At 49.3% G+C, this 143,463-nt stretch overlaps 1 protein-coding gene across 1 annotated transcript; it reads left to right on the top strand.

Moving 5' to 3' along the window:
• Positions 1 to 22,551: 22,551 nt before the first annotated feature.
• Scube1 (signal peptide, CUB domain and EGF like domain containing 1) lies at positions 22,552 to 142,805 on the top strand. Its single transcript, XM_051189516.1, has 23 exons — positions 22,552 to 22,750; positions 25,731 to 25,862; positions 43,919 to 44,047; positions 69,493 to 69,627; positions 89,108 to 89,233; positions 93,860 to 93,976; positions 96,445 to 96,534; positions 108,021 to 108,137; positions 111,931 to 112,053; positions 116,486 to 116,602; positions 117,934 to 118,056; positions 123,193 to 123,312; positions 123,572 to 123,676; positions 124,578 to 124,694; positions 125,958 to 126,095; positions 128,337 to 128,540; positions 130,428 to 130,589; positions 131,849 to 132,016; positions 132,865 to 133,026; positions 139,148 to 139,345; positions 140,653 to 140,805; positions 141,227 to 141,306; positions 142,073 to 142,805. The coding sequence occupies exons 1-23, from the start codon at positions 22,663 to 22,665 to the stop codon at positions 142,223 to 142,225; spliced, it is 3,057 nt and encodes a 1,018-aa protein (XP_051045473.1). The 5' UTR covers positions 22,552 to 22,662; the 3' UTR covers positions 142,226 to 142,805.
• The last annotated feature ends 658 nt before the right edge of the window (positions 142,806 to 143,463 follow it).

Here is a 143,463-nt window from a genome sequence, read left to right as displayed (position 1 = left end):
GTATTCATTGTGGTGCAGCCAATGCTATCAATCTCCAGAAATCATAGTATCTGACACATACTGCTAAATTACAGTTTCTAACTGCTGATGGTGTATAAAAATGAAATTGGAGGCTGGAGATGGAGCAGCAGTTAAGAGCATTTGCCACCCTTGCAGAGGATCTGAATTTGGTTCCCAACACCCACACCAGAGACTCACAAGCACCTCTAACCTCAGCTCCAGGGGATCTGGCGCCCTCTTCTGGCCTCCAAGGGCACCTGCATTTGTGTGCATACGCACACTTAGACACACACATACAAATACTAAAAATATAATCAAAATAAACCTTTAAGAAAGAAGTTGTTTTTGCTTTTATATTTTAAAAACTTACTAGACTCTTCTAATGATTTATAGTTTGATTCTTTTGTATTTTTCTGTTTACATAGCTTGATTCTTTTGTATTTTTCTGTTTACATAGCTTGATTCTTTTGTATTTTTCTGTTTACATAGCTTGATTCTTTTGCATTTTCTGTTTACATAGTCATAGCATCTGCTAATAGCATTGATGAGAACTTGAGGCCATTGATTTATTTTTCCTGTATGACTGTGCTGAGCAGTGTCAGACCACAGGGTTGAAAAGAACTTCCTAATTTAATCAATCTGCTTCTTGTCTTAAATGAACACTTCCAATATTGTGTCAGAGGGTTTAGTGTCATCTACATCTACACATTCCTGTTTACACACATTTCTAGGAAGTTATGGACATGCCTTTCAATGGGTAAATCATTGTTATAATGAATGAATGTCAAAATTTTGTTTTGTTTCATCTTGCTGGATTTTTCAGAGAGAGAAAGGGGGGCGGGCAGTAGAGCCAGAAGAAACCAGATGCCCTGAAGCTCAACTTAGAGGCAGTTGTGAACTGCTGGGAAGAGGACTCAAGAAGGCACTCTTGACTCTGAGCTGTGCTTCCAGCCTTCTTGCTGTTTTTTGAAATAACTTTTCAGTATGTAGCCCAGGCTTGCCTCTAGCTGTCCATCCTAGTGCCTCAGCCTCTCAAAAGCTTGGATTACAAGTGTACACCACCACCACACCTGGATGACTAGAAAATTCCATTGAATAAGTTCCCATATATTGAAATTATGTTATTTCAAACCATCAATGTGATTAATTATACTAATAAACTTTATGATTTTAAGTCAACTAAGGTATCAGGTGAACATATTTAACCATAATACACCATTTCTCTTCTTGCTGAATTCATTTTAGATAAGTGGGCTATGTAGCCCAGGCTGGCCACAAACTCACAGTCCTCCTGCCTCAGCCTCCTGAGAGGCCAAGATTAGATGCTTGTGCCACCAAACCTAGGTCTTTGTACTCTGGATGTTTTAAAACTTCAGTCCAATAACTGTCTTTAAACAAGTGTGTGGTACTTTCAGCTCTATAGTCAGAGTTTACTTACTCTCCAGTCTCACATTTCTTCTTTATTCTGTTAGTGTGCCATAGTGGGTACAAGAGAGTCACAAGACAATGTTTGGAGTCTGTTCTTTCTACTGTAGTCCCCTGGGGTTTGACACTAGGTAGTCAGGCTTGGCAGCAACTGCCTCTGCTGCCTGAGTCATCATACAGCAGCCTATGGCTAATTTTCAGGGCTTGCTGTGAGAACGCTAGTGCAGCACCTAACAGCCTCTGAGCTTGCCCAGTGTGTTTGCCCTCCTCCTCAATAACAGAAAACATTTGAAAGCTTCAATTGTCAGCATCCTCTCCCAAATTATATGGCACAATTCAGTGCTTTAATGCTGGCCTGTCTCTCTCCACCATCAATTAGGAGTCATTATTTCTGAGTTGTCCAGCCCACACTTATGTATTTCCTCCCCAATTATTTGCCAATGGCTGTGCCCGTTGCTCCCTTTTTTTTATATAGCTGGCCTTTTCTAGAATACATTGCATAGAGGGCTTCCTTGGGTGAGTTTATTTTGGTGGCAGGCATCTCACAGGTTGGTGTGTGTGTGTGTGTGTGTGTGTGTGTGTGTGTGTGTGTACTATGGGGTGGGTGCCTACATGTGTATGCATGTGGAACCCTGAGAACAACTTCAGGTGGTTATTCCTCAGATCCCATCCATTTTGCTTTCTGAGATAGATTCTTGGGAGACTGGCACCTGAAGCTCACCAAATAGGTGAGGCTGGTTGGCTGGCTAATGAACTTAGGATCTGCCTGTCTCAGCTCCCTCAGCACTGGATTACAAGTACATGCCACCATGCCTGGCATTTTTACCTGTGCTCTGGAGAATGAACTCAGGGCCTCATGCATGCATAGCAAGTGTTCATCCACCGAGCCCACCCCCAGCCCCTGACAGAATTCCTTTGTCTGAATACAGCCACATCTCATCCTCCTTCTGGGAGACTACAGTGAGGTTTCAGGCTATCAAATCACTGCTTCTCAGCACCCTGAAGATACAAGCAGCTGGCCTGTGGTACCAGCCCTGGGAACACTAAAGCAGGAGGCTCACAACTTCAAAGCTGAGGCTACAGAGGGAGGCCCTCTCCTATCCCCTCCCTACAATAAATAAAAAGCCAGGCTATTCTGCCTCCTGTTGATGATAGCATACCCCATTGGAAGCAGTCCTTGTTTTCTTTGGTGCATTTAACCCATCTCTTTTCCTCCTGTGGCTGCAGTCTGTCTCTGTGTCCAGCTGTGAATCTCCCTTTACTGACCTCGCTGAGGCATCACTGACCTCTTGGGTCTCGGCCTTGAAATCACCCATCAGCTCTTCAATGCTGAGTGGAACTCTGTCCACCATTGCTTTCCAGATAGCCTAGCAGAGCTTCATTAGAGCCCTCCCATCCACTGATAATTCCATCAGTCTGTAGCCAATCTTCTCCTTAGTTTCATCTACTGTGCTGGTAATCTGTCCTTTGAGTTTCCAATTCTGAGATCAGTGGCTTCCCAGCTGGTTCTATTTCTTTTTTTTTTTTTTTTTTCTTTGTAGTCCTCGCTGTCTTGGAACTCTATGCAGATCAGGCTGACCTCAAACTCACAGAGATCTACCTGTTTCTGCCTCCCGAGCGCTGGAATTTAAGGCATGCACCTGGCCAGCTGGTTCTTTTTCAAAGATGACCTATCTGCCCTATCTGCGCAGTCTCTTTAGTCCCTGCTCGGTTCTTAGAGATTTCTCTTTCCTTCTTGAAAAAATACACAAATCATTGTTTCATTCATTAGTAGTCTCCGTGTGGTCATGACAGACCTGAGGCTCTGAGGGTTTACTCACACTGCAGCCTGTTTCCGCCAGCTCTTCCTTTCTGTTCTGTGTCAGTGTCAGTGTCATTCTCCAACCCCCAGCTGCTAAGTCTGCTTTAATTTTCTTGATAGGATTCTCTCCAGTTCTATCCACTTTCTTGCAAATGGCATAACTTCTCTTCTTCATGGCTGAATGAAATCCACCTGTATTCAAACCACATTCTCTGCATCTGCCCCGTGTTACCTCCATATTATCTGAGGACCAACTAGTGATGGCGATGATGCAGGGGTGGGGTTGACATTGGGTGACATTTCAACCCAATGTCAAAAGCAGGACAGGCAGGTTCCATTCTCTGGCCTTCCGCAAGGTGCAGTTTACTTTTCATTCTTGCCAGCACTGTGGACATTGACCTCTAGGGGCATTGGCATGGCAGACTCTTTCTTTAATGACCAGCAGCCTACAAGTAGCACTGACTCAGTGGACTGATGCTATGAAGGAGTCTCCTGTTACCTCCCCCTGTGGAAGCCAGGGTTGCCCTCCTACTTCTCTACTCTTGGGCAGCTCTGGAAATAGCAGCCATTGGTCTCTGGCCTCTCCTGCCAGTGTTCTTTTAATCTTACACCAACTCAACAATATAGGGGTGGGGTTACTCCTTACCTGACATTTTAATCACATCAGGGGAACGATCAAAGGACTCTAACCTGGCAGCACGACAGAGACAGCTGGTATCCCTAAGAAATTTCCAGAACTTTTGGTGACTTTTAGCCCACCTTTATTCTTAACACACCAAGTGACAAAGATGTCTGTGGTTGTGGTTGATTCTGCTGGAGTTGTATTCCCTTTGCATGAGCTCTCCAGCACTGGGAGGAAGGAAGGGACCTCAGTGTTCGCACCCTAAGAAGAAAGAGGGGGATTTATTTTTTAAATTTCAGGCCTAATGGCATAAGCTGTAACCCCAGCCACTCTGGAGACTGAAGCAGGAAGACTAAATATAAGCTTAGACAAGCCCTGTTTCAGAATCAAAAGTGTGTGTGTGTGTGCACGCGCGCGCGTGTGTGTCTGTCTGTGTGTCTGTGTCTGTGTGTGTGTCTGTGTGTGCGTGTGTGCATGTGTGTGTGTCTGTCTGTGTGTGTGCGTGTGTGTGACAGAACCACATGGGGGTGGGGGTGGGTTCCAGCTATAGCACTGAAAAAAAAAAGTGACAGGAAATGAAGTTGAATTTTAAAAGCTTCAATACCATAACACTAAAATGGAACAATGTCTCACACCAACCAAACTTGGACTGGTGGGTATTAGATGCCGGACGGAATCAGAAGTCCTGGGAGAGAGGAAACTGGATTGTCTGGTGGGTGCCAACACCTCAGCCCTCATTTTCCCTAAAATGGAGCCCTCGTTCCAGCTCCCACCTACCGTCACACTTCTGAGTCAGAGGGAAAAATAACCCAGCAGCAATTTGTCTTCCTCAAGCGCTGCCCGAGCACTTCGAAGTTTTTTTTCACAGCTGAGTTATTTCTGATCTCGGTTCTGGCAGAAAGAAATCTAGAGCAACAGTGGCGGGGGGGACGTTTGGAAGCTGTGCCAAGCCAAACAGTGTCTAAAAGTCTACAGCTGAGCAGCCAGCCTAGGGGAAAGCGTGTTTCCACTCACAAAAACACCTAAGATTGCCTGGGATGTGAAATCAGAGAGGAGAATCGGGAAAAATCCACGAGCTTGGATATAAGGTGGCCTCCCTCCAGTCTTGAGCACAGGGCTCCACACACTGTGCTAAGAGCCTGTGAAGGACCCTGGAGGCTCGGCAAGCTCTGAGGCCTCTGGAGGTAAAAGCATGACAAAGTAGTGTGTTGATGGACAAGTCACCTTACTGGCCTCCACTCCTGTAACCAGCAGGTTGATGGTCAAGCGCCAGGCGTCAGCCGAGCTGTGGAGTAAGTGTTATCTATGCCACCCTATGTCACCTTACAGAGCCACAGTGCCAAGCAAGTTCCTAATGCTTCCTGACCCCTTGGTACAACAGAGGGTAAAGCATGTTGTACTGATATTCAAAAGATGACTGGTGGTGATGACTGGTGATGGTGATAGTGTTGATGGGGGTAGTGATGGTGATAATAGTGATGATGAGGATAAGGGTGATGATAATAGTGATGGTGATGGCAGAGATGATGATAATGGTGATGAGAGTTATGGTGGTGATAGGGATGGTGTCATGTTGATGGTGATGATAATGGTAATGGCAATGATGACAGTGGTGACAGCAATGATGGTGATGATAATAGCAATAAGGGTGTAGAAGACATTGAATCTGAGAGACAGGATTGAGGTTATTTTTTAAATGGACTATGAAGGCTGGGGACATGGCTCAGTCAGCAAAGTGTTTGTCACATGAGCATGAGAACCTGAATCTGAACACCTAGCATTTGTGGTTTTTATGTGTCTAAAAAAGCCAGGCATGTGTCAGGCATGGTAGTACATACCTTTGGTTTCAGCATTCTGGAAGCAGAAGCAGGTGGATCTCTGAGTTCAAGACCAGCCTGGTTTACAGAGCAAATCCCCAAGAAAGCCAAGGCTATACAGAAAAACTCTGTCTCAAAAACAAACAAAACAGGCACAACAGTACCAGCCTATAGCCCAGCACTGGGTAGGCAGGCAGAGGCATGAAGATGCCTAAGATGCTTTGGTCAGCCAGACTGGCCCAATCTGTGAGTTCCAAGTTCACTAAGGTGGGGAGCAACCCAACATCAACCACAGGTTTCACATGTAAATGAATGCACACACTTTTTTGCACACACACACACACACACACACACACACACACACACACACACTGAGTTTATTGATCCCTGATCCAGAAATAGTTAGAAACATAGCATCAGCTCCCAATTTCAACCCCAACCTCTGGGAGCAGCAGCCTGGGTCTGTACCCAGAAGGTGATGAGGCAGAGGGATCTCTGGACAAGTGAGTGGATGGGTGGATGCTGAGAACCCCAGAACACCATCCCACCACATCCTGGAGTGTCGACTCTGGCTTTACCATCTACGGAAATATAGGAAAGCTTGTGCAGGGAGGCTCAGCACCTGGGAAAAGAGCTTTCTGAATATTGTCCAGGCGACTCCTGAATCTGCCCATCTTCTGAGCTATTTGAAAAGCTCACCTTAGACACTTCATATTCAGAGATAGACCAACCAGTGACTGTTTCTGTGAACAGACAACAGGGAATCCACAGCTAGGTGAGGTGAGCTGTACACCAAAACAAAGTATCACTAGAAAATAACTCACTAAATAGTGTCTGCAGCCATAACCCAGCCAAGCCTGGCTAGTCCCTTCCACCAGTGAGGGCTTGGGAGACGCAGGCAGGGTCCTCACTCTTCATGTGGAGGCTGGAATACCTGCTGACATCAATCTCCACATCGACTCTCCTGCAAGTCTCTTAGGTCTTTCCCAGACATAGGCACAGTGGGAAAGTCAGAGCCACAGGCTGGGAGGGACCACAGTCACCACTGAGTGTTCCTACCACAAGGGACTGTCTTCTTGTGTCAGCTTTGGTATAACCTTTCCACAGTCCACTTGGGGTCACATTTTTCACAGATTTGGTGAGGCTGTTGGTTTCTGACTTTCTGAAATTACATACAGCAGCCATGCTAGGGAGCTGTCTTGTGTTGCTAAGAAAAAGGAGGCTGGGAAGCTGCCTAGGGGGTCCACTCTTGTATTGGATGAGCTTCATTAAAGCACTAGGGATGAAGCTGTTGGCCCTGGGCACAGCACTCTGGGCCAGAGTATAGAGTCTATAGCCATGAGTTCAGCACCCTTAAACATGGGTCACAGAGCCTATGGCTGTGGATAAAGCACTGCTGGTGTGGATTATAAAGTCCCTAGTGTGGGCTACACATAGTAGCTGGGAACAGCTGACAAGAGCAGTAGGGACTCCACTTTACTGTCTGATGATTAGACTTCACTTAAGGATGCAGCCCAAGGCTGGGCATGATGACTCAGGCCTATAATCCCAGGATATGGGAAACCCTCTGAGGCAAGAGAAATGCCATAAGTTCAAAGCCAGCCTGGGTTCCACAATAAGAGCTAAATCCTGTGTTAAAATAAACCTACACACAAAAGCTACAGCTAGCAAATCTGTGTTGATGGCTGTCACAGAAATGTTGACAGTGACAAAGGTAGCCTAAAGCCAGGCAGACAGGTCCAGACTCTATATCTGTAATTCAGGAAAATGGGAGGCTGCATGGAGAGATCTAAGGAGACACACCAGCAAAATCCACCCCAATATGGGAAAGAAAAGCTGACCAATATGCCAGATGGGATTGGTGGTCAGTGATTAAGAGTAGTGACTGCTCTTTCAAAGAACCTAGGTTTGATTCCTGGCATCTACTTGGTGGCTTGCAACCACCTGTAACTACAATCCCAGATGAACTGGGCCCTCTTCTGGCCTCCTTGGGCACCAGAAACACACAGGGTGCACAAACATACTGGCAAACAAAACACACACACATATAAAGTAAAATTAACTTTTTAAAATTCAAACCAAAACAACAACTATAGTCATGAAACATTATTCAATAGTCCAGATGCAAATGGGAGAAGATGGACAGGTAACCACAGTGTTTTTAATTTGTCTTTTGAGACAAGGTCTCATAGTGTGGCTCTGGCTATCCTGGAACTCACAATGTAGACCAGGCTGGTTTTTAATTCAGAGATCCATCCATCTTCACTGCCTCCAACGTGCTGGGATTAAAGGCATGTGCCACCACACCCTGCAACTACAGTGCTTCTTAACAAAATTTTCAGAGCCACTTGCCCACATTCAGTTGACTAAAATAAAAGCCAAAAACAAAGGAAAGAACAAAGTAATTTTCCTACTCTGAGGTTATGCCTCAAATCAGCCCGGGGCTTTTAAAATGGGGGATCCACCTTCTTGTCTCCAACTTGACACTTGGCCTTTCTTTAACCTGAAAAGCACTTTGAGGCCCTGTTGTATCACAGGGAAGTGACATTTCCAGTTTCCCCCATCTGCACCTAACTGCCTAGTCTTATTTGTCATCCCTGTCAAAGACAGCCAGTTTTAGATCAGGACTCCTCAATGTTGCCCTGTGTCCCTTCCTCCCAGGCCCCAGCTGACTAAGAGTAGGTGCTAATGACTAGCCACCGACATGTGGCCCTCAAGAAACACCACCACAGATAATATAGGGCCCTCTTCCCATCTTCAATCACAGATGTCACCTCTCTCCAAGCCAAAGGGGGTTTCCCTGGTACTCAGCCTCGATTTTCCCTACCCTTACTCACAGAAGAGGATGGCAGCTGTCCCTAAGGAGTCAGCCCCCAGAACAGGTGTCTGAGATGGAAGTTTAAGAGAGAGAGTATACACTTCTGCCCCTTCTGCCTCTCCATGTCAGTCTCTGCCACCAAGTCACCATGAAAGGGATTTAGTTCTCCTATGGGGATTTGACTCCTAATGGCCTTCCTGTTCTGTCACAGCTGGGATAGTGGGGGCATGCCATCCTGGTTGTCCCCGCCCAAGCAGGCATTGCCCACAATCTCCATGGGTTTCTTACTGTGAGTAATGCCTGTTAAAGGAAATAAAAGAGTGATGAATCCAAAGAGTATTTTGGGAAACAGGAGCAATAGGAACTCTTGGGTGTTGAAAGAGGTGTGACAATGTCTCCCTCGAAACAGCAGGAAAGGCATTAGCTGGACAGAAAAGAACTTGAGATAAGACACAGTTGTCAGCATGGGACAGATTGAGAATGGAACGACTTATTTTTAAAAAAAATTAATCCAAAGGCTGAAAAGATGGCTCAGTGGGTAAAGGTGCTTGCTGTCAAGACTGACTCAGCCTGAGTTCAAATCCTGTGGCCCACATGGTAGAATGAGAGACCTGATTCCCACAGCCTGTCCTCTGACCTCCACTTGTGAGCTGTGGCATGCACTCCCCCAGGATAAATAAATAAATGTTGAGAGAGAGAGAGAGAGAGAGAGAGAGAGAGAGAGAGAGAGAGAGAGAGAGGAAATCAGTTTGAATGCATTCTTCCCATCTACCATGCATGCTGAACAAAGACAATTCATAAAACAAATAAACCCTAGGAAGATCAGCAAACCTTTATGTGGAAAGTGAGCAGAGCTTTAAAGTCAACAAGAATACTCTTTTTTTTTAGGAAAGTAGAATGGATCTGGATATATGAAAACATGGCTTCTCTGTGCCACAGACAAAACTAATGGGTGGAGGATGGGAAGAGAGATTGACAACCAGACTAAGGGCAGTGGGTTAACCTCCACAGCCCTCCTGGTAAGGGAAGCCTTAAACCAACAAGACTTTTATTTTCTTTTATTTTTTGGAACTTGACAAAATGATACCAAATTTCATCTGGAAAAATAAACACATGGGACCAGCCAGGGAACACATAAGGAGACACAGAAGTAATGAAGGCACGCTGGCTTTACCAGATGTTCAGCTGCTGAGAACGGGAAGGTGCAGTCTTTTTTAAAGTGTTGGAGTGCTGGAAAAGGAGCGGCTGGAGTCAAGCCTAGGCTGGTGGGAGCGCTGCAGAATCAGCAACGAAATGGGAGGGGGTGGGTGCTTCCTATCGGAGAGGAAAATGCATTGTTCAAAGCAAGGCGCCGAGATAACTGGAAGTCAGCCAGCTGGAAAAAATAAAACAGAATCCCTACCTCACCCCTTATACCCAAATAGATTCCAGATGGAGCCAACATTTAAACAAACAAAAAAAATGAACCATAAAAGTTCTCAAAGAAAACATAGGTGAACTTATTTATAGTCTTGGAAATGTCTTTCTGAACAAGAGAGAGAACTTAGAGGCCACACTGGGGCAAAAAGCATCATCCGGGAAAAGAGATGAGGGTTAAGTGCTCATGGACTCGCTGGTATTAAAGGGTTTGGTTGACAGTGGGAAGGAAAACAGGCTTTCCACACAAAATGACTTGAGATAGGACAGTGTCTAGATGACCAGCCATGGATCTGGGAAATGCTAGGAAAAAAAATGTGAACTTCAATCCATCTCTGCTCAGCCTGAAAATCAACCATTTAGACTCAAAATAAAGTCTAGACTAGAAGCCATTCCCACACTATGGTAACACCAGGCAGCTCTCTGGGTGGATGAAGAGGTGTGTGACTATAAATGGACTGAGGATTCTAGAGGCTTAAGACATATTCCTGGCAGGTAGCATGGTGTACACCTGTGGTCCCAGCTCTAGGGATGCAGGCTGAGGCAAGAAGACTGTGTATTCAAGGCTAGCCTGGTCTACATAAGCAACACTGTGTCTCAAAAACCAAGAGCCAGGGCTAGGACTGAGGATGCCTCTCAGTGGTACACCATTTGCCTAGCATACCCAAGGATTTCTAGCCAGCATCTCCAAGAAACAACAAACAAACAAAAAAGTGAGGACCCGGATTCTGTAAACACAGGCCAATTTAAATGTGTGGGGCTGACAGGACTGGATGGTTGAGTGGGTAGGAGTGCTTGCTGCTCCCCCATGCAAGCCTGACAACTTGAGTTTTGTACCTCATTAGCAGAGAACCAACTGACTTGCACACCTAACTTGCACACACCTAAGAATGCATTGCTTACACACTCACACCTCATACCCACGATGATGATGATGATGAAGTTGCCACTGGATGGCCCGTGCCTGTCATCTTGGCACTTGTGAGGTAGAGGCAGGAAGATCAAGATTTCAAGACTAGCCTTGGCTACATGAAACTGTGCCTCAGAAACAAAACAAAAGAAAGATAACAAGAATTGACAAGGATTTTTGTTCAGTTCCCAGCACTATAAAACAAAGTCTGGATGGATGGCTGGATAGATAGACAGACAGACAAACAAACATAATTATCCAAGATCTGTTAATCCTAACAAAAAGAACCACAAATGTCTGTAGAAATGTTTCAAACACCATAAACATATAATTTGGTTTACACCATGTATTTTGATAGCTATTTAGTAGTCTGTATATGAAAATAACCAAAAAAAAAAAAAGTTACCCAGTCCCCATTTATGCTTTTTTTTCCTGGGTTTCTCATGAGATGCATTGCTGTGATGAATGGCTGGTGTGCAGTTTTACAGACACATGTGAATAGATTTATGTAAAAAGTTCTCAATGATGTGTCGCTGGGTGAACCAGCCTTGCTGTTAGAGATGCTCTACCACTGAGCAACAGCCCAGCCCTAAACTGTGTGTGTGTGTGTGTGTGTGTGTGTGTGTGTATGTGTGTGTAAGAGAGAGAGAGAAAGACAGACAGACAGAGAGAGAGAGAGAGAGAGAGAGAGAGAGAGCCTATCTGTGAGTGTAGAGGCCAGAGATTGATGTTAGCTGTTTTTCTCTTTTGCCTTCCATCTCATTTTTGAGATAGGGTCTCTCACTGAACCTGGCACTTGCCTGTCTCTGTCTGTCCCCAGCGCTGAGGTTACAGGCTCCTGCTACCATACCTAGCTTCATACTTAGTATGCTGGTGGATCAGACTCAGGCCTTCCTACTTACGTGAAAAGCACTCTACCACATTGAGCCATCTCTGCACCCTGAGAGTTCTGACAGACACCAGGAAACATCCAGCTCATGCTGAACTGTTGTGTGTGAGGACTTCTATGTTCATATATCACAGTCAAACCAAGAATTACATCATTCGCCAAATATGTTTTCCAAGGTGGAGACAAGACAAGCCAGCCATGGGAGGCAGAGGCAGGAGGCACAGGAGTTCAAGTTCATTCTCAGCTACATAGAAGTTTGAGGCCAACCTGGGCTACATTTACACTTCGCCTAAAACAGCAACAAAGACCCGGTGGGGTTATAGCTGTGTGGTTAAGCACTTGCTTAGTTTGTCATGCCTGGTTCCACCCCAGTGACTCAGGAACACACACACACACACACCAAAGGATGGAGTTGGGAGAGTAAGAACTAATGAAGGCCATAAAGAGCCCCTTCACAGGCATAGGGTCCTGAAATTGATTAACAATTAAGAAGTCTGCTTTTGTTCTGCCACTGGCCTGCAATGAAGTCCCCAGTGTGTTCCTTCATCTCCTTGGGTCCTGTTTTTTTTCATCTGTAAAGCCACAGGAATGATGTCAGGTGGTGGTGTCTTATGCCTTTCATCCCAGAACTTGAGAGGCAAAGGCAGGTGGATCTCCATGAGTTTGAGGCCAGCCTGGTCTACAGAGAGGATTCCAGGACTAAGCTACACAGAGAAACCCTACTTCAGAAAGAGAAAAGGAGGGGGCAGTGGACTGAAATAAACCCGTTTCTCACATACCTACTTAGCACATGGCAAGGAAGAGTGAAGCTCTGAGGTGGAGAGATCAGGTGGCAGTAACCTGAAAGACAGCCACATCTGGGATGTCCAACCTGTCACCACCTGGGCAGAACTGGCTCTGGTCCCATTCCCCCATTGGAGACCACTGAAGGCTGAGAAGTCAAGTCCTCCATTGACAGTGTGTGGCTATCCTGTCCTGGGGTATGTTGGAGCTCAGGTCTACCTTCCTGGTTTCTGAGGCACGAGGGACTCTACCTTGGGTACTGATCTAGACCCTAACATGACCTGTTACTCACAGCCTTGGAAAGCTACACTCAACCCCTTGACTGAGTGCCTGAGGCTCAGGGTTCTGGCTCCAGCCTCCCTCTGTGGTCTGGCCAGACTCACAGTCTCCATTTCCCACAAACAGATTTTAAACATGCCCGTTATGTCTCAGAGAGGGCTTTCTTTCCTCCTGGCCTTTGTTCACCTGCAGGGATTCTGCATCCATCTTCAGGAACTGCCTCTGCCCTGAACACTCCCCGTACTGTATGCCCAAGGTTGGAATCAAAGGCCAGAGTTGTACATAGACTATCTGCAAGACATCATCGAAGCCTTCTGACTTGGTGAGCTCAGTATGGTCATAACCTGGGGTCTCTCTCTGTCTCTGTCTCTCCCTTTGTGTGTGTCTGTGTGTGTGTGTGTGTGAGAGAGAGAGAGAGAGAGAGGAAGAGAGAGAGAGAGAGAGAGAGAGAGAGAGAGAGAGAGATAGAGAGAGAGAGAAGCTGGAGTGGACAACTTTGTGGCGCTGGTTCCATCCCTCTACTTTTGTGGGGCTCAAACTTGAGCAGTCAAGGCTGCACCTTTTCCTGAGCCACCTGGCCAGCCCTCCTCATTCAGTTAGGTCTTTGCATTATCTGTTGTCTGTGGAGTATTTCCATGACTCTTGTGAGCAGAAAAATAAGGATTGCATCTTAGTGTGCTGTGGTTAAATTGTGATAGGTAAATGTGAGCTAGAATGGGGGTGGGGGAGAGGTCCAAACAAAGACAGCTAAGATCAGAACCTTATACCTTCTGGCTGGCACTTTCATGTGTCTGACCCCTCCTCTCTTTAAGCACCCACTCCTTCAGCCTCCATGCAAAACCACCCAGCAGCCTCTAAGAACTTACATTCAGAAAAATGAACCTAGAGTCCCTTGTCCCAGGAGTCGCTGCCTGACTTGCTAACTCCCTAAGTGTCCATGGCTAGCTACCTGCCTGAGAGCCTGTGGAAGTCAGGTGCCTCTGTGTGAACTTGGCCCTCATCCCACACCTCAATTTCCTCATTTGTAAAATGGCCATCATTAGCACCTCCTTTGTAACCCTAGGTAAGAATAACATTGAAATTTGTTGTTGTTTGTTTGTTTCAGTGCCAAACTCCAGGCCTGGCTCACAGGCACTCCCTAAAGAGATGTGGTTACTGTCATCTTTACTTGTCAAGATGTCGGGGCGTGCACAAAGCAGCCAGGCCGCCCCTCATGTAAGTATTTAGGAAGTCCCCTGGATGCAGGCCCAGAGACCCAGAATGTGAAAAGGATAAATCGTCTCGCCGCCGAGCTGGACAAAGTCTGTGCGGGCCCGCAGAGGGGGAAGGGGTGAGGGCCGCCCAGGGTTTAAGCTGGGGACAATGGGCGCCGTCTGAGCTGGCCAGAGCCTCTTCTTTGAGTCCAGAGAAGACCTATTTTCTCGTTTAAAGCCTTAAAGAGCCATTAAGTTGGGCAAATCCCTGGTAAAACAGCTGGAACCCTAAGTAGCAATTTAAACAGCCCATTGCCCTTCCATCCCAAGGAACGGGCCCGCTGGACAGCCTATCTCCGGTCCTAGTCTGACATTGTAAGGCTAAGAGGATTGAGTGGGACCCTTCCCTGAATGCAGCCGGCTCTATTTAGCAAACCCGCATTTCCACCCCGCCCCCTCCCCCCCCCCTTTTTTAAGTGTGCAGGCCTAACTCTAATTTTCCCTCCTTTCTCTCCCCTCCTCCTTGAACCATTCTATTCTTTCCCTATGTGGGACTAATGAAGGCCGCACAGAGTCCCCTCGCAGGAACAGAGCCCCGAAATAAAACATGTTTGATTGATCAACTTCAAAAAGTCCTTGGCAGGGGCTGGAAGTGGGAGAGGGAGGAGGCTGGGGGGGCGGGGGAGGCGATCTCCTAGCTGATGTACAAGGGGAAGGGGTCTGCGCCTAGCTCAGGAGTGGCAACCCCAGGGAGGAGGGGGCCTTGCATAATGTCCCTGTCTGTCCCCAAGATTCGTTTGTTTGTTTTGTAGGCTTGTGACTGTGCAGGCACCAGGGCCCCCGCCTGAAGCCCCGGGGTCCCCCAACAGTGGACAGAAGAAGGCCAACTTGCTCTTAATGTTTTTATTTTACTTTGTCTTCATCTCCCCACAAATAAAAATTGTGGTAGTCAAATTCTGGCCCTTCCAGCGATCCCCCTGAACAATGTGGTGACCAGTGTGAGACTTCCATTCCAGGCACACACCCCCCAGTCTTAAATCCAAGTTGAGGGTGGGTGGTGCTGCTGCCCAGGGCACCAGGTTCCTGCTCTCAGTGAATGCTCAGTGAGCACCCACTTTGTGCTAGGCGCCTCTGTGAATTAATTTTATTATCAAGGGTTTTCAAAATTGTTTTAATTGCAAAAATCAGTTTCAAAATAATCCACAACCCACTTGGGTATGCAGGAAAAAGTCATGTCCTTTGCTGGGATCTGTGTAACTCGGGTAGCATGCTTGTTTAACCCATGCAAGGCCCTGAATTCTATCTCCAGGGACACTTGACTTAAAGTCAAGATCCTAGGAGGAAACTGTTATTAACACACACACAATTAAAAATAAAAATCTTGGAGGATTTTATTAATTTTAGATATGATATTTATTTGCAATAGTGTGGAACTCCCATAGGAGGCAAAGCTGGGCCTTGTGCATGCTAGGCAAGCACTAAGTAAGTCCATTCCCATTCACTTCCCACCAACAGTGCGCAGACGCACCCCTGCCCCACTCAGTCTGCACTGTGTGTTGCTGCTGGTCTTTGTTGTCTGTCATTCCACAGGAGAAGCGACTGTTCATTGCTGACATAGCTGACCCTGGGGAAGGGCTGAAGCTAAACTGTCCTTCTCTGTCCTGCTCTGCCTCTGATGACTCTCACTCTGGATACTGGCAGGTGGTATCCTTGGCCAGTTTTCTCAGGCCCCTTGAGTTTTTCCTCTGGCCACTGGGAAGTTCAAGAGCTCAGGGCCTCAAAGTTGCTCCTTCCCAACCCCTTCCAAGCTCTTTACCTTGTCCATGGAAGAGCAAGTCAATATCCCCCTTCATTTAATTTTGAGTGGCAATCTATCTGGTGTTTAAGATTGTTATTGTTTGTTACTATTGTTTGTTTATTTTGAGGCAGGGTTTCATGTAGCCCAGGTTGGCCTCAAGTTCTCTTTGTAGCCCAGGATGACCTTGAACTTTTGATCTTTCTACATCTACCCCCTGAATTGCTAGAATTACAGGATTAAGAGTACCTCCACACCCAGTTTTATGTGATGCTGGGAAACCAAACCCAGGGCTTTGTGCATGCTAGGCAAGCACTCTATCAACTGAACCACATCCCCAACTCTGTAAAACAATCTTGGTAACTGTTATGCGTTTAAAATAAAGAGGTACCAATGAGGGTACAAGGAGACCAAGCAATCCCAGATGCTTCTGCTGCAAGATGTCTCCAAGCTCTCACTATCCGATGGTTCTCCAAGAGGCTGTGGTACTTGATGGGTAGATCCCAAGTGTATTTGACCTGAATGCCCAGAAAAACAGCTTGGGTTGACCCTGAACTCTTCCAAAGGAGAATGGCAATGGTGCCAAACCAAGGTGCTTCTAGAATATTCTTCTATCATGTGATTCCCTTGCCCAATACTTTCCCTGGCTCCCACTGACATGTTAGGACAGCCCTGTCCAGGGACTGAGCTCTGTCCCTGGATCTTTAGGTTCTGAGATCCTTTGCCACCCAGGCTTCACATCTGCTTCTCCACTTCAGATGCTTGGCCCTTAAGCTGGTGGTTGAGCTGCTAATCATCCCACAAAGTACCACTGCTCTTCTCCCTCATGCATGCACCCGCCCTGCCCTGCAGGCCCTGCCCCTTCTCCCTGCACAGTCCCAGCCCCACTCTTCAAGATGATGCTCTCTGCTTAACCCCCATACCCCACTAGACCGTGAGCTCTGCAAGGCAGAAGGTAAGCCCAGAACAGTCTGGTGTGCACTGGGTTCTTGGTTGGATGTTGAATGACTGAGTAGATGTCACTCTAATAAAGCATCAGTGATTTGATGATGGTTACTACTTACCTGATGGTTCTGTGAAAGTCCATTATCTGGGACCAGGATCCCAGAGAGGAAACAAAAGCCCACTGATTGGATGGATGGGCAGGAAGACATAGCCCATAATGTCACTGTCCTTGAGATTCAAGTGAAGTGGTCCCTGCTGGCAAGTCCTTCCTGGCCAGGTTGTGGTCGATGTCATATCTGAGTCTGATCCCTGGGACCACAGGGTAGAAGGAGAGAGCCAACTCCTACAAGCTGTCTTCTATCTACACACATGTGAGCGCGCGCACACACACACCACCCACCTTCAAGTTTCAGCAAAGCTTTACTATCACAGTTAACTTCTCTAAGGTACTTGGCAAAATCATGAAATTTGGGGTCCAGATAAATAAAATATGACAAGAAAGTAAGAACATTAAAAAAAAAAGACTTTAGCTTTCCATGACAGTTATTCCTGTACAGCAACAAAGATAACATGGCACCTTCAGGAGCTGTAGGACGGATCCCCGAACCTCTGAGGGCCCCAGCTACATCTACATATGGAGAGGACATTGCCTACCTAGTGGGATGTTTGTGGGTTTACATGGAGAGTGTTTGCTGGACAACAGTGGCATTCTGTGGACAGGTCTCCTACTCTGAGCAGGGTGGTCGTGGCTGCAAGTGGCAGAAACAAATGTAGCTTCTTTAAGAGCAAAATAAATGATGTGACCAAGACCTTAATATCTCTTCTCTCTCTCTCTCTCTCTCTCTCTTTCTATCTATCTATCTATATATCTATCTCTATCATTCTTTCCTTCCTCCTTCTCTCCATGACCCCCCTCCCTCCCTTATTGTCCTCTGTTTCTCACTGCCCGGTGATCCCTCCTGAGATTCTGTCCATTCAGGAAAGAAGCCATACCCATAGGTCCACTTACAAGAGGCTGACAGGTATGAGTTAGTCACATGCCTTTGACTAGACTAATTGCTTGCTCGATGGCCCAGACAGTCACTTGTTGACCTGGGAGGCTTGGGGCAAAGGCCTAAAGTGACCTTAGGTGACAATGTGTCTGACAACCGAAAGGGAAGCTGGGATTACTAATGTCAGGCTGTGGCTCTCCAAGTACATAGCACCTGCCAGAGTGCATACAGGGAGCCGTGGGAACCCAGTGTGGCCTGGGCTCAGAAGACAGGGCGGGAGCAGGGAAAGGCACAGTGAGAGAAGGGAAGAGAGAGAGCTGCAGCGTGGCTCAGAGAGCAGGAACTGAGGACAGGGAGGCCCAGGGCAATCTCAGGAGGCCGAGGCCAGGAACGCTTATGCCTGGTCTTGAAAATTGGTATCACACCAGGCAGTAGAGCTCACCTTTAATCCCAGCACTTGGGAAGCAGAGGCAGGCAGAACTCTGTGAGTTCGAGTCCAGCCTGGTCTACAAAGCAAGTCCCAGGACAGCCAGAGCTACACTGAGAAACCCTGTCTCAAAAAAACAAAACCAGAAAAAAAAAAAAAAGAAAGAAAAGAAAAAAGAAAAGAAAAGAAAAATGGTGTCACCTCCAGAAAGCTGATGACCAGAGGAGGGAGAGGAGAGGCCATGGGTGCAGCCTTGCCTGGTGTAAGTGTGTGAGTGGGTGTGGAGGCAAGGCTTTGAGGAAGTACTGGTGACCCCTGAATGGAGTCTGATATTCTGAGATTGGGTTACCGTGCCCAAGGGACAATGGATTGAGTGAAGCTGGACCTTAGTTTCCCCAGGTGTCAGATGAGCCCGAGTGGGGCTGTCTCCAGATAGTGTCTGCAGCTTTCCAGTCTTCATGTCCATCTACCTGTGAGCCCGAAGCCACAAGTCGGGGTCATGACGCCCCACACAGGCACTGTGCCCCCATCCCTCACACCATAGGGTGACACAATGAGCTCCTGCTGCACTTAGGCATCTCTGAGAAGCCCTTCTGGTATCATCTTGTTTCCTTTGCCTGAAAGTGGTGGGTATGGTTCCAAATATTCCAACAGTTTGGGGGAAGAAGTGTGAGATAGTAAAACTGGGTAAGACCAAAGTCAGTAAGGTAGGTTGTATACCACTATGGTTTAGGTGCCATATGCAAAGCGCTCTTTTCATTATTGGAACAAAACCAGAAAACTCCAAAGCCTTATAGTGAATAGTGTTCACCGCTGCCATCATGCCACTCTAGCCCTCCACCCTCCTCTTTTCTAGATTTATTTCTTATGTATTCGGTGTTCTGCCTGCACACCAGAAGAGGGCACCAGATCTCATTATAGATGGTTGTGAGCCACTATGTGGTTGCCAGGAATTGAACTCGGGACCTCTGGAAGAAGAGCCAGTGCTCTTAACCTCTATCCAGCCCCACCCCTCTACCCTTTGATCCCTCTGTTATATAAACTTGCTGTACAGACCCAGGTTCAAATCCCACCTCTGGCATTTGCTAGCTCTGTGATCCTGGGCAGGCAAGCTCAGACTCATTTTCTGGGATTGGCAGCAATTTCTGTGTCATGGGAGTAGATGGTGCAATTCACTATGGAAGAAGGCACTGGGCCACAACTCTAGGCCATTTGAGGGTCTAAAACACAGGTTCCTGAATACCAAAACCCTATCTGACGATGCAGTCCAGCCCAAGAAAGGACCTGTTTAGCCCAGAATTGCACAGGGAAACCTCAGAAAGACCAGGTTGGAATGACAAAGGGGCACAGACAGCCAAGGGAGAAAGTGGTAATTTTCTTTTCATTTCATTCTTTTTTTTTTTTTTTTTTTTTTTTTTTTTTTAGGAAAAAAGGAAGGCAAAAGCCCCAAAACTCATGCACACAGAGATATGACATCTGTATGATGACATTTTACAGTTTCAGAGAGCTTTGTGTTCCAAGGCACTTTCACAACTAACCCAGGTGGCTATTGCTTTTATTCGAATCAGCAGGGGTAATTATAATGTCCCTAACAGAAACACAAAGCCCCCTATATGCCATGGTTCTGAGGACTTCACGTTCAGTGTCTCATTTATTCCTCTCCAGAAAATGCTGAGACTGAGTTCAGAGAGGTCCCATGTCATGCTTGCCTGGTTTTATCCTCCCACCAACTCCAAGAGGCCATTCCAGCTGAGGAACCCAGGCTGAAAGGGTGTCAGTGATGGAACACCACTATGAGACTGGTGAGCTTGGCTCACCCAGGACATACCCAGAAGGCAGAGGGGAACTGGATAATTCCTCTTGCTCCTTACTGGCAACCACCTTAGTGAAGTGTCACCAGGGGGAGCCAAAGGGCCCCAAGTCTCAGGCCTTCTGCTCTGGGCACTCAAGATTTGGGGTTCCGCTGACCAGACTAGCCTCCCCACAGGGCACAGGAAGTGGGGTTGTTCAGGGGAGAGAGAACAACTGGCTTCATTCTTAAGGACCTGGCACAGCCAAAGTCACCTCAACAGAGCAATAGAAGTTTACAGCTGTTCCGTCTTGTTTCTGTAACCACGTGCTTACTCATTTGCTCACTCTCTCATTCATTCATGCACAGATTTGATAATAATTGCTTCAGTTCCCTTTGGGAACTATGTTCACAGGCCAGACCTTCAGGATCCCATCTTGGGTAGAGACAGAGGAACTGGGGGGTGAGAGTGGGGAACGTTCATTCTCTGAGCTTGAAGGTCTTGCATGGAGCTTATGGGCCAGGGACTGGGGTGTGGGCAGGAGGGGATGAAGGCTGTCTTGGAGGAGTGACATTGGGCTCAGGGTGCAAAAGGCAAGCTGTCTTCCATCCAGCCTTACTTGTGATTAGTCTAGATAGGGCCTCCGTGGAGGGCACAGGTGCGCTGATTGGCATGCAGAGCACATAGGTAGCTTGGGCATGAAGCCCAATCTGTTTTCCAAACCAGTGGCCTCCACGTTCTCAGCTCAACATGGAGGGGTGCCAAGGCATCCTTTGATAGAGTCCCATTGTTAGGATGCCAACCCCATCTATACAACCCACCCTAGCATAGCCACACCAGCCTCCACCATGTCTTACTTCTGCTCTGGGAAGCAAGCATCTTTCTGCCACATAAACCATCTCCTTGGTCAAGGAATTAAGCACATCTTCCCCCTCTCCCTTCCTTCGCTGTCTTTCCTTTCACTTGGCCACGTGTGCCATGAGCTCCTAGAGAGAGCCACTTTTCTTTGAACACTTGAGGGGCATTATGTTATCAACAAATTTGACCTTTGAGGTTATTGGGGGGCACACTGTAGATAAATTTTTCATATTAATGAAGAGTCCCTAGGGACTTTAGGGAGTCTCAATCCTCCCCAGCCCCCAGCCCACCGCAATATTGAAAAATAGAACCGGAAAGTCTCAAGGCTGCTCTTGTGTTTAAGGATATCTGAGTGGGGATGGAAGTCCCTGAGGAAGATGCATGGGAAAATATGGTGCCAAGAAGTCAGAGGCCCATTAAAAACACTGCTCACAAATAGATTGGTTGCCCCGATGTCTCATGCACAGGAAGAAAAAAAAATTTTTTTTGAAAGCGGTACAGCTGAGAGAATAGGCATGGTAATGAGGTCCCCCAAACTAAACTATGGCCAAGAACAACCGGGGGCGGGGGACGCATGCAATGGCAGGGTAGGAGACGGGGACACAATAGAGGCCAGGGCCCCACTTCCTCCCTGGTCCTTTCTGCACAATATGGGCACCGATCCCTTGCCTCAGCCTCCAGCCCAATGCCACAAGCCCACGAGAAATCTGGCTGGCAGCAGGAGATGAGAGACATGGATTTAGCCTTCCAGGGCCTTGTGGATGGCTACAGACCGTGTATTGGGGGCAGGGAGCAGGCGCGAAGGGGAACTGCTGGATGCAACACTGCACAGGCAGAGTGGACAAAAAGGGGAAAGTCTAGTCTTTGAGTCTGGAGAGCAGGAGAAAACGGGAGCTCTTATTGGTGGTTGTCAAGGAGATAGGCCTCGGGGTTTGCTGAACTTCTTCAGTGTCCTGCCTCCCAAGCTGAGAGCGGCCATTGAGTGCTCTCCAGGCCTCAAGGCCGAGGGGTCAGGTGTAGAGCCTGGGCTGGGGGACGCTCTGGGCCAGGGTGACCGCGACACTACGACCGCCCCCACCCCGCCCCCGCGCCCCGCCAGGCCTGTCACCAGAGAACCTGGGCTTGGCGGAGCAGCAACCATCTCGGAGAGCACAGGAAAGGCTGCTCAACCCGGCCGGGTCACGCGCCCACTCCACGGAAGCACGGTTCCAGGAGCGATGCCTGGCTATCCAAAACAAGCACTTCTATAACCGTTGTCCCCGAGGCAGTACTGAAAAGTTCCTTTGATTTTGTACCCAAATCCTGAAACTATCTTCGAGAGTTTTCCATGCTTGCTAGTGTGCGGTTGCCCAGGCAGCACTTGGCACCCATTAGGGGCATATTAAGTGCCCGTAGATCAGCGGCGTGCACCGAGCATCGCCTTCACCAGCCCTGGGTGCCTCTGGGCCTTTCTCTACCTCTACTTTCCCGATTGTGTGTGTGCGGGGCTGAGGGGTGCTGTGCGGGAGAAAGAGTCACCCTGTTTCTTGGGGACCCAGGACACAGAACGGAGCCGGCGAAGGGCAGCCTGGGGACCAGTGCCTGCCCGGGTGACATCCTGCACCGCGACCCCAGATCGCCCGGCTCCCACCCCCCACCTGCTGCCCGCCCCGGGAGATGGGGCGGGCCCAGACTCCCTCAAGCCACGCCACCCGACGCCCACTGGACGCCCTCCCGCGGAGCTCCGCCCCTTGCGGCTGCAGGCCAATGAGCGCGCGGCTGTCAGCTCGTCCTGCGCGCTGGCTGGGTGGCTCCGGAGCCCGAGCGGTAGCCGAGCTTGCTGCAGACGGGAGCGCTCGCTGAGCGGCCGCTCCGTGCGTCCCGTGCCCCGCACGCCCGCACCCGGCGCGGCCCGCAGCGAGCATGGGCGCGGCGGCTGTGCGTTGGCACTTGTGCGTGCTGCTCGCCCTGGGAGCGCACGGGCAGATGGTGGGGGGCAGCGGGCTCCCAGGTAAGCGCTAGGACTCAGGGGTCTGCGGCGCGCGGGGACCTAGGGGCTGCCACCTCGCGCCGTCGGAGGCGGCCCCGTGCCGCGTTCTGCCTCCTTGCAAAGTAACTTCTGGGAGATCCCGGGGCCGGCGGGGGCGGGGTGGGCTGAGGCCCCAGGAGGGGAAGCGGGAGGCTGGAGAAAGAAAGGAAGCACGACGGCTGCCTGCGGGGCCCGGCATGCGTACAGAGACGGGTGGGGACCCCCGAGTTGAAAGTGGCACTCCCCCAGGGCCGAGGACTTAGCAGCTGCCGCATAGGAGGTACCCGGAGGTGTCCAGAAAGGACGCTCTGAGACTGGAGGGGAGATGGGCGGATGAAGGGACAGACGGACAGGAGATGAGGCGTAGAGGGAACAGACAAAAGGGCCCAGGAAGAAGCCCTGAGAAAGACAGCGGCGGGAGGGAAGAGGGGAGAGGAGGTAAGGGAGGGGAGCGAGGAGGCAGTGGACAGCGGGAAGGAAAAAGGCAGATCAAAGGACGGAGAGGAGGAGACAGATGGACACCAGAACCGGGAGGACTCGGAGGGGCGGCGCCGAGGGAGGGGGCCGAGGGAGAGAAGAAGGATGGAGATGTCTGGGAAGAGATAGACAGATGGACTGTCAGACCGGAGGGGGAAAAGAGATGGACAGACGTAGGAAGGAGGTGGATAGAGAACACGAATCGCAGAACAAACCAGGACTTCGTGTCGAGGATATCAGAGAGGGGACACAGGAGGAAGCCAGCAGGTCAGGCAGAAGGAGCTGCTAGGTGGGGGTGTCCCTCCCTGAGCTGAGTTTCCTGGAAGGGACTTCGGGCAAAGCTGTATACACAGGCTCTCTTCTCACACCTCCAGTGCACTCCTCCTTGTTCTCCTTGGAGAGGGTGTGGAGGGTCCTGCCTTGCCCCCACTCCAGCTGAGTCTCCCCAAGTCTGTTTTTGGAGGGGGTGGGTCTGTTTGTGCAAGTCCCACAGCAGATACAGTGCCAGGGAGTTTATGCTACTTGACTGTTGGCACTGAGTTTTCTTCCATGCCCCATTCCAGAATCTGGACCTTTGGGAGCTACTAGATATGTCTGTGGGCATTTTTACCCTGTGGTTTGGGCCCCTTCACCTTTGTAGGACTGTCCTGTGTGCCTTTCCCTTCCTCTCTGCCCCTTCGGGTGTCTATCTGCCTCTGCCTCCCTCTCCCCTCTGTGGAAGCCTGATAACTGTAGAATTCCAGGAGCTGACCTCAGAGTAAGAAAACCAGGGCTGAAGTGAGCAGCCTGTGTTTGAGAGCTGTGCAGGAATCTACATCCTGCCTCAGCCAAGCTCTCCTGCTCCCAGGCCAAGTTTATAATTTGAAAGACAGATGGCCCCACCCACCCCTTCCAAACTTCTGTGTTTCCATCTCACCTACTTAGGTGGGAGATAGACGGGATTTCAACCCCCCAGGGAAGTTCCTGTCCCTCACTCTCATGCCCTGGCCCATGAGAAATAGAAGATGTCTCTTAGGGGTGCCCCATGTGGTCTGGTCCTCTCTAGTGTCCTGCTCTTGAAGCACTGGTCCCTCTGTGGCCAGCTCTCCAGAAAGCCCCTCCCCCACAAACTCTCTACTGGCCCTGGAAAGCATTCTCTGGTTTACTAAGTTGCCTGCCTCTGGGCTCTTGCCTACTGCCTTTGGGTATCTGTAGAGGTAGACTGTACACTTGAGCTAGAAATGGCTGGCCTTGGGAGGGATGCTACCTATGTGTACATGTGCATGCCTGTGTTTTGCATGTGTAAATGTATTCAGGGAGGAGTCTGCTGTGTTTCTAGTCAATGTCTCTTCCCTCTGGTGAGCTGGAACCTTGGAGTCTGGAGTGAGGAAGAGGAGTCTGGGTGAGGGTGGGGCACAGAGCTAGAGCCCAATGTCCAGCCAGGGGTGAATTCAAAGTGGACATTCTTGGGCACCATGAAGTCTAGTGTGAGGCCACATGGATAAAGAGATGGGGACATTTGGAGCCTGGGGGGGGATGTCCTCAGGGCAGCTGCTGAAAGTCCTTTGTCTGCTCACCTGAGTCCTTCTGCCTGTCCATCTGTGTGGTAGTCACAGCCAGCTGGAAGGAGAGTGATGCTCACACAAGCTTGTTCTGTAGTGGGGTCTAGTCCAGTAGCAGGTATAACTGGCCTCAGATCCCCGGTCTAAACCTAAAGTTTTGTTCCCTGAGTAAACTCAGAGTGAGCAACCGAGTGAGGGGACAGGGAGAGAGATCAGGTGTGTGTAAGAAGCCTTTTTCATCATACACAACCATGACTATAGCTTCCTGTATTTATATGCTGGGGACAGGAGAAGGGGTGTACTGGAGCCCTTTGAGCATGGATAGTGCTGGGGTCTCGAAGCTAGGCTATGAGAATTGCCTTTCAGAGGCAGGAGCCTGGGTTAGCCGGGAGAAAGAACTCTACCCTGGTTTGGGCCCTAGGAGATGGTCCTTCCCACAGTTCCACTGCCTTGGGGGCATGATAGGATCTCACATCCAGACTACCTGCACCCTCCAAGGATGGCCTCTGCTCAATATTTGCACATCATTCTGCCTTAGTTTCCTCTTTTGCAACCCAGAGAGACTGCATTTAAGTTCTTCTGAGGACTGTTTAGAATGAGGAATATGGAGGGTTGGAATGATGCCTGTGAGGAAACCAAGTTCCACAGAGAGGTTTTTCTCTCTGGTGTCCCTAGCCTTCATGTTCTCCACACCTTGAATGAGGATAATGGCCATACCTAATGACACTGTTAAGGAAATAAAGACCAGATGTGTTGTGATATGTACCTGGCACAGGGAAACTGCATTAAGGGTGCTACCAATTGCCCCTTGTCACACCAAATCGCTATGTGACTCTTAATGTCAGTTAGTCCAGTGGTCAAGGATAGAATGGAGGCATGAACTTCAGGCAGGGCCTCAAATATCTTCCTAGCACACTTCACCTGCAGTTTCCCCTCCCCCACAGGAGCCGTGGACGTGGATGAGTGCTCAGAGGGCACAGATGACTGTCACATAGATGCCATCTGCCAGAACACACCCAAGTCTTACAAATGTCTCTGCAAGCCAGGCTACAAGGGGGAAGGGAGGCAGTGTGAAGGTGAGTCCCCCTCAGCCCTCCCCACCAAGCCAGGGGCAGAGGGAGGTGGCTGAGGCTTGCCCTATGGTATGCTAGCATGTTGTTCCTACATCCCAGCACTGTGGACATAGACAGCTTGGGCTCTGTCAGTCTTGTGCTGTTCAGAGGCCTTCAGGCTTCTAGGGGACACAGCTATTTTCCTGGAGGACAAAAATAATGGGAATGTGAAGTGCCTGGCTTTCACCTAAGTGTTAGCCCTTTCATTTCTGGAAGAAATCAAAGCCAATTGACTATTTGTGTGTCTAGTTCTGAATACATTGGGAGCCAGTAAAAGCCCTGGATGACTATTCTCCTGAATCCCTAACTTCAGACTCCAGGTCACCCCATGTAGCCTGTAGTTTCTACAGAGGGACCTGCCCATGAGTGGGCTGGGCTGTGAGACAGACCCAGATGACTCTCTTCTTTCTAGCCCCAGATCTTAGACAGAGCCTGTGGTTCAAGCCATTCATCCATCTTTCCAGCCTCTCCTCACTTCACCTGAGGTTATGGGTTGATGGTTCAGAAGTAGAAACCCACTCCCCAGGGCAGACATGGTGGTGCATGCCTGAAATCCCAGAACTCAAGAGTCCAAGGCAAGCCAGGTGCAGTGGCTCACACCTTTAATCCCAGAAATCTGAGAGGCAAGCCAGGTCCTCAAAACCAAGTTCCAGGTCAGCCAGGGCTATACAGAGAAACCCTGTCTCAAGGGGGAAAAAAGTAAAATAGACTAGAAAGAGTTCAAGGCAAGTGAATCTATAGGCTGAGGCCATCTTGGGCCACACAGTGGGTTTGAGATTAGACTAGACTAGATCATTAGATCTCAAAAAGATGAAAGAAAAGAAACTGCTTCCCCCACAGAGAAAAGTGAAGCCTCTGTGTTACTGGGAGCCAGGGGTCTGAGCCAGGTAGGATATTGTCCCATAAAGATTTCATGGTCATTTTGACCCCATTCGAGTTGAGCAGATCTTGGCTATTGGTGTATAAAGCTGTTCTCCCAGATCCATGTGCACCTGACCTAGGCCTTCCCATCTACCCTCAGTGTACAGAGGAAGATCAACCAAGGCAGGGATTGATAGCTGAGTTTCCAAAGTTTTTCAGACAGGATTAAAACCCAGAGTTCGGGTCCTTTGTTTTGACCCTAACAGCAGCTCAGTTTTCAGTGTGGGACTGCAATGGGAAAGTATTGTGTGACAATCTGCCCTATATGACCAGGCTCCACACGGCTGGGGCCTTACAGCTGCCTAGCACCCTCCAGGAATGCTGACATTACTGACCCATTGCTTTTACTCAGCTTCTACAGCCCGAGGACTGAACAGATGGCATCTCCATGGGTCCTGCTTAGTGTGGGCTTGTTTGGGTTCCCAGGAGCTGCAGTGGGGGAAGCTTCTGGGAAGTGACCAGCAGCAGATAGAGAGAGCAGGTCATATGCAAAAGGTTTGGTGGGATGGTTTGGCCTGACTGCTGGCACAATCTGAAGGGTATGTAACTCAGTGGTCCAGGTGGCACAGTGAGGGCATGTGTATAATTTCTGACCCTCTCTTTGACCTTGAGACCCAGTGTTTCCAGCAAGGGAGGGTATGATTGGCACAACCCTTCTGCTAGCTGAAGCCACCAAGCAAGCTGACCTGTTCTTGAAGCCCAGCTCCTGCTTGTCCTCTGCTCTTAGGCTCTCATCATCTTCTGTTCCCTCTGAGGCCTTTCAGAGCTCAGCTTAAACTCCCCCATACTGATGGAGTCCCAGGGTGAGACCCTGAACTCCTCCTGATCCTCCTGCCTCTCTCTGTGATGACAGATGATTACACATGTGTATTGCCACAGATGGCTGATAGAGTGTTAGGGAGCAAACTAAGGGCTCCTTGTAGCTAGGTAATCACTCCACAACTGAGCTATGTCCCAACCCAAGAGCCAGACTCATGTTCCCAACCAGCTTGGCCACATGGCTCTGTGGACCTTTTGCCCATGTCTGCCCCAGAAAGAAGTTCCAGTGCCATGCAGGAATACACATGCACCCATCGGCACTAAGCATCCAGTGTACTCCCAGAGGCCCTTGGCTGCCTTCCATTGTTGCTTTTCTGATTCTGGGTTCTAATTTCATGTCTTGCTCCCCAACCTTGTTTAATATGTGACTGGGTATCAAGGGCCATCCCTCTCAAGTCATATGCTTCTGGTTGTGCCCCCAGAAACTCAGGAGCACCTCACTTAACAAAGTCTGCCCAACCAGCTCCCAACTCCTGGGACTAGTCCAGACCTGTGAGATATGTTTAGTTTGAGTCCACTCCCAACCATGACTGGAGTTCATATGAGCAATTTGTGAGACCCCGATGAGTGGGAAATGGGAAGCATGGGAGTTTCTAGGAGGAGCCTTTCTGTGAGAAGAAAGCAGAGAATAACCTGGTCTCTGCAAAGAGCCTTGGCTGCATATCAGCTCACCTTTGACATGAATACAGACAGGGTAATGGTTTGCCCTCAGCAAGCATCAGTGTCTCCTTTGGTTCTTCAAATCCAGACTGTCCCCCACACTCACCCTGAAGACTAGGCTGGACACAGTGCAGTGTGTGAAGCCCTCCTGCCGTGGTCTGTAGCTCCCAGTATTCCATGTGCAGATTGAGTGTGCTTTCAGAGTAGCTGCAAGCTCCAGGGGGTTGTGAATGGTAAAGAGCTTTCAAAGTCCCCCTCAACAGCACACACCTTGGAGGTGAAGCTCATGGCTCCATGTGTCCCTGCCCTTCAGTTGGCGGTGCCCCATGGGCTGAAGTTGTTTAACAGTGACAATCTTAAATCACACTGCATGCTGGTTGGCCTGGGTTCTGAGGGTCTGGGAGGACCCATCCTACTTGCCCTAGGTATCTTATTCCTGGAGAGTCACAGGCATCAGCCCAGCCTGCTGGAATGTTAACACAGGGACCATCAGATATCCTAAGATGGCTACCCCCAGAAGACTGCACACACATCTGGAGGGACTGACAGGCCATATTCAGGGTAGCCTGAGGGAGTTCAGAGACCACCCAGATGCTAATCTCCTGGTCTAGATGGTCCAGGGACCATCTGAGAGAGAAGGAACTTGCAGGGATTGGGATGAGAGCCCAGATGTGGTGCGCCCATTGCTGTGTGTCTTCTGTGGTCAGTGCTGTCTGTCATGTTCTGAATGGTCCTAATTCAGCTGAGCAGAGTCCTTACAGAAAAGACGTTGAGCCAGATTGCTGGGATTCACATCTTGCCTGTGTATCTGGGCAACCACTCAACCTCTCTGTGTGTAGCAAGCATCATTCTAGCAGCTACTCTGTAGAAGGCGAGGGCTAAGTGTGTTAATGTATTTACAGCATGAAAGCGTAGCCTGGCACATAGAATGTAATACACAAGCATTAGCTGCTGTTGTTGTGGTAATGGTGGCAGAGCTAGCAGATGATGATGAGGTGATCTTTTTCATTTTTGTCCTTTTCTTTTGCAATGCTGAGAACCAAACCCAGGGTCCTATGCAAGCCACATGACAAATGCTGTACTACTGAACCACACCCTCTGCCAAGGATGCCACTGTTGCTCAAAGTAATACTGATGATGGTGATATTGATAATGATGGATTATGGGGATAGTGATTTAGATGAAGATGATGGTGATGACATTGGTGAGAGTGGTGGTGATGGTAAAGGTGAGGGTTATGTTGATATTGATGTTAGTGATTGTGATATTGATAATGGTGGTAATGGTGATGGGATGGGATAATGTTGATGATATTGATAGTAATCAGTGATTGTGATGCTGATGATGGTGATAGTGATTATGATAGTGATGGTGACAATGCTGATGGGATGAAGATGTTAAGGCAGTGTCCAATTTTGTTTAGTTATTATCTCATCCTGCTGATGTTTTAATGGTGGCAAAGGGTTTGCTGTAGGCTGACAAGGTGACTCTGAGGTAAGGGGCTTGTTGAGGACAAATAGGGCTGCCTTGGGCCACTGAAAAGGTTCTGATGAGGCAGAGGAGTTTTCTCTGTGACTTTTGTCCTGGTAGAAGTCAACTTGTGGGTGTAGAAAGTTAGAAAATGCATCATAGGGTTGCCCTTTCCAGACCCACTCATGACCCCATTTTAAGCTCTGCTATACCACATTGTATGTTCCTGTGTTCCTCCTGGACCTGCTTCAAGGGTTGTGGCTGTCACCTGTTAGACTCCCATCCTGGGAACCTAGCTATGGAATGAAGGGTGTCCCCAGGGCCACCTCCTTCCAGAAGCTTTCCCTGGTTCCCAAACAGGTGAGTTCTGGCCGTTGTCATCCTTCCTCAGAGCCTGTCTTCCTAGGTTGTGATGTCACACACCAGTCCTCTGAGGCTGGCTCAAAGCTGTTAGGAGCAGTTAGCAGCCCAGGGAAGGCCTCCCTGAGCCTCACATGCTCTGACAACTTGCAGGTGAGGAAACTGAGACCTCTGACTGGTGTGGGCCAGTGATAGAGTTCATCTGGGGAAACTTGTCCAGAGAGGTCAGTCTTCAGATAGGTTAATCAGCTGAAAGGCAGCAGCAGGGGGGTCCAGCCATCAGTTTGTCTGAAGACTGTGGGGAGAGGGTTCCCTAGCCGTGCATTGTTGGAGGAGGTCATAGGGTACCCTTTTCTCCACAGCTGATCCCTGGAGACAGGTTTATGACTGTGACCCACTATCATCCATGTGATAGATAGGAGGCCCAACCCCTTGGGCTCATCCCAGGTCTCTGCCCAAACACTTTGAGCTATTGCCTTTTTCTTTTTAAACTCCTTCATTCCTTATCTCACCCAGCTGCCTCTTTTTCTTCTTCTTCTTCTTCTTCTTCTTCTTCTTCTTCTTCTTCTTCTTCTTCTTCTTCTTCTTCTTCTTCCTCTTCTTCTTCCTCTTCCTCTTCCTCCTTCTAACTCCAGCTCATTTCTACCCTGGTACTTTTGCACCTTCTGTCTCTCAGTCCCTCCTCCCTTATCTAAGCTGGTGCATCTGCATCTCATGAGGCCCTTTGGCTGGACACAGGCCTTTTGAAGGCCATGGGGCCAGCCCTGCACCAGCAAGCCCCCTGTTCTGAATTAACCAGGCCTGTTTGAGTTCATTCTGCCAGAATGGCAGACTGGGGCCAGGAGGGGGTAACTCATCCCCTTTAAATGCTTCAACTCATTTAACCTTAACTGCCTTGTTTTCATAGACATTTGCAAAGGAAAAGGACCAAATTATAGCTTGAATTGGGTCTTACTAATCTTAATTAAAAGCTCTCGTTTATAATCAGGACCAGGCCTCAAACAAGGAGCAAACCACCCTCAAATGGCTTGTTTAAATAACTGAGAACCCCCACCCCCGCTAATGGCTGTTTAGTCTGAACCTGTGGTGCACATCGTCCTTCTATGTGTGCTTAACTTTTAGACCATCCATTCAAGTGGTTTATTCCTCTCACAAGTTTCAACGCAGGCCCTTTTCAAAATTCTGTAATTAAAGCTCTTAGGGGAAATGAGATTTTGTTTTGGCCACAGTATATTAAATATATTACTATTTTCCTTTTGGTGTGTGTGTGTGAAAAGAAAAAAAAATGACAACCATCAGAGATGGCAAAATTAGCATGTATGTAATGAATGTAAATAATCACTTCCTGGATTTTATATCCCTGGGGTATACTTGTCAATCACTACAGCTAGGTAGATTACAGAGCATGTCATTAAAGGGTTTTAACCAAACTCTTAATAACACACCCAGTGATTCATTTAGTTTATCGTTAAGGGAAAAAAAATCTAAAACCAATTGGCCTTTGTAGAGAATAATGGCCAAAGTCTTATTAAGTCATTTCCATTGTGATTATAGCACACTTTATTGAAACTCTAGGTAGACTTTTTTTTTTTTTTTTTTTTTTTTTTTTGGCTTGGGGCAGGGAAGGCCAGGAAAGGCTTGGCGGGGAGGGGGGGTCAAGCAAAAGAGAATTCTTCCCCTGCTAAGTCTGAAAACATGCAATTATGTGTGCTAATGTGTGTACTGCCCAAGATGAAAGCTCAGAGATCCTGCAGGCCAGCCAGGCAGGAGGATTCTGGATGAGACCTCAGGCTCCCACTTACTTATTCCCAGGTAGCAATTAAGTGGTGTTCTCATTTCATTTCTGTTTCTGTGACAAAATACTCCAATGAAAAGCAACCTAGGGAAGAAATGGCATATTTTAGCGTATAGTTCCAGGGTATAGTCCATCATTGTGGGGAAGTCAAAGCAGAAATTTGGCTGGTCATATCACATTCACACTCAAGAACAGAGAGACAAATGCACCCCTCTGCCTGCTTGCTTAGTGATGAGTCAACCCTCTCTACTCTTATACAATTCAGGGGCCCAAACCAGGGAATGGTGCTCCCCACAGTGCACTGGGCCTTCTCACATCAGTTATCATTTGGAACAAGTCTTCACAGACATGGTGCACAGGCCACTTTTATCTGGACAATTCCTTATTGAGACTCTCTTCTAAGTTGTGGCAAGGCAACAGTTCAAACTAACCAGCAGGAGTAGGGCAGGGGTGGGAAAGAGAGATCCATTAAGAACCCAGGTTCAATTGCCAGCACCCAAATGGCAGCCCTTGATCTTCTGTAATTCCAGTTCCAGGGGATCCACCCTCTTCTGACATCTATAGGCAACGATCACACACGTGGTGCACATACACACATGCAAGCAAAACTCTCAAGCACACAAAATAAATCTTAAAAAGGAGAAAAATAAAAAAATAACTAACACAGGCAGGGTTGCTTGAGACTTGGAAAGTCACTTGGAACGTTGTTGGGGCCCATGACCATCTGAGCGGGGCCAATGAAAACCTTGTGCACTCGGATTTGTATTGGAGACAAGTTCATTTAAAACGTGGGATCTGGCCTGGGGGTGTCCAAAGTGTTAGCTAAGGGTCTTCTGGCTGTCAGGCTTTGTGCTGGGCCCAGGTATGTTTCCTGGTCATGACCCCACTGATTAGCAGCAAGCTGGAAAAGACAAAATGAGTTAGAAAGCAATTGATACAGGCAGGACTCAGAGGGGGTGGAGGAAGGAAAGTGACTACCTCTGCCTGGGATAGGGAAGCAAGTGGGGGTGAAAGGTGAGGAGATGGAGAGTGTTCTTGAGGAGGTATCCAAGCCATACTAGATCTCTGACATTGCCTCCAGCTCTGGGGCCAGAAGAAAGCTCAGAGGGGTTCACTGATGCCTGAAGGTCTACAAGTAACGGGTCATCCAGAGCACTGACTTCCTCAGTCTGCCTCCCTTGACAATGGGAGCAGCCACACCTGCCTAGGAGCGAGCACTTGAGTAGAAGTTGTGAGAGGGAGCCTGCCTCCATCTAGGGCAGCAGTTCTCAGCCTATGGGGAGGGCACATATCAGATAGGTCACATATCAGATATTCACATTACTATTCATGAAGTTATTACAGTTATGAAGTAGCAGCAACATAATTTTATGATGTGGGGTTACCACAACATGAAGAACTGTATTAAAGGGTCCCCAAATTAGGAAAGTTGAAAACCACTGCTCGAAGACAGCCTCAGCGCCTTTGTGTTTTGGCCCTTCCCTTTGCACCTGGCTTCCCACCCCCAGGTCTCCTGTGTCCCATCATGATTGTGTCCTCCCCCCTCTCCTTGCCCCCCACCCTGGGGCCGAAGCCCTTCTCAGCTCTGCCTCCAGGCCCTCTTGCCACCCCCTCCCCTCTGCTGCTTCTTATTACAGTGGCTATATTTGTGTTTCCATCAGAGGAATGCTAACCAGAAAAAACCATTATTTCTAAGAAAATAAACTGTGGGCTGTTGGCCTTTGAGTGCTACTGAAATGGATATTGGCCTTCCCCAAAGGCCTTGAGAAAAGAGTGCTGGGGGCTTGTGTATACGGGCAAGGTCAGGGGGTCTGAGAGGTTGTCCTGACTGGGTCTTCCAGATGGATCCAGGCTGCGGCCCCGGGAGGAGTAAGACTGTAGCAGCAATGGTGGCCTAAGGCTTTGGCCTTGGGATCCTACCAGCTGTCAGGTTTGTTCTTTCCCCATACTCATTCCAGTGTCCCCAATATACACCCTTCTCTCAGAGGACCCAGGCCTGACTTCCTTGGGAAGGGGTGTAGAGCTGAGACTGAACCCATGGAGACTAGGGTCTCCAGCCTTCAGGTCTTAGCACACTGACTGCCAAATTCAGAGAGGGCCAGAGGGTCCCAAGCTCCTTGGGCTCTCACTGTGAGAAGCTCCTCATTTAGGAAACTCCCCATCCTGGAGGTAACAAATGTTGCTGAGTTCATCAACCTGTCCCTTCCCACCACTGCTAGTCCTATTGACAGACCTGGACCTCAGTGGGGTCCTGTTAGTTTCTCAATGAAGCCAGGCTAGACTGTGTCCAGGGTGTAGGGCTAGCATAAGGCACAGAAGGAAAGCAGGCAAGTGCCCTAATCCCCCAGTGGACACCATGGCCATAAACCTCTGGTCTGCTAAGACATGGGACTGCCCTTGGATGGCTTCACCCAGATTAAGGACACCTCCAACAGTAGCCTGCTTGGGGTTATGTCTTTGCAGCAAACTTAACCTGTGAGTAGGGAAGTAGAAATGGTCTTCCCTACCTGGGCCATGAGGGGTCTCTGGGGGTGGTTTATATCCTGTAGGGATCTGGGGAGAAAGATAGGAAGCTTAGCCACAGTTGGCTGCCTGTCTGCAGTGGCTGCAGCAAGGACAGAAAGCTGAGCTGGGGGTCCTGGGTCTAAGCTGCCATCAACCCTGTGTGGACCCTCAGTTACACCTCCGTGCAAACCACAGAATCTAGCCCAGCTCTCTGACTCTGAGATGGGACTTCATTGCTAGCACCTGTGTGCTTCTGATGATCTGGGGGCTGGGTTTGGAGCCCCTAAAGAGTCTTAAGTTTCAAAGTCTGCAGCCTGCACCCCCCCACCCCAATCTTGCCAAAGGAAGGAGAGAAGGACTGATAGCTGCCAGGGTCTAGTTCGTAAAAGGCAGGAGAGTGCACAGGGCTGGCATGGCCCCAGGACTTTTTCACTGCCACCCCAGACGCTTCTAGGGCTCAGTTTCCACCAACAAATGTTCCATGAGATCTTGAGGACAGAATCTGGAGAAGAGCCTCCAAGTAAGTGTTTAGGGTATTATTGAGGGGGAATTGCTATAATTTGCCCACCCTTTTCCTAGTGGTTTGGTAGAGACACCCTCCGATCTTTGGAGCATACACCCCACCATGAACCCAGGCTGAGCAGGTGGAATGGAGGCCAGTTCAAACTGAGCCCCCTTGAGCCAGATGTAGTGGTGCACACCTGAAATGCCAGTACCTGGGAGGTGGAGGCCAGCTGGGCTGCATAGTAGGAACCTATCTAAAAATACTTCTTTGAAAACAAAATAGAAAACACAGTACACACAAATTGGCCATCCTCATGGTCCTCTTGCATCCAGGCAGAAGCCAAAAGGCCAGCTCACTCAGTGGATAAGTGCAACAATAACACTGGCCTTTCTTCGATTAAAAAATTATCACTATCACATGATTGTGTGATGTGTGTGGGGCTCATGCCACAGTATGTTGGGGAGGATTGAGACACAATGGAGTCTGCTCTCTCTCCTTTCAGTTTTGTGTCAGTTCTGGGAAGTCATGAGCTGTCTATCTCACCAGCCCTTTCTCTTTGTTTTCAAAACCACTTTGTTGTGATACAGCTTGCATACCACATAGTTGACCCATGTGAAGTCTCCAAGCCAATGTCTTTTGGTGAATCCACAATTGGTCACCACCACAATCTGTTTAGAAACTCCATGTTTCTTAGCCACCACCCCCACCCCCAGATTTGCAGCTCCTGTAACCACTGGATACCCCTAGTATACATTCTGTCTCTGGGATGGCCTGTTCAGAAGTTTTGTGGATAGAATCACATAGTATGTGGCCTTTTTGTGACTGAAAAATGTTTATTTGAAGCCAGGCAGCCTGGCTCAGTTGCTGACTTTGCTTGCCTTGGTAGTCCTCATTTCCCTTAGCTTAAAGTTAAGATGTTGGCACCCATCTCTTGGAGCTGTCCTGTGTGCAGGGCCCACATACTGCCCAGTACTGTCCCACACAAGGGCCAGTCAGTGGAAGCAGCAGCCAGGCTGTTTGTTCATCCTCTCAGCATTCAGCCAATCTTCATTGCATACCTTCTGCCAGCTTTTGAGGCTCAAGCTGCACAAGACTCAAGTCCCCATGGACTGGCAGCTTCCAATGTCACAGTAGTGTTGGTGTCTCTAGGTAGTGGAGCTGGGGCCCAGACCAGGAAGAGGGGTAAGCTTCAGAGGAGGCAAGACACCAAATCCCAAGCCAGGGTGATTAGGAACCTGGGTTGCTGAAGGTGCTCCAGGCACTGAGAGCTCCAGAAGAATACTTAATGATGGCCAGAAGCTGCATGGGGCACTGGAAAAGGTTACAAAGTAGCTGTAACCCCATGGTTATCTCAGATCTCAGAGTCGGGTAGAGAGACCTTCATTCCCTCTGGCTGAGCTGTGGACATTGTATGCAGTTAGGAATGAGAAAGTATATAGATTGGTGTTGGTTTTTCGTGACCTTTGACCTCTCCTGTAATTAACTGCTGGGCCCACTTCTGGCATTGTCTCTGCAGAAGGGAAACCTGATCGATGGATGCCAGAGGTCCTCAGAGAGCTGGTCTCATTACTCAGTCATTACAGACCCAGAGCTTAACCCTGCACCACCGGAGACAGGGGGCTTAATCCTTCCTGCCAGGCAGAAACTACCTTCCCGGGAGCATAATTAGCCAACAAACTGGATTAAGATTTATTCATCAATGAGGACTCAACTTCCTAAGCTATACATCTCTCCCAGAATGGATGTCTATCTAAAGAGTGCATGGTTTTCCTAAAGCCACAGACAAAGGAGGGACAAACTAGCGCCCAGTCAGGGACAGGTCTTTGTTAGAGCATCCGGGGCTTCCCATCTGGGAGGAATGTCTAGAAAAATGCCAATCAGGGAAGTGAGACCTTGTCTTTAATGGTCTCTGAGAGTGAAAGTGTGGTTGCTTTCAAAGACCTCCTTTTGAGGTTTTCTATCAGCCTTGATTTAAAAAGAAACAGAAATTATCCTGGAACAGTATTAGAATGAGAAGGCACTCAGATTTGTTGGAAAAGAATCTTCTAGAACCAGACACCACAGAATAAGAATATATTTTATAAGACAGTGAGAGTCAATTTTGAATTAAATGGAGGGAAAAAAAATCATCGTCTTTGGGGTCTACCCCAGAGTTGCTGACACAAGACCATGGCTGTGGGATGGTGTTTGTGTTGATATTTTAATATAGGAAAAGTGAGACCATGTGGCCTTTGAATTTACCCATAATACAGAGTTCTTGTGTTGTTTTCTCTGCTCTGTTGGATGTTGAAAACTATCCTCTACTGGGAATTAAGTTTTCATTAAAAGGGAGAGATGTGATTGCTGTTAAGCCTGATGACCTGAGTTCGATTCCTGAGACCCACAGGAATCGAAGGAAATCACAAACTCCTTCAAGTTGTCCTCTGACTTCCATGTGTACATGTGTATGTGAGTGCACACACACACCAATTGTAATTAAAAATTATCACACAAAAGTAAAGAGATACATGTAATAAAATTTTAATCATTAAAAGTTTTTCATTAAACGGAAAATCTAAGCTAAAGAAAGAACAGAGATGAACATGAGCTTATGAACCTCACTCCTTCAGTGGAAGTTCTGATCCTTTGTCCTGCCCACTCTGTTCATATCTTCTCTCCTGACACCACGGTCATCGTCCCTCAGTCTCAAATCAAGGTACCCTGAGATATGATGCCCATGATGTCTTTCTCTCAGTGGCCTTTTGGAGCAAGGAGACCTGTTTTTCTCACACCCTGAAGATGTGGCTGTAACTGGAAGAGGAGAGGGTGGACTCGATGCAGCCACTGTCTGAGGGTCTGGAGAGGAGGGCCTGGAGCCTCTCAGAATTAAGATGGGAACAGCATTCACTTCCAAGTGACCTTGTCACTCAGCTTCTAACTCTGCCATCCCAGGCTGGCTTTCTTTTACATACCTGTATTCCTTGGGTGTCTGTATCCTACTGGAAATCCTAGACAGAGGCTAGGGAACAGCTCAGTTGAGGCACCCATGAGGACATGTGTTTGACCCCCAGCACCCACATAAGAACCAATAGGAGCAGCATGTGCCTATAAGCTAAGCACTAGGGAGATGGAGCCTCCATAATATAATATGTGCATGTGTGCCATTTACATGTACCTGCAGGTACACACACATACACCATACACACCCTAGAAAGATATCAGCCATTGGATTAGGATCCATCCAAACCCAGTGTGACTCCCTTTAAACCTGGTAACATATGCAAAAACAAACAAACAAAAAGCTAATTTTAAACCAGGTCACAGCCTTAGGCACTGGAGATTAGAATATAGATGAATCTTCAACCCACAGCAGTCCTTTGAGGAAAACCATCCTAGCCAGATGGTGACTCACACCTTTAATCCCAGTACTCAGGAGGCAGAGGCAGGCACATCTCCATGAGTTCAAGGCCAGCCTGGTCTACAGAGTGAGTTTGAGGACAATAAAGGATACACAGAGAAACCCTGTCTGGGAAAACTAAAAAGAAAAAAAGAAGAGAACCTTCCTATCAGTGCATGGTGTCACAAGCCTTTAATCTGAGCACTCGGAAGGCAGAGGCAGACAGATCTCTGTGAGTTTCAGGCCAGCCTGGTCTACAGAGAGAGTTCTAGGACAGGTTCCAAAGCAACACAGGGAAACCCTGTCTTTAAAAAACAAACAAACAAACAAAAAAAAACAAAAAAAAAAAAAGAAAAGAAAAAAGTAGAAAGAAAGAAAGAAAGACAAAACAGAAGAAGTCAGTGGTTTGCATTGTGAGCCAATGTCCTTCATTTTGGGTACTGGAAGTCATGCAGGCCAATGCAGGAGCCTGCAAGAGCATGTCAGTCCCAGGAGATGCTCCAAGAGTGGGAGGGGCCCAAGGGACATTGGCATCTGTTATTGGTGTTCCCCAAGGACAGCCAATGAGAGGAAGGTTATAAGAAATCCTTTCAATGGCCGTCCAATAATCAATCATTTTGTTACAACTGTAGTGTGGTACTTAAACTATTTGTCATCCCAGGAGTAAAAATATTTAATCTTTAGACAGAGGCAACAGACATAGATTAAAATTAGGTCAGACCTGTTGAGGTGATTATCATCAATCAGGAGAAGGGGTGTCCCCCTGTTTGGAGACCTCTAGATGCTCAGATCTCACTACCACTGAATAGCTGGTTCCATGGTGTGTCATGGACATGGTGGCCCTATAATAGAGTGTTTCTTTCTCGGTTGGCACCTAGGAAGTCAAACTGTGTTTGTGGCTCACCTTTTGTGATTGTGCCAGGATTGTCAACTGTATCATGGAACAATGTCACCAGCCAGTCTCATTTGTTTCTCTCTGTCTTAAACCTCTATTTCTGAAAATCATACTGCATTTGTTTTTAAGCTGCTTGAAGGAAAGGGATGAATGAGTGAAGAGAAGTTTGGATAGATTGATGGGTGAATGTTCATATATTAGACATAAAGAATGGGTAGGTGGGGTGTGCATGCACATTTGCAGGGTGAGCGTTTGCATCAATGAATCCATGGATGAACATGTGAGTGAATAGATATGTGGATGCATAGTCTTTTAATTAATGGGAGGACAGTGTATGGCCAAATACATGGACAGGTGGAAGGAAGAATGAATATTTGAATATGGGAGAATGCTTGCCTGGATAAATGGATAGGTACATAACTGACTGGTGAATAGACAATCAACCAAGTTACATCTTATGGTAGGTATGTTTTAGCGTAAATGGATAAATGGGAGAAGGGCTGGATGGGAATTTGAGTAGCTGTGCTATAGAGTGTATAGACAGTTTGCTAGCAGGAGGAAGGTGGGTTTTGGTTGCATGGATTTTTGGCTGACTGACTCACGGTTCAACAGATGGAATGGTATGCATACATGTGTAGATGGAGGAAGAACAGGTAGGAGGGCAGAGGGATGGACAGCAATTGGATGGCTAGAGAACACTTTCACAGCAAACAATAGAAATGAGCTAAGGATCAAATGTTTGTCTGGAGTATTTTACCCATGGTTGGCCTGTGCTAGACAGTGTGACTTAGAAAGGATATGAGCTTTGTAAACTGAGAGTTCTGATCCTTGTCCTGTCACTGGCTATGCGACTTTGAGCTGTTCTCTAACCTCTCTGAACTTCAGTTTGATCAGTCTTAAAAAAGTTTCCTAGAGGACTACATCGAGGACTGGAAGGCCCTGTGCTTCAGGAGGAGGGACGACTTAACTGCCCTTCCAGGCACAGCATGAGAGATTATTTTAGTCTGTCTGAACTACTCTACTCTAAGTCTCCTACCCACCATGGGACCAACAGCCTTTGCAAGTGACACAAGCTGCTGAGATCAGGCCAATCACCATCTTGAGAGAGGGAAGCAAAGAGGGAAGGAAGTGCTTGAGGGATGCTGGGTCATTTGGTGATAGGTGATGCTCATGCTAGCAGGCAGTGGAAGAAAGCTGTAACCATGTTAAAGATGTAGAGAAAGCACAGTTAGGTGTAACAGGCTTTTTCTTTTGGGCCACCAACCAGCTTCCAAATTATGACACAGAATCTTATTTTGAATGTTCTGCCTAGCTTAGGCTCATTTCTGACTAGCTCCTTTAACTTAAATAGACCTGTTTCTCTTTATCTACCTTTTGCCTCTGGGCTTTTTACCTTTCTTTCCTTCTGTATATCTTACTTTCACTGCTCCTCATGTCTGGCTGGCAGCTGCCTGGCTGGCCCTGGCTGTGTCCTCTTTCCCCCTTGTTCTCACCCTGTCTTTCATTCTGTTTCAAGCCCACCATCCCTGCCTATCCCTCCTCTGCCTAGCTATTGGTTGTTCAGCTCTCATTTAGACTGATCAGGTGCCTTAGGCAGGCGAGGTGAAACAAATGCAACACATCTTTATATAATTAAACAAATGCAGCACAAACAAATGTAACACATTTTTATTGTTAACAAAGGCAGCAGAAATAAATTGTAACACATCTTTACATTGTTAACAAAGGCAGCATAAACAAATGTAACACACCTTTACCCTGTTGAAGTGCATAGTTAAATATTCCACAATGCTTAGGTCTAAAAGAAAAAAAAGCCAGGTGGACCTGTGTCTGTGACTCAAATACTTAAGGGTAATGGTGGGGGAACAAGGAATGGGTAGAGATAAGTGCATCCTTGGAACTGATTAGGGAGCCAGCCTAGTTGCCCAAATCAATGAGCTCTGGCTTCCCTGAGAAACCCTGTCTCAAAAAATAAGATTAAGATCAATAGAGGAAGACAGCAGACATTGACCTTTGTCCTCCACATGCTCACTTACACACCTGGGTAGACACATGTATGCAACACACACACATACACAGAGAGAGAGTGTGTGTAAAAAGGAAAAGCCATTCTTGGTATCTGAGATGTGGAAGGAGAAAAATATGGCTTGTGTTAGGGTATCCAGAACTGTGCAGCTTGGTGAATTAAAACTGGAATGCATTGTCTTGGGAGTGTAGGTCCTAGACCTAGGAGACATGTTTAGAGTGATGTGTACAGGGTCAGGATTTCAAGCAGAACCTGAAGGCAATGGGTATCCCTCAGTAGCTGTAACACCCTACTCCTTTTCTATAAACCTTAAGTCTTACATTTTGCTTTAATATCATCTAGACTACTAGGTATATTTAAGGATGATTTAGACATGCTACAGACTCATTTCTGCTCCCCAACTGGCAAAGGTGGTGGCTGCACACACTGAGGCAGCGGATCTTGACTCTGAAACCTTTGGGAACCCCTACTTTGTCCTTCCCTCCTTCTGGCTGACTGGCTGGGTAGGAGAATGGGCTTGTGCAATATGCTCAGGCCATTGCCTTTGCTCTTTGGGGTGTCTGTGCTATGCTTAATCACTTCCTAGAAGAATCAGGAGTGGAGAAGCGAGGCCCTGGATTTCTAAATTAGTATCCCTATACTAAGCATCAAATGGATATGCTATAGGTCTGTTGCACTCCTGCTGGTGAGAGCATGGGTCTCTAGGGTTTCCCTGCCACACTCCAGGCTTTTGGTCAGGCTCTTCCCATCTTCTGCTAGAACTTCACCTCAAACTCCCATGCCTGGCAGATAAGGGAAGAAATGTTTCTTCTGTCTCAGTCATGTTTCTCCTGTATCCTGAGAATTGCTTTCAGTTTAGCTATAACATGCTCCCACTCTACAAAGGCCATCTTAGAGTCCCTGAAGGCTGGGCTCAGTGTGAAATGGGAGGCATTGATCCCAGGGACCTAGCAGAAGCACCAGGGCTCCAGACCACAGCTGGTAGGGTCATTCTGGAAGCCATCCTTGAGAGGTCAAGGCTGGGCTTAGATTCCCTATGAAGCCAGAATCAGGTGTCACTTGCATCCCTTCTAGGTGTGTGACCTTTGGCAAGGTTTTAGCCTCCTAGTGCAAGATTACTTCAGTGTCCTGTGCAAGCAGACAACTGGGCCTGAGTCTCTATCTTCATTAGGGTTACTATTGCTGTGACAAGCAAGTCAGGATAGGAACTCAAACAGGATGGGAAATTGGAGACAGGGGCTGATGCAGAGGTTATGGAAGAGAGCTGCTTAATGGATTGTTCTTTATGGGTTGTTCAACCCACTTTCTTATAGAGCCCAGGACCACCAGCCCAGGGTGGGCTGAATTAGTGATTGGGCCAATCACTAATTAAGAAAATGACTTACAGCTAGATATTATGGAGGCATTTTCTTAATTGTGGTCCCCTCCTCTCAGATGACCTCAGCTTTTGTTGAGTTGACATAAAACTATCTACCATTGTGCCTGTGAAAACTTTAAAGATAATGGCATACAGTGTGGCCAACCCCTTTGGGCATAGAAGCAGCTCATTGAATGTTAGCTAGACATGTTCTTATTCTTCTTTCTGAAACCCCAGAACTGATAGCCTGCTGGGAAATGTTGAAAAAAAAAAGGACTTAAAACAGCAGAATGACCTTTACTAAAGCTATTGACCATTGTTTATGAGACAGAAGTCTTTGTTATAACAAGGAAGCTAGAGCAGCTGAAGGCCAGACCTCAGCCCATAGGGAGGCAGCTTGGGGGTGGGGAGGGGTGGGGAGCAGTGGACATTCTTTCATCCCAGAGATGACACTTTTTGGTGATGTGCACAGTTTATTTTACTGGGTATGCCCATTTCAAAGGAGCCAGTTTCTATGGCTGTAGAAGCACCCATATGTTGGCAGTGTTGGCAGGCTTTGGAAGGAGCCAGAGCCAGGCTTGACACTTACCTGCTTCACTGTGGCAGGAGTTGGGAACCGCCCCCCAAAACGCACGCGCGCGCACACACACACACACACACACACACACACACACACACACACACACACACACCACAATGTTGACTCTTTTCTGAAAACTGGTGTTCAGTCTTGCTGCTGAGTCAAGATTTTTTCAAATGCCTCTTCATTCCTTCCCAATAAATGTTATTGAGTATCTGCTGAGTTATCTATCCCCTGTTCTAATTTCATTTCTGGTGTTGTGATTGTTACAAAAAATAATACCCTGACAGAAAACAACTAGAAGGGAAAGGGGGTTATTCCTGCTTACAACTCCAGGCTGTAGTTTATCATCATAGGGAAGTCACAGCAGAAACGTCAAGCTGCTGGTCACATCACACCCACAGACAAAAGCAGGGAGAAATGGGTGCACAATGCTTGCTTGCTTGCACATACTCTCTGCTTGATTTCTCCACTCTTGTCCAGCTCAGAAGCACCTGCCTAGGGAATGATGTCGCCCACAGTGGGCTGGGCCTTCTCATATCAATTAAGTTCCTCAAGACAATGCCCCACAGACATGCCTACAAGAGAACTCAGTCCCTCATTGAAACTCTTCCATGTGATTCCAGGTTTGTCAAGTTAACAATTAAAGCTGTCACATCTCCCTAATAAGCCATATCATAGTGGTTTGCAGTGGTAGAAGTGGGAACCCAAGTCACTTGTTCTGATACTTCTCATGTCTCTGCCTCTGCAGACATCGACGAGTGTGAGAATGACTACTACAATGGAGGCTGCGTCCATGACTGCATCAACATCCCTGGGAACTACAGGTGTACCTGCTTTGATGGCTTCATGCTGGCTCATGATGGACACAACTGCCTGGGTGAGTAGTGAGGATGAGCCTCACCTCTGATCACAGCCTTCCTGTGTCTCAGTTCTAGCAGGCAGAGTTGGAGGCTGTGCAAATAAGCACATTCCTTTGGCTCCTTATAGTTTGTCAAGTTGCTATAACAGAATACTGCAAACCATGTGACTTCAATGGCAGACTTTCTTCCTTGATGTTCTGGAGGCTGGAGGCCTGAGATCAGGCACAAATGCCTTCTTGCATATGTCAGCACATGTCCTTAGTGCATGCATATGTCCAGTGGTATCTCTCTGGGTCTAATCATGTCTTCTAAGGATACCTGTGCAGTGAGGTGGCTCAGTGGGTATATTCAGTACTTTCTTGTTGCTGTGATAAAACACCATAACCAAGGCAACTTACGGAAGAGTTTGTTTTAGCTTATGGTTCCAGATGAGTAAAAGTGCATCATAGTGGGGAGGTATGGCAGTGAGTGGCAGGCATTGAAGCATGGAGATAGGAACAGGAAGCTGAGAAATCACATCTTCAACTGTAAACACCAAGCAGAAAGAATAAACTGGAAGTAGAACGAGGTCATAAACTCTCCAAGTCTGCCTAAAGTGAGGCTGCACCTCCCATAACCCCCCAAACAGCACCACCAAGTGGGGAACCAAGTGTTCAACATGAGCCTGTGGGGGACATTCTCTTTATAACTACTACAGTGCATAAAGGCACCAAGCCTGACAACAGGAGTTCAGTGCTCAAGAGTCATGTGGTAGAAGGAGAGAACTGACTCCTGCAAGTTGTTCTCTGACCTCCACACATGTGCTGTGGCACACATGCCCACAAACAGACAGACAGACAAACACACACACACACACACACACACACACACACACGACATCTGTCATATTGGAATAAGTCCACCCCCAAGGGCTCCAGTTTTAAAAGTAATTACCTCTGCAAATAGAATCACATTTACAGGTAACAATAGTTAGAGTTCTTCAGCATGGGACTTGAGGGGATACAATCCAGCCCAGTCTTGCAAAGCTCCAACTGTCTGCAATTCAAAGCTATCTTAAGACAATTGTGTGAAGTTTATATGCATGATTATTTTTGGTGAATAAAGCTGAGAAAATGTAGAAGAATAGGGAGGGGGAAATGGCAAGTTCTGCTGGTGATCCTCTGTCCACCTCTGGGGTCCCTTTAACATCAGGCACACATCAGGCATTTTCACATGGCCTCTGTTTCTATCTAGTCATTCCATCAGCCAAAACGTTGCTAAAGGCCTGTACAAGCTTCTTGAGGTTACCATGGCAAAGAGATGAACTGGGTGGCTTATGTGATAGACATTGATTCTCTCAGACCTCTAAATGTTAGAAATCCAAAATGAGGCAGGGCAGTTTCTATCTGAGGGCTGTGGGTGAAGTTCTTTCCAAGTCCTTTCTCCTAGCCTGTGGCCACTCAAGAATTCTTAAGCTCATAAACAGTGTCCCCCATGTCTTCACACTGTCTTAGCTCCATAGACATTCTCAGTGTCCAGATTCCCTTCCTCATAAGGACATCAATTATATAGGATGAGGGCCCATTGTGGTCAACCATCTTATCCTTATCATATGCTGTGATGGTTAAAATTGTCATCCTGGCCAGATCAGATTCACCATGGAAACACCCCTGAGTGTGTGTGTCTTCCAGGGATATTCTAGATTATGTGCATTGAGGTGAGACAACCCACACTAAATGTAGGGGCCACCATTCCTTGGGATGGAGTCCCAGACTGCATAAAAAGGAGAACATGAGCTAATGGGGGAGGTGCCTCTGCCAGCTGTGGATGCAGTATGACCAGTTGTTTCCTCAAACTTCTGTTGTCACAACCCCCACCATAATTGTACCTCTTCCAGCTCCCTCCCCTAAATTTCTGGAGAGCTCAGAAACCAGAAAAATGACTGATATAATTACAATGACCATTATTCCTCCAGAGGCCACATTCATAGCTCTGGAGATAAGGCTTCAGAATCTTTTGGGGGACCTTGGAGGAAGTTCACAGCCTATAACCCAAGGGACAGCAACTAGTAGACCACATGGTGCTCTTGGAATAGACCTGCTGGGTTCCCAGCCCTCTTCTGCCATCAGCTGAAGAAGCATAGCCACAGGATCCAGGAGGGCACGTGGGTAATTGACAGGAGCATGGTTGTGAACAGGTCATAGGCCTGTCGGGGTCTCTGTCTCTTGTCAAGGAAAGAAGGCTGTCACAGCTGTTAGTGTTGTCATGATCTCTGAGATTTGTCTTCTCCAGGTCAGTGTGCCACCATGTCACCAGGCTGAGTTTAATAATGAAATGACAACATAAAGCTGAGGGGCCTGCACTGAGTACAGACTAAATGGTCAACTAGCCGGCTGGAATTATTGATGCTCTAGTGACTTGGCCATCTTTCTGTCTTTGCCGTCAAAATCCAGAGGGAGTCTGGGCAGAAAATATTTTCTTCCCTGTTTCCCTAAGTGGTCCTCCAGAATCATTGCCACAGATGGATTGGGAGGGCTAAAAGATCACCAGGATTTTCTAGCCTTGCATGCAAGAATTTCTGCAAGGGCTGAGCAGACTGTCATGATGCCAGCTGGCTTGTCAGCACGAGGTAGAGGGGTTCAATACCCCAAGCGCTTGGGCCTCCCTTTCCTAGTGATGTGTCAGTCTGAGAGCTGCTGTCTGGTTTCATTTAATGCCTGTTGGGGCTCAGATGAGTTCATTATGGGAAACAGATCTGTGAACATGTAATTACACCCCAAATAAGTGCCAAAACAGAGGTCTGGACAAGAGTTAGTAAAGACCAGAAGGGCCTATGAAAAGCTACCCCTGGCTGGGTGAGTATGGGGATAGAAGCAGGATTGCCAGAGCTTCAAAGAGGAAGCTCTCAGCGGGCTCTCAGAGGGGGGAAGTTTGTAGGTCTGGGAACAGTGAGTGTAGGGCTGCAGGCAGCTCCTTGAGTCTGGGCTTAGGGATTGCAGAGCCTGGCAGGGCCTTTGATTAGAGACCACACAGCTTTTAAAGTGCCACACCCAGGTGAAGTGTTGTCACTTACTCCTCACCTGGAGTATGTACAGAAATTGAGTAGTCAGTGAAGTCTCAGCACACCAATGTCCCCAGGGGTATCCTGTTAGAAGCCACAGTGTCACTCTGGCCAAGGGAACAGACTTGGATATCTTAGCTCTCCCATTCTGAGCTGTTTAGTCTTTAGCCATTCTCTTTGATTCTCTGTGCCTCCGTTTCCTATCTACAACATGAAGTGTGTAGCTCCTGTCTTAAAGGAGTCAGGTGAGGGTTCTGTGAAATCATAGATGTAGTTAGCAGAATGTCTGATACTAGAAATGGCATAGCATGGGTCAGCTGCCAGTGGAAATGTACCCTATAAGTTGCTTTGAGGTCCCCAACACCTCAAGGGACCATGATCTATGCTCCTGAATTGTGTATGACACCCTGGACTCCCTGGATGGGCTGTGTGTCCTTTTCTTCGAAGGGCCACCCTTACTCCTGCTAGGGCATGCACCCCTAACCCCAGCCTCTCCAGCCTCCAGCCTGATCGTGAAGTCTACACACGTCTTTGTTTCAATAACACTGTTTTCACTATGGATTCTTTTTATACTGATAAATATGAAAAACCTAGGCAAGACCCCTGTCTGCCCTCCCCGGACATACCCCGAGCACAGATCCTGTGGCAGCTGAGGGCAGACATTTCCTATTAGACTTCTTTTGTTTAGTCTCCCACCCCCACCCCCAACCCCCCGCCTTTTGATTCTTTTCCTTCTCAAGAGAAAACTTCAACTTAGAGAAGTCAGGCCATGGTAGCAGCCGGGTCCAGCCCAGACCCACAGTGTGGCCCCAGACTTGTTGGCTGAACTTTTAGAGCCTTAGCCTTATATCCATGAAGCACATTAAGAACAGATGCCTGGGAGTTGGGGAGACAGCTCATTTGTTAAAGTACTTACTTTATAAGCACAGGGACCTGAATTTGAGCCTCAGAACCTACACTTAAAATCTAAGCAGAGGCAAAGGAGTATACACTTGTCATTCTAGTGCTGGGAGGCAGAGGTAGGAATACCCCTGGGGCTTATTGGCCATCCAATCTAGCTTACTTGGTAAGTGCCAGGCCAGTACCTCAGAAATGACACCAAAGGTTGGCTTTCCGCCTTCTCTGGCACATGTACTATATATGTGTGTGCATACATATGCTCACACATATATATGTGTATGTGCACACACATACACACACACAGAGCAGGGGGAGGGGGAGTTGATGCTTGGGATGTAGTGAGGACTGTGGTAAACTATAACTGAGAAACGAGCAGAGCTGGGACATGGAAGAGTTCAGTGAAGGCTCTCATGACCCCACTCTGCCTGGGGCCAGCTCCTTGGACCCTCCTCACCTGGCAGAGTTTTCAAGTTGGTAGCCCACCTCTGACTCAGGGCCACATTTGATTTCTCCCCACTGAAGTGCTGTCCTGTTGCCATCCCAGAAGGGATTGTCTGCACTTCAAAATAAGTGTTTCCCGCCAGGAAGCCTGGTGCACACCTGGGATCCTAGCAAAAGGGAGGCAAATGCAAAAGGTTCACAAGGCTAGCCTGTGCTACATGAGACTCCCATCTCCATTTTCCTCTCACTCTAACTTGGTGACTATTGCCCTGCCTCAAAGGCAGGATTGCAAGGAAGGCCTGCATCCAACACAACTATAATCCCACGGCGATGGTGGGTGGAGCTCTCCTTCCCTTGACACAAGTGCTCTCCTGGTGACCTGTAGGTTGGATATGACTTCTGAATTCTAGGACTCCTTGCACTTTGTGCCAGATAGTACAAACATGTGTGCAGCCTACTTCTCTGTCTCTTTTCTGTCCCCTCCTCCATCCAGTGTGAGGACCATAACTTGTTGGGGTTTTGACATGTGTCCCAAAGCAGCAGCCCGATGGCTGTGGCTCAGATACAAGTGTCATTTGTTCTCATAATCAAAGGTTGAGGCCATTTAGACAGGACATGTTAAGGTCACATGTCACAAATGCCCAGGGAATGGCCTGGAACAGGGCTTTGGGGGGAGGGAACATGTTGCAGGTAATCATGTACCCCTGTACTCACCCCTCAGTATGGCATCAGAGGGGGCTGCCCTGAGCTTCCCTCTTGGAGAAGTGAATTCCCCTACCTGCTGTCATGCTCTCATACTCCGGTACTTGTTCATAGAACTTCCTGCTGTATGCCAAAGTTTCCAGCACAGTTTTACCCCCAAGGCTGGCTGGGTGGCTGTGAGGTGTTGGCTAAGTTCATGGAGGGTTGTCTGTCCACAATGCTGCATGTGGTCCCACACCTCTACTCAGACACAGAGCCATACCCTGTCACACGCTTAGAAGTGTCGGGCTTAGATGTTGTTTTGACTGTAGAAGTCCTGGTAGAAAGCCTTCTTCCCTGGTAGCCTTCTTCTCTGGGCCCCACTGGATTCCTGGGGATGGTAGCAGAGGCAAGCCCTGACCATCTTAAAGAGTAACAGGGAGGTTTGAAAAGCACCCTGAGTTGGCTGGGAGAGAGGCGGAGGCTGAGGTCCGTTTCCCGTCGGCAGGGTTCAGTTTCTTTTGAGCAGGCGAGCCTATTTTCTTGTGGGTATGCTTGTCTGTGACCAGGTCCTGGACGGGGGCCAAGTCTGTGCTCTGGAGAGTGAAGGCCTCTCTCTATTTGACATCTTTATTGAGGAATTTCTCAAATATAACAGAAAATGACACCAGAGGGAATTGAAACCAGGATGAGCTCTTACTCAGCCTGAAATGGCTGCCTTTAGCTATGTAATTACTTGAAATAGCAGTTCTGTTTGAAAAATATTATTCCAAACTCATTGCGATCGGCCAGCTGAGCAATATTTAGGCTAATAGAATAAGATTTTTTTTTCATCTTAAATTAAAACCAGCAGCAGGTCATTTTCCCCCATGCCCACAAAGAAAAGCTCTCTTTTTCTGAAGCCATCCGTTCACTTAGCCAGATGTCTTCAACCTCCATCTTTACCTTGACTGACTGCTCCCAGCTGGAATTTTGGACTGGCCCCAAGCACTTTGATCCCATCGAAGAGAAGTCATCTGTAGCCACATCCAGCAGACAAGCTGATTGATTAACCAGATGGTGCTATATCAGCGAATATACATTGAGCACCTACTCTGTGCCTCACCTTGTACTCAGAGACAGTTCAACCTGGGCAAGATGAAGGGTGCATTTCTCTGTACATGAGAAGCGGCCCGTGCTGCAGTTGTGTTCTTTCACAGGTCCACCACAACATCCACAGGTAGATGCCATTGTCAGCCTTTACCTAAACTCTAGAACCTAGTTGGATAGAAGCCATTAGCACCAACTCTTACAAATGAAGAAACCTAGACCCAGGGAAATGACCTACTCAAGGTCACAAATGACAGTAAGAAGCATAGCTTGAGCCAGATACAACATGTGGTTTTTGTCACTTCGAGTCTTGAGCCTGTGCCTGCTGAGCACCCCTGCCCCTGTGTCCCCCTGTCCCACACACACCCAGGAGAGCAGCAGATCTGGAAGGCAGACCAGATTCAGGAAGGGGTCCCTGTAGGGCTAGATCAGGTGGGCAGGGGTGTGCCAAAAGGAGCACCTCCTCCCAAGAGTTTGCTGGCTTGCTCAGGCATCTCCCTTGGGACTTTGTCCTATCCCATGTGACAGCCCTGTCTTTCCAAAGTCCCATTGCTTCCCCAGGGCACCCAGCTCTCAAGGAACATAGAATAGGACTCTACTTACCCATCTTCTCACATTGTACCCTTGCCCATTGTCTGTACCTTGAGCCCTTTTACTTGTCACTGTTACTGACACGCTGCCTAAAAAGAGTTGTAGAACAAGTGAACAGAGGATCTCCCACCTGGAAAGAGCCCTTGCTGGATCTCTTGCTGGACAGGTGCCAGGGGCAAAGGATAATTAGATGGATAGCCTTCAGGGACCTGGGTTGGCCAGGATGGAAACATGAAACCATGGAAGAGGAGATGCTGTTTAACTTGCTGCCCAGTGTTCAAGCATTTGTGTACGAACAAAAGTTGTTCTGAGTTTCTGAAGACAAAAGCAGGAATGAAAATCAGTACTGAGCTCACCCTTCTGGGTTCACATAGTAGAAACACAGACAGCAACATGTGAATATATAGCTCAGCAAAGTAGTTTCAGTCAGGTCAAATCCACCAAAAACAATAGTAATAGAAGCAGAACAGCCAAGGGTGGGGGGGTGTTCTGATCACATTGCTGAATGAGAGCCACACCAAGTGGTTTAAAATGCCACCATTCTCTGCCTATGAGTTCCATGGGTCAAGAACCAAATCAAGGATAGCCAGTATCTGCCCCAACGTGTCTGGAGTCTCATCTGGAAGATGTGAAACTGGAGATGACTGATGGCCAGAAGCTGGAACCATCTGGAAGCTTCCTGGCTCATGTCTAGTGGTGGTTGCTGGAGGAAAGCCAGAATGTATATGGGCAGCCTTTTCGTCTAAGCTTTGGCGCAGACCTGGGTGAGCCTCCCCTGCAGGGTGTCTGTGTCCCTGCAGAACAAGGTCAAGTATGGGAACTCCCCCACAAACTCATGGTGAAGGGGGTGTCAGTGGTCTTCCCTGATTTAAGGGGAGCAAATGAGGGAAGGAACGTCAGGGAGGAGGAAGTGTCTTGTAGAGGTCTGGAGAACTCTGTGCTAACAGAAGGGATACACAGTAGATGAATTTGGGGACAGGGCACTGTGTTTAGAGAATCATAGTATGGGAAAGGGAAGGAGGTGAGTTCAAGAGGGAGACAGGAAGCAGTCACAGATTGCTTTGGGACTCTGGAAGTGGGTGGATTTTGTGCCAATTAACTGGGAAGATGGGCTACATTTTTACTAGGGACTAAAATGTTTTGATTGACATTTTAATAAAAATCCTTCCTGGTTGCAAGTAGAGACTTAGAAGGAAGAAGGGCAGGGTGTTTCAGAAGGGAGGCCCTATGTGGCCTGGCTGGATGCTGGTGACTGAACTCAGAATACATTTTGCAATAGCCAACAGGAAGTCCCAGTGGATTCAACATCAGAGGTCAGGGAAAGCATTTCACTGGCACTGTGTGGCTCTGCCTTGTGACTTAGGCGAAGATGACGAGGGCCAGAAAGGTGTGTGGTGGGATGGACTGCAGGACTCATGTCAGCTTGGTTGATTCTGTTTGAGGTAATTACTAGTCCTCCCAATGGAAACAGCATACAAGGTCAGATGTCTGTGGAATTCGACCCAGGAAAAGTGTGAATCACTAGCTTCAGTGTGGCCATGAATACCAGAGATGTTGGTGATGGTTCATTTCACAGAGATCACATGTGTACCTGCCCTGTGCAGCCCCGCCCTTGTGCAGCTCCAATATGGATGACCTGTTCCCCAGCCTTAGGAAGCACGGACACTCAACCTGCCTGGCTTTGGACATCCTGCCTGAGTTGATTACTGTGTGACTTCGGACAAGTAACTTAGCTTCTCTGAACCTCTGCTGTAAGGTGGAGCCAATAACCATGTTTATTTCTGAGCCCAAAGGACATGAGCTTTGTAAAGCGCCCAGCATGGTAGCCAAGGTCCCCTATGTGTCAATCATCTACTTACCATTGTCCTAATGTGCAAAGTTAGAGCAGTTTTTAAAGAAAGCTAGTCTGGTTTTAAACTAGTGAAGAGGCACTGGGCAAGACTGGGCTGTGGGCGGTGTGTGAGGCCTGTAGCACAGACCTGAGCCCCCATGTCCTACAAGGTATTCCTGTTGGATAAACCACTGCTCTCAGACTTCTGGTCAGACAGCCCTCCATCCTGTTGAGGGGATGTGGGGGTCACATGACATCAGGGCTTCTCATACTGTAGCCTGGCTACATCCTCTTATTTCTGTCTTATTCTGGCCCCTGTTGCATCCAGGTGGAGGTAAGTGTACAAGTGACTTTAGAGGCTATCTGCTGGATGAGGAGAAGGACACAGCTTGCAGGGCCAAGCTGTATGAATGTAGGAAGGAAGTAGCTGGGATGCTGGGGGCGGGAGTGGCCATCACAGCTCCCTGTGCTGGACTGGGTGTGTGATAAAAGCACTCCCAACCCCTCTAGGAAGACAGCTGGAGCCAGCATTGCTCCTCTGAACCCCACAGAAGGTTCCAGTCGTTTTTATTTATTTGTTTTCCTCCTCCAGAAACTCGAAAGTGTTTCTTGCTGGGGGGAAAAATGCTGACTATCTTAATGTAAACCTAAACATCCTGGACCAGCCCTGTCTCCTTTGTACAAGTAGCAGTGTTTCTGAGGTAAAGGGAAAGACTTCTCTCTGATAGATTACCCTCCTCCTGCTTCCCATCTCAACCATAGCCCCTTGCTGAGGTGACTGAAAACACTGGGCTACTTTTGCTCTTGGAGTTCACGTCAGTCAGATTGCTTCTCCCAGCTTTTTATAACTGATCATCTGGCTTCACTTTTTGCTGAGACAGGATCTCCTGGAGCTCAGCCTGGACTTGAACTTGCTATGTATGTGGGACTAGCCCTGAACTCCTGATCCTTCGGATTCTATCTCTAGGGTGCTGGGATTGCAGGCATGCACTCACACTGCACGTTTGCATCTGTTGATTTGATAGAAATTCCTTGGCCTGAGAAAAAGAAACTCGTGCTGGATTGCCCCATCACTGCAAAAATGGGAAGCAGGTGTGGGGAGGTGGAATTGTTCCAAGCTGGGGGGCTCCCCACCCCTTCTCCAGGGTCAGCCAAGAAGTGGAGTAAGCGTCTTTCAGAAGAGCTCAAGCCAGCACTGAGGGAAAAGACTGTGGGCTAAAAGTCAGGCGCTGGGAACTGCCGCCTTACTGGAGGATGCTGGGACACTGTCTCTAGGTCTCGGCTTCTACATGGTATGTGAGATTAAGTGGATGGGATTCAGCCAGTGGTTTTCAGACTTCATGGGGCTGTGTGGATAGCAGCAGAATTCCTTTTCTTCATAGATCATGCAGGGGTCACATTGCATGGGCTAAAATGGGAAGTCAGATTTGGGAGGGGGCATAGAGTACTCTGGAGCCCATCTCTTCCCACACAAGGTCCCTGGAGCCTCAGGAACAGTCTAGGACCTCCTCACTGGGCTGCTTCTTCCTCCAGATCCTGTGAGTTAGCCTAAGGGACAGTAGCCAAGCTCTGTCCTATGTCCTCCTCATGTGAAGAAGACAGCCCCTGGCTGCCTCAGGACTGTGGCCTCCAGAACATTGAGTGGCTTCCACTCCCCTAAACAGCTAGTTTCATTCCTGCTCTCCTGGCCTGGTCCTTGTGGTTCCTGCTCCTGGAATGGCTGCCCTGCCTTCAAATAACACCTATTTGGCTCACCCGCACTACACACTTGGCCCTCAGGCCATGACCAAGGGTCAGCCCCAGAAAAATCTTCTCAACTGCATGCTTTTTGTGGCATCCTGTTGAGGCAGACTTGGGAGTCTAGGAATGGGTCATCCTACTTCCCTGAGAACCTAGGGAATTGTGCTCCAGCCTAACTGGGCTATCCACCCCTGGCCTATGCAGATTATTGTGTAAGACAGGGTAAGAGGGGGCCATCACAAAGAGGGAAACCTGATAGTGCTGAGTGCACACACCTGACAGCGGTGAGTGTGCACACCTGACAGCGGTGAGTGTGCACACCTGAGAGTGCTGAGTGTGCACACCTGACAGCGGTGAGTGTGCACACCTGACAGCGGTGAGTGTGCACACCTGACAGCGGTGAGTGTGCACACCTGAGAGTGCTGAGTGTGCACACCTGACAGCGGTGAGTGTGCACACCTGACAGCGGTGAGTGTGCACACCTGAGAGTGGTGAGTGTGCACACCTGACAGCGGTGAGTGTGCACACCTGACAGCGGTGAGTGTGCACACCTGACAGCAGTGAGTGTGCACACCTGACAGCGGTGAGTGTGCACACCTGAGAGTGCTGAGTGTGCACACCTGACAGCTGTGAGTGTGCACACCTGACAGCGGTGAGTGTGCACACCTGAGAGTGCTGAGTGTGCACACCTGACAGCTGTGAGTGTGCACACCTGACAGCGGTGAGTGTGCACACCTGAGAGTGGTGAGTGTGCACACCTGACAGCGGTGAGTGTGCAGACCTGACAGCGGTGAGTGTGCACACCTGAGAGTGCTGAGTGTGCACACCTGAGAGTGCTGAGTGTGCACGCTTGTCATTGGAGCAAAGCTCCCTAGCACACAGCAAACAGGACAGCCGGGATGGTATCTCACCAGCATAGAGGCCCTCAGTGGCGCAGAATCTGCCCACACAATGTCTGTTTCTAGCTCCTTCCAGTCTCTGTTCTCCATGCCTGGAGAACATGCATGGGAAATCAGGTGCCCTGAGGCCTTTACTCCTGGATCCCTTCCTAGCCTGGGTATGAGTGCGAGGCCAGTTCTGTGCTCCCAGTTTTATCTTGAAAGGTGGCATGGTAATGGTACCAGGAGGGGGCCCTAGGAATATGGCATATTGTGTCAGGGGTTTGCTCTATGTGGAGGCATGTATGGGTGTGGGAATCAAGAGTCACTAGACTCTGTACAGGTAAAGTGAAGTTTATTCAGGGAGAATGTACTTACACAGGAAACAGATGACTGCCGCAGATTCCCCCTCCAAGGATGCCAATCCTACCACCCAGATGCTTTTGTCAACCTGAGCAGGAAGAGAGAGCTCCAAACCTCAAACCTAATCCTTATCACTGGTCACATGGGCACCTGTGACCACACCCAAAGGGCGTGGTCAGCACTACAGATGGGATGAGTGTGTGTATGTGTGTGTGTGTGTGTGTGTGTGTGTGTGTGGTCTGTGTAGTGAACATGGTTTGTAAATGGCATAGTGGAGGTGTGGTCTAGGTATCTGAGTGATCCTAGGGGCAAGTCTATGAGGCAGTGGTCTGTATGGAAATGACATGATTTGTGTTAGGGAGCTGTCTTGTGGGTATGGTCAAGGGAATGATTTGTGTGGGTGTGATATGTGGGAAAGTAGTTTGTGGGGTGTAGCCTTGAGGGGGTGGGCATGGTCTCTGTGGAGAAACATAGATGTGAGAAGCATAGGCCTCTCCTTCAGTTAGCAGTCAAGTCAGGAATTTGTCACTCAGGGCAAATGAGTGAATGGTCACAGCAACCTTTTCCCATGGGCTGAAGTCTTGTCACTCCATCCCACACCAGCCCCACATCAGCTAGGTCTCTATTTGGTGGCTTGGGGAAAAAGCCATGCTCTGTCCCAGAACAGAGCCTCCATAACGGAGAGTCCATAAACAGCAAAGTAAACACAGGCCATGGACAGAGGGCAGCAGGCAAGTAAGACACTTGCCTTCCCTGTGTTCCATTTGCAGCCTTGGTGCAGAGAGCTCAGACAGAACCCCTGGGGATAAGTGAAAAATACATGTCTTAAGAAAACTCTTTAAAAATATCCTGCCTCCAAATCATAGGCCCAGACCCAATGCTGTATTGTGTACCCAAAAGGGACACTGGCAACAAATGAGGGTGCCCAAGCCTCTCACCCACACCTCTACCAGAACTCTTGCTTATTTTGGACTGATCAAGTGTCTTGGGTAGCATCTTGGGTCACCCAAACATGCAGGGCCTGGCTGTGTCTGGGCAGATGATGCAGCTGCTCCTTTCCTGGCACAGCAGGACAGGGCCCTGGTTGTTTCTGATGGCCATCAGCCAGCCCGTGCATCCGCCTGCCCAGCAACCCTCCCTCTTACCCACTTCATCCTGACCACATGCAACTAGAAATAGATGTCTGGCAGGGACACCCTGTGCCCGCTGGCACTCTTCATCTGTGGAGTGGACAGTAGGTGTGGCTTCTTAGTCTGGGGTCCTTTATCACCTCCCAAGTACTACTTCAACAAGGACAGGGTTCTGCAGGCCATCTTGCTGCCGCCAGCACCACCACCACCACTGGCCTGCCTGCTGGCTGCCCAGGGATCAGTCACCAACAAAAGCTTTTAGGACTAGCTGTTGGCCCTTCTACATAAAAAATGCAGGCACAGCTCCATGGTGAGAAAGCCAGGCACCCCCAGTGGTAACAGGTCCCAGGAGGTTCTACCTGCTACACCAGCCTTACTTTTCTTGCCTAAGCATCCAGCAAACCAAACGTTAAGCTGTCCCCAAGATATTCCTGTCCCTGCCTCATCTCTTGCTGGCCCAGGTATTCTAGTCTCCAACTGCCAGGGTCTCTGTCCTAGCTTTCCTGCAGAGTGACTGACTACTAGTCACTCCCCACCCTGCTATGCCCTGCCCCCCAAATTAGACTGAGTTACAAGTGTCTGTTTACTTATCCATCTCTTACACATGGGATAATTTTACTGAAACTTCCAGAGATATCAGAAGCAAAGTCAGAAGACACTTGCCCTGGCCACCCTGCTCTAAGGTCATGTCCAGACTTGTCTGGGCATAGACATAACTTTATGTTGGTTATAAACATTTCATTGATGTTTATATGCTGCCCCTGCAACTAGTATCAGAACTGCCCTCAACACTGATACATAATTGTGTATTCTCAAAAAGAGGGAATGTAATCAAGGCCCAGGATGTGGAAAGCCAACAGCCAGTTCGTAAGACTGCTGCTGTGACCCTCTGGTTGGGACAACAATGTACCTGGGAAAAATGACTTGTAACATGGCAAAAGCCTCCTCTGCCTGCATGCCCATGTCTGCTAGTCAACTGGTTCTGGGGTTAAATAATGACTTCCAATATGGCATCCTCTGTGTAATTAGTGCTGGGAGTGGGCAGTCTAGTGATTTTTGACAGTTGTCCATCTGCCTGGAAGGAGTACAAGGTCCTCGGGTGTGGGGTGGAAAGAGGAAAGGAAAGCATATTTCAAGAGGTCGGGAAAGTACACACAAAGCATAGAGGCAGGAAGCTCAGGCAGGTGGGGGAGTGGACTCCAGGTAGACGCCTGGAACCCAGAAGAGCCAGGTACACCAAACACTGGCTGGCCAGAAACTTCAGGTGTATCCTGGGGAATGTAGGAACCTCGCCACTGGCCAAACATTGTGTATTAGTTAGGGTTTCTATTGTTGTGAAGAAACACCATGACCACAGCAACTCTTTTTTTTTTTTTTAATTTAAATTAAAAACAATCTTATTTTACATACCAGTCCCAGTTCCCTCTCCCTACCATCCTCCCATTTCTCCCACCAATCCCCATTCTACCCCCCATCCAATCCCCAGGGAGGGTGTGGCCTCCCATGGGGGAATCATCAAAGTCTGTAACATCATTTGGGGCAGGGCCTAGGCCCACCCCGGTGTATCTAGACTGAGAGAATATCCCTCAATAGGGAATGGGTTCTTAAAGTCTGTGCACTAGAGATAAATACTGGTTCTACTGTCAGAGGCCCCATAGACTGCCCTGGCCTCCCAACTGACACCCACATTCAGTGGCCTGGTTCACTCCTATGTTGGTTCCCCAGCTGTCAGACTGGGTTTTGTGTGCTCCCATTCGCTCATGTCAGCTATTTCTGTGGGTTTCTCCAGCATGGTCTTGACCCCTTCACAGCAACTCTCAAAAAAAAAAAAAAATGAATTGGGTTGGCTTGCTTACATTTCAGAGGTTTAGTTTATTATCTCCATGGCAAGAGGCAAGACAACATGCCAGCAGACATGATGCTGAAGAAAGAGCTGAGAGTTCTTAACATCTTAACCTGCAGGCAACAGGAAGTGCTCTGACTCACTGAGGGTAGCTTGAGCAAAGGAGACCTCAAAGCCCACCCCCACAGTGACACATTTTCTCCAACAAGGCCACACCACCTAATAGTGTCACGCCCTATGGGGGGCATTTTCTTTCAAACCACCACATTGGGTATACCACAGACTCAAAACTCACCCTGTCACAACACCCAGAGCTATGTTGTTCAGCCCACCAAGTGCCACCCTTCCTTCTTCCCCCCATTCCCACATGCATAAGACATTTTCTGCATCCCACCACCAAAGGTGCCTTTGCCCTCACTGGCCCAGGCCATTTCAGAGAGAGCCTCACGGACTCTTGAGTTGGCCCATCAGGTCCAGTCTCCTCTCACAGCACACTCCCAGCAGGCCATTGAAGCCCTTTTGTGGTATGTTAGTAAGGCTTTATGTCCCTGTGACAAGATGTCTGACATAAGCAATTTAAGGCAGGGCTAAGGGGGGTTAGCTACTGGCTTCAGAGGGATGGATTCATAGTCCTCAACTGTCCTGACTCTGGGCTTGCTACCTTCTCAAGTGTGCTGACTAATGAGACAAAGCTAGCACTTGGTCCTGGTAGTTATCATGTGCTCCAGCTAGTGCTCTACTCCAAAGCTGATTGTAAGGATGCTGAGAGTAAGAATCAATCTACTCACGCATGCAGGCCAGTTAGAGAGCCAATGTGGATAAGCATAGAGCAGGAGGCCAAGCAGTATGACAAGGCATGGGCCACAGTGGTCCTCTCTCATAGAGGCCTCTGGGACGAGGCTACACAAGTGGGAAAAGCTAGAAAGTAGGAGAAGGGGGGGGGCTTGGAACACAAGCATAAGGAATTGTATTCAGACTCCACATGAAAGGCACAGCTCTGAGCAGAGACAGGAGGATCTCTGGGATTTCCTGGCCAGCTAGTCTAGTCAACTGGCAAACTCCAGATTTAGTGAGAGACCTTGTCTCAAAAAATAAGGTTGAGAAACACACTCAATGTTGGCATCCATACACATGAGCCCACATGTATTCCTACCAAGGCACACATGAGTACATACACACATATACAAAAAGAAGGGAAAGGCAGTCCTGAGCTGCCTGCTGAAGGAAATGCACTGTCCTGTGCCCAAGAGGTTGACAAGGATGAACCTGCCAAGGGCTGCAGCCAAAATTCCCAATTCAGATTCCCAATTCAGATAGTAGTGAAGCTAAAACTCTCTGACATCAGGCAGGATGGGCTGGCTGAAAGACTGTGTCAGCTCGTGTCAGTGGGGTATCAAGGCGACTCTGGACCTACTCAGCTCTACAGTTCTTCCAGAAGGCAGGCAGGCACACCATAGGGGTCATTGCTCCCATCTGGGCCCTTGCCTACCCCTCCCTCAGGCCCTGCCAAACCCTGAGCTCCCTCCTCTCTCCTCCCAGAGTTCTGTTTCCATGCCTTGTTTGGTTGGTTGGTCTCCCTCCCCACCTCCAGCCCTCCATTCTTATCCCCATCAAAAGAAAATTTTAAGACACTCCAGTGCCTCCCACAGATGTCCGGCCAGGGTCACATTCACAGCTGTGCTGTGTGGGGCCCATGGGGAGGGAAGTTCTAGTTCTGCTGCCATCCCTACTCTTTCACCCACGTGAGGACTATGGGCAGGCTGCTGACTGGAGGGCTTCTTGCACGGGGCTGGTGCCCCATTGAGGTAGAGTCCTATCTTACCCCCTATACTGAGAAGTTACTGGGAGAGCTGATCTTAGCCCAGATGAGGATTAATTTTAACTGTCACATTGGCCACTCTAGAATGACCCGGGAAGACTTTCCATGAGAGATTATCTAGAGATTATCTGTAGGCCTGTCTATGGGAGATTTCTAGACTATATTAGCTGATGTAGGAAGACCCAGCCTATAAGTGGGTGGGACCATTCCCTGGGCTGGATCCTAAACAGCATAAAAGAGAAGGCAAGCTGAGAACCTGTATCCATATACACATTCTCTGTGCTCTCAACCGTGGATGCCATGTGACGAGAGAGTCATGCCTCTGCTGCTGCAGTGTCCCCACTATGATGAAATATAACCCAGAACCATGAGCAAAAACCCCTTTCACCGCTAGATTGCTTATTGACCAGATATTTTATCACAGAAACTGGACAGGAAACTAAGACACCAATAGGTATGGCCAGACTGAAGTTGGCAAGCAGAGGCCAGTGAGTATGTAGCCAGAGTGGTCACCATAGACTTTGGTGAGAAGGAAAGGGGGAGCTTGTTTGTGGGCACTTTGGGGCTTCAGGAAGTAGGTAACATGGTCTTTTTGAGGTTACCATGTGGGGAGAAATAACCCAGGTAGTGGGATAACATAAACACAGAGGAGGGGGTAAAGGGTAAAGGTCCCAGGATACAGGGCTGAGCAGGGAAGGCTGGCCAATTGTCCCAGTAGGACAGGTGAGGAGATATACTTGTGCCTGGGGATTCTGCAGCATGCAGAGCTATCACAGGAACCAGATGTAGGGATGAGAAAGTGGTATTGATTGACAGCCAGGTGTTTGGGCCAAGGGTTTATGAGCTGCTCTGTGGTGAGACAGAGGCTAAGGGCCTAACTGGGATGTGTTTGGCTCTACTCCTCCATGGGAGATGGTGTTAGGAGATCAGCTTGGTCATATACCCACTGGACATCCAAGCAGGTACCACACTGGCCAATGTACAGGTTTAGAAGATGGTAGAGGAGGTGCTAAGCAGTGAGGGCAGATTCTCAATTATACAGAGATGTTATGGGGGTCATGGTAGCATCTCCTGAGAGCAGAGGGTAGACAGAGGAAAGGATGGAGCCCAGGAAGAGTCCAGGCCTCACTGTCCCCCAGCTCTGGGTGGACAGTGTGGGAATTCCTAGCTGTTTATGTGACAAGGTCCTGGTTCCCAGGGTGTTGAAAGTGCTTGTGCTCAGGTGACTTCACACGACTATGAGCCACTAAGCCAGGCAGGGACTTTATTAGATTATACAACCTAGTTTGTACAGAAAGAACAGAAAGATTTGAATAGACTTCTAAAGAAGTGGCAAATGGCCACTGGTCATTCAGAAAACTGTTTAAGGTCTTTAGTAGTCAGGGAAGTGTGAATAGAAGCCAGGAGACACCAGGTCACACCTATTATTCTGTGGGCACCTGAACTCACACATGTGCATATTCACATACAGACATACAGAATTTTAAATAGAAATAAGCTGGGTGTGGTGGGGCACACCTTTAATCCCAGCATTCAGGAAGCAGAGGCAAATGGATATTTGTAAATGCAAGGCCAGCCTGGTCTACAAAACTAGTTCTAGGACAGCTAAGGCTACACAAAGAAACCCTGTGTCAAAAAACAAAAATAAACTAAAAGTAAAACTGGGGTGTGTCGAGGGGAGTTAGATACAGGGCTGGTGAGATAAGGGCATTTGCTACCCAGACTGAGGAGCTGAGATCATTCCTCAGAACCTGCATGATAGGAAAGAACGGGTTCCCACAAGCTGACCTCTGATTTTCACACACCTGTCATGGCATAACCCCTACCCATTAAATAAATCAATAAATGTAAAAATAAAATTAGATCTAGATTTATCATATTATCCAACAATTCTGCTTCTTAGCATATATCCAAGAGAATTAAAACACATCCACCCAAAAACCTATATGTGAATATCCACAGCATAATTCATAATTGCATCAAAGTCAAAACAACCCTAATGGCCATTCATTGGTGAATAAACAAAACTGTGGCAGGTATATAGAAAAAGGCTGTAACATGGATAAAGCTTAAAAACATGATGCTACATTAAAGAAAGCAGACACAAAAGGGTATATAGTATGTAATTCCATCAATGTGAAATGTCTAAACTAGGTAAACACATACAGGCAGAGATGAAGTAGATCTGTGGTTCTAGGGGGCTGGGATTCATTATGAAGGGGCACATTGCTATTGTTTGGTGGGCAGACCATGTCCTAGAATCAGTAGTGATAGTTACATGACATAGTAAGTGTTCTTTTAAAAAAATGGTCCAGGTGCACACCAAGGTATGAATTGCATCTCCATTCTAAAAAGCAACTGTAGAAATGAAAGATTGGGAGAGTGCTGTCCCACACACTGCAACAGACCACACATACAGTTCTGTCCCTCAGTTCTGGTCAGCATTAAGCACAGCCATAAACTGACCTCCCCCTGCCCCCCCCCCCAGCAATCTGGGGAGGTGAGCGGCCCAAAGCTAAGTCTGGAGGGAGGCTGTTTAAGAACTCCTCCACTCAGAAACCAGAAGGCCAGGCAGGCTGAACACTCCCTTCTCATGTGGCTCCTTGTCACTTTTCCAGTTTGGAAGGGACTTGGCTGTGCCTGCCATCCCCCGGAGACTTGAGTGGCTCACTGTAGTTCATCTAGCATTGCTCACACTTTTTGGTAGCCACATGGGCCAGACCCAGTGCTAAGGGCTTTGGCTCTGTACTTTCACACCCCAACACTTGAGCACTGTTACCATCCCTGCCTTACAGAAAAGGACACCCAGGCCTTGAACTGAATGGTTCAGCAGTCTGAGATCAGAGCAGTCACTAGCTGACTTGTGCCCCATCTGGTGTGACCTGTGGGGGAAAGATTCAGATCCCAAAGGCAGTGACCACAAGGTCACAGGCAGTTCTAAGGGGGAGTAGTCAAAAGCCTGGGCTAGGCAGCAAATCTGTATCCTTGGCAACACAGAAGATAGGCTGAGTTAGCATGTGAGTTCAGAAGACAGTGAGTTCAGAAGAGCAGTGCCTGGGTGCAGGTAGCTCCGGCAGAGCTTGGCCCTCCTGGGCTGGTTTGAGGGATTAGCAATGGGCTTGCTGGTCTAAAGAGCTGAGCTCCATACAGGTCTATCAGCCTGGAGTTCACACTTGGGCCCAGGCCAGGAGACTGCACACTGCTGACCTGCAGGGGACCCAGGAGCCACAGAGAAGACTTCAGATGACACCCAGAGTGGGAAGCAGATGGGTCCTCCGTGACCCCCTTATCCCTCCTGCCAGCATAGCCTCTAGAGATCTTGACAGTTCAGGAGTGCTCTGACTCTGTCAGAACTCAGGCCCCAGCTCTCTAAGACCCAAGCGTATTTTACCCAAAATCGAATCCATCTGGTTCTCATTTATTTACACTTAACTCATCAAATGCAATTTTGCAAGAGTCATTCAATAGCCAAGAGGCATTTCTGCCTCAGCTGCCCTTCAGAAGGGAGTGTGGAGGGGGTGGGGGGGACCATTGCTTCTGCCAGGACCAGGTGGCATTGCTCAGCAGTGGAAGTTGAGCTGGTTCTGTCAATGAGCCTGAGCTCCAGTTCCTGCCCACAGGATGCTGGAGCCTGTTGCAAGGCCTAACACACAGTGGATTCTGGGCACAGAAACATGGGTGGGGTTCACTCAAGACACAGAGCCTCTGTGTCAAATTGTGAGTGTTCATGGAAAACACAAAGCAATTGAAGCAGGATCAAGGAGTAATTTTCAGTTATAAATAACTGCAAACTCAGGTTCCGCCTCCAAAAGAGGACAAACAGCCCACTATTAATAAAAACAAACAGCCCCACCTGGTGCCAAGCATCAACACTTGGGGGCAAACCACAGACCTCTTGCAACGCCCTCCAGAAGCTTATGGCCTGGCCTCAGAGACCCTTCCTGTAGGGAGACAACCACAGTGAGTGGACCCGAGCCCTGACATGACCCTCAGGTCTGGTGGGAACTGGAGAGTGAGGTAGTGTTCGCAGAGCACTGGGCAGGAGTCACAGCTAGGGACTCCCTGTTCCAACGTCAGTGCCTGTGTCTGCACTGGGCAGTGACCCTAGAGATTTTGTGAGGCTCTGTCATGGATGTCCTGTCCGGTCAAAGCTAGAGTCCTTAGTGGCCACACCCTTGAAATGTGTGTCACCAGGAAGCTGGAAGATGTGAGACACAGAATGTACATATAGAAGGGCACTGAGGACTGAGGTCTAAGGTGGGAGCTGGGGAGAGATGGACTAGGTGTAGAGGACAAGGTAGGAGCCCTAGCAGTTTTTGGGAAATAGGGCACTTCTCAGGCCTGGATGGCCAAGTGCGGTTCAGGCCAGGCTGAGATGAGGTGAGGTCTTCTGTGACCTTGGGGACTCAGGCCTTCCTAGGTTCCAGCACTCTCAGCTGCCACTGGCTACCAAGGAACAACACTAAACAGCATTCCTACTGAGAGTCGCCTGGGGGACCACCTGAGGCCCAGCTCCCTCCCCATTTGCTGTCTATCTCCGCAGCTAGCCAAAAGAAAAGGGGGTGGCTCCATGCAGAAGTGCACTATATGTTAAAGGAGGAGACCTGTTCACCCCACAGATGGTCCTGGCAACCCTGGCCAAGCTGGGGTGTCAAGATGAGCTCTTTGTTCTGTGTCCTTAGCCCTGCCACCTGGTTCAGGAACTCCTCTAACGCCTCCTAGAATCTGCTTCATAGCTTAGTTCCAGTGTGCAGGGGTTCTCTGCCTTCTAGGAAGCCCCACCATGGTTTTAAAGGAAGATGGTAGAGTGTCAGTATTCAGAAAGAAGATGTTCCCACCACCACCCTAGCTGTTTCATGACCCTGGAGCCTGGGGTGGAGAAGGTCCCTAGGGTCTCACTACACACAGGTTCAGTGTCTTAAGGATTAGTAACACCCTGGTTGTCAAGCTACTCTGAGAACTCCAAGAGTATCACTCTGCTGGCTGGACTGTGGGGTCCAAGGGAAGTGATGTTTTTTTGAGAGCCTTGCAGAATCATGATCCCAGCTCAGGACACACCTCCAAGCTTAGGGCTTAGTGTTCCTGGCTGCCTGAGTCAGCACACAGGACCTAACCAGTCACTATCTTTGGGGGCTTCCAGAACCCTCCTCCTGCTGTAGTACACACACAGTCCCTTCCCCATGTGCCCTGCCCTGCCAATCCTCCAGCCTCAGGCCATTGCTCACAGCCCAGGGTTTACAGCCCCTCCCCCAGGAAGCTTGTCATCCCTGCTGGCTGGCCTAAAACCCCAAGTGGTATTCATTCTCAGTCAGTAGTGTCTATGGATGCAGAAGGGCAAGAGTTTGGGTCTGAGGACATGAGGCTGTCCTTGGAGAAGGGTATAAGTGTATGTGAATGGGGCACGTTCTAATACTAGGAGAAGCAGACTCCTGGAGAGTGGCATGGAGAGCCTGCCCAAGTGCCTCTGGTGTCTTAGTTAAGGTTTCCATTGTTGTGGAGAGACACCATGACCATGGTAACTCTTATAAAGGAAAAACATTACATTGGGGTGGCTTACATTTTCAGAGGTTCAGTCCATTGTCATCATGGTGTCACATGGTGGCATGCAGATAGACATGGTGCTAGAGAGGCAGCTGAGAGTTCTATATCTTGCAGGCAATAGGAAGTGGTCTGAGACATAGGCATTTATAAAACCTCAAAGCCCACCTCCACAGTGACACATTTCCTCCACCAACAAGACCACACCTACCCCAACAAGGCTACACCTCCTAATAGTGCCACAAGGGGCGTGCATTTCCTTTCAAACCACCATACCTGGTGAGCCAAGAGAGCACTCTGCTGCAACAGCTAGCCTCCTTCTGAAAGTAAGTTATGACATTGCCCCCAATGAGCTCACCCTAGCCAGTCAGGTATGGCCTCCTGCCCTGCCACCCGGCCTGCCTCTTGTGAAGGAGATGCAGGTTTATCCCCACCCATGGCAGGGGTGGCACAGCAGGCCATGTGGTCCAGGCAGAGGAATGAAGCGGAGAGGAAAGGCTTCCACATCTGGGAGACCTAGAAGGAGACACTAAGGGGGGAGGAACGAGGAAATGCCCTCTGCCCCATGGGCCCCCTATGTTGCTCTCACTGACAGAAGAACACTCTGTATCCTTCGCGTTTTGAGAAAGTCTCTTTCCGTCTCTCTTCTCTTCTGAGAACCAGAGGTGGTAGGAGCCAGATCCCAGGGTGGGGTAGGGGTGGGAGTTCCTGGATCTACTGAGCAGTGCCTGAGCTGGGGCTGGAACTAGCATCGGAAATCTGTCTGTGAAGTGACAGGGCATCGTGTTGCCTCTGACTGTTTGGGGAGGGGGCTTCCCACACAATCCATCAGTGAGAACAATCATGGATCATGGTTCCATAGAGAGGGGAAAGCCTGCTCGTACCCTGGTGCTCCACGGGGCTTCCTGGAGGACAGTCTGCAGTCCCTGCCATGCTTCCTGGAGCCAATGCCTGGTACGGACTCCCTTCTGGCCCTGAAGGCACCTCTCGTAGTACGATGCACCCTGTGCTGGGTCACAGTGTGCCAGCTGACTCTGAGGAACAGCCAAGGGTTTCTCCATGGTGCTCTGCCTGCCAGGTAACCTCCATCTGGCCTAGATGGTAGGCAGACTTCTCATGATCCTAACTACACCAGCTGACTCCAGCACCGAGAGTCTTGTTTGAGAGCTTGAAATGCAGAGTGTCTATAAAAGGGGTCATGAGTGTGGCCTCGGGCTGTATAGGGACTCAGTGTCCCCAGGACTTTCTACCCTACTTGGATAGGATGTGGAGCCCTGTTTGGACACAGTAGAGAAGGGTGCAGAGGGACAGCTCTCTTTTCCCGCCTGCTTAATCTTGAGGTTTTATCATTTGGGAGCAAGGGAAAGACATGTTTACATGGCCCTGCATTTGTTTCAAATTATTCATCAGTGTTGGCGAGTCATTGTTCCTTGCTAGTGTAAACAGCCCTGTCCCAACAGCACAGTCACCCTGCCAGATCACTGAGGGCCTGTGGATGCCTTATGTCAACTGCCCTGGTTCCTAGGTTTTGGTGAAATTCAGGGCTGGGCCAGGCCAGTTGGCTGCAGATGGGTGGCATTCAGGCTAAGGAAGCATTTCTGCCCCATGAAGCCAGCATTGGAGGGTCCATATCTATCCTCTTCATTTTTCTTGCAGTGGAGACTTTGCTTAGACTGGAGTCAGGGAGCCAGGAGAAGAGAGGCAGGAATGGGTGGCAAAGGCATCCCAGGTCAGGACTTATAGTCAGCTGTGTGCTAAGATGCAGGTAGAGGTGCCTACCTCTCTCAGTGTACTTGGGTCAGAGACAGGACTCACTCCAGAGTCAGTCACTTTCCATCCATACTGCTTGTGGATCGTGTCTTATGGGTCTCAGGGGTGTTTAAGTAGATCCCAGACTCAAACTCAGGAGAGAGTGGATTCTTCATAACAGGTCTGAATACATTTTGGGCATAGCCAACCAAGCAAGCTGTCTGCAGGCTCTTATTCTGGAGTTCTGCCTCAAGGTGGAGTTCTGCCTTCACTCTGACCTTCTTTGTGGGCCACCCAGATTTCTGTCAGAGTCCCATGGATGAAATGCAATTAACAATACACCCTATCACGTGAGCTGCTGAGGCTGTAGTGAGGTCCCTTAGTCCACAGTAAGCACCCAGGATGCTGGCTTCCTGTTGCTGAGGTGGCCAGACCCTCTGTAGCATGGAGGAGAGGTAGCAACTCCATACACTTTAGGGTTCACTGAGCAAAGGTACTGGGACAGCAGGGAGCCATCGACAAGACTGTGGAGAAGGCTACTCAAAGAATTAGTAATGCCCCCACCCCTAACCCCCCCACACTCCCACCCTGCACCTCCCAGAGCAGCCTCTGGTCCCGCTGCTCTGCTCAGCAAGGGCCACCTTTACATGTGAGCTGGAACCTTTTTAGGATTGAGAGCTCTGTTTCCCCCCTCTGACAGCCACACGGCTGACATTTGAGCTTGCCAGAGAATAATGATGCTCCACGCTGTGGGCCTCAAAGGCAGCCGTGCAGTCTCCTGGGTGGTAAAGTGCTCTGCAGTCCTCGAGCCTAAATAGGACCCAGCTGACAGTGCCATAGAGCCAAGCTGTCCCCAGTTCAGTGTGGGTCATTGCCTGCCTCTACCTTTAGCCTCACATCCTTTTGGTTTCAATAGCATAGGTCTCAATAGCATAGGAAATTTTCAATGCCAAAGTGTATGTGCACGTATGTATGTAGTATGTATGAAAAGGAAGTGTGTGTGTGTGTGTGTGTGTGTTGAAGGCTGTGGATTGGCTGGGCACAGCCAGTAGCTCCATGCTCACATTGCTTTGTGGTTTTATGTATTTGCCTATTAAAATGACAATACAGCCATGGAACATTAAGGTTTAAGAAGCCCTTCTTTCATTAAACAAACCAACAGAGTAGGGGGTTATGACTCTGGTAATTGAAACATGCTGTTCTGCCCAGGACCAGAGCTCCATAAAGACCCTTTCAGCCAGTCACACCCTTTGTACCAGAAGTCTCTGGTCACAAGTGAGCATCGGCCCTGAGCCGGTGCCTCCCGCAGAGTGGGAAAGACCTCTTGGCAGCCTTCCCCGGCAGTCCTGGCAGCCAGAGGTCAGGGTCTTTTCAAATCTTCCTCCACCCTCCAGGCTTTTGAAATCAATCTGCCAAGCTGAGACCTTCAGGGTGGTGCAGGCTGCCCTGATCTCCAGCTTCCCCCTCAGGGTTCCAGGGTCTTGTGCTACCAGCTGTAAACCTGAAGTGGAGTGGGGAATGGTAGGCTGTGGCTAGCCAAGTTCTGTGTGTTAGGGAGACACTAGTCTGCACTGTCATGCTGGGGAGAAGTATACTATGAAATACCTCTGGAGTACCCTTGTACAGCACCATCACATCATGGTGCAATAGAGTACTCCAATGCAATGCCATCATAACACGATGCCATAGAGTAACCCTATGTAGTACTTCCATTGTCTAGCACCTCTGTGGAGACCCTTCATTAACTAATGGAGAAGTTGAGTGTCTGTGACCCACTAGCTCCAGTCCAGGCATGACATCTCTTTTCCCCTTCCTCCCTGTCCTCGCAGATGTGGATGAGTGTCAAGACAACAACGGTGGCTGCCAGCAGATCTGTGTCAATGCCATGGGGAGCTATGAGTGTCAATGCCACAGTGGCTTTTTTCTCAGTGACAACCAACACACCTGCATACACCGCTCCAATGGTAAGTACAGCCTGTGTTTACCAGCTATGCCTTCCAACTCTGGGGAAACCCTCTCCACATGTGGAATCCAGGGACCTCAGGGTCATGGTGGGGGGTTTCAGTGGTGACCTCAGTGGCTATCCTATGCTACAAGTGTTGGTTCTTTGTAGAAATATTTCTAGTTCCTTCCCTCCACCAACTTACATTTTCCCACCAGCCTGGTCCCACTGCCATGCCAGCCCCAAACAACACACAGAGATGCTGCATTTGACATAAAGCTGTTGGTCAGTTACTAGTTTCTTATCGGCCAGCTCTGTCTTAAATATTAACCCATTTCTATTAATTAAAGTATTTCCACATGGTCTCATCTTACCAGAGAGAGGGCCTGGACTTCTGTTCTCTCAAGTCTCTACATGTTGACTCCTCCCTACTACTTCCTCCAATCCTCCTTGTCTCCTAGTTCCACCTATCTTGCTTTCCTATTGGCCAACAGTGCTTTATTCATTAACCAATAAGAGAAACACACTTACAGAATGTCATTTCTCATAATCTCCTCTTTTCTGGCTAAAATAAAAAGGAGGATTTTAACCTTAGCATAGCAAAATATATCACACAACAGTTATCAAATAAGAATCACAGTTAACAATATTTAGTCCATTTACATTTAGTAAGATTTAAAGAAAATATTTCATCTATCCTATTTTTGTGGGTCTAAAGTTTCTTTAATCCTAACTAAGGAAAACTATAACCATATCTGTCTTCAACTCCATCAAAGACCACAGAAGGATAATATATAAACTCTAAAAATGACAGAGACATCTTGCTACCTGATTAGTCACCTGAAGTTCTTCTATAATGTTTCATCTTCAGCCTATAAGCCATAGTGTGTCTAGCACACTCCTCAGCAAAGCAGGAAACTTTAAACTGTCCATCTGTATTGGCAGTTTGTCAGTCACTTTTCTCTGTGTCCTGCAGACTGTCTGGCAGACTCTTCCATGAAGCAGGAACCTGTAGCAATGTCCATCTTGCATCAGCAGTCCAGACAAGAGCAGTATCTTGCCCAAATAGCTACTCTTGCCATATTGAAAGCAAACTTCATAACGCTTTTCTTCGATGTTCATCTTCCTTTCTGATGCAGGTGGTGTTGCCAGGAGCAGTTATGTATTACTGTTAAGAAAAACCCTAAACCATTTTAAATGCCATATTCTGTAGGTCTTTGAAAGGTTTTAAAAATGCCTATTCATCTCAAATACATTTCTGTATATCTAGAAATCCTAACTTAACTATAAGTTTTGACAATTATAGGTAAAACTTAACTAAAGTTTTGACTATTATAGCTAACTATCTAAAACTAAAGTTTTGACTATTATAGCTAACTATCTAAAATCTGCACTAAATTATATATTTTTAAATGAGCTATATAAACACAATACCTAAACAAGAGGAGAAATATATCACAAAATTGACCTTAAATTTGTATCAATAAATGAAAATCCATTTTAAAACAAAGTATTCATCTCTATACCATAATCCCCTTTTACCTTTAAAGAGATTGGTTGTGATCATTAACTATTTATAACCAATCCCATTTAAATGAAAACAAACATAAACAACATTTGGGAATTTGGGCATTGTTCTTTCCAAACTGCTTCCTGCTGGTAGGGGGCGCTGTCATGGGGATCCTAAGAAGACGCAGAAATCCTGGCTGTAGTGGTCTGCAAGGCTGCCTTATCCAAGCTGTTTTGAATGATGGATCACCTGGGATACTGCTTCAGGGGGTCTTGCTTGATCAAACCATGTTAGTATGGAAGGGACCCATAGCTTTTGATTTTCTGTGGAAACAAAAGTAGAAATCTTTTTCCCCAGTAACCCCAGGACTTAAATTTTGAAGTCAAAGCATTTTTAAAATATATAAATTGAATTAATCCAGCAGCATTTCTTTTAACAGTTGTTATTTCCTCAGCAGTCAAATAATTTAAAGATAACAGAACAGCATATAGTATCTACACTCTTTTTGTGCTTCCCATCTTTATGTGGCTTTTTGTATTACTCTATTTATTTTATTTTTATTTTTTCATTTTTTTTGAGACAGGGTTTCTCTGTGTAACTTTTATCTGTCCTGGAATTAACCCTGTATACCAAGTTTACTTTGAAATCACAGAGATCTGCTTGCCTCTGTCTCCCGAGTGCTGGAATTAAAGGCGTATGCCACCAACACCCAGCTACTCTGTCTTTTTATTCTTTTTAAAACCATTTAATCCTGTTTCTTTTTCTCCCCCAAGCCTACGTATATTTTAAAACACACTGTAACCCTTTAGCGGTTTTTCTTAATCCGAATCTGTCTTTACTGTAAATCTTTATCTTTTTGTGTCCACTAGTCTTTTATCTGGTAAAAACAACATTGCTAAAATGAAAGCCACAGCTGATTTAGCGGCAGGCTATCCAAGATGGCGGGGGATAGACAACTGTGCTCTCTGTCCAGAACTGAGAGCTGTACTCACTGCCTTGGTCTACGCTGCCATCCAGCAGCATGTTGCCAGCTTGGAGATGTGGTCATTGCCATTGCCTGCTCTGGTACACACCATTAAGTTGTTAGCAGAGCTCTTTAAAAAAGCCTTGTGGATTTTTGCCACTTATGCTGAGTCAGGAAACCTCCCTTAAAGGAGCCTCACAAATCTCTGCTTGTCTCTAGCAAAACAAGAATCCAACGGAGAGAAATGCTGTTACCAAGAAGCCTTGCTTGTCTTTGTTCTTTTGTTTCTAAAACCCTGTCTTAAGCTTTGGTTAAGTTTTAAGTGAAAGTTCTTATTAGCCACATTGCCAGTGCCATTTTGTTATGAGTAGTTTCTCCTGCTGGCCTGGTCCCACTGCTGTGCCAGCCCCAAATAACACACAGAGACGCTGTATTAGATATAATGCTGTTGGTTTCTTATCGGCCAGCTCTGTCTTAAATATTAACCCATTTCTATTAATTAAAGTATTTCCATGTGGTCTCATCTTACCAGAGAGAGGGCCGGGACCTCTGTTCTCTCAAGTCTCTACATGTTGACTCCTCCCTACTACTTCCTCCAATCCTCCTTGTCTCCTAGTTCCACCTATCTTGCTTTCCTATTGGCTAACAGTGCTTTATTCATTAACCAATAAGAGAAACACATTTACAGAATGACATCTCTCATCAACTAACTGTTGCTATTTCTCCTGTCTGTATGTGGTGGGACCACAAGTGGTAGATCCAAAGAAGGTGTCGTCCTTTTTGTGGGAGACTGGCTATGGCCAGGAAGGCTGGGACCCCATGTTCCCCAGACCCATTGAAAGGATTGGTGTCGCCTTGTGTTTCCATTAGCCTCTAGTGCCAGTGATTATCCTCGGCGTGTTCCTGGGTTATCAGTCTGCTGAAAGACCTTGTTGTTCAGAGCCGTGCTGCCCCTGGAGGCCAGGTGGGATAGGGGTGACTCCGCAGGTCAAAGTGGCCTGAGACAAAGCTTGTCATTAGCCAAGCCCAGCAAGTGAAGTTTCTTGGTGTCAGGACACTGATGGTCCAATCCTGGAGTCTTTTGCAGCTTGAGCCAGCAACAGCAGGGCTGTGAGGTGTGGCAGAGCTGGTCAGACGCCAACACATGGATGGAACCTGGGTCAACACATGTATGGAACCTGGTTTAACACATGTATGGAACCAGGATCAAATGAATAGCAGTAACAAAGATGTAGGACCATCACGTGCTGTGCGAGCTCCAGATCCCAAGCAGGACTGTGTGTGACTACAGAGAGGCCTAGTGAGACAGTGCCAAGAAGCAAGGCTTCTGGGGACCAGGCTGCCCTGAATAGCCCAGGCTGGAGATGTGAAGTTAGAAAGAATAGCCCACTGTCCCTTCTCCAAGCCTGACCTTTGAAAAAGAGGGAATGCTGGAAATTTGCCAGTAAAAGACAAGGAGCAAAGAAGGCTCATACTGGGTTCAGCTCAACAGAGCCCAGGTATGAACCTAGCTCCTCTAATTCCTTTCTGGGGCCACTCTTCAGCAAGCTCCCTATATGCCTGGAGCCTCAGCTTCCCCATTCATAAGTTAGGGGCCATGACATTGGGCCACCTGGGTGTGTGAAACTAGAAGGAGAAGCTATTGGTGTTTGCTGGGGGCTGCCAGAGGTTGTGGAATGGAATATCTGTGGTTTCTGCTAGAAACTGATTCCTGGGAAAATAAAAAGCAAAAATACATTTGAAATATATTGGGGGAAGTAACCCAGAAGTGTTCTTGTAGATTCTTAGATTTCCTGGGTTTATTTTGGCAATGTTCTCACAGGCCAGTCTGGTGCACTGAACCCTGGCACTACAGTAACCCCCGAAGGACATGATGGCCAAACTTGGTGTTTCCTGGATGCTTGCTCCAGACACCAGAGCCACCACACACAGGTGCTCATCTTGCTCCTAATAACTGCCTAGTTATGGTGCCACTGGGCAGAGTGATCCGAGGACCCGAGTCCACAGGAACCATAAGAAGCAGGTTCACGAGACAGAAAGAAAATGCATGTGACACGGCCCTAGGTCCTACCCATGCTGAGGGACTTTCTGGGAGTAGCTTCCCAACACTCCAGGAGCCTTTGTCTCCAGCAGCACACTTGCTCAATTCCTGCCTTTGGAGAGAGCTGTGGTGAAGCCATGCCTCTAGTTGAGTATATGAGGAAGAAAAAGCATCAGGATAGGAGCAGGCAGCTGTGGGTGACCCATTCTGCCCTCTTGGCAACTGCTGGGCTGAGAGGTTACAAATTTCTGTGTTTGCCACAGAAGATGGGTGCAGGGAGGTAACAGCCCGGGACAAGCGGGGAGCTGCTGCCAGGGCACAGGCCTGAAGCACAGAGGGTTCATGGGAGGCTGAGTGTGACCCCGACAAAGGAGGGAGCGATGTTAGGGAAGCAGAGTGGGGGTGGAGCCCAGGTGTGCTCGCTGTAGTGGTTCTGTTCAGGTAGTGAGGCCTGTCAGAGAAGCAGCTGCTGGGACAGTGGCCACAGCTAACGGCCTCTGTGTGGAAGCCATGGCTGTACTGAAATCAAATGATGAAAAAGAGCCATGTGGAATTCTGAAGCAGTTCACGAGGCAGGGTGTGTACAAAGGCCTGGAATACAACAGGCAAAAGAGGGGAGCTGAGCGCCCGGCCATGGTGGAGATCCTGGGAGAGTGGGGTGTATAGGAGGCTTGTATGTCCTGAAGAAAGTAACTGTAGAATACAGGCACTTGGGGGGGGGGAGAAGTAGATAATTTTTAGGGGAACTTCGAACTCTAGAAGCTGGAAGTGGAAAATTCGTGTACTGGCTGGTATTGGATATAGCCTTGAAACCCAGTCAGTCCCACCCAAAAGCTCCTCCAGATTTTTACAAAACTAGGAATACAGATCTGACCAAAATGCAGGTGTAGTACCTCATCCCCAGTCTGTATTGACTGACACGTGGATGAAAGAATGTCCTTTTCAACTATTGGGAATTTTGAGTGGAATCCCTGCATTTTTAAGTCTGGGCCATGTAGCCAATCCAAACGCTTATGGGGAACTTCTTGAAGCCCATCCTGCAAGGCGACGGCAGCATTGTCCATGCTTCCAAACTGAGGGAAAGTATGCATGTTGCCTTGAGGAAGACAGGACACAGAGTACTACCTCCTGAGGTATTCACATTCTGTGTCTGTCACAAGTGCCCACTGTAGCGCCAGTCACAGTGATGTCTTAACTGCTCAAAAATCGAGCCTGCTTGGAAATGCCCTCTGAATCTGTGACTCCTGGAAAGGCAGATGGATTCCTCATGTCACCTGACTGGCTAATTCCTCTCCAGATCTCTGGACTCCCCCTACCCACCCACCCAAAGCACAGACTGGTTTTGATTAGATGCATGTGAGGGGCAGGTCAAGGTCAGTCTGGGATCCTGGCCCAGAAAGGAGGCCTCTCTGCAGCTCAGCACTTCTGAGTAGCCTGACTTCACAGGTGCCAGCATAAACCCTCACCTGAGGCTCATGGATCAGGCCCAGGTGCTTGGCTTCAGACCCCCTGGGGCCTCTGCTGTCACTTCTGCCTCTTTATGTCCTTTGGCTATTAAAAAAAAAATAGCCCTTAGGGGAAATGCTTTGACCACCCAAGTGTAAAATCTGCCCTAGGGGTGTGAATGTAGACAGTGAATTCCTTCTGGTCCCCAGAATTCTGGCATGGATTGACTTCACAGAGGGCAATCAATGATCAGGCTACACTGGATGGGAAAGGACCCTGGGGCTGTTGAAATCTGGCTGCCCCTCTGCTTAGCACTTCCTGGCACTGTCTTTGGTGTCCTGACAGCCCACAGGCCCACCCACCACTGCTCAGCCTCCTGCCCACGTGCTGAGAACTCCTCCTCTGGTCCTCAACCCAAGGACCACTCCAGACTCAATGCAGCCCCTGCTGCAGTAGCCAGCCACTCTCCTGGCTACCCAGAGGCTAGCACATTGGGTTTTCTACTTCTCCTTCCTGCCCTTCCAATCCATCAAGTATGTCAAGTTCGGGTTCCAAGAAGATATGTCTTCCTGGATGGTTATCCCTTTTCCTCAGGGAAGCGCTATTTCCTCCAGTCTGACCAACAGTGGCTGGATCTGGAAGGGCCTCTGAAGGCCAAGGACTCCAAGCTGTGTGAAGAAAGGTTACCCTCTCATTTCTCTACTTACTGATCCAGTTACTTGTTCACAAACCTGGTGCCTCAGATCCTAGGCTGCAGCCATGTGATTTTTTTTTTTCAGTCTAGAAAAGGATTGACTGTGAAACCATCTATGACTGTGAGCTGGGACAAGTGCTTGGGGATTCTGAGATTTGTTTTTCTCACCTGAGGGGTGACCAATAGAGCCATCATAACCACACTCACCTCATTGGCTATGGTGGCATAACTGTGAGCATTGTGGTCCTGACCAGCCCTGGTGGCCAGTAGGGTGTGATGTTGAGTGCACCTGCCTCTTGTGCAGGAAACTGTTCTGCAGAGCTGTGCTTGGAGTCTCACTAGATGCCTGCTGCAGGCCAGCCTTGACAGGGGCTGATGGCAGCAGAGTGAGAGGAAATATCACTGTGTTATAGGAAGCAACACAAACTCACAAGGTAGTCTCAGGAGCTGCATGCAGCCAAACCTAGCACCAGAGGCCCCCCTTTTATTTAATTTGAGATGGCTCTCTGCTGTGTTGTCCAGGTTTGCTTCAAACTCAGACTGCAGTGATGGGCTAGCCTCAGCCTCCAGAGTAGCACACTGCAGCTGTGCCCTACTCTACGTGGCTCCATAGAACCTTTGGAACCCTTATTCTCCATGAGTGTGACAGGGGATTATCATGGTTTAATAAGGATCTGGATAAACAATTAGGCCGAATAGATGTTTATTCAGGGAGAAATAACTCACAACATAGACAGGTGAACACCAGCAGGTTCCTGCTTCCAAGAATGCCTCTGGATGTCCTCCTGTCCCCGTGAGGCTTGCAAAAGAACATTCTCCTGAGCCTCCTCGGGCCTACTTCCCCAGGTCACTTCCGCCCCTGGCTCCACCCCCCAATGGGCGTGGTCAGTGCCACAGAAGGAGACAAAGTGAATATCCCACTACAGGGGTGCAACTCCTTGCAGCTAGGGAGTTATTAGGGACAGGGACACTGTTCATCACAACTCTAAGTTCTAGGGCTAACTTGGACCTCTGGAAGGGACAAAGCAGTAGGAAAGGGAAGATGAGGAAGGCAGGTCTGAGCAGGGCCATGTTGTACTGAAAGTGGTAGGTAGAATGGACAGGCATTGTGGATACGTCCTCATGTCACAGGCAATGAAGTCTGTGCTGGGCATGGGTGGAGAAGTAGATTCAGAGGCTCACACCTTCAGACCCTACCCAGATGAAGGGGACACGCCACAGAGAGGCTGGACACAGACACACCTTGTGTCCTTGAGATCCACACCAGATCCAGCCACAGGGCAGGCTGCATTGCAGACTCATGAGCCACCATTCCCCCCAGCAAGGGCATAGAGCTGACCTAAAAACATTTCACATCTGGCTGAGGGTCTTCTGCATGTGCTGAAGCACATGTGTAAATGAGTACAGAGGACCCCTGGTATCTCCCATCCCTGGAACTCACCTAGGACTTGGGGCCACATGACCACAAGACTCAAACTTGGCCTTCAAGAGCTTGTGGGCACATATGAGAACATCCCTTGATGAGTTCATGGGGATGGGTATGAGACAGCATGTGTGCTCACTATGTGAATATCCCTGTTTACCCTCTGCATCCTTGCAGTGGCCCATTTGAAGTCTGAACTCTGAAGAGTCAGGAAACTTTCACGAGTTGCCAGTGTCATTAAGGGAGAGTCTCTGCCACTCATGGCCTGGACTGCTGACTTCCAGCTGGTGCAGAGAACAGGTCATGCAGAAGGTTCCAGGAGTCCTTCTCAGTGGCTAGCCTAGGTCCATAGGACTCAGGAGGAGTCCTGGTGCAGCAGACTCCCCTCCCCACCTTAGACAACCTGTGGGTCTAGGTGACCATTGTGCCTCCAAAACCCTTTTGTGGCAGGATTTTTCTGAACTATCTCATAACACTTCCCTCCTCTTTTAGCCTGAGCTGACTTCCCCACTTCTCCCTACAGTTTTCAGTTTTTCCTATGAACTCAGTTACCCACACAATTGCCCCTACTACAGATAGAAAACATGTAGTCCTATTTGTCCCCAAGGTCAATGTTTCCAAACCTGTAGGTATCGAGTGAACATGTATCTTTTGATGCCATTGACATGCAGCAGGTCTAGCTCTAAGGGTCAGCAGCCATAATTTTAGTCATATAAAAGTCCAGGTCAGAGGCTGAGGGGCTCTAGGATTGTTTAGAAGGCACTGTGAGCTCTGGAATTATCATTGACCATGCTCACAGTTTCTGGATACAGTTGTGTCTTAGAAGGTCAGGTTGTGTGAAAATGACCTTGGATTAAATTACACTTGGTTGTTGTGCTTATTAAACCACACCAGAAGCATCTGGGGATCTGTTTATTTTATCTGGAACTTTGGAAGAGTAAATATCCCCAATATAACTTGAGACAAAATAATAGGGATTTTAACAACTTTTTGTTTTGAAATCATTTTAGATTCATAAAAGCTGAAAAACAAAAACAAACAAAAAAAGTGTTAAAAAGAGGTGGAGGTACCTTCCACCCTGTTTTCAACTTAGATATAATTACCAAGCCAGGAAGTGTGTGTGTGTGTGTGTGTGTGTGTGAGAGAGAGAGAGAGAGAGAGAGAGAGAGAGAGAGAGAGAGAGAGGGCGGAAGGGGGAGGGAGAGGAACAGGGAGAGGGAGATGGAGTGTGTTTCTGTGCCTTTTGATTATTGCAGATTCAAATCAACACCACCTCAAGAATTTGCATTTGGAGCCAGCAAGATAGCTCAGCAGATAAATATTCCTACCACCAAGCCCATCTGATGATCTGAGACAGACTCCTGGGACCCACATGGTAAAAGGAGAGAACAGGCTCCCACAAGTTAGGCTTTGACCTCCACACACATGCTGTGGCATATGTGTACACACACACACACACACACACACACACACACACACACACACACACACAGCTTTTCCTTTTAAGAACAGCTATACTTGCCAGGCAGTGGTGGCACACACCTTTAATCCCAGCACTTGGGAGGCAGAGGCAGACTAATCTCTATGAGTTCCAGCCAGCCTGGTCTACAGAGCTACAGGAAGAAACCCTGTCTCTAAAAACAAACAAACAAACAAACAAAAAAGAACAGCTATACTCCCTGCTAGGCACTGGCACACCAGAAGAATGACTTAGAAGGGAGGACTCTGTCATTTAGTATCCAAGCCTGTGCACTTCTAAGAATGGAAGGAGTCACTATTGGTAACTGTAGCAGAGCAGTGGGTGTTTACTAGGTCACCCAGGGAAACCAAGACTATTCCAGTGGTCCTTCATTTCACCTTAGCCTTGAGATGGCACTGCCAATGTTAAGCCCTTGAGCCTAATGAGATGGACACTAGCCACGGACAGGGGTTGGAAGCTCAGACTCATGTAAATACTGGGTCCAAGAGCCCTGGCCCTTTGGAATAGTGACAAGACTAGAACCCAAGGGATCTAAGTTCAAGTCATGAGTGCTACCTTGGCGGTTTGCCCATGGTTTTCTACTTCTCTTTTAGGGAAAAAGCAATGGAGATTAAAAGAGAGGAATCATTTTTTTTTACCCAACATGCTGCACCCGATGTTGGGACTGTGGTACCGAGATGCCTGCAGGTGTGGGTGTGATATGCTGGTTGGTTGGCACATGGCCAGAGAAATAGATCAGAGGGCACTGAAGTTAGTCTGACCCTGAGTACCTATGTAATGATGGGCAGGAGAAGCCTCTGAGAGATGGTAGCTAACTAGAGAAGGGATATGCAATCATGCATGGACTGAGAACCTACTGGGTATTGATGGGGAGAGCAGGAGTTTGTGGTGGGGATGAGATAACAAGGGGCTAGCAGGTCCTCTGGCCTTGGACCAATAGCAGCTGAGCCTGAAAAATAGCCTTGGGTAGTGCTCTGAAGATAAAGCCTGAGAAGACTGGCTATCACGTCACACAGGTTCTCTGTCATTTTTCTGGAAGAGTGTCAAGGAGGGTCCTCAGATACCCCATTCTCCAGTGCCATCTGATCAAGAGTGAGCACCGGTGTTTACCCTAATGTGTGCACCCTGCAGCCTCGCTGGAGGACATTGCTCTCGCCCTGCCCTGGGCCTGAGTCTTCTTTGCATGACCACTTTTGAGTTGCCTCCAGCCTGGACTAGACTGAGTCCACTGCCTCCCTTGCCCCAGGGGCCTTCAGCCTTTTCTACCCTGTTAGGTCCAGCAGCAGCAGCTCCATCATCCAGTTTGGCCTCCTATCATTCATTCCCTAGTGTTCTTTAATACCTACAATCCCTACCGCAGGTTTCACCGCCTATTGGAGAGGGTGGCCCCAGGAGTCTAAACTGGCAGAACGAAGGTCTTGAGAAGTGGATGTAGGATCACCATCCATCTTGAGTAGGACATGCAAATGAAGCAAGCAGGGAGCTGGGCTGCAGACATCCCACAGATGGTGAACAGGATGGCTTGGGAAAGGTGGCAGGGGGGTAGTTGAGAGGATGTTGATAGGATGGCCAAGGGAGAAGGTGAAAGGGAAATGACTGGGGAAAGGGTGTGACAGGATGCCTGTCAGGGAAGTAACAAGAGTATGGCTAAAGGAAAAGAAGTGACAGGAAAAAAATGGGGGGTGGAGGGGCTAAGTGGAACGTGACAGGAAGATGGCTAAAAGATAATATGAGCGTGGCTGAAGGGAAGGTGACAGGAAGATGGCTGAGGAGAAAGTGACAAGGTGACAAATGGGGAGATGACAAGGAAATGGCTGAATTAGGGAGAGGAGACAAGAAGGTGGCTGAAGGGAAAGTCACAGCCGTTGTGGAGACAACCGCAGGGTAGCAGAGGAGAAGGTGGCAGAGTAGTGAGAGGAGGTGACAGTATGGGAAGAGAAAGTGACGGGAAGGCGTCTGATGGAAGTGTGACAGAGTGTTTAAGGGGATATAACAGAGTGGCTGGGAGGAAGTCGGTAAAAGAAAGGCTGGGGGGGAGGTACTGGAGAGTAGCTGAAGAGCATGTGACAGGGTGGCCGAGGCAGGCGTGCGATGGGGCCAGCAGACCTTGGGGAGAGCCTGTCTCCCTCAAGTTTGCACTTTGGACTGGACTGTTACACATAGGTGCGGAATATTTCAGTGGCGGGAGCTGCTGAACAAGGCCGAGTTCTGTTCTCTTTTTCTCTTTACAGCCCAGAAACCTGGGCCTCGGTGGTGCCCGAGTGACAGGGTCACTCTACTAGCCGCCCCCTCCAGATATGGCCTTACATAGGACAGCCAATTTCCTACATTTCCTACAGCTGAAAATGTGAAGTCCCATAAGAATCTGACTTGGTGTGTAATTAGGGGTCTTCAAGAATAGTGTGTACAGTGTCCTCCCTCTCCTGAGTGGCTGGTTCCAGCCCAGCCTCTGCTGAGATCTGAAAGGGTCTGAATGAAGGAGATTTTGGTCAGGATCCTAGAACACTGTGGAGTCTCAGGCATCTCCATGCAGGTTCTCAGGGGACAGAGGCAGCAAGACTCTGCTTATCATCTGTTTGGCACTTTAGTGGCCCGTCACCTCTGTGTGCGACACGTTAAAGGACCCCATCTTTTACCTGGGTATATCCTCTGCAAACCATAGGCTGCAGGAGAAGCAGATCCAAGGCCAAGCACAGAGGCAGGGGCGTCACACATACGGGGCGTGGGGTGGGGTGGAAGCTGGGGAGAGAGCTCACCACTCATTTGTTCATTTGCTCACTCAGTCTGTCCATAGCAGAGAAGATTGTTAGCTGCTCTGGTCCCTTCTTGCTGTTTGGAGTATAGGAGTTTGGGTCAGGAATTGTCCTGAGCACAGCCTCTGAACCCATATCCCAACTCTAACTCTACCCAGGGTCCCCCGCTGCCTTCTTCCCAGGCCCCTTCGTCCTCATCTCAGCCTTCATCTCAGCCTCTTTTGCTTTCATTTAACCTTGTCCTAAGGCAGACTGGACACTTACCCTCTCTAATTCTGCCTCAGCCATATGAGCTCTTGCCAGGCCCAGCTCCAGTCCTTTCCACCGGGGACTGCCCTGATGCTCACAGCCACCCTGTGAAGTGCCTCGGATAAGTGCTACCATGCCCTTGATGAAAAGTGGCTTCCCTTCCCACGCTGTACTGTGTGTGTGTGTGTTGCAGGGGAGGGGGCTTAAAGATGAGAAAGACTGCATTTCTGGTACCATAGCCAATTCTTTCTTTTTCCCACTTCCAAATTCCAATAAACAAGCCCACAGACAGAGCCCCTCTGTCCCTCACAAGAGTCCCCAGCCAAGTCGTGGCTTAGCATCCTGTGAGTGTGCATGGCTGTTGGGCTCTGTCAGTTGTTCTCCAGATATGACTCTCACATCTTGGGAGGCAGGCCAGGCCCTGCTCCATGATCCCCACTGTAGCTCTTGCGGGGCCTGGGTCAAACCTGTCCTGTTTTAAGGCCTTCCATCATTGACTATGGGAGTGGAACAGGCCATGCAGGGTTGCAAGCTCCTTGAACTTCCTTGTGGGTGATAGATCAGGTGAAAGGGAGGACAGACATCCCTGGCACTTAGCATGGAGATTTATGGTGCTACTGGAAGAGGCCTGGCCTGGCCTTGTGCGGTCTGGAATGGCCCTCAAGGCGGAGACAATAAATTCATGCCATTATTTTTTATGAGCCTCCCACCCCATAAACAACTCCTTTGGCTGGTAAGCCGGCTCTGTGTACTTCTCCTGGCCTGGCCTGGCCTCAAGCCGGCGCCAAGGGCACCACAGGGCTGACTTCTCAATGCTGGCAGGGGAATCTTTCCACAAAGCTGTCAGCCCTTGGTGTCTACAGGAATGGATGGTGAAGGGTAGAAGGTGAGCCACAGCTCAGAGGGTCCTAGGTCCCTTCTCAGTCCACCAGCCTTTGTTTCTTGCTGCGAAAGTGAAGCACATGCCAGAATTGTCCTTGAGGGTGAGAACGAAGCTATGTGCACAAGCTCTGTCCCTTAGGAAGTGTCTGTCCCTGGGCTCCGCAGCACCACGTCACCAGCACCCTCATCACATACAGTCATAAATCTTCACAGCTGAGGATGACTGGGGTTGGCACTGGGCCTGGATTTGAATGGTTCCTGAGTGTCATCTGTATGGTACTGTTATCCCATTGGTGGGATTTCTGGCTATAGAAAATTAGCAGAGGTGGGCTCTGAACTCAGGTCTGACAGCAAAGAGGTGACCTCTACCCAGGTCAGAGCTGCCAGCTGCTGACCTCCCTCAGCCTTCATGTGCCCAGCCCATGGCCATGTCTTTCCTCACTTTACCTTCCCACAGCTCCCCACAGGATTCTAACTCAGATCTCCACAGTCTATCCTTGTCATAAATCCACCCCTGCAAAATCCTGCCACTCCATGTCCGTTTCCTCACACTGCTCCCTGTCTGGAGCTCCTGTCTGCTCTGACCATTGCTCTTTTGAGAATCTTCTCTGACATCTGGGCTTCCAGGCTTTGATTTATAAAGTACTTTCCTGTTTCTTGTGCTGAGAAGAGCAAAGTCTAGAGAGACCACCCAGAGACACCCAGCATCTACTTCTCCATGGGTCTCTGGTTCAGTCAGGACATACATCGACACTGCGGCCATTGGGTCAGCTGACCTTCCAACCCCCCCAGACCACTCCAGCAGGGGTTCATCAATCCCTTGGTCTCCTTTGCCTGGCCTTCCTCATGTAAGTTGGCTTCTCTTGGAAACACTTCTGGACTCTTACCCCACCTTCTACCCCTACTCATCTCACTCCACCCATCCCACGTCACCTCTGTATGATACCATGAATGAATGCCTGTACTTATTAAGCACACCTTTAGATTAGACTAAATATTAGGAGTACCCTGGGGACACAGAGAGGCTCTCCAGGTATGTGAGTGCCTGCTGTCCTCACATGGTCTGGTAGAACACAGATGCTCAGAGAAGGAGGAGATCCACAGCTCACAGCCTAGGATCTTTCTGCATCATGTCTGGGGCCAACTAATCATGGCATGAGACAACCTGTCCACCATGTGACTTCCTTTAGGGATCCTGTGGGAAGGGATAAGGTTAGTGAGTTAAAACAGAGGGTTTAGTGTTTTACAGGTAAAAATGACATACAATTAGGAAGACCATTTATCTGAAATCCAGTCTAGCTGTGTGTGCCATGTGGCTGTTTGCTGGAGAGTGACTCGTGGCCCACTGGGCGGGAGGCCAACCCATCTTAGGTCTTGGCTCTTCCAGCCAGACCGCCAAAGCCACCTCTGGTTTCTTGGAGAGGCTTCAGTTTGGTTGTGGTGACACCTAGTGACCAGCCTAAGAACTTCAAGAGGTGAGGAGGAAGGAAGAGTGACCCTGGCAGACTCTCTGAAGGGCTGACCCTTCAGCGCTCTTAAAAGAAAAGGGTTTCGAGGCTTTGTGTTCACAAGTCCTAAGAACACACTAGAGGAGGCTGCAGTGAGCATGGAATCACACTGCCCACCTCTGCCACACCTACTCCTTGGTAACTCTGCACACATCTGTCCACATGTGTCTGCAGACACCTCAGACCTGTCCTCCTAACTGTCTATGAAGAGTTCCCTGTTTCTTGGAAGCAGCTTTCCCAGAGTCTGGGTGATGGGGCAGGCCAAGGCACATCTGGGGGTGCTGAACTGTCCAGACAGCAAGCCCTTCCCCCTGGGCTTCAAGAGAGTCGTGGTGCAAAATGCCTGGTGGCATGGTGGAGTAAGTGGCTCTGTTTGTCCTCACCTGGAGCCAGCTGGACAGCCCAGAACCGCTGCCATCTCTTTTGCCTTCTGCATTGTCCCGTAGTCCAGCCCCTTCACCCTAGCCCCATTTTCGGCCTGTGTGTGCCTCAGCGCTCCTGTCTTAGAAGGGCATGTGGTACCCAGGCTTACATCCCTCTAAGATTGACCTGGAGAGTTGACAAGATGATATATTGGTAGGTTGGCACAAAATCTGAGCCCAGGCAGGCACACTAGGGCTCCTCATTAGCCTCTCTTCCCCAGCTCAGTCCTGCACCTCCCCTCGTATAGCTTCTCTTGGGTTCTTTCCAAGTGCATGAGCTAGGGTTGTTTTCCCTGATAGGCTGGAGCAGTTCTGGGCTATAAGCCCCTTAAGGTTCCAGCCTTCCTAGTTGGAGGAGGGTTAGAGGGTGGAGCAAGGCCATTGTTCTCTTCTGTGTTTGAGGGACAAGAACTCAGAAAGTAATCATTGATGAAGTTGTCATAGCAGTGACCCTTGGGAGGCACACATTCCAACTCTTACTGGGACAAGGGTGCCTGATCTGTGTAGAGAGAATGTGACATACACACTGATGTGACCATCATATCTCCACACACATGGGACCATCTCCTAGGCTGAGAGCTGGCCTGTGGAAGGAAGCCCCAATGGGAAAGCACCAGGGAGCCTGTCAAAGAATCCAGGGAAGGCAATGGAAAGAAACACTTGGCCAGGTATGGCCAGACACAACTCCCACCATGCTGAACTATTTCCATGAGTGGTCTGTAAAGCAGGCAGACCCTCTTCCCAGACTTGTCAAGAGCAAATGGAATGTGGTAAGTGGTTCAGTCTGCATACCCCATCTTCCAGAAAATTCTAGGAGGAGGCTATAAAAGGTGTCCAAATAAGCCTCTGCTGTACCAATGGATTCCTCATTCCTCTCTATGAAAGCTTTTCCCTTGTTCCTGCTTGAAATCCTGCCCCTCTAAAGCAGGCAGATGTCCCCTGGCACATGCATGCCACCCCTCTGGTGACAGCCTTCCATGGCTCCCTCCTGCCTGGGTTGAGGATCAAGGACAGCTTTGTCATCAATTAATTGTCCCACCTTGGAAGCAGAACCCAGGGTCATCTATTTCTTCCCAACAGGAAAAGCTGGGGCTCAGAAGTGAGGTAAGATGCCCATAGTCATATAGCATTGCAATGACAGTCTCATTGCAGACCTAGCAATTGATGTGGCCGCTAAGGGCCTTGTCTCGCCATTGCACCTGGCCTGGCCTAGCACTGAGGAGACACTCAGCCCAAGTTTGCAGGGCATAATTGGATTTGGATGGATCAGATCAGATTAGCTTCGACCTGGCGGGCAGCCTGAGCTGGCCAGCACCAGGCATGTGAAGACCAGGACTTCCTGGAACGGCAGAAATTCTTTCAGTTCCTCAGGGGAGGGAAGTGTGAGCTTTCTCTGAAGTTGGCACATGTGGCTCCCATACTACAGCTAGGGAGGTATTCTAGAAAGCTTATGGTTTGAAACCCTCTCAGGAGCAAGCACGGGCCAGGTGAAGATCTGCAGGAGAACAGATAAGCAAGGCCTGCAGTTCTGAGTCACAGAAGCTATGTTGTGTCACCCTGGCTGGGCCCAGGCTCAGCATGAGTGACTAAGGTCCGTGTGTGAGAGGTGCACAGGTTGGTGGAGGAAACCATCTGCAGCCAAAAGCTGCCAGAGCAGCCTGGCAGAGGCCACAGAGGCTAGGGAGAAGCTTCCAATCCAGAGGGTAAATCACACTCGTGGTGCCAGCACCTTGCATGCCTCTCAGGCCCACATTCTCCTTGCTTTAAATAATAGTTTTTGGTGAAGATCATCATGTTTGCCCGTAGGACCTTTTAAGCTGTTATTTCTAAATACAGCAAGCTTATAGCTGTTAAGAACACAGAGAGGACCCAAGTTCAGCTACAATAATGCCCTCAGCCTATCCTCACCTTTTGTGGGAAGCAGACATCTTTGGATCCTGACAGAGAGAAACCCTTAATCCTGACAGAGAAACCAAGGCTACAGCATTCCTGTAGAGGGCTTGGTATGGGAGTCTGAGGTGGGTGGTTACACTCAGGAGCCTTGACTTTGCCTCACAATTACAGAGGTCTTACACACACACACACACACACACACACACACACACACACACACACTACCACCACCACCACAGTTGTAGAGCAAACTAAGAAAAACTTTAGGACTCTTCTGACTGAACCCTTAAGATCCACTCTGTGGCTTCCTATTCCCTTCCTGCAGCCCCACTACTGACCACATTGATTGGGAGCAGTGTGAGACAGCTCTGGGAAATCAGTGTAGCCTGGGGATAGCCTGGGGGTCAGGAGAATTGATGGAATCAGAGGTGGGCTTAGGAAGTAATTTATGAAAGACAAGAAGAAGGAACGATGAAGCCAAGGGATACAGCAGACAGTGTGGCATTGTGGGCCTTGAGAGGATGTATATGGGTCAGGGGACCAAAGGTCAGATCACAGCTGAAACAGTAGAGAGCCACAGACACGGCCACATTAAGTATGGAGTGCAGTGTGACCTAGGCTTTGAGCTGCCCCCTGACAATTCTCATTCTGAGCCCAAGAGGCTACTTGGTAGTTAGACCCTTGACAGGCAGGGAGGGGGTCCCAGAAAATTGGACAGGAAACTAAGTGGGCTTGGATGGCCAAGGAAGCTCTGAACCCACTGGGGAGTTGACTCCCTCAGATCTGCAGGCACAGACCTTGCCATCAGAAGCCAGGGTCTACAGAGGCACTCAGCCTATTGAATGCATGCCAAGCACCTCGCATCTTCCCATGGCTTCAGGGAATGTTTACACCTAATCCTCAAGGCTGAGGGTCTCATGTATGTTTACAGGTAAGGCTTGGAGAAGTGAAACAATGGTCTCCTAGGCACTCTGCTTATGGGGAAGCCAGATTCATGCCCACCTCCACTTGATTTCACAGGTTCTTTGTGAAGGAAGCTGCATGCCTAGTGCAGGGTGGGCTCATATTGGTTCAGGAGCAACCCTGATTACTGGTAACCAGCTGAGTGTTGTTACAGAAGTAGACTGTGGCCACAGTCAGCTCCCTCCTGGTGACTATTGGACAGCAATCATCGTATCTCTGTTGCTGCTATGAGGCTCAGGTGTTGTTGAAAATTGAGAGAAGGGTGATAGCACATCATTCGGTGCATTGGATGTCTTGCCTGGCTGTCAAGGGTCAGCTGGTGGCACTCTGCACTGGTGTGGCAGCTTGGCTTAAATTAATGAGAAAATCAAAGGGGGGAGGATAAGAAGAGAATGGTCAGGTGGGCCGGGTGCTGGACAAACGCAGCCTTTGATCACTTCCAACTGTGGATTAACTTTAGACAGCCTTTTATTTCTTTCCTGCCTGCACAAGACATTTTTGGTCTATAACTGCCACGAACTTATCCTTTTAAACATGTCCTGTGTTGCTGAGGGCCTCTGTACAGCACACAGGGTCACAATTACACGCTCTGCCCCTAGGTTGAGGCCCCTGAAGAAGACAGGCCATCTCATGTGGTCAGCTGTGGTTAGCACCTCAGTGGTCTCTTCCCCTCTCCCAGAAAGCTTTGCTTATCCTGCAGGTCCCTTCAGATGCAGGTGACATCTTCAGATGCAAGTGACATCAGGTCCCACAGCTACTGTGCAGCATACAGTGGTTCTCTACCCTTTGATCTGCCTGTGGCATCCTGATAGACTTGTGACCCACAACCTCTCACTTGACCCCTGACCTCATAAATTCTGGAAAGTCCTCAGAAATCACCAAGAAGATAAACATCAACTGAGGTCAAGCCACTCCAGGCAACCAGGGAGGAAATAGTTTACTGAGTGGATATCATAGTATCCCGGAGCTAATGAGAGAATCCAGATAGCCCTGATGGAGGCAGTGCTACACAAATAACCCTCCAAGATGACGTCAGGCAGGAGCCATGCCTATGTCATTTAGACTGTCCCTTCAGGGCCCAGGAACTGTGGCAGAATGCACCTGTGACTGAGTATGTATGTGCACACTCAAGCAGAGTGGTACCTGCAGTGGCTGACTAAACATACCCACCCCTGGACTGGGACACTTCACCAGTCGTCTCGCCATATTCTGAAGTCTTTTCCCTTCCATTCTCACTGGTCTCCAACCTCTGTCTTGTCTGTCTCTCTTCTCAGAGGGAATGAACTGCATGAACAAAGACCATGGCTGTGCCCACATCTGCCGGGAGACACCCAAAGGTGGGGTAGCCTGTGACTGCAGGCCCGGCTTTGACCTTGCCCAAAACCAGAAGGACTGCACATGTAGGTAGATGGAGGCAAATGGGTCGAACACCCCCATGCGCCTTCTACCATTGCTTTGTGGTGGGTCTGTCCAGGGTGCTGGACGTCAAGCAGGGAGGGAATCTCAGCACCCTGGGTTTGGGGGAGGACAGGGTCTGCTGGGAGTGCTGGGGATGCTGGAGGGATGGGTCATGACCTCCCAGCGTGGAGTTTTTATACCTGGTATGACACTGTCAACACAGCCCCAAGCATTGGCTTGAGCCACCTGTAGAGCCCTGAACACAACTTCTCCAGTGGAGATGGAGGTCTAAAAACTGCACTTTCTCCGTCAGCCTGAGAAGCCCTAGATGATAGAAGAGTATAAAGAAGCAAAGGAGAGTGGATGGGAGGTGGGATGGATGGGAGAGAGTGAACCCAGTGTTGACATTTTTCCAGGTTCAAAGGTCAGAACCCAGGTGAGGATACAGTTCAGGTAAAAGAGCACTTGCCTGGCACAAAGCCCTGGGTCCCATCCCCAGCACTCCATAAACCAGGTGTGGTGATCCAAACCTATAATTATAGAACTTGGGAGGTTGAGGCAGGAAGAGGAGTTCAAAGTCAACCTCAGTTTGAGGCCAGCCTGTGTTACAATGAAACCCTGTGTCAAAAATAAATAAAAAAATAAAAAATAAAACAAAGAAAGAAAAAAATTAAGAAGCAGAACTTAGTAACCTCTGTAGGGCTAAGTACAAACCATGAACCCCATATCTGGTCTGCAAAAGGCAGCAGGCCAGAGGTACCATTTCAAGGTCTGTTTGCTTGTCTGGAGGAGATCTGCCCCAGGACTCAACATAGTATGGCCTCTTGTTATTTGGGGTACAGGGACAGGGTTTCACTGTGTCCTGGAATTTTCTGTGTAGACTGGATGGCCTGGAAATCACAGAGATCCACCTGTCTCTGCCTCCCAAAGTGCTAGGATTAAAGGTGTGCACCACCACACCCATTCCCAGTCCAACCTCTTATCATGGGCATCCAGCTAATGAGTAGGAATAGAGTTGGGAAAGGAAACAGAACTTAAGATATTCAAAGGCTTTCATGGCATCAAACTCAACATGCCCTGCCAACTGCTTTGTGAGAAGGCTCTGCTCACTGGTCATGGGGACACCCAGGCTGAGCTTTGTTTGTTGTGGGTTTGCCAAGAACTGAGGAAACTTCAGCAAATACTTCAACTCAACTGAAGGATGGTTTCCTCGGCCTCACACACCAAAGGAGCCTGCTTCTTGACTCTTGAGGGACGTGCTCCCTCCCGCCTGCCTGAGTGACTCTATTATAAAGGCCTCAGCGTCCCTCTGTTCCTCCATTCTGGACAGAAGACAACTGGCCCGCCATCCTCAGCCTCTGTGACTCTCAGTTCATCTTCCCTAAACAGTTGCCAAGCCCCTGGGGACCCATGAGCACCTGTTGTTGTCCCTGTCCCCAGGGGCTCATGCTCCAACTCTCATGCTATCTACCCATCCCCCAAAGTGGAGGTACTTTCTTCATCCTCATGTTTTATAAACTTTTCCTAGGGAGATGTGAACAAGTGCCTATTCACTCTAGATAGTGACAGACCAGAATATGATTTCACCCAAGTCCAACTTGGGGAATCAGTGAGTTTACTGGACTTATTTACAAAGTATGAACAACCTCAAAGCAACCAGAAAGTTTCGTGCGGCATGGATGATGCCTTCCACACAGCTGCAGAGAGGATCTTCATCCCATCAGTTAACCTTCCACATTTTATATATTCTATCACTGCCTTGGGCCACAGCTGGGTCAGAATTACATATATCTGTTCTGATGTAGATGGCAATTGCTCTTGTGTTCAAGGATAACATTCTACAACATCTGGCTATGATCAGGATATGGGCCAGTCTTTCTCATTACTGCCAGGCCTTTTCCATGGAAAGGTAAAGACATGTATGTTGGCTGTCACTAAGGCAGGACAGAGATAGCCTATGCCCTACCTAGCCTGGCCCCACTGATGGATTCTTCCAGCTTCAGAGAAAACATTTGCTACCTGGCCACTTTCAAAGAAAATGGGGATAACTCCAGATTTCCCAGCTCTCATGCCAAGCAAGGACAGGAGCAGGCACAGGCTACAAGCAAGCATGGTCTCAGAAGACTTGCTCCATGTAGACACCAGAGAGAGAGGGGTCTGCCAGTGACTTCACTGCATCAGTTTACCACTATAACCCATCTGGGACAAATGCAACACAGGAAGGTCTATCCACAAAACTCTTCTGGGTATCTAGCTTGGCTGGGAGGACATGGAACAAGCCAGAGTCTGTGGAAAACTAAGACCCCCCCCATACCCTAGTCACCATGCAGTCAGGAAAGGGCTAAGCCCAGCCTAGGGGCATTTGCTGGTCCATGGATCCATAGCCTGACAAGGTATAGAAAGCCTAATCCTTTGTCCTAGACCAAGGAGTTGGGGAAAGCCCAGCCTCCCTGGAAGGTGGCACTCAGGAAGTCTGGCTTTGATCCTTTCTATGTGTTTTGCAAGGCATGATTAAAGATGGCTTGGAAGGCCAAATTCCCCAATACCATCCATGTAAACCTAGACACGGTAGTGTGTGTCTGTCATCCCAGTGTTTCTGTAGTGAGATTGGAGATAGGACAGGAGAATGCCTAGGTCAGCTAGCCTGGTGTACAGAGTAGCAAACAAGAAGAAACCCCTGCCTCAAACAAGGTAGAAGATGAGAATCAGTACAAAGGACAGGGGAGACCCACATGGAGCCCTTAGAAACCTTGAACTCTAGAGTTGGTAGGGGGCCCAGGCTAGACTGGTGGGGAGAGTCTGCAGGGCTCCATACCCCAATCCCCCATCCCATCAGAGTCTAGGGCCCTTCCCAGGAATGAGGACATTGCTTTATCCATCTTGCTCTTCCCAGAGCCCAGCATGCAGTATGGGAGGAATTGTCTGTGGCATTTTCACTGCCTTTTTCCAAGATGCCCCTGTGCTCACTCTGAAGAGGATTCTCTGTACCAGAAGGAGGTGGAAGAGGAAGAGCAGGAGGAGGAGGAAGAGCAGCAGGAGGAGGAGAAGCTGCCCAGATGAGGATTGACCCATCTCCTGGGACCTGTGCAGGCCCTGCTCCTGAGCACTGGACTTCTGTCCCCAAGAGAAAACGCTGGCCTGGGGAACACTAGCTTGCTGTCTATCACCACCATCCCTGAACATGCAAAGGACAGACTTCATGGAGCAGAGCCTGTGGGCCATTTAACTTCCCCGGAAGTTGGGTCAAGAGGAAAACGCTGCTGAGAAGCCTTGGCTGCTGAAGACAGTATGTGAGATGCCAGATAGTCCCTGCCTGTCAGTCATTCTTATCCTATCCTCACCTCCAGTGATTTCTCTTCCTTGCCAGCTTTATGAATGGATCTGCTTAGTAGGTCATGATTAATTCAAGCTCTCAGATCTTGTATTTGGTGCTCCTCTAGCCATACCTGGCCTCAGACTGATGTTTCATAAGTAAATAATGTGTGCAGATAGAGTATGGACAACCAGTCAAGGTCTCCATGAAGACAAGCTATCTGGCATTCAGGTGACAGCTATCTTGGCCACCAGTTCATTGTATGATAAAGCAGAGTCTCCAAGGGCCCCTGCAAGAGAGCTAACTCACATCCTCATCCCCTTCTGGCAGTCTCTGCCTATACAGTGGCAGTAGACCTCTTCATATAAACAAACTTGAACATCATTTTCCTACTTCAGACCAGCTCCCTCTTGCTCAGTCCCTTTCCCATGGATGCAGGTTGCTGTGTCTTCTATGGAGTTGAAGGGCCCTAGATCCTCCAGCCATTGACTTCACCAACCACACAATGTAGGTTGTTCTCAACATACATCCCAAATAATACTAACTTGCTTAAGTTCTGTCTATCTGGGTGTTGCTGAGCACCAGACAGTGCTGTGAGGGACCAGCACTGAGATAGCTCACAACTAGGACCCACAGAGAGTAGTATCCATGGGAACATCCCTCCACATGTGCCAAGACACAGGCAATGGATAGAGCTGTGCAAGAACTAAGAAAATGGCAGAGGTGGCACACGCCTTTAATCCTAGCATTTGGGAGGAAGAAGCAGGCAGACCTCTGTGAGTTCAAGGCCAGCCTGCTCTACAGAGTGAGTTCTGGGACAGTCAGGGATACACAGAGAGACCCTGTCTCAAGTAACAAACAAACAAAAAAAAAAAAAAAGGAAAGAAAGAAAGGAGGAAGGAAGGAAAGAAAAGAAAAAGAAATGTCACTTCAATGTGTCTGCCATCTTGCCCACAGTGAACCCTGTATGTCTTGGTGTAAACAGGCATGTGTCCCAATGGGACTGATGGGGTTAAAGTGTCTTGCATGTGTGTCTAGCCTCTCCCGCAGTCCCCACTCATCATGCATTAGCTACATGAGGTTCAGAATCCACTCTTGGTCCCACCAGACTACCATCTCTATCTGGCACCCTGGAGGAGCTCAAGGATAGAGATACGTGTCTGCTGCCCTCGGTCCTCAAAGGATTGTTCCCTGGCCACCTCACATTCTTGCTTTCCCCCACCCCACCCCCCCCAAAAAAACAACCAATCCCAGTAAACTAACCATTTCTGTTGTTCTATTTATACACACGTGTGTGCACTTTGGGACTAACTAGTAACCTGTAACTATGGAAATGGAGGCTGTCAGCACAGCTGCGAGGACACAGACACAGGCCCCATGTGTGGCTGCCACCAGAAGTACGCCCTACATGTGGATGGCCGGACGTGCATTGGTAAGTAGGTACTGCAACTGCCATACTGCCCCTACAGGTGCCCTGTGTGGTCCCCCTGTCTTGGAGGAAACAGAAGGGAGACAAGAAGAATCACCCACAAAGCCAATGGTGATGATAGGCATCCCAAGGGCAGCTTCTGTGAGGATTTGTCATGGGTCCCTCGTACCATGAGACAAAGTTCCCTAGGATTGGGTCTCCCTAGTGGGATTTCTGCTTGCCCTCATCCTCCACAGGGGGATTGATTGTCTGTAGCAGTGTGCTTTGGCTTGGGGACATCACGTGTCCCTAAAGCACTGGTATTTTCTAATGTGAAAAACTCCTGGCAGCCTCACTGAGTCTGTATGAGCATTGTTCATAGAAATGTGGAAACTGAGTTTCCTAGCACGTGGCTCACTATGAGGGTAGAGGTGTGCACCCTTCGTGGGGAGTGCGTTCACCCTGTGTGGGGTGTGTGCTTGGGACCGCTTCCCATCCTGAGCTGGTGGGTTCTCCTTAGGACTTCCTCACCCACCCAAAGTCCCTTCCCCCTCAGCAATGCTCCTGTCCCATCACCTGCTTGTTCCATGGAGCCCTGACTGAAACTCAGCCACCTCCTTCTGGGCCCGTGGTCTCAAGGGCAACTTGAACACTTGTAGTTATTTTATGCAATAATTACTAATATGTTTTTTTCTCTGTTCAAAAACAACAGCAAGATTTTTTTTTAAATTAAGATAAAGGAATTTCAGAATTTGGGGCCAATGGTCTGCTTGCTAGGACCCAACATGAGTTGTTGTAATCACACTTGCTATTTCCTTAAAAAGGGCCCATTCCTTATGATCAGCTTGAGGGGTGATGCTTGAGGAGCTTTTGAGTGACAGAACGGTGTTTGGTGAACCCATGTACGCACATGTGTCCCAAAGCTGCTGCCGTTTCCCATCCCCTGTTGCTGCTCCTTGGTGCCTTGGAAAGCTGGGTGCTAGGCCGCTCAGGGATCCCAGGCCACCCCCTCTGTACCTGCTGCCTGTGGTGGCTCTCCCCTTCTCTGTGTGGTCTCTTCTCTCAGACAGCCTTTTTTGTTTTTCGTTTTTTGTTTTAATTTCATTTTACCTCATTCCTGCTGCTTCTCTTGTGATGGTCCCTGATTGCCTGTCTTGTCTGATAACTGACATTCATTAATCATTTTTCAGAGCCAAAAGCCAAAACCAAACCAACCAATCAAAAAAAAAAAAAAATTAAAAGCCAAACCAGGTCTTAGACCAGTGTCTCTATTGCAGCCTGATCCCATCTAGAACTTTCTGTCCTCTGACCTCTTTCCCTTCACTGTCCTTCCCAGAGCTCCCTCAAGCCACTCTGGCCTCCCCTCTGTCTTGTCTAAGTCTCCCACGTCCAGTTGAGCCTGTCCTGCAAGCTACTGGACCAGCACAGACAACTGCTGGGCACATGAACCCTAGCCTGGGTCTAACCCTTCTTGTCTGTGCCCTCCTCACTCATCCTTTCTCATCTTGTTTTTATTTTTTTAATGTCTGCTGCATGTGACAGTCCCTGCTTGGATCTCTTTCCCCAAGCCCACACTTCCTGTCAGTCCCCTCTCATTAGAAACCATCACCCTACCCAGCTCCAGCCACTGTGGCTTCAACTCCTGGCCAGGATGAGAAACCTCCTGCCCTGCTTTGCTTTCCGTCACCAGTCCCAAAGAAGCATCTTGGCACAGCTTTGTGCCCAGTGGCTGGAGGCTCCACAGCTGGCCCGAGCCATTTACCTCCCGCACGCTCCTAAAATGACTGACCCTTCTCTGCAGTCCCTTGTTGAGCCCTTGAATGCTTAGCTCTGGTCCTCTAGACAAGCAGGCAACCAGTGCTGCCCTGGATTTTCTGTCCGTCCAATGGGATCCAATGGTGTGTGTGTGTGTGTGTGTGTGTGTGTGTGTGTGTGTGTGTGTGTGGGTGTGTGTGGGTGTGGGTGTGGGTGTGTGTGGGTGTGAGTTTTTGTTCTTAATTTTGCATGAGTGGCAGCATCCTTGTAACAGGGCATCTGCTGTCCCAGGTATATCCATCACCAGACCTTGCAAACCTATCCCCTTGTCTTGTGCTTTGTTCTGTACCTGCTTGAACCGTGGGGACCTGTAATTGCTTCTCTCTGTGTGAGCCCATGGCATGCTTTCTGTGTCCTCCACACAGGCTTCCTGCTGACCTCAGCTACCTACCCTGCTTGGCTGCACACGGACCCTGTATCCCCACTGCGTCCAGGTCTTGTTATGGCCACCTTCCTTGTCTGCATGCCATGCTTCCCACCCTAGCTTCCTCTTTGCTTTACCCTGCGCACACCCGCCTGAAAGTCCCTGGGATTAGCCCTTAGTGAGGGCACCGTGCTGGCCCGGCATGCTGTGTTGGCTTTGTGTGTGCCATGCCAAGAGGCTGACTGTCTTGGGCCGCGGGAAGTGGGCTCTCATTAACCACCGGCTCCATGTTTGTCCCTTACTTGTGTTCTAGAGAAGGATGAGGCTGCAATTGAGCGCTCTCAGTTCAATGCCACGTCAGTAGCTGATGTGGACAAGCGGGTGAAACGGCGGCTCCTCATGGGTAACACTTTTCTTCCACTTCCTTTGTTCCTTGCCCTTTTGGGTGTTCGGGTGAGTGTGAATGAATGCTGGCCTGGGGGGTGCTGGTGTATGGTCTTGTGTGTACATGCCAGCTTTGGGGAGTATGAGAGCCTGGGTACTGATGTGTGAATGTACAGATCCTGGTGGGGAGGTATACTGCTGTGTATGCTAACTGTGTGTGTGCTAACATGTGGGTGTGTGAGCATGAGGACATACATTTGTGTGATATGGAGTCTTCGTGTGTTATATGTGAGTGTGGGAAGGCTCCACGGCAGATGGGAACTCATTATGTTCCTTTTTAAATTGTTTTACCCTCCATCAAACACATTCATTTCTTTGTTTATACATTGTAGCAAAGAACCCAGCACCCATGTCTAGTGGACTGAATGCATAGTCCTCCTCTGCTTACTTAGAAACCAACATGTTCATTAGGCTCCCAGGGTCAGCATGCCACAGTGACTCAGTGACCACTGGGACCCTAGCAGGAGGAAGTTCTGTGTAGCATGATCCTCTGATCTTGCTCTCAGAGTGTCAGGGGAAGCCTGCTGGCAGTGCTGCTGCTAGACCAGCCCAAGGAGAAAGGGGAGGAAAAGAGAGTGTGACCATCTTAACAGCATTGTAAAGGCAAGACACAGGATTCCAGCTCTGCATTCCCTCCTTTTCCTGCCCATCAGTGGACTCCCTGGTTCTAGGTGGCTGGCATGCAGGCTGTGCCAGCTGACTGCACCTCCTAAGCATAAGTACAACCACCAGGGTTGTCACAACCTGACCAATGACACTGTCGGGCTTACACAAGCCTTGGCAACTGTACAATTGGATAGAGAAAGAAACTGAGACTCCCTTATTATCCTATATGGCTGAGCACCATTAGGGATCATGGTCACTTGAACCCTGAAGGCCAGAGATCATCTCATTTTGTAATACTCATGTAGAGGCCCCGGCTGGATGGCACATGAATTCTCAGTACTTGTCTCTGAAATAGGCCTCTGTGAAAAGAGTAAGGATGTTCTAGGACTCCAGCCCCTAGCTGGTAGCCAACCCCATTGAGGCAGGACAGCTCCAGGAGATATTAGTAGGTTCACAGTCTGGAGAACAGCTTTGTTTCATGCTTGTCAGAGCACACTTGGGCATCACATCCAGAGCCAGGCTCAGCATACTGTCCTGGGAGAGTCTAAGTCTGGAGGTGGCTTAAATCCTCTGAGGTCCCAAGATGGGAAGGAGGTAGGACAGGCCAAAGGGCAGCATCCAGCAGCAGGAAAGGAAGATGAGGGACAGGAAATTCCATGACAGGCCGGGCCACCTGGCTGCTTGGACTGTGCCTCTGACCCCAGCAGTGACCAGCTCTACACCAGAGGACCAAGGTGAGGATTTGATGTGAGAGAAGACAGGGCCAAGGCACTGAGTATTCAAAGTTCACTAGAGTCAAGAGCGCCCACCTTATTGTCACATAACTGCAAGGTGACCCTGCAGGTTTCTTCTAGTCCTGAAGTCACTGCAGATGGGATTTATGTGGGAGTGGAAAGCTGGAGGGGGTGAGGGGGTGGCTCTCCCCCTCATTTTCTATCGTGCCTCCCTCTGGTTTTCCATGCTCTGTACACATCTAGAGCAGGCTGATTCTCAGGCCAAGAGAACCTCCTTTTCCCTGTGGTGCCCAGAGCTGCAAATCCCCCTGGCAATGCCACTTCCTCATGAACTCCACAATGGAGGTGCAGGGTTGAGACCACACCCCCAACTCTAGCTGTTAGAACCAGGAACTCTCCAAGAGATATTCTGTGCCCTAACCACAGAGGCCACATCCCTTGGATGCCTGCAAGTCCATTATCAATCTCCTAGTAGTGAGCCAGAGCCAGGGACAAACCAAAAATCCAGTGGACACAACACACAGAGAGACTTAAAGCCCCAGGCACTTGCAAGTCCACATAGTGAGTCCAGAACCTAAGTCCTAAGAAGGGAGGTTAACATAGCTAGCGCACAGTCCTGGGACTCAGCAGCTGTTCAGGCTCTAACTGTGCACCCAAAGGCACCAAGTAAAACTGATAGCCTGCCAGTGAGGGCCTGCGGGAAACCTCGGGAGAGTAGGATGTCTGTCCCTCCAGGGCAGTGACCCCAGCCTTGTGCTCTACCCAGGCTTCACTGAGAGCTGGTGCTGGCGTAGCTGATGAATAAAGGCACAGAGAGAGGAGCTGAGACGCTTCCTCCCTAGCTGACTCTGCGCCTGTCACGTGACCCTTTGAGGCCCACATTTCTCTGCTTCCTCTCCCAGTCTGTCCATGAATGGATGCTCAATACATACAGATGTCAGAGCAAATGGGACACTGCCTGGTCTGAGGGGGTCTTGGGTTTACAGGATTAGGAGTCCCCAAAGCCTTACCTGTCCTTTACCTGAAGGGCCCTCTTCATAAATGTTACATCTTCATAAATGTTCCACTGATGGCCAGAATTTAGGTACTGCCCCAGCATCCATGATTCTCTTTATCAGCAGCCATTGCATTGGCATAGCCCAGAGGTGTCTGGATCAGGAAGAGAGGTAAAGATGTTAACCCTGAGGCCAGCCTGTGAGGCCCCTGGGAGTCACATCTTCCGGGGATGTCCCCACTATAGCTGTTGTAAAGACATATGAGCCCACCTGGAGAAGGTGCTTAGCCTGGTATCTGACCTGGGGGCAGCACCAGCCAGTGCCAGCTATTGATATAGGAGCCAGGGTACAAGCCTAAGAGTGAGAGGCAGCCAGGAGTTTGTTGGGCAAGCAGACAAGGTGGAGCCAGCATTTCCCTTGGCTCTGCCCTGTCCTTCTCCTCTAGCCCCGTCTTCCCCTGCTCTGTCCCTGCCCTCCTACTTTCCAAGCCAAGGCCTCAGGTGATTGAGGAAGATGCTGAGTTGGGGGTAGGTGGGTGTGTCTTGCTGGGAGGAGCTTCTTGTCCGCAGCCTTCTCCTGCAGAGGCTGGCGTTCCCATGGATGGGTTTCCCACACTTACCCAACCAGAGTGTGATAGGCAGGACAGCACCCCAGGTTTGGCTGCATCGTAAAAGGTCCAGGAAGAATGGGTAGGGGACTGGAGAACTGAGATAAGGAAAACTAGAGGTGACATGGCTAATCCGCAGGGGGTACAGACTGCCACACTGCCTCAAGCCTGAACAGTCACTCCACTTCTCCCCACCAGTTGCCCACTCTGTTGACTCTCTCCAACCAAGGGCTGCATACCTGCTCTGGATTTTCCAGCCCTACACACCCACTCACCTGGATGGCCCTAGTCTCTCTGGGTGTAACTTCTTCCTGTCCTGGGCCCCCGCCTCAGTGGGTCTCACTCACCGCCATCATTACCCAGTGCCACTTAGGGTGGTTCTGCCTGACAAGGCTACCTAGGACTTCCTGCCCTCACTGGACCTTCCCCCATGTCCCCATTCACACCCCCACTGGGCCACAGTCCAGCTCTGTACCAACTGTGTGTACCCTCCTGTGCTAACAGGACCTCACTGCCCACAGACTTCCAGAGACTGGGTACCACTGAAAAGGATCAAGTGACCAAGCTACACCCAGCCACTGGCTGGATTGATGCTACATGTGGCTAGACAGTGGGGTCCCTAGCCAAGGCCTGAGTCCCTGCCTCGATTTGGTCATACATACATCTGGGGCTGATAGGAGTTAAGTGAATAGTGATTTGGCTATCAAAACGAAGCGTGGACAGAGAGGTACAGGCTCCTGGCAGGGTTTACCTCTATCCTCGGCTCCTTGTCCCCTCAGAATTTGACCCATGTACCACTGCCCAAACCTGAAATATGATCTCAGAGCCTTCTACCATTAAGCACATTGTCCATTTCCAACTCCTAATATACTCAGGTGTCTCTGTATATCTACATGCCACAAATAGAAGGTGCCAGAAAAAAAAGAAAGGCAGAATCCTCTTTCACCCTAATCTAGTGAGCCTCAGTGTAGAAACAGAACAACCCATGAGGCTCTTTCCTCCCAGCCTACCTACCTGGGACGGACATGACCTGTCCCCAGCTCCTCCTGTGCATATCTTTCACCAAGTCCCCTGGAGAGTAGGCAGACAGTCTCTAGCTTTTCTCAAGCAGGACTCTGAGATTGATATGGACAAAGTTGGGGTGAGGGAGTAGGGAAAGGCTTCAGGTTGTGCCTCCAAGATGGAGCTTGCTGCTAAGGATATGTGGCTGTTCTTACAGCATGGAACCCTGTGGTTAGACAGATGTGCAGCCACACATCGGGGCTCCTCCTTCCAATTCATTCTGGCCCAGCTACTGCAGTCAGATAAGGCCTCCATTCTGGTTTCCCAGGCAGCCATCCCTGAGTTTCACTTTTCCTTTTGCTTGGGATGGGGTGGGGGCTGTGTTCCCCAGAGGAGCTTGGAAGAGCTTGAAGGAACCCCATGTGAAATTTCTGGCCGTGTGAGGCCCAGAGCAGGTGCTCAGTTACAGATCTTTCTGTCTCCTTGATGTTTCTTCTTGGCCAAGTCTATGCAATGCCAGTGGAGAATCAGACCTGAGGAAGTCCAGTGATGAGGAGAAAGACCCAGGGCCTTGTCTGGACTTGGTCAGTTCTCATTTCTGGGCTGGTGGAACTAATCCCAGGAAGCACAGGATTACCAAAGATTAGCCAGGAATTCATAATCTGGACCCTTCCAGGAAGGTGATCTCCACCCTGGGGGCTCAAAGGCTGGGAGATGGAGAGGTCTGCATCAGACACCACACACTGCCTGCTCTAGCCTGGGGGTCATTTTCGTGGGGCAGCCATTGAAATCTGAACTGGATCTTACCTCTGTTGAGAATCTCTTGGTTAACCATGGGTTGCTAGTGACCCACACAGTCCCTCCAGCCAGGCACTGTGGCCCTGTCTGCTTGTGCATGCTCAGACAAGGATATACTCAGTGTGTATTAGCTGGTGTTGATGAGGACTCAGCACAGAAAGGTCTGCACAGTGAAAACCACTGTCACACCTAGCCAGAGAACAACCCCACATAGATAATGGGCTCAGACCCAGATATTCACCAGCTGTGACCCAGAAGAGCAGTCCCACATGCTCACCAGCTATGTGATCTGGCTGGGTTCTTCCCTGAGCCATGCAAGGAACAGACATGCCCCCCCTCCACAGGAAGAGAAGCTTTCTGTGTGCATCCTCTGTCTTCCTGGAATTCTGAACCTCACAGCTAGGAAAAGAGAGCAGGAGGGCAGGGACAGGCTTGTGTCCTGAGGTTCCAGCCTCCTACCTAAAGAAAAGAAAGCCTCCATTGTCCTTAAGTATAGACAAGGAGCCTGTCTCTCTCTTGACTTGTTCTGTCTCTTCCAGGTCTTTCTGCAGACCTGTAGGCCCTATCACCAAGGTGGATTCTGCTTCTCCAACAACCATGCATCCTAACCCCTCTAGGTGCAGGCAGCTCTTCCCCAAAACTCCCACAATTCCTAGAGTCAAGGGCCCTTAGTACTCCAAAAGATAGTCCCTCCAATGGGAGTTTGTCTCCCTGAGATCTGAAGGATGGGATCTGCACAGCCACACCATCATCGGCAAAGGCCTTGTGGGCATTGCCACCACCAGGCTGTGTTAGGAAGAGTCCATGGAGCACCAAGACTGCCTCTGAGGCCTGCTGGACCCTTTGAGCATTATGAGTGCAGGGACGTGCTGGCCTTGGTCCTGAGCAGTACCTGCACTAAATGTAGACAGCCTTCTCTCCTACTTCTCTTGGGGACCTAATCCTAGCCTTCCCAAACTCCCCATCTCACTGCACTGAGCCTTTCCCCCTGCCCTGGCCCATGCAGGCACTCTACTGCTCCCTGCTGAGTGACAGGATAGCATGGGAGACCTTGCTCACTATGCCCAACACAGTGACATATATAAATCTGCCTGCATGATACTAATGACAGCTGGACTTGAGATGTCCCCAGTGGAGACAGACAAGAAGAGACCACATGTAATGGCCATGCCAGGGCAGCTTTTATCCCAGAGTGATGGGAGCTGGGAGAGGGTTAGAGGTCAGTCTATAGGTGGATGGAGAGGACCAGTGGCTGGCTCCTTCACAGCTGCTTCAGCCAGTTCTAGAAGCTGGAAGACAGATAGACCCACCCTGACTGAGGCTTATACAGATGCAACCAGGGCTTGGGGCAGTTCATGTCTTCAAGGGAAAGGGCAGATTCTGGGTATCGCCCACCATCCCCCATCAGAGCCTCTTGGGAGAAGACCCTGAAGCCCTCAGTGAGGCCGGGCACATACAAATGAGAACCAACATTCTGGAGGGAGGAGTCAGTCCTTTGCCTAAAATCCCCCAGCTTGCAGGAGCAAAGTCTGGCATACTAGCCAATGGGCTGAAGCCAGCTCTTTTGTCAAGCTGTCAGAGTGCTCACATTTGGGCCCAATCCCTGGGGTCACTCTCCTTACCCCAGCTTCAGCCCTGTTCCTCTTTACCATTCATTTCCCATGCCCCATGCTACTCCTCAGGGACCTCCCAAATCCCTGTGTGTTAATCCCATCATTGAACAGGAGCCAGCCCCCACCATGCTGGGCCTGTGCTGATCACTGAGCCAAAGAGCCCAGGTATGGCTCTTCCTGAAGCCATGTGGTGGATGAGGGGACAACAAACATAATGTCACCTTGATGGCTGGCTTCAGAAAGCATGGTACCGTGGGCTTCTAACCCCAGTGACTTCATTGGATTGGCCAAAGGGGCTACCCAGCAGAAGCCAGTGGGAAAAGCAAAGCCTCTTCACCCTGTGCCATCCTCCCTAGAGAGCAGCTGACTCCTGGGTAGGTCAGTTTATCTCTGTGGCTCCTCCCTTATTGCCAAAGCACTATCTTATTGGCCTCTACATTGCCCGCTAGAACCAGAGTTGGGGATCCCAAGCACATCTGCCCAGCTCAGAGCCACTCAGAAGAGGGTTATTTTTATTATTTGTTTATATTGTATATGCATTGGCATTTTGCTTATGTGTAAGTCTGTGTGAGGGTGTCCAATTCCCTGGAACAGTTGTGAGCTATGGTGCGGGTGCTGGGAATTGAGCCCGGGATCTTTGGGAGAACAGCCAGTGCTCTTAACCTCTGAGCCATCTCTCCAGTGTCTGGAAAAGATTATTGAATGATTCAGCCATGGACAACGGGTGCCAGACTCCATGCGCCGAGGGTCTGAAACTCTGCACCAAGGCTGAAGCGGATCACAATTATAGACCATCCCATAAAACACTGGCACCTCGACCCTTGTGTCTGGGCCATTCAAAAACCACATGGATGCAGTCTCTGTGTGCAAAGGGGCTTCCCATGCTTACACAGTCCATGGGCACATGGAACCTGTCTGACTGCACAGTTCAAGTTTAGTTCATACTTGGGTAAGACCTGTCCTTCAGGGAACTTGCTGATCAATGGTGGTGCCAGCCTCCAAAGCCTACCCAGGGGCTGCTTCCAGACAGCGGACCTTCTGCTCTTGCCTCCCTCTACCAGAGCCATGCCACGATGGGTACAGACTTCCACCTGCCTCAGGCCATCCTCCTGCTTCCTCACTGAGCCACCCTGGGAACCTATCATCAAAGCCCCACTTCTACACTAGTCCTGTTTACTTAGTCTGATGGCTCATGGCTGTGTGAGCATGCCAGCTGCTTTGGTAGCTATATATGGTGCTTCTCTATGGCTGTACAGTCACTGGGGCTGGCCTGAGATGGGCCCACAACTGGTTTGGTGTCCTGAAGTCTCTATCTGGACATTCTAATTTATTTTTTATTTTTATTTTTATTGGTTTTTCCAGACAGGGTTTTCCCCTTAGCTTTGGAGGCTGTCTTGGAACTTGCTCAGTAGACCAGGCTGGCCTGGAACTGACAGAGATCCGCCTGTCTGTGTCTCTGAGTGCTGGGATTAAAGGCGTGTGCCGCCACCACCCAGCTGTGAATCATTTTTGGACACAGGCTCCTCATTATTTCTCACTGAGTGACAAATGAGGCAGCCACCCCCCTGAACAAAGTCCTTCCCCAAGCCTCAGCTCTCTCTGCAATAGCGACAGGGCTGTCTTTTGTCTGTCTGTCTGGTTGGTTGGTTTTTTGACTGTTGTGAGCTCTTTTGAGAGTAGTCGATGAGAGGGTGCCTTCTCGGGTGAATATGGCTATGCCTCTGGAGGGTGGTTCTCTTGCAGGAGAGTTGGGACATTAGGAAGAGTCCAGTAGTTCTCAGCTGGATCCAGGACACAGAGAGATGCAGAACTCATCTCTGAACTTGAGAGAAGCCCTCTTTCCCTTAAGCTCCAGCACCACAGTTCTGATGGACAGACTCAGGCCTTCCTGGGCTGACCTGTACACCAGCCCCAGGGTATACAGGGATGAGATGGGGACCAGAGAAGGCCACCGAGCTGAGGAACAGGAGGAGCCAACCCCTGGAATAGACAACTACAGACTCCAAAGCTCATCTACCATCCATTGTAAAGAGGAATGTTTCCCAAATTTCTCTGAGACAATGTGGCCAAACGTCAGATCTGGGTGACCTCTAGTCTCCGGGGACAGCAGTGAAGCTGTTTGCAAGGTCCTCGGAGATGAGAGTTGTGCAGTACTTCTCTGCCAATGAAGCCTTTGGCAATGCCCAGGGTTTCTGATTGGAAATTGCTACAGACAGGGTGTTCAGTCTCACCCTGCCACCTGTGCCCCACAGAGGACCTTGATGGAAATCTACATGTTACATTTTGTGGCACCCCTCACCCAGAATAATATGGCTGAGGTGGAGAAGGCAGAGGTGAGGGCCCATGGAGGCCAGCCAGGTCAGCCACCAAATTGCTTAGCATTTAGCTATTCTACTCAGAGTGAGGCAGTGACCTAGAGGAGGGACTGTTTGGCTGTGACATCATAGGACAGTGACATTATGGCCACAGTAAAAATGGAGACTGCAGTTGGGAGCAAAGAAGCAATTTAACCAGATCCCAGGGGAGGTGGGGAAGAGGCTCAGACTCAGTGGGCTGGATAGAAAAGCATTCCTGGAGTAGGCAGCTCCCTGGTTAGGGTAGACGCAGACATTTGGGAGTAGTGTGTACCCATGTGTGTGGCTGCACAGGCCCCTATGTGACAGAGGCAGTTAAAGGACATTAGGTTAGACCTGTGCCCAGGGAATTGTGTGTTTAGTTTAATCCAGCCAGGCAGATCCCAGCCACCACTGCCACTAGGTCGATGAAGGTGGGCATAGGCTCCCCATTGATGAAGTAAGATCCAGGAACTGGAAAGGCATGGATGTGACACACGGAGGGCACAGAGAGGGTCTGGTCTCTGGTGATCATTGTAATGAGATGCTGTGGGCTTGGGGGCTGACACTCAAGAACAGACAGAGGCCTTCTGGGTCTCTGGGGACTCAGGGCCTGAAGTCTATGTATCAGCCCTTGGCTGGGGTAATACAAGAGGCCTGAAAGCCTGGCATGGGAGAGAATGACTTGCAGTGGAGGCTCAAAAATGGGTCATCACTGTGCCAGAGCCCAACTCCCCATCTCAGCCCCAGTCTCCCTAATGAGCTGATGGGACCAGCGGGTCCCCAAGGCTTCCTTAGTTAAATTCCAAGTCCCATAAAAGAGAAAGGAAGAATCACAAACCATTGGGTTTGGTTCCCAAGTACACAGTCCCTAATGCCTCTGCCTCTACCACCAGAGACGCCCAGGGCCCACCCAGCCCCAGCTGGCATCGCCTGCCCCTTCCCCCACACCTCTGTGCCACTGGGCTGTAATTACCCACACCTGGGAGACAGGTAACCTTTCTGCCCCTCTCCAGAGGGTCGTCCCACATGAAAGGCTGGCAGGCTGTCTGCTTGGGGGAGGGTGAGCAGCAGGATTCACTGCTCTGGTTTAACCCCAGGAAAGCAAACATTTGGTGAGCACCCCCAGGTCCACACCTGGGCCTTATGGCTTTTAAGTGGAGAGTGTATTTGATCTTCACCTTCACCCTGGGGGGGAGAAGCATTTCTTCTCACTCCCCAGGTGTGGGGCTGCCTTCCACCTCACCCTACTGCACCAGTGGATGTCTCTGTGAGGAGATGAGAGGGTACACATAGGCTACAAACCAGTTAGAACTGGTCCATGCTGGCACAGGGGCCCACCTGCCTAAGTGTGAGAACGGTTGGCTTCACTTTGCCTAGACTTCAGGGGAGGGCCTCAGAGAGATACTTAAACCATAAAGGATAAGGAAATAGGCCTTGAATGCTACAAAGAACCCCACTCACAGAAACTTCCCATCCCTGGCTGGAGGTGCTAACCTGAAACTCAGAGAAGCAGAGTGTTAGGGGGAAAGGGTGTCTGCTTTTAATGGCAACCACAGCTCTTCCTGAATGGCAATGGCTGGTGGTGATGCGGGCCTTTAGAAAAAGGGGGCTGTCCTTGGGGACTGCCCAGTTTCTGCAGCAAATGACACCCGCCACTGTGACCTAGAACACACAATCCACTTGTGCTTGCATGCTTACAAAGCTATTAGACTTCTGTCCCTCTCCTGGCACCCCTACCCTCTGTGGAGCAAAGTTCAAGGCAAGATACCGTGAATCTGATGGAATTAGCAGCATGGACTGTTGGTATCCAAGAGTCTCCCTTCATCCCTTCACTCAGGCTTTTTCCCAAAGTCTTTGCAGAGACCCATGACATTTGCAGAACTGAGTAAGGACCTTCCGGGAAAGCAGACATAGCCACAGGCACCAGGTGAAGCAAGGTGGAGGCATGAGGGTAGCACAGGCTGTGGAGATCAGCGCTCGGGCCTGCTCGGCTGCCCCACAGTGAAAGGTCAGAGAAGCCCACTCACACAGCTGAGTTTCCTGAGAAGCAAGCCTTCCAGGTGCTCATGAAAAAAACCAGGTGGCAAATGACCAGAGTCTGAGAGAGTGGGCGAGCCACCACATCCTGGAAAGCCAGCTCTGCCAGGCCTCTGCAGGCCTGCAGAGGCTCACTCTCACCCCACAGCAGCTTCAGTGACCTCCATTATGCCCCTAGCCACTCTGGCCCCTTTGAATTTTGTAGGAGGAGGAGGGAAAAAAAGCACTAGACAGGCTTCAAGTGGACAAAAACCAGATGCTTTGGCAAATGGTTCATTGAGAACAGATGTGAGACAGGGAAGGTCCCTGGTTTGATGGATGATGTGCAGTCCTATGGCCAGGCTGAAAAACCATTTCCCATCAGGCTGGGCTTAGGAGCCCCCATGCCTTCTGGCAGCCACCAACAGGATTGGGTGACTAAACCCAAGCAGAGCAAAGATTTAGAACACCACTAAGTAGCTGCTAGGCTGTTCTCAGCACTGATCCTAAGAGTGACCCCCAACCCCCACTCACCCCCATTAGTAACCTTTACCCCAGCACAGCCCTAAGTCATTTGCAGACATTTCCATGGGACCAGCACTAGCTCAGGAAGCATCCCAACAACCAGGGTACCACAAATGAAACTTGAGCCTAGATTGCTGCTCTCACTGATGGGAAAAGATTGTAGCTGGCTCCTGGGGAAACTAAGCATCTCTGTCTCTCCCCTCCCCTCCCCAGAGACATGTGCAGTGAACAATGGAGGCTGTGACCGGACATGCAAGGACACTGCCACTGGCGTTCGGTGCAGCTGCCCAGTTGGATTCACACTGCAGCCGGATGGAAAGACATGCAAAGGTCAGCACATGGGCTGTGTTGGTACCGCCCTGCCTGGACCCAGAAGGCCCATCTGGTCCTACTGTTGGGTCCTGTTAACCAGGCTGGAGGGCAGATGAATGAAGGCAGCTGGCAGCCACAGAGGTTGTTAGAGATAAGAAAGGAAAGAGTTCCCAGCAGGGTAGTGTGGCACACTTGTAGTGTCCTGGGTCAGGAAGGTCCTGGTGCCATAAAATTTGCCTGTGTTTTAAGAATTAACAGAAACCACAACAGAGTATGTCTGGACCTTCGACTCCAGAATGGTGTATGGTCCAATGCTTGACTTTCAGTTGTGTGGCCTTTAGTGCTGAGCTGGTAGGGACAGCTTGGTAGAGGGCATGCATCATTGTGTGTCACTACCACAAATGTATAAGGGGACTTCAACCAAAAGCAGAACTCTGGCATAGAAATTGAGGAGTCTGGAGGTGAGAATGAAGATGGCTGAGGTGGAAGGCAGGACTTCCCTGCAGCCAGGCAAAAGGGAAGGTGGGGTGCAGTTCCCACTGTTTTCCTTGAAGCCCATTGATGTCACAGTAAGCCAGTCCTTCTATGGTACCCCAGGCTAACAAAGGGTAGATCCAGGCTTCACTGTGCCCTCTGAGGCATAGGCTGGCCCTGGACATGAATGCTGTGTAAAGCTTCATTCCTGTAATGAGCCCAGGGTGGTCAAGATTAGAGGCAGACCAGCTGCTCACCTCTGAGAACCAACTTATCTAGCCAGAAAGGGCCTGAGCTATGTGTGTTCTGCCATGAGAGGGGCTGTTGGCATGCCAGTAGCTAAACCATGCCCTGCTGTGTACTCCATTTGGGGGAAGATAGATGTGAAGGAGACATCATAGTCTTAGGCTCACTGGCCCCAGCCCCTAGTGCTTCTTGGTTCCCCGTGGCTGCTCTTCAGACGGTTGGGCCCTTTAACCAGGTTGGCCCTTCTTTAATCCAGCCTTTGGCCATACCTCCTCCATAAACATGAGTCACTCCTTGGGGCCCTTTCTCCCTCCTGACTTCTGGAGTGGGCCAGCACCTCGTGTAACTGAGGTGCTCTGGCTTCTGCTGCGTTCAGGTGCTGGGAGGAAGGAGGGGTACAGAGGTCCAGAGATGGCTTCAGTCAGCTGTAGAGATACACTAGCCCATGCATGATGAAGTCCTTCTGAGGTGCAGGTGGAAGGTGGGGGGAGGGGCAGTGGCTTTCACCAGCATAAGGTGTGGGGGATGGTGTTGAGAGCATTACCAGGGACTGTTGGCCAGGCCCCAGTCAAAGTTAGGTAGGCACAGGCCCAGGTTGTCACTTTGAGATGGTCCCATAGCACTACCTGGTCTCTGGCCTCTGGGCAGAATCTAGAAGAGCATCAAGGTTTCTGGTGACATTGCTTGGGCCAGGTGACCACTGCAGGGGGAAAAGCAGAGTTGAGATTCTGCTATGGATGCTACTAGAACTGAAGGGGTGAGGGCTCATGTGTAAGTGCCTAACATGGCCATCATGGCATCTTCAAGTCTAAGAAGCCAGGTGGCACCACAGACCCTAGGGGTGGGGTTTTGTGAAGTTCTTGCCAGTGTGCTAGGGAGTTCCCAGCAGGGCTCAGGGACCTGGGCAGCACAAGCCAATGGGGGATTCCTAGTGAACCTGAGGGCCTGCCCTGGGGTTCTAGCTCACTAGTCAGGTGCACTCTGATCTTGGCAAGGGTCCAAGGGACAATATCAAAGGGATGGCTTCAAAGGTTTGATGTTTTCTGAAAGCCCACAAGTCATCATCAGGCAAGACAGGTGGCAGGGGGGAGGGGGTGTTGCAGTGACAGCTGGGAAACCCACAACAGAAAGCCCTGGGCCAGCTAGGCACAGCAGAGCAGGTGAAAGCAGGGTGGGAAGGTGGAACATTTGCCCAAGCATGGGGGCCATGGGCCTGGGGAGTTTACCCTAGGCTTAGCTCTGCTCTAGGCCGCCAGCCCTAGGTACCCTGTTTGGTACAGGGCCACTTGCTAGCAGATGGGCTTCATGGCTCCTGATACTGAAGCCCCTCCTCCCACCATCTCCCAGAACAGCCTGGGAGAGTCCCCACCCACTGCCTGTTCTTTCTCCTCTCCCATGCCCTGGGCCAAGCAGGCCACCTGCCAGGACTTTCATCAAAGTGGGAAGTGTCCTCACCCGACTTGCAGGCCAGGCCAGCCCAGCACATGGCCCTCCCTCTGTACCCACCTGAAAACCCTCACTCACTAGCCCCACAGGTGGCCAGGTTGTGCCCAATGGGATAGCAGGAGGGAAGAGGGGGTTGATGTGTACCGCATTCCTGTGGCTCACCCCAATAGGGCACCCCTATACAAATCAGCCTGGGCCCAGAGCCTCGGTACCCTCAGCTCCCCCTACTGTCTGGGATCCTTGCCTTGCTACTGATGATGTCATTCATCTCTTTGTGAACACTCTCAGGAAGTCCCTGGCCCTGCGGGCTTACCTCTGCTGTCCTTGGGCTCTCAAATGGTTGAGACAGCTTCTGAAGGAGTGTGGTGGGCGGAGCCTGCAGAAGCTCAGCAGGGAGAAGTGGACAGCTGAGGCCAAACCTCGCTGTAGAAGGAAGGGCTGTGAGAATCCAGGCCTTTTTCCTGGGAAGCCAGAGGCCTCAGCACTTGACAGATATGCAGCAGGAGGTGGGGCTGGTTGCCATGGCAGGGGAGGGGGCCACTGGGTGAAGGGGAGAGGTGAGAGAAAAAGAAGTTGCACTCTGGAGGTTGAGAGCCATGTGAGGCCAACAAGCCCCTACTAGATCCTGTGCTGGAGAGAGCGGCCTTCCCACTACCTCCACTTAGCTGGCTACACCAGCCTGAGCTCTTTCTCATTCTGACCCTGTGACAGCCCCTTCACTGACAGGCTCAGGTGGGGAAGGGTTAATAGAGAAGCCCCAAAGGGCTGAGAAACTCCTTGTGGGAGGGTCAGCAGTTCCACTATGGGCAATACCAGGGCTCAGGCAGGCAGGACATGAGAGGAGGGGCTCACAGAGGTAGATAAGCATCTTTGAAGTGTTCGCCAGAAGCCCACTCTCCAAAGGAGAAAGCTCCCTATCACTGGAAAAATGTGAGCTGGAGCCAACTGGCAAGCTTGCTCACAAGGGGTACCAAGTGAGAGGCATCAAGGTGGGTGGGGTCAGTGGTCTGTGGAGGATAGTCACTACTCACTAACTGCTACAGTGAGAACAGGTCAAGCCAACAGACGGGAAGTGGGGCGGGCCCAGACCTCACTCACCTAAGGAAGCCTCAGCACCTCCCAGGCGCTTCCTCCTCCATACAGACTCTCCTCAGCGGCAGTCAGCAGTGACACCTGCTCCTCACGTGTACCCACACCTACTAAGCCCCTGCACCTTGGAGATTTGATTTCCTGCCATCCTTGTGGAGTCTGTCCTGTGTTGTGGGGACCCTTTTTATCCTCATCCTGGGATGGGAGAGGGGACATAGCTTGCCCCATGTCACGAGGCAGCATTACTGTAGCCTCACTCCTTCCAGAATGCCTCCTCAGATGTCTGGGCAAAGGGACATCACTGTCCCCGTTTTTCCCTGAACCCTAAAACAATGTATCAGGATTACCAGACACAGGGGAAGTCAGGGAACTTGAGGAACCAGGGTTTAGCTTTTCACCCAGGTTCTTCACATCTGTACTCAACTGGGGACCTGAGGCCAACCCTAGGCATTGAGCAGCAGGTGGGTCAAGGCCAAGAAGGCAGGATGGCACTACCCCTTCCCCAGGCCATCCCCACCATGGCACCTGAGCCTCCTCCCCTCCCCAACCTCTTCAGACATCAACGAGTGCTTGATGAACAACGGAGGCTGTGACCACTTTTGCCGAAACACAGTGGGCAGCTTTGAATGCGGCTGCCAAAAGGGCCACAAACTACTGACGGATGAGCGGACATGCCAAGGTGAGTACCCACCAGGCCCCAGGTGCCACTCACAGTCAGCCCTCATGGTCGATGTCCCTGTCTTCCAGATTCTTGTAGACTCGCAGGAGAGGGAAGCATGCAAACTGGGTAGCTCAGTTACAGAATTCTCCAGAACTTGGTGCCTGTTCTTGCCTACCTGTACTTCGTGTCTTAGAGCCACACAATCCAACCCTGTCTCCTGTCTCCTTTATAGATGGGAAAAGTGCTGGGCATGGTGGTGCATGCCACAGTTCCAGCTGGGACATGGTTGTAAGATTGAGTCTAGACGGGGCTACACAGTGAGACATAATCTAAAATATATTTATGGGAAACTAAGGCCCAGAGAGGTACCCACCCACACTCTCCCCTCCCATCCATGCCTTCCTCCTGCAGGCAGCCCAGTTCTGAAGGCTCAATACTGCCTTCTGGTGGAAGGCATTGCACATTGCACACCCAGCAGAGGGGTGGCTTCTGCTAAGATAAGGATAATTGAGGTTCTGGTTGGACTAAGTAGACAAGAGTCACAGGACAAGCCCAGTAGCCCCTAAGATGCAGGCATCCCAGGAGGCAAGCAACCAGGGAGATTCCTAGAAAAGTTACTGGTGACACACTAGACAACTCATGTCCCAGGGCAAATGGGAAGTTGGCCCATTTGGAGAAAGAGTTTGGAGTACACGAGACATTAGCGGGCCTCAGCAGGGCCATTGAGAAGGAGGCAGGTGCCCTGGAGAACCAGCTTGGGGAGAAAACAAGAAAAGCATCAGAGCCTTAGTTCTAACAGTGACTATCCTATCAGGATCAGGCTCTTTTGTTCCTGTAAGTCCCCTGTAGCTGTAGAGCAGGCATCACTTTGGTTGTTAGGTGGTAGCCTCTGCCTGTGAGTACAGTTCAGTGTCTCAGAAGTGAGGCCCTGAGGTCCTAGGTCCTGGTAAGAAGAAGCTGCCAAGGGTACCCAACACCAACCTGGCCTACTTACCAGGTCAAGACCAGTGATACCCTCCCCCAGACCAGGCCTTGCTCCCCTGGATGAACATCCTGGCCCATCTTTTCTAGATGCAGGCTGGTCAGGATCCCAGCAGCTGGCCAGCCCCTGAGGGCTCCTCCACACTCCAGCTTTGTTTCAACATCACTTTACCAAGTTCCATGGTGGCCCAAGGGCAGTGGTTCTCAATGTTTGGGTCACAACCCCTTTGGGTTGCATATCAGATATCCTGCATATCAGATATTTTAGATAATAATTCATAGCAGTAGCAAAATTGCAGTTATGAAGTAACAATGAAAATAATTTCATGGTTGGGGGTCACCACAACATGAAGAACTGTATTAAAGGGTCACAACATTAAGAAGGTTGAAAACCACTGGCCAAGAGTCTTGAATCCTCAACCTGAGAGAAGAAGCCAGGTAGTAGGCACACTCAGGCTCTGCACCCAAGCCCTTGCTGGCATACACCCCACCCAGCCCCATTTGTATCTCCACCCTTTTGCAGCTCATCTATCTGAAGGCTCCCTGGGTCTATCAAAGAATTGAAGCTCCTTAGGGACCCTAGCACCTTCCCAGTGCCCTTTGACTCTCATACAGTTCCATAACCTCCTTGGACCTCCCCTGTCCTTTGCCTGGAGCATCCCTTCTCCTTTCCAAGCAGGGTCCATCCACAGCCCAGGAGATGCTCCCAGACTCCAAGGAAAGCTTGCAGTCTCATTTGAGCACCCACAGAACAGTGTTTCTCTTGCATTAGATCTTATAAACACATAATATTTCGATTAACTATGACACCACTACAGACAGAGCCAATGTATTCAAAGAACTAACTCTTAACCTCAAAGCTTTTAAAACTTCAAAGTCCACCCCCAGTGACACACTTCCTCCACCAGGGCCACACCTCCTATCTCTCATGATCCTTTCAGTTTCATTCACTGGTGATTTGAGCCTTTGAGGGCCATTCTTATTCAAACCACCACATTCCATTCCCTGGATCCCATAGGCTTGTAGCCATATCATAATGCAAAAATGTATTCCATTCATCTTCAAAAGTCCCCATAGTCTTTTACAGTCTCAAGATTGCTTAAAAATCTAAAGTCTCTTCTGAGACTCAAGGCAGTCTCTTAAGTGTAATCTGTAATATCAAAATGAAAAAGTAGATCTCACACACACACACACACACACACACACACACTTCCACATACCATAACACAGAACATACATTACCATTCCAAACGGGAGGAAAGGGAGCATAGTAAAGAAATAACTGGACCAAAGGCTGAAAACCAGCAGGATGAACTCCAAACTCTGCATCTCCATGTCTGATGTCAAAACTCTTCAGATCTCCAACTCCTTCTCTCTCTTGGGCTGGTTCCTCTTCCTGCTAGCAGCTGTCCTCAGCAGGTATTCCATGGCTCTGGGCATCTCCAACATCTTGAGGTCTCCAAGACCTTCTTAGTTTCTTCTTAGCTTCACATGATGGCCTTTGTGGGCCTCCATGCAGGGACACCCCTGTCACAGGCCTAGCTTTGGCAGCTTTCTTTAGACACCCCTCCAGATTCTGCTTGTTGGGGTTGGCCCTTGGCCCCTGTGTTATAACATTTGTGTCAGCTTTCATTTATTGATGGTTCCCTTCCCTGCTTATGCTTTCCTTTAATTCCTTTTAACAAGTTGGAAGCTTAGCTGGATGGGATCTTGCCCTGAGATCACCACTCCATTTATTCCATTTAAAATCAGGTTTTTCTTTAAACTTTTTATTCCCTTGAGTTCAGGACTTGGCTCCAACATCACTTTTCCTGGTCCCCTTCCCCCCTCATGCTGTATGTTTTATATTCCTCTTTGTTCGGCTTGTTCCTTTTCATTACAGAACTGCATTAGGGTGACTACTAATAACCACCTAACACAATCAATACTAGGCTGTCTTGAAACCCCCTCTGCCAATGCCATTAATCTAAAACTCTTCAATGGGGCCTCAGGCAGATTTCTAGGACAAGGACAAAAAGCAGCTGACTTCTTCGCCAAAATATCATAATTATGTTCTCTAAGCCATTTATTAATATCCCTTCCTTCTGAAACTTCTCAAGCTGCCCCCTTCAAATCACCTTCAGCAATGTCTTCCATGCTCCTACTAAGATGGCCTATTAAGACACACTTGAAACTTCTAGCTTTTCCAGTCCAAAGTTCCAAAGTCTTCCATAGTCCTCCAACAAACAATGGCCAGGTCTGTCACAGCAATACCCCAGTCTCTGGTGTCAACTTCTATGAGATGGCTGATAAGCAGGCAACTGAGACCCTCCTTTCTCTTTTCATTTTGGCTGTGAGAGGAAGTTGATAGTCAAATATCACATGCTATCGGAGCTACTTTTTTAAAGTCTGTGGGTAATGTATTCCCTGTCCCTTCTTCCACTCTCCTTAGCCACTCCAGAAACACCTTAGGGTGCTGAGAACACACGTTGGTCAACATTATGAGTTTATATTCCATTTCAGCCCTTGAGAACTCTTGGACAAGTCCCAGTCATTTTCCTTCCTGACATGTATATTAAGTTCCTTTCCTATCCAGGCCTGTGAGCCCAGTACCTGGGAGGCAGAGGCAGGAGAGTCAGGAATTCAAAGCCAGTTTGGGCTACATAATGAGATCACAAGCACACCCCAGTCTCAAAAGTAAAAGCAAAACAGGGTGGGGAGATGGCTCAGTGTGAAGTGTACACCTGGCAAGCTTGAGGGCTTCATATTCCCAGCAGCCACATGAACACCAAGCTTGGCAACATGTGCCCGAAAACCCAGCATGGGGAGCAGGGTGAGAGAAGAGAACTTTCAGGGCAGCCAGTTTAGCTGACAGTCAACTTCCCATTTAATGAGAGATCCCTCTCTGAAAAATAAATAAGGCTAAAGCAATGGCTCAGTGATTAAGAGCATGAACTCTGTTCCCAGACTGACATTAGGAGGCTTACAGTGGCCTGTAACCCCAGCTCTTAGGGCTCTGGAGCCCTCTTCTGTCCTTTGGACACTGTACTCACATAATTTAAAGCTTAAACATTTTTAAATAAGTAATTAAGATGGAGAGTAAATGAGGAAACTACCCAACATTGATCTCTGGCCTGAACACATATGTGCAGGTAAACACATGGGCACAGACACATGTACACACTAAAGCAAATGTAAATACCTTTCCAAACCAAAGGCTAATGAGAAATTAACATAACAGGGGTTCATAATTATCCTCTACTCATGATACTTTGCCCCACCCACTTCTAGAACAGATGTGAGGGGATTCTACCCCAGAAACAGGTAATGGAGGCAATATGGGGAAGTGAGCAACAAGAACCCTAATAGACTGTGGGAGGCTATGCTGAGCCTCAGGACCCAGGAACAATGGGGTGGGGGGTGTTCACTGGGTGGCAGACCTACCTAGTCACCTCAAACTGGCACCCACACTGTCTCCCTGTGCCCACAGACATCGATGAGTGTTCCTTTGAGAGGACCTGTGACCACATTTGCATCAATTCCCCTGGCAGCTTCCAGTGCATGTGTCACCGAGGCTATACTCTCTACGGGACAACCCACTGCGGAGGTCTGCAGCCCGCCCACCAGGGCCACCTGCCCCTCGAGGCACGCGCCTGGCCATATGGCCATCAACACTGTTCCCCATCCCCAACCCCACCTTAACCCTGATGGGCCTGGGAGGGACCTTACAAGGCTGGGAACTTTGGGGACAGAGGGATTCTGCCAAGCACAGGCACAGGGTAAAGGACAGAAGGATGGGGGTGGGGGCAGAGCATGGGAAGCACCGCAGAGTACCTTAGCCAACTTGGGAGCATTAGCCCAGAACCTCATTTCCTGGGACGCATCAATCTAGAAGGGAGTGACCAGTGCACAGAAAATTCCAGAAAACGCACTCTAGAGAAAGGAAGGGTGGTAAGACAATGAGAAACCTAAAAGAGGAATGTTTAGGTCAGAATGGGAAAATAATCCAGAGGGAATGGCATGTGCAAAGTCCCAGAGGTAGAGGATTACAGGAATGAGCCCACAAATGGTGGGAAACAAGGTAATATCCCCTAGAGAGATGCATGCCCAGGATATACAGGGCGACATGAACCTGGAGGAAGCTTAAAGGATTTTTAGTGTCACACACAAAAGCAGGAAGGCTTGAAGCCGTGTGCAGTATGGTCATAGTTGTGTGACAAAGGGCTCTGGCTGTGAAGGAAGGGAGTATGGGACCCAGGCAGCCCAAGAGGAAGATGACCCATGGCCTGAGACCGTAAGCCCCTATGGTGAGGGTGGGGGCAGGGGCAGAGGCCAGGGATGGAGAGAAGATTCAGGAGCCATTAAGCCTGGGGAGAGTTCTTGCCTAGGGCCCTGGATTCTATGCCCAGCACCAAAAGAAACCTGAGCATAAACTGAGCCAAAGAGCCTCAGGCCAGATGTGGCTGCTGTAAATAGGAGTGGGGGAAAGGAGTCACAATCTCTCTTCTTTCTCTGTGACCTGAGGATATCATGAAGCTTGAGAGAACCAGGTAACCCTGCAACAGGGGCAGAGTAGCCGTTAGATACTGATGCTGTGCCTCCTCCCTGACTGGCAGGACACTTGTAAGCTGGCAGCTGGGTGGCCTGGAGCTGGAAGAGCTAGCCCTTGCCTAAAGGAGGCTTTTGGTCAGAGGAGAGGTCTCAGGTGGCTCCTTTCACCCTGGTGCAGAGGGGGAAACTAAGGCAGGAAAGGGGCTGATACTTTCCCTGGAGAGATAAGACATTCGTGATTCCGAGGACTTCTCACAGGCTGTGCTGGGGTCAGGAGCTTTCTGGTCTCTGGTCCTGGGTGCCCCCTGCCCTTCCAGCACTATGAGTGTGGCCTGGGCTGGTGGTTCCCACCCCCTCCTGCCCTCACTCTTGTGCCTGTGTTTCCAGACATGGACGAGTGCAGTGTGAACAACGGCAGCTGTGAACAGGGCTGTGTCAACACTGAGGGCAGCTATGAGTGTGTCTGCCCACCAGGGAGGAGGCTGCATTGGAATCGGAAGGACTGTGTAGGTGAGTGGAGAGGGACCCTCTGTATGAGGGGAGGGGGATGCAGGAGACCGTGACCGTGGTAGTGGGGGGGGGTCTCTTGGGTCCTGGGTTAGAAGGCAGGAGTCTCTTGTCACTGGGGTTGGCTACTAATGGGAAACAGCTTGATATTGGAGGCCAGGCAAGCCTAGTGTCAGCCAGGGACACAGGAATGGAGCCCTGAGGTGAGGAGATGAACCACAGAGCAGTGAACTAGTACTTTGGGCCTGGAACCCTACTGGAAGCTGAAAGAGGTAGATTGATGACCCCTACCTCTATCCGGTCCTCTTCCTTCTGAGGAAGTTCCAGGACGACTAGACCTCTTCGATTACAATGGCAGCACCAGGCCTGCAAATCCCACCCCTATCCCCACCCAGCTGCCAGCCCCTCACAGAGCCAGTACTGCCTCCAAGACAGCCCTGGTTTCCCATGACCTCTCTGTAAGGGCCCTGTCTCCCCTAGCTGAGTCCTGATGACTGATGTTCATTGGTCTAACAAATAAACAATTAGCTGTGCCTCCACAGGACCAGGGAGCAGTTCTGGGGATGCCGCAGGCCTGTCCTCACTCTCTAGCTTGCTGCCCTGCCATGCTCTGATGTCCTAGGCAACCAAAGCAAGCCTTATAAAGGCAAATATTAGGCATGATGGTGTAGGCCTGTGAAATCCCAGATACTCTGGAGGATCAAAAAGTCAATACCTGCCTAACTACAGAGTGAGTTCAATGTCAGCTGAGTGAATTTCATGATTTTAGGCAATTCAGTGAGATCCCATCTCAAAACTGAAGTAGAAAGAGGGCTAGAGGTATATTTGGTGGTAGAGCACCTGCCTAGCATGCATGAGGCCCTGGGTTTAGCCCCCATTGATGAAAAAACTAAAAGCTCAGACATTCTTCTGAGAGCCCTCCAGCAAGGCTTCATTCCCTTGAAATCAAAGCCCAGGCCCCCTTCACCTTTTTCTATTCTGTTGTTGTTTTAACAGAGTCTCATTATGTATCCCTGGCTGGCCTGGAACTCACTATATAGACCAGGCTGGCTTCAAACTCATAGAATCCTCCTGCCTCTGCCTCCTGAGTGCTGGGGTTATAGGCATGCTCCAGCATGTCCAGCCAGGGTCCAGTTATTAGAATGACCATCAGACCCTCTCTGCATTTGCTCCATGCCAACCCACCCTGTGCCCACTCTGCCAGAGCCAAGGATACCTGAAGCATCAGGGCTTATCCAGTTTCCACTGTAAATGCTATGCCATGGGTAGAGGGCTGTCTTAGTCACTGTTCAATTGCTCTGAAAAGGCAGCATTTAGCTGGGGGCTTGCTTGCAGCTTCAGGGGTTTAGTCCATCATCACCATGTTGGAGAGCATGGCAGCGTGCAGGCAAGAGCTGGAGCAGGAGCTGAGAGCTGCATCCTGATGCACAGGCAGAGCTTAGGCCTGGCATGGGTCTCTGAAACCTCAAAACCCACCCTCAGTGACACACTTCTTCCAAAAAGGCCACACCTTCTAATCCTTAGAATCTTTTAAAATAGTTCTACTCCCTGGTGACTAAGCATTCAAATAATATGAGCCTATGGGGGTCATATTCATATTCATATTCAAACCACCAAACGGTCTGACTACCATTGGTGGCCTGGTTGTCACTGCTGGAGAGCTAACTGCCATTGGTCAGACTACTGTTAAGCTGTGTTGGTGAATGACATATTATACTACTTTCTCCTTTAAGTCACCTGAGATGCTCAATGTTCTGGACTCTGGGCATTGACTAACTGAGGCAGACAAGTATAACTGAAGACATTAGTAGAGGGTACTGGAAGCCTTTCTGTGTCCATGAGCTAACAGATGCAAATGGTAGACCCACAGATGGTCGAGGATTGTGATGGCAGCAAGGTAGCCTGCTAAGCTCCTCCCTGTTGCACCACTCCATGTTTACACAGGCTGCAGTTTTCACTGTCGTCCAGAAAGAGGGACTCTTCCTGTCCATTTGTTTTGCAGGGCTGAGAATGGAACCCAGGGTCTTGTGCATGCTAGTACTACCACTGAGCCATACCCCAGTAGCTAAGGCTGGCCTTGAACTCCTGATCCCCCTGTTTCCACTTCCCAAATGCTAGGATTACACACCCCACCCCAGGGCAAACTTTTGGTGAGTACTCTGGGTTGCCTGACCCCCATGAATGACCCATCTAATCCTATGATCTGTTTCACCCATTATTATTACATCCCTCAAAAGGACACTGTCCCTCCAGTTCCTAGAAGGAGAGCACCGGCCACTGAGAGTGTTGGAGTGCAATGTCCTAAAGTTGGAAAGATCTCACAGCCCCCACAAGCAGTCAGCCTGGACCTAGTGTTATCATCTAGCTAGATTTTTCTGAGAGATGTGACCTTTCTCTGTGATGCCAGGCTGGAGAAGAGGGAATGATAACCACAGGTAGCCAGCAGGGATTCCCAAGGCTGCCTTTCCCAGTACTATGGTGTTTTTCTCTCTCTTTGATCACAAAGAGCATGACTTGTGGTTTTCAGACAGCAGCTATCCTGGAAAAGGTGAAGTACATGTTGGTTGTCATGCATGATAGGTTAAGTCAGAAGGGTAGAACTTTAAATCCAAATAGTGGGAATCATCATGGGAAGACAGAAGGACAGTTGTGTAGGGTGATGCACACTTATCACAGAGTTTGGGAGGTAGAGGCAAGAGGACTGGGAGTTCAAGATTCTCGTTACATGGCAAGTTTGAGGCCAGCCTGAGCAATATGAGCCCCTGTCATTTAAAAAGGACTCAAGTGGGGCTGGAGAGATGGCTTGGAGGTTAAGAGCATTGACAGTTCTTCCAGAGTCCTAAGGTCAATTTCCAGTAACTACATGGTGGCTCACAACCATCTGTAATGACATCTGATACCCTCTTCTGGTGTGAGTGCAAACATGTACACAGAACATTGTATACATAATAAAATAAATCTTAAAAAAATAAAATAAAAAAGACTGAAGTGTAACACACTCCAAGGAGCTTATTTCGGAACTAGGCCATAGCTGACATCTAAGTGGGTTTCTTCGCTAAGCTGTGTGATGTCGTCCTTTACTGTGAACCCTAGGTAGTCAGTTTCTGTGCACTGAAACAGTCTCTGCAGAGCCCCGGCTAAGCTCTGGGGTGACCTTACATCCTGAAAAATTCATTTCTAGTATTCCAGGGAAGCAAGGAAAATGAAGACAGTGGCATTTCTAAGCGCTTGATTACAAATTTCTTCCAATAGAATGAGTCTACTCCTTGTTGAGTGCTCCGAAGCGCCACAAATGTGAAGCAGAAAGGCCTATTCCAGCTCCTGTGAGCACAAAGGTCCTTTTCAGCAGGTCTGCTTCAGCTCATCTAGAAAACAACTCTTCCTGTACACATTTCTACCCACCAAGAGCCCCAGGGGTAGCCAAAAGCAGAGTTCCAACCCAGCTGTATATCTGCTTGGGGCTCTTGGTTTCAGCACCTTGATGATTGCTGGAACACGGGAAAACCTTCCTGGCTGTGAGATGGTCCCATAGGGTGGGATCTCCAGAAGATGTTAGCAGACATCTATGGGGGGGGCATGCCTGGGGAACAGCACCAGACAGCATCCTCCTGGCTCTCAGGGTCAGTATGCTACCAGGCACCATATCTGGTGGTGTATGGGATTTGGCTGTCTGTCCTAGGGGAGGCCCTGACCTTAGTACTCAGTTCAGAGCAGCTGGCTGAGAGTGGGGAACTGAGAAGCCACTTCCTGTGACTTCTAGCTCCTACATCAAGGTCCTCAGAGTTCAGCTGTGACCATAAAGTGCTCCAGAGTTGCTCATGACTCTGAAAGCTCTGCCATGCCTCTCTGTAAACATTTACCCTGTTATCTGTAGCAACAGTACAGGTCTGAGACAGGTTCGACCCAACTGGGTAATTACTGTGTGTTCAGGCTAATGGCATCTCTCTTGGGTTTGTTTTTTGTTGTTGTTTCTTTTCTGTCAACAGCTGTATTGAGATGTAGCTCACGTGCCATGTATAGAATTCACCCATGCAATTCAGTATATAGTTGGGGGGGGGCAGTTAGTACTTTTGACCAAGTTACATGGCTATGTAGACCCAAGCAGGGCATCAGAGGTCTTCCTTTGTCACTCACCAAGTAAGCTTGCCAATTAGCCTGCCTCTGCCTCCCCAGCACCAGAATTACAAGCCTGTAACATCACACCCAGCTTCTTTTATGTGCTTTCTAGTATTCAAACTTGGACCCTCATGCTTGTGAGGCAAGGATTTAATCTGCTGAGTTATCCCCCAGCCCTAGACAAATGATTTTTTTATAATGTATTTCTCATATGTGCATTAAAGTGATGCCTGCATGTATGTCTTTGTGAGAGTGTTGGGTCCCCTGGAACTGGAGTTACAGACAGTTGTGAGCTGCCATGTGGGTGCTGGGATTTGAACCCAGGTCCTCAGCAAGAGCTAAGCAATCTCCCTAGCACCATGAACAAATGATTTTAATGGAATTTTGTATAATGAAGTACAGAGTTCAGCACCAAGGAAACAATGGATTATTTAAAAAAGAAGTCAGAATGGACTAGAGACCTAGCCCGGAAGAGCATTGGCTGCTCCCAGCACCTACATGGTAGCTCACAATCATCTGGAACTCCAGTTCAAGGGCATCCAACACCCTCTTTTTGCCGTTATGCACACCAGGCACACACTTGGGCACACAAGCATGCTTATAGCTAAAAACATCCATATACATACAATGTTTTCAATCTTCTAACAATAACCATGGAAGATGTTCTAAAGAGCTGCTTTGGACATCTTCAAGGGCCTCCTGGATGGGGGTGCTACCCCTCCCTATACCCTGAAATTTGTTTCTGCCCAGATGCCCATGTCCTTATGCAGCTACCTCTGACCCCAGACAGGTCCCAGTGCCTAAGGACACACCTGCCTTCAAGAGCTCTTATCTGAGGATGTGAAGGACCTTTCCTCAAATAGTCAAGACCAGCATTGTAGGGGGCAGAATAATCTGTCTGTCCGTGGCCAGCTAGCCCACTGCCAAATAGACTTGCATCTTCCTGCTACAGTCTGGCTCTGTGATCCATATCCAAGGCCCTTGCTAACACTCAAGGTCTCTCTGTCTCTCTCTTCTCCTCAGAGATGAACGGGTGCCTGTCTCGGTCCAAGGCCTCAGCCCAGGCCCAGCTGTCCTGCGGCAAGGTGGGTGGAGTGGAGAACTGCTTCCTGTCCTGCCTGGGCCACAGTCTCTTCATGCCAGGTAACCCCTGGCCCTCTGGGATGGGATGGGTCAGTGTGTTGCTTTCTGGAGAACACACCTGCTTCCTACTGCTCAGCACAACAGAACCCAATGCAGGGCTCCCAGTCACAGAGTACTCCCAGACAGCTAGCTGTCAGGCTCTCTGTGGATCTGGAGTCGTGATCTTAATCCATTCAGCAAACCCTTGGAGACCTCAGGAATCTGGGGCCCTAGGAGGGAGATACACCCTAGCCAATCTTACCCACTGGCCTTTCCACAGACTCAGAAAACAGCTACATCCTGAGCTGCGGTGTTCCAGGTCTCCAGGGCAAGACACTACCGAAGCGCAATGGCACCAGCTCTGGTGCAGGGCCCAGCTGCTCAGGTAACCTTGGGCCTTTTATTTTTCATCCAGTACATGATTTAGAAAGGGGAGGGGAATCACCCAGGGAAGCACTTTCCATTTTGGGCCCTGCCCATCATGGCTTGGGATTCTGGAGACATGACAGGGACAGGTCTTAAAAGCTGGAGGCTGGAAGCTAAGGCCCAGCCCACAGAGAGCTACAAGAGGCCTTTCTGACTGAGGTCACAATAGTAGAGTGATTCAGTAACTACAAAATGTTGTGGTCTCACAGACCTCTTGTTACTGCCATTGTTTGACACAAAGTCTCATATAGAGCCCAGGCTGGCCCTGAACAAGCTATGTAGCAAAAAATAGCCTTGAATTTAACCCACAGAGCAGCCCTTGAGCACTGTGCTCAAGAGATGCTCAGAGTGAGTCCCTGCCTCTCAAAACCAAGCCTGCTGCCAGTACAGCACAGAATGAATGCTGGGATGTTGTGCCTAACACATCCAGGATGGGCTCATAAGCATTCCGGGTCATAGGACTCTAGTCCAGGTTGTTGGGATCTGCTTTGGAGATGTCTATGGTTCTAGCTGTCCTAGGGTTTGAAGCCCTTCCCCTTCCTTGCCCTTCTGTGTCCTCTTTCCTAAAAGCACAGCCATGTGTGCGAACACTGTTCTTCCCTGCCAATAGAAGACTCTACCTGGCTCCTGGCCTTGAGTTTGACCCCACCAGCCATGGCTACAAATGTTTCAGTCCTTACAGGGGGGAAAATAAGTACGGCAGGGAAAGTTCCTCCACCCAGGAGGGCTGCTGGGGCAGAATGGCCCACACCAAACCCCACCCAGCTCCAGAAGGACCTGTCCTCTGGCAGCCCCCGTCCCCCACTACCTCCTTGCCCACAGGAGAGGCCGCCACCTGGGGGAATTTTGGCTTTCCCCAGATGCCCCCACCACCTCCATCAGGCAGAAGGCCCGCTTCAAGATCAGAGATGCCAAGTGCCATCTCCGGCCCCGCAGCCAGGAGCGAGCAAAGGACACCTTGAGGCACCCCCTTCTGGGTAAGTGACCCTCCCGCCCTGCTTACCCAGGGAGCAGAGGCAAAGTCCTCAGCCCTGCTGTGTTGGGTTACCACACATAGGCTCCTGTCTGTCCTCCACCAGGGCCCCTAAGCCCTCTGAGCCATGTCTGGCCAGCACTTCAAGCAATGGTCATGAATGGGAAACATGGCTACTGCAGCATCTAGAAGGCCACTGTCACAGCCTCACAGAGGATTAAATCACACACACACACACACACACACACACACACACACACACACACACAAGCTTCTCTGTGGCGTGGTGGAGCTCTGAGGGAAAAGATTTCAGGTCTTGGGTGGGAGAAAAGCAGGTAACAGCATGGTAAGAGGCTGAGGAAGGAAACTTCCATCTCTGCTCCCTTGAGATCCTCCCATTGATCTGCAAAATTCAGTTCTCAACAGGCTTTACCTGTCGTGTAAGGTGCTAAGTGAACACATGGCCTCCTCAGAAAGTATTATGAGGTACCTCCATATGTGGTGGTATGTCACTCAAGGCTGGGCCTGAGACTCACTTCAGCCCCCAGTCCCTGTGGGATCCTGAGTAGCTCTGTGATCTTCTGCAGCCTCAGCATGTCCCCATCTGTTCCATGGCCCCCTGGGCATAGAGGGACCTTGCCCATGGAAGTTTGCATGTGGGGCTAGGAAGGACAGTCAGTCCTTCTGATTCAGATTACTTTCGCCACAGTGTGCCGGCTTTTCTTTTGGGCCACCAACCAGATCCCAAATCATGACATGGGGACTTCTTATTAGTTATGAATGCTCAGCCTACAAGCATAGGCATTTTTTTTTCTTTCCTTTAACTTAAATTATCCTATCTCTCTTCATCTACATTTGCTTTTTACCTTTTCTTTCTGTAACTCCTACTTTTTCTGTTTCTTCCATGGCTGGCTGGTTGGGCAGCCGACCTGCCCCAGGCATGTCCCTCTCTTTCTCTTTCCTCTTCTCTCATTCTTCCTGAGCCTAGATTTCTCCTCCTATCTCTTTTCTCTGCCCACCAGCCCTGCCTATCCCTCTCCTGCCTAGATATTGGCTGTTCAGTTTTTTATTAGATCAATCAGGTGCCTTAGGCAGGCAAGGTGAAATAAACTCAATACATCTTTACATAACTAAACAAATGCAGCAGAAACAAATGTAACACACCTTTACACAGTTAAAGTAATATTCTACAGTATAAACAAATGTAACACATCTTTGCCTAGTTAAAATCCTCTTCCACAACACCAGTGTACTCTTCTCTGTTCAGATAACTGCCATGTGACTTTAGTGACCCTCAAGTGTGACTCCTCCAAGAAGAGGCGCCGAGGCCGCAAGTCCCCATCCAAGGAGGTGTCCCATATCACGGCAGAGTTTGAAGTGGAGATGAAGATGGATGAGGCCTCAGGTAGGTGAAGTGTTCTTGGGGACTGGGAGTCTAGTAGACATGAGGCTGAATGAGCCATAGGGAAGTAGAGGCTTGTGGGGAATGCTACACACTGCAGGCCAAGCCCTGTTGCCCCGAGTGCAGGAGGCAACAGAGGGTAACACTTGGAGAACAGCTAAGGGGCAGAGACAGCATGAGAACCCCAACTCTATGTCCCCACTGGGGCAGGAAGGACTATGGCAGAGCATCCCCATAGTGGTTGAGTCAGACCCTCTTCCCAGCCAGCAGGGGGAGTGTGTAATACAGGAGTATGCTCCATACAAGCAATTCTTCTTTGCTATAAGTGAGTGACGGGAGACAGGTAGGTTGTTTTGCCTTATTATTATTATTATTATTATTATTATTATTATATATTTTTTCCTTTTAAGGCAGTTCCTCTGTATTATACAGCCTTGGCTATCTTGGAACTCTCCATGTAGACCAGGCTAATAAACTCACTGAGATCCTCCTGTCTCAGCCTCCCAAGCAATGGAATTAAAGGTATGTGCCACCACACTTGGCTTGGGTTGTTTGATCTTAAGACAGGGTCTTTTGTAACTCAGACTTCCCTCAAACCTGATATGCAGCTGAAAATAATCTTCAACTTTTGATCCTCGTGCCTCCACATCTTGAATGCTGGGATTACAGGCATGGACCCACCCTACCTGGCTCCAGTGGTAGATAGTGACAGAGCTGATTGTTGTTGGCAGTTGTGTTTAGTGGTACATGCCTGGTCTGGGCCATAGGCCTTGTGGCCATAGCCCTTGCCCTAGAATCAGTCTTGGCTTTGGGGAGGCAGATGTGGTGTGAAATAGATGGAAGAGCTATGTGAGTATGAAGGGCAGAGCCATGGTCTGACAAGGCAGGAATGGAAGCCTTCTTTTCTGGGGGAGGTTGGGGGTTCAAGACAGGGGGTTTTTTTTTGTATAGCCCTGGCTGTCCTGGAACTCACTCTGTAGTGAAATCTGGCCTCAAACTCAGAAATCTGCCTGCCTCGGACTCCTGAGTGCCAGCTCTGAACCCTTCTAAATGAGACTGAAATCAAAGTTAATGTGGTAGACGTGTCGGGAATGGGGTTCAGAGAGAGGAATGGAAAGGACACCCAGGTCAGAGAAGAGCATGCGCCCAGAGAGTGGTGAGAACAAGGAGCAGAGGCAAACAGAGAGCAGAGAGGGACCCAAGTCCCCTCAAGGGTCAGCCTCCATGACCTACTTCCTCTAGCTGAGCCGTACACCTACGGTTTCCAGAATCTCCCAAGATAGCCCTGACAAGGAGGGGCACGCCTCCAGTACAGGAACCTTTGTGGAGAAGACACAGAGTGCTAGTGCACATCAAGGGGAACAAGCATGTGGAGGCCAAAGGTCAATACACCACTTTTTTTTTTTTCTTTTTTGAGACCAGGTCTAAATATTTAGCCCTGGCTGGCCTAGAACTTTCTAGGTAGACAAAATTCAACAAACATCCTCTGTTTCCTGAGTTCTAGGATTAAAGAGGAATAGCCACACCTGACAGGGTCTCTCACTGTACATTGAGTTCCTCGCCTCAATATGTTGGCTGGCCAAAGAGCTCTGGGCAGTCACTTGTCTACCTACCCCAGTGCTGGGGTTACACATCACCTAGTTTGGGTGCTTTGTTGTTGTTTTGGTTTTGCTTTTTGAGACAGGGTTTCATTGTGTAGCCATGGCTGTCCTGGAACTCACTCTGTAGACTAGGGTGGCCTTAAACTTACAGACATCTACCTGCCTCTGCCTCCCGAGTGCTGGGATTAAAGGCATGAGCCACCACCAACCAGCATATCACCTGGTTATTATGTGGGTACTAGGGATGTGGGGTGTCAGAACTCAGGTCCTCATAATTGCATGTCAGCAAGCACTTTACCAACTGAGCCATCTCCCGAGTCCTGGAGGACACTTTATATCTAGCCATATCAGAGCTGTACACTACCTTGGGGACAGTGGCAGTCCTTAAGAATGGGCAAAGGCCTTTCTCAGACTCAAGTCTTCTTTGTAGCCTTGGATAGGCTGTGCCTCTTAGTTTTGTTTCTGTGAGATACCTCTAAAGCTGCTTTAGAGCTAACCCCATACCAAACCAGGTCAATGTGAGAATGTACTGAGCTGATTTAAACAGAAGCCCAGCACAGGACCTGGCTCTGGGGAGCCCTCAGCAAACAAGGCATCCATTAGCATGTTAGTTATTCTCGATGGGTCCCTTTCACCCCTGCAGACACCTGCGAAGCAGACTGCATGCGGAAGCGTGCCGAGCAAAGCCTGCAGGCAGTCATCAAGACTCTGCGGAAGGCCATTAGCCGCCACCAGTTCTACATCCAGGTCTCAGACACTGAGTATGAAGTGGCCCAGCGGCCAGCCAAGACACTGGAGGGGACAGGGAAATGTGACATAGGCCAAATACTACAGGATGGCAAGTGTGGTGAGTCTCCCTGCTCCTGGCCCCACACACTGACTCTATCCCTCCTAACACTGGTAACTTAGTAAACAGTGGTGAGCATACAGGGAAAACAGACATGTGGCAAGGACAGAGGGACTGGCCTGCCAAGGAGGACAGCATAATATCTGCTGTTGTCATTGCCATTTAGAGCACACTTCCTCTCTTCTGGTGCTGGACCAGGCATGTGATCCTCACCATAGCCCTGAGAAGAGGGAACAGGACAGCACAGCAAAGTCACAGAAGTGAGTTCCCAGAGAGCAGACTGGGCCTGCTCTACTCTGCAGTGTGGTTCAGAAGGAGGTGTGTGCTCTCAACCCTCAGGCCAAGGACCTGGGAGGCTAAGCCAGGATACCACCTAAGAAGCAGGGAGACCAAGCCCAGAAAGCTGTACCACAGCCAGACCCAGGTAGTCTTCCATGGGAATGGCTGTGAGAGGGAACAGATTCAGGGCCAGCACAGGGCTTGGGTAGTGGCCCTCCAGGCAGTCTTGGCCCTCAAGGGACGAGTGAGTGTACACAGAGGCAAGGTGAAGCTGAAAAGACACAGCCTTGCAGCCACAGGTGTGATTCTAAGTCCTACATGCTCTATGTGAGTGGGCCTCACTATGTTCTCTGTCTCCTTGACACTGAGTAGGGAGGCCATCATGGAAGAAAGGCTCAGTGTGGGACGGAGATGCCTGAAAGCAGGGGCTTCACCGTCAGGAGAGGAGACAGGTATCTAGAGAGATGTTTTGGAGGGACAAGGGCTTCAAGGGAATGGCCACTCAAGCCTGGACTCATCCACTGATCCAGGAAGTCAAAGAAGAGGGAGGGGCCTGAGGGACATGCAAGGACTTTCCAGGGAGGTGCAGAACTGGCCTGGAGAAACAGCATCAGGGGCTCCATACAAAGAACGTAATCTGCACATGTGCATAAGGCCCATGAGGGACAGTGAGGAGCTTGGTGACAACATTGTCTTCCTTATCTGGGAATCATTGCCAGTTTTCAGAAACCCAGTCACACAAAACAAAACAACGGGTTTATTCCAGCTACAGACACTATGCAACATTTATTCCCTGTGCATCTCTGTCTCTCTCTCTCTCTCTTTCTCTCTCTCTCCCCATCTCTCCCTCCCTCCCTCCCTCCCTCCCTCTTCTTCCTTTCTCTCTCTCCTCTCTCTCATCTGTGTCTGTATGTCTTGTGTGTGTGTGTGTGTGTGCACGCATGCACATATGCGTGTATCTGTTTGTCTGCCTGTCTACATCTGTGCATCTGAGATGAAAATGCAGTCCCTACCCATGGGTCCAACTGGGCAGTCTTCCTCAGCCGTACTCACCCCTGGCAGTGATGAGTGTGGCTCCCTTTGCCCTTGTTAGCCCTTTCCTTATGAATGTCTTCAGTGGCTCTCCGCAGCCCATCACCCCAGTTCTTCACTGTGCTGCATCTCTGTGGTACTTCACAAGTATGTGTTACCATCAGACCCTCTCACCTGGGCCTTCTACTAGTCTCCAGCTTCTGTACTGTGCTGTATCCTTGGGTGCCAATTCACCCAAACAGGCAGGAAAGGAAGAGGTGGTTTGGGATTGGAGGGACTGATAGAGACATGTAGGGGACGAAATGTTGGGTAAAAGACCAGAAAGTCAGACTGAGGACAGGATGTAGATCAGAAGTCCGGATGGAGCCCAGACACCAGGTGTGGTGAAGCACTTGTGTGAACCACCATAAGAAGGAGCAGCAGAATCCTGCCTATAGGGTCCTCACAGATGGCTGCCACCTGAGTGGTGCCAAATCTCATTTGGATAGATTCTTAAAGCCCCAGGGATAAGGGCTATGTCCTAACTGCACATAGGGAGACAGCCCCTGACCACTGTCTCTTACTCTGTCTCTGCAGTGTCCTGTGCACCTGGCACCTACTTCAACGGCGAGCTGGGCCAGTGTGTGCCGTGTGTGTCAGGAACCTACCAGGACATGGAAGGCCAACTCAGCTGCACGCCATGTCCCAGTAGTGAAGGACTGGGTCTGGCTGGTGCCCGCAATGTATCTGAATGTGGAGGCGAGTGTGGCTCACCTGGAGGGGGAGGGCTGAGTGGGGACAGGTCCTGGGAAGAGCCCTGCAGCCCCTCAAGAGGCTCCCAGAGAGAAAGCAAATGCCATGTATAGTCATAAACTGTGACCTTGTCCGAAGTTCTTCCCTTCCAAAGCCACACAGTTCCCACATAGTCACCACTCATAAGAAAGGCCTTGCAGTATGCATACAGTTATGAACAGACCAAGGAGTGGCTTGTAACAGAATACACAAATACTTAAGTAACACTCACTCAAGCCAGGAGATCAACTTCAGCCAGAACTTCCTGTGCACAAAGAACTTAATTGGTATCTGAGAAGCCAGTTTTCAATTTACCAGAGGCAGTTGTATTAATATACAGCCCTGCCATTTACTCCCCACTCAGCCCCCTCTACAACGTGAGTCAGAGTTCCCCATTGGCCCCTCCTGCTAAGCCATGCCAGGCTTCCTCTAGAGAACAATACACCAAGGGCTCAGCCCTGGAAGGCATATTGTCAGGAAGGTGGATGAGTAGAACCCTGAAGGAATGTAGACCTCCAAGCCTTCTCCAGAGCACAAGAGTCCAGGGCCCAACAGAGCCCCTGTGGCTGCCAGATAGATACTCCTTGATCCTTTGGGCCCCCCAAGGAATGTGATCCCCAGGAAATGGTGGCTATTAAGGCTCAGGGCAGCCATTAGAGAGTCAGATCTCCACTTTGATAGAAGCTGACAATCTCAGGACCTAGATCAAGAGGATATTAAACCCACTCCATTTTGGAACACCTGTGCCCACATTTCTGAGGGAATACTTAGCTCAGGATGGCTTCCCTATGGTCCCTCTTTGTCCTGGTCATGCCCTTGGTTCTCACAGACCCTCCCACCCTCCTGCCCCTCTTCTGGCCTGTCCTGCTGACAGAGCAGACAGCCAAGCCTAGAGCCCTGAGCTATTCTTTCTATGAGTATCTGAGATGTGCCCCTGGGAAGCTGGGGCATGAACCCCCAAACAAACCTCTTCCTCTGTAGCCCAGCTTGACAGCAAGGCTCCTCACTCCTTACTTAGCCCCAGCCAGTGCTGCTGGTGAGAGATTGGAAGTCAGGCTGGTAAAGCCACATAGTAAACTGTCAGCCTCAAGACCTAGTGTCCCCAACCCAAGTTGCCCATTCTTTGTTCCCACCCACCCTGGGGGACCTTTTCCGGGGAGAACAGGGGCAACCTCTCATAGCCACAGCATCACTCCCCTACCTGAGCCGTGACTTCTGACTTCCAGGCCAGTGCTCGCCAGGCTACTACTCGGTGGATGGTTTCAAGCCTTGCCAGGCCTGCCCTGTGGGCACATACCAGCCTGAGCCTGGACGTACCGGCTGCTTCCCCTGTGGAGGTGGGCTGCTCACCAAGCACACAGGGACTGCCTCTTTCCAGGACTGTGAGGCCAAAGGTAAGGGGCCAGCTACTCAGTGACACATTCCCTGATACCAGCAGTCTGGAGTCTGGTCATGGGTGACCAGTACCATGTCACACACCAAAAGGAGACAGAAGCTAGACTCAAGCCTGCTGAGCACTGGGAATGTCCAAAGGGGTTGGGGGGCGGGGGATACCAACACCTCAAGGGCGTATGTGGGCTGTTTAAAGGGGAAGGGGAGTTAGACAATAGGAAAAGAAGATGATGGGAGAAAAGGACAGGGGTATAGGCAGGGCAGCATAGCAGAGGGGCCTCAGCTACCCTCCAGGCTTCCCCTCTCCTCTGCACCCAGGCCATCCCCTCCCCACTCACTGACCTTCCCCTCCACTCCCCTGCCCTACTGGCCCTCTGTGACCCTGTGCCTCTAGCCAAGGCCAGATGGCTGGCCCCCTCAGTGCCACAGAGCCTGCCATGGGCAGAGGGTTCCCTGACACACTTCACTGTGTCATCTCCCACTCAATTCCAGGAGCAGAGCTCTGCAGCCACCCTTCGCTCCATTGCCCATTCACTTTGTAGAAATGTCTGGTGTAGCTCTCCACTTTGCCTCCCTTCCTGCTCCGACCCCCTCCAGTCATACTGACATCCCCACTGCACCCCTCAAGTAAGTTTGGTCCTTACATGGTTGCTACATGGCTAGGGCCCCACACATCCTTGGTGTGGCCAGCACACCTGCTAGCTCTTCCTCATTCTCACCATGAGGCATACAGCTTGGCCTCACTTACCCTATAATAGTGGGGAAAAACTAAGGTATTTTTGGAGAGGAGGGTCCTAGGAGCACAAGGGTTCCCCTGCCCATCAGCTCCCCACCCACATGTCCCCTGCAGTGCATTGCTCTCCGGGCCACCACTACAATACCACCACCCACCGGTGCATTCGCTGTCCCGTGGGCACCTATCAACCTGAGTTTGGACAGAACCATTGCATCAGCTGTCCAGGCAACACCAGCACCGATTTTGATGGGTCCACCAATGTCACACACTGCAAAAGTAAGTGACGCTCCTGGGGGGGAAGGGCTGGGAATACTGGGTAATGAATGGGGAGGGGGCAAGTGAGGAGACCGCTAGCCCCTGGCAAGGTGGGGCAGACCATGCTCTGCACACTCTACAGTAAAAGTGATTGCACCACAGTTCATAATTCCTCATGCATGCCTGACACTGCCTGTAAGGAGTAAGGATTTTTCTGCCCGCCACTGGTCTGGTCCCACTGTCGCACCAGCCCCAATTAACACACTGAGATTCTGTATTTGATTGCTGTTGGCCAGTTACTTGTTTCTTATTGGCTAGCTCTGTCTTAAGTATTAACCCATTTCTATGTATTTCCATGTGGTCTTATTTTACCGAGAGTCGGTGTCCTGCTCTCTCCAGACTCTCCATCTTGACTCCTCCTCCCTCCTTCCTCTTTCCTCCTTGTCTCCTAGTCCCTCCTATCTTCCTTTCCTATTGGCCAACAGTGCTTTATTCATTAACCAGTATGAGAAACATATATACATAATGGCATCTCCCATCATCTCCTCTTTTCTGTCTAAATAAAAAGAAGGGTAGGGTTTTAACCTTAACATAGCAAAATATATAACACAACAGTTATCAAGTAAGAATCACAGTTAATAATATTTAGTCCATTAACATTTAGCAAGATTTAAGAAAATATTCCATCTATTCTATCTTTGTGAAACTAAAGTACTATATGTAACTTATCTTTAATCCTAACTAAGGAAAACTATAACCATAACTATCTGTCTTTAACTCCATCAAAGACCACAGAAAGATAGTATATAAACTCTAGAAATGACAGAGACATCTTGCCTTGTCAGTCACCTGAAGTTCTTCTGTAAAGTTCCATCTTCAGCCCATAGGCCATAGTATGTCTGGCAGACTCTTCAGCAAAGCAGGAAACTTTAAACTGTCTTTTTGTATTGGCAGTTTGTCAGTCACTTTTCTCTGTGTCCTGCAGACTGTCTGGCAGATTCTTCCATGAAGTAGGAACTCTGTAGTAATATCCATCTTGGATCAGCAGTCACTTTTCTATGGGTCCTGCATGTCCCATAGACTTTATACAGCATAAAGTCAAACAGTCCAGACAAGAGCAGTATCTTGTCCAAATGGCTAGTCTTGCCATATTGGAAGTAAACTCCATAACGAGTTTCTTCTATGTCCATCTTCCTTTTTGACGCAGGTGGTATTGCCAGGAGCATTTATGTCTCATTGTCAAGAAAACCCCTAAACCATTTTAAATGCCATATTCTGTAGGTCTTTGAAAGGTTTGAAGAATGCCTTTCTATCTCAAATACATCTCTATGTATCTTGAAAAACCTAACTAACTTATCTCTTAAGCTTTGACTATCATAGTTAATTATCTATAATCTGTACTACATTATACATTACATTTCTAAATGAGCTATATAAACACAATACCTAAACCAAAGGAGAAATATACACATCATAAGATTGACCTTAAATTGTATCAATAAATGAAAATCCATTCCAACACAAAGTATTCATATCCATACCATAATTCCCTTTTTACCTTTAAAAATATTGGTTGTGATCATTAACCATTTATAACCAACCCCATTTAAATGAAAACAAACATTTATAAACAATATTTGGGAATTTGGGCGTCATTCTTTCCAAAGTGCTTCCTGCTGGTAGGGGGCGCTGTCATGGGGGATCCTAAGAAGAAGCAGAAATCCTGGCTGTAGTCTGCAAGAATGGCTTGTCCCAACTGTTTTGAATGTTGGATCACCTGTGACTGTGTTTCAGGGGGTCTGGCTTGATCAAACCACATTAGTCTGGAAGGAATCCACAGCTTTTTATTTTCTGTGGAAACAAAAATAGAAATCCTTTTCCCCAGTAACTTGTCCTTAGACTTAAATTTTGAAATCAAAGCATATTTAAAATATATAAATTGAAAAAATCCAGCAATATTTCCTTTAACAGTTGTTGTTATATTCTCAGCAGTCAAACAATTTAAAGACAACAAAATAGCATATAGCATCCATAATTTTTCTGTGCTTTCCATCTTTATGTGGCTTTTTTATTTCTCTGTTTATTTTACTTCCATTTTTTCATTTTTTGAGACAGAGTTTCTCTGTGTAACTTTTGTCTGTCCTGGAATTCACTCTGCATACCAGGTTTACTTTGAAATCACAAGATCTGCTTGCCTCTGTCTCCAGAGTGCTGGGATTAAAGGCATGTACCATCATACCCAGCTCCTCCCTGTATTTTTAAAACCATTTTATTTCTTTTCTCTCCCAAGCCTACATATATTTTTAAACATACTGTAAACCTTTAGAGATTTTTCTTAATATGAATCTGTCTTTATTGCAAATCTTTATCTTTTTGTAGCCATGAGTCTTTTATCAGGTAAACAACATTGCTAAAATGAAAGTCATAGTTGTTTCTGCTGCAGTTTATCAAAGATGGCGGCAGCTATTTTACCACCAGCACTGAGAGCTGTGGTCACTGCCTTGGTCTGCGCTGCCATCTAGCAAGCATGCTGCCGGCTTGGAAATGTGGTCACTGCCATTGCCAGCTCTTGTACACACCAATAAATTGTTAGCAGAGTTATTTAAAAGCCTTGCGGGTTTTTGCCGCTTATGCTGAGTCAGGAATCCTCCCTTAAAGGAGCCGCGCAAATATCTGCTTGTCTCTCACAAAGCAGAGTCCAACAGAGAAAAATGCTGCTACCAAGAAGCCTTGCTTGTCTCTGTTCTTTTGTTTCTAAAACCCTTTTTTAAGCTTTTGGTTAAATTTTAAGTGGAAGTTCTTATTAGCCATGTGGGCACCGTATGTAAGGGAGTAAAGTTTTTCCGCCCACCGCCGGTCTTGACTACCTGAGCCAGACCCTGGTCTAACCCAGGCCAGACCCTGCTCTAGTTTCTGTGTACCCAGAAAAAGAAAGCGGACTCTGTGCCTGCAGGTGGCAGGCTGTGAGGCAGCTACCAAGTGCCAGGCCTTCAGCTATATAAGGCACACATCACCTAAGCCACCACCTGACACCATACAAATACCTGAAAGCAATGGAAAACAGGATACTAAGCATGGACCAGTGCGGAAGGGATGAAGGAGGACCTAACAGGCCTTATGGGTATCTGAGAGACTTGGGTTCCAAAGGAAAACATGGTACAGACAGCTTGGTCTTTACTACCAGCCCTCAGCTCTTGGCACAGTCTTTGGGTATAAAAGGATGCTAAATTAGTGCTTTTACATCATTTCTGAGAGTATTTGTTGCTGTTACTGTTTGTTTTTTGAGAGAGTATTTGTTACTGTTGTTGTTTGTTTTTTTTGTTTTGTTTTGTTTTGTTTTGAGGGTCTCTCTATTCAGAGTCTCTCTATTTAACCCTGGCTGTCCTGGAACAAGCTATGTAAACGAGCTGGCCTCAAACTCACAAAGATCCACCTGCCTCTGCTTTCTGAGTGCTGTGATTAAAGGTATGTGCCATCATGCCTGCACATTTCTGAGTTTCTAGTTTTCACTCTTTCCCCAATAAGTTCTTAGTCGCCCCCCCCCCAAGCTGCTAGTCACATCTGGAACCACCAGGAAGCTTAAAAAGATTGATGGATTGGTCACTCCTTTGTCTAGGACTGTCCCCAACCTTGCCATGTTACCCCCTGCAGTATCTGTCAAGTACAGAGGAGGCACCCTCAGACACACTGTTTTAAAGATTAATAAAATATATTTAACTAAAAAAATTAACTTAATGTTTTAATGAGTAAAGGTGGGGAAGCCAGATGTGATGGAAGATTCTAGAATACTGGCGGCAGAACTGTTTCTCAGAAACTTATTTTAGAGTGGATCTCACTGACCTAGAATTCATAGAGATCCACCTGCCTCTGCCTCCTGAATATTGGGTTTAAAGGTGTGCACCACCATGTCCAGCTCTCAGAAACTTGACAGTGAAAATGCACAGGAAATTTACCAATATTTACTATTTATATTCAATTCCCTTTAAATAAAGTGGTGATTTTAAAACTAGGAACCATCTGGCTCATAAAATATTATATCACAGCTGGACATGGTAGCACATGTCTTTAATCCCAGCACTTGGGAGGTAGAAGCAGGTGGATTTCTGTGAGTTCTGGACCAGCCTGGTCTACAGAGAAAATTCCAGGACAACCAGGACAGTTACACAAAGGCCACTCTAGATGAACAGTGTAGTTGGAAAGAAAATAAAGAAGCTGGGCAGGCAGCACACACCTGTAACCCAAGCACTCAGAAGACTGGGACAGGAGGATCTCAAGTTCAAAGCCAACCTGACCTATATAGTGAGAATTCTGTCTCAAAAGGTTGGGAGGGAGGATGGTTCAACAGGTAAAGGCCAAGTCTAAGGACCTGAGTTCAATCTCTGGGAATTGAATAGTGGAAGTTGTCCTCTGACTCAATATGCAAACCATGGCGTGTGTGCACACACACACACAATGAGAAAACAAACATTCTAATTTAAAATGAGGAGGCTAGGGACCTAGCTCAGTTGGTAGAATCCCTAGGTTCCATCCCCAGCACCACATAGACCTAGCTTAGTGGCACACATCTGAAATCTCAGCATTTAGAAGTGGGGGCAGGAAGATCAGAATCCAAGGCCATCCTTGGCTACATATCAAGTTTGAAGCCAAACTGTACTACATATAACCCTGTCCCCCAAGAAAGGAAGAAAGGAAGGAAGGAAGGAAGGAAGGCAGGAAGGAAGGAAGGAAGGAAGGAAGGAAGGAAGGAAGGAAGGCAGGCAGGCAGGAAGGAAGGAAGGAAGGCAGGCAGGCAGGCAGGCAGGCAGGCAGGCAGGCAGGAAGGAAGGAAGGAAGGAAGGAAGGAAGGAAGGAAGGAAGGCAGGCAGGCAGGCAGGCAGGAAGGCAGGCAGGCAGGAAGGAAGGCAGGCAGGCAGGAAGGAAGGAAGGAAGGCAGGCAGGAAGGAAGGAAGGAAGGCAGGAAGGCAGGCAGGAAGGAAGGCAGGCAGGAAGGAAGGAAGGCAGGCAGGCAGGAAGGAAGTTAGGAAGGAAGGCAGGCAGGAAGGAAGGCAGGCAGGAAGGAAGGAAGGCAGGAAGGCAGGCAGGAAGGAAGGAAGGAAGGAAGGCAGGCAGGAAGGAAGGCAGGCAGGAAGGAAGGAAGGCAGGAAGGAAGGAAGGCAGGAAGGCAGGAAGGCAGGCAGGCAGGAAGGCAGGCAGGCAGGAAGGAAGGTAGGAAGGAAGGCAGGCAGGAAGGAAGGCAGGCAGGAAGGCAGGCAGGAAGGAAGGCAGGCAGGAAGGAAGGAAGGCAGGAAGGAAGGAAGGAAGGAAGGAAGGCAGGAAGGAAGGCAGGCAGGAAGGAAGGAAGGCAGGAAGGAAGGCAGGCAGGAAGGCAGGCAGGAAGGAAGGCAGGCAGGAAGGAAGGCAGGCAGGAAGGAAGGCAGGCAGGAAGGAAGGCAGGCAGGAAGGCAGGCAGGAAGGCAGGCAGGCAGGAAGGCAGGAAGGAAGGCAGGCAGGAAGGAAGGCAGGCAGGAAGGAAGGCAGGCAGGCAGGAAGGCAGGCAGGAAGGCAGGCAGGAAGGAAGGCAGGCAGGAAGGAAGGAAGGCAGGCAGGAAGGAAGGCAGGAAGGAAGGAAGGCAGGCAGGAAGGCAGGCAGGAAGGAAGAGTGGTGGGAGAATGATGGGAAGGTCGGGTCTACTGTTGCTCTCTGTGTAGCCACCTGCTTTCTTTCTGCACATTCACCCCTGCACTGCCCAGCCTCTGGTAGGCGAGGCGGCTGTGCCCAGTGCCTGGAGGAATTCAGTGGGGCTGAGTAGTAAATGTCAAGAAATACAAAGTGAGGCTTCATTTAACCTTTCAACCTGAGACACAGCTAGGATGTAAATTACCTGGGAACAGACAGCCTGCACAACACTGACAGTGATAAAAGCCAAGACACAAAGATACAGACCGGTCTGTGCCGGGTGAGGGATGCCCATAAGAAGGAAAAGCCTGGGCTGGGTGTCGGGAAGCCCAGTAGTGTCAGCTGGTTTAGACAGCAGCAATCCAGTCAGGCCCCCTGCCCATCCCCTGTTAGGCAGCACAAGGCCTGACTAGCTGGCATGGAACCACTTATTGGCCCTGCCCTGCACCTCTACTGCCTGACAAGTCCCTTCACTTGTACCCACAGACCAGCACTGTGGTGGCGAGCTTGGTGACTACACAGGCTATATCGAGTCCCCCAACTACCCTGGAGACTACCCAGCCAATGCCGAGTGTGTGTGGCACATTGCACCTCCCCCCAAGCGCAGGATCCTCATTGTCGTCCCTGAGATCTTCCTACCCATCGAGGACGAATGTGGTGATGTCCTGGTCATGAGGAAGAGCGGTATGTTCTGGGTTTGGGTCTGGGATAGCAAGACCAAACTGCCCATGTGCCCATGCCCTTCTCCAGATTGGTTCAGCGCCACCTAGTGGAAGGGGGAGGACTCAGAAAGCAGGTGAGTCCAAGGTCCCCATGAGGCAAGTCCACTTGAGCCAGGCCTAAGAACCAGGCCATATAGAATTCTAGAGAAAAGTCATGAAGGCTCAGGACTACCCTGAGATGGGAATCTAGACCTAGTCAGTTCTGGTCTCAACTTTGCTATTAGCCAGTCTCTTCCAGTTAGTTGTACAGGCAGCTGCCCTCCCCATTTCATACCTTCAATGAGATCCTGGGAGTTTCCTTTTATTCTGTAGGCTTCCGACCCCCCTTGGGGGTTTAGAGAAGTCAAAGGCCTGGGCTAGCCCTTCCTGGAGCCCTAGCTATGCTCCAGGGGGAGGGAACAATGGGAAGGGATAAACTGAACAGGCCTTTATCAGGGATGGAGAAAGTGCCTGCCCTACAGGAACCACAGTGAAAGAGGAAGCCAGGGAAGTAACTGAGCACTCTGCAGGAACATGGCTCTGTCCTCAGCATTTTGTTGAGAAACTTTACTGTCATTGAACTGCATGCCAGAATGTTAAAGGAGAAGGCCAAAGACGCAAACAGGCACAAAACTACACCACTGGTCTGGAGCTGGTCTGTAGATGAAGACAGGTGGAGGAAAAGGGGATAGCTCTGCTATTGGTCCTGTGTGGCTTTGTTGTCTTGTGCATATACTACTTGCTGCTTGGCTGATAGGCCAGAAAGCCCCAGTGTACAAATGGAGGGTTGTAGCCAGGAGTGAGAGGCCCACCCAGCCGGTCAGAAGCCAGCCTGGAACTCCCTCCTCTATCCATTCCCACCACTAGCCAGTGATCACCCACAGGCAACTCTCTGTGAGCACTGGGGAGGCAGCCCAGAGTTTATCCTTGTCACTCAGCCCCAGGTGAGAGGACTGTCTAAACCTGAGCTTCCGGTGGTCTTGGTCCACGCTGACTCATCTCCTGAGCTGGTCTCCAGTCTACGTCATGGAGGAGCCATGAGCCTGAGGGAGACAGAGAGACTGTAGTGGGGGGACTCAAAAGAGTAACAGGAACATGGCAGGAGGCAAAAAGCAGCAGGGAAACTATGGGCAGGGCGTGGGAACAGGTCTCTGAAGGTGGAGGCAAACAGAAAAATGTCAAGGGCAGGGTGGAACAAAGGAACAAAGGAGCTGGGTGTTTTAGTGCTAGAGGCTGATGGGGGTGGGGGGCTGGCCTGAGGCAGCACTGAAAAGGCCTGCATCCCTGCAGCCTCACCCACGTCAGTCACCACCTATGAGACATGCCAGACCTATGAGCGGCCCATCGCCTTTACCTCCCGCTCCCGAAAACTCTGGATCCAGTTCAAATCCAATGAAGCCAACAGCGGCAAAGGCTTTCAAGTGCCCTATGTCACCTATGATGGTAAGATACCGCCATCTTGTCACAGCCTACTCTGTGCCAGCCAAGGCCTGGCTTGGGGACTCAGAAATGAGTTGTACATCCCTGACTCTGACAGGACATAAACCCAGAGATAGAACTAAGAGCTAAGCAATATGGAAACCCAAGGGATGCCGGGTAAGAAAGAAAGGAGACCTTTGGTGCTATCTGTGGTCTTCACAGATGGTCCTGCCCCACCAGGGTTTGCAAGGTTAAATAGTCAGCTAAGCCACTAGGAGGACAAAGCAGGTAGAGGGGACCCCAGAAGCAAAGGCCAAGAGATAGCACTACATCCAGCCACCACCAGCTGTCCAAGGCGGGTCCAGGGAGCTGGGGAGGGCAGAGAAGGGAGGTGTAAGGTCTCAAGCCCACCCCCCCTTCCCTCTCCCTGCTGGCCGGCTCCCAGAGGACTACCAGCAGCTAATAGAAGACATCGTGCGCGATGGGCGCTTGTACGCATCGGAGAACCATCAAGAAATTTTGAAAGTAAGTTTTTTGGAAAGGAACCCCTGTGACTCTGGGGAAATGGTTGGGGCCATCCCAGCCCTTGCTCTGACTCCTGGAGGAGGGTGTTGGGTCAAGGGCCCTGACATCAGACTGGATCTAGACTGTCTGCTGCCACTACCACCACCACTCCCAGTCCACAAGATTTGAGACAAGCTGGCTGCCAGGGAGATGGGGACCAGGACCTAATGAAGTGCTTTCACAGGATTCCTCAGTCTCACATTTCTGTCTATGAAATGTGAGTAGACAGTGTCTCAAAATCAGTGGAACTGATCCACTGCCACTGGGTTTGGACTCCTTCCTTCTCATCCTGCCTACTGACTGTCACAGAGAGAGAGAGAGAGAGAGAGAGAGGGAGAGAGAGAGAGAGAGAGAGAGAGAGAGAGAGAGAGAGAGAGAGAGAGAGAGAGAGGCACTAGCCCCAAACCCGGAGGATACGGCTCTCACTGAATGGAATCAGTCATGGGCCCTGGCTCAGTCTCTTGATGGTAGTTCCCTCAGCCTAGGAGGATGAGAACGGAAGGAATTGGGCTACATCCCCCCCCCCCCCCCGCGGCCCACCCCTGCTCAACTGTAACTAAACCTCACATTCCACCAGATGGCGCTGGGGTGCAGAGATGGTTTGCCAGGCACAAGGCTGGCCAGCTGCCCTCAAGCTCCTGGTTCCTCCTGGAGGTGCCATTTGGTTTAGGTAGACACCAGATTCCCTGCCTGCCTTCTGTCCGATGGTGTCCCCCATGTCTTACAGGACAAGAAGCTGATCAAGGCCCTCTTCGACGTGTTGGCACACCCACAAAACTACTTCAAATACACAGCTCAGGAGTCCAAGGAGATGTTCCCTCGGTCCTTTATCAAACTGCTACGTTCCAAAGTGTCTCGATTCCTGCGGCCCTACAAATAGCCAGCCAGCTGTCCTGCTTGGGGATAGCGGGAACCAGGGGGGAGGGAAGTGAGCCTTCCCTCTATAGCAGGAGCTGAAAAGGGGCTCCATGGGCCTCCAGGTTGCCTTGGGAAACCCATGACACCTGCCTCTGGCAAAGCCATCCAGCCTGTACCAGTCTGTGGAAGGCCTAAACCCAGCCCAGACCCCTTGGGTGGGTCTGCCACTCCTGTGTGGAAACACTACTTCAGACAGCCTTCCTCCACCCTTTGCCTTGATTTCCCAGAACACCTAGAACATTCTTTCCTAAACCAGCCCAGTGGGCCTACCTAGGCCAGGACATACTGTACCCACCATGTGGAGAACAGGACTACTGTGCCCTTGGCCTGACAAGTTGGGAAAGAGAAGTATGGCCAACTCCCTGCAGGCTCTGGAAAGCCTGGGCCATTGTCACTCACACAGGGCCAGGCCAGGCTAGGAGGGGTGTGTGGAGGGGCCATCTGAGGGGGATTGATAAGCCAGTGTCAGTGCCTGTGGAACTACCACACCCTGCCAACTCCTTCAGCCACAGGCATAGGACACGAAGCCAGATCATGGGGCTCAAGGGACTCTGTGAGAGATGGAAAAGGTCCTCCAGGAAAGAGATCCATGAGCTTGTGCTTCACCTTAGTAGAACATCTAATGAAGTTCTCTATATATAAATATTAAAAATATATACTTCTCTGTGTGGGCAGGTACTTTAGAAGATTTCTCTTCAGCAGCTGAAACATTGTCCACTGTTGCTGGCCTCCCCCAGTGATTGGATGGTACCTCCCAGCACTTGCCACCTCTGTGTGGGGGAGGCCAAGTGCCCGCTCCCCTGGCCTGGGGAGAACACAGACATCCTTGAACTCGCTGTGGAATGTGACTTCTTAGGGGTTGGACTAGGTGTTGTGGTAAAGCATTGACTATGGGGGAGGGGGCTTTACAAGCAACATCACTGCTCTCAACAGAACACAGTGGAAAGCAGCCCTCATCTCCCTCTGGTACTGGCACTCACTGACTCTGCATGTGCCTGCAGGTCACCAGAAACAAGGCCTTCCTCAGAAATTTGCAGGCTGTGCTCAGAGAGCAGCTCCCACTCTCTACTGCAATGGAGGAGAAAACAAGGACCGGAAAGACAAGGCCTCCCTGATGCTTCTCAAGTCTCTTAAAGAGAGGAGCCCCTGTATGGCCCAGCAGAATGGCATCCTGCTGGCTAGGGAGTCACCCCCTCACAC

This window comes from Phodopus roborovskii, unplaced genomic scaffold, assembly GCF_943737965.1.
Source record: "Phodopus roborovskii unplaced genomic scaffold, PHOROB, whole genome shotgun sequence".
NCBI lineage: Eukaryota > Metazoa > Chordata > Mammalia > Rodentia > Cricetidae > Phodopus > Phodopus roborovskii.
The sequence above is the reverse complement of the archived record's forward strand: the minus strand, read 5'-3'. Positions and strand labels throughout refer to the sequence as shown.

What these genes read in the sequence shown, in the direction of transcription:
- Scube1 (XM_051189516.1), top strand. Translation starts at nt 22,663, where the DNA reads ATGGGCGCGGCGGCTGTGCGTTGGCACTTGTGCGTGCTGCTCGCCCTG. An exon ending in CTGCATACACCGCTCCAATG is followed by an intron (nt 69,628 to 89,107) that starts GTAAGTACAGCC and finishes CTCTCTTCTCAG; the next exon opens with AGGGAATGAACTGCATGAAC. An exon ending in CGGGACAACCCACTGCGGAG is followed by an intron (nt 116,603 to 117,933) that starts GTCTGCAGCCCG and finishes CTGTGTTTCCAG; the next exon opens with ACATGGACGAGTGCAGTGTG.